Source organism: Macrosteles quadrilineatus, unplaced genomic scaffold (assembly GCF_028750875.1).
Source record: "Macrosteles quadrilineatus isolate MER2022 unplaced genomic scaffold, UCM_ALF_1.0 Scaffold_51__1_contigs__length_872494, whole genome shotgun sequence".
In the NCBI taxonomy this organism is placed as follows: Eukaryota; Metazoa; Arthropoda; class Insecta; order Hemiptera; family Cicadellidae; genus Macrosteles; species Macrosteles quadrilineatus.
This window is the reverse complement of record NW_026542644.1, coordinates 505558-649736: the sequence shown is the minus strand read 5'-3', so window position 1 is coordinate 649736 and position 144179 is coordinate 505558. Positions and strand designations below refer to the sequence as shown.

The following is a 144179-nucleotide window of genomic DNA, read 5'->3' as shown; positions in this document are numbered from 1 at the left end:
CCCACCTTCATTTTGGCAACATATTTCATCACTAGAAAATCCAGCGGATGTTGGGTCAAGGGGTACCGCCCCACAAGATTTGATTAACCACACACTTTGGTGGAATGGACCTGTCTGGTTGTGTAAATCTGAAGAAAATTGGCCAAAGTCTGTCTGTAAATCTTTACCTGAAGAGTCTATCCCTGAAACTAAGATTCCCACAGTTAACACTCTCTCTGCTGTTCTGGATGAACCATTTTCTCTCCTCACTCGCTTCTCATCTTGGACAACACTACTTCATGTTTCCGCATACCTGCTGCGCTTCATTCATAACACCAGAAATAAAGTTAAACAAATTGGGAATTTAACTTCTCAGGAGATAAAAGAGGCTCATAACCTGATTTGTAAATTGGTTCAACGAGAATATTTTTCTGAAGAAATCTCATGTTTGAAATCCAATAAACCTTGCTCTGTACGCATTAGACGCCTAGCTCCTTATCTGGATAAAGATGGCCTCATTCGAGTAGGGGGAAGAATAAACAAGGCTGATATCTCTGAAGATCACAAACACCCCGTCTTGCTACCTAAAGGTCATAGGTTAGTTGATATTTTGATTGACCACCATCATGTCTTATATTTGCACTCTGGTCCAACTCTAACTCAGGCTATGCTGGCAAACAAGTACTGGATTCTCAGTGCTAGAAGCTTAATAAGATCTAGGATCTTTAAATGCATAAAATGTTTCAGATGTAAACCTCCTCATTCTTCTCCACTCATGGGGGAATTACCTATGAATCGAGTTACACCTTCAAGGCCATTTTCCATATCTGGTGTAGATTATGCAGGACACTTCTTTGTGAAGCAACATCTACTAAGACGAGTTCAACCTATCAAGGTTTATATTTGTATATTTATTTGCTTCTCTACTAAGGCGGTACACATAGAAGTAGTAACCGACCTAACAGCGGATGCCTATTTAGCCGCTCTTACCAGATTTGTCTCCAGACGAGGAATCGTTTCAGATATTCACTGTGACAATGCTACAAATTTCACAGGTGCATCCGAAAAACTCAGACGCAACTTTGAAAATTTAATCAAGGATTCCACAGTACAATGCTACGCTGAGAATTTCAATATTAGATTTCACTTCTTACCTCCACATGCACCTCATCAGGGAGGCCTTTGGGAGAGGGCCGTCAAAAGTGTGAAATTTCACCTAATAAGAGTCATTGGACAACAGACCCTGTCACTGGAAGAGTTTTCGACTTTAATCACCCGTATTGAAGGAATGATGAACTCTAGGCCTATAACTCCTCTTTCTTCTGATCCCTCGGACCTAGAAGCTTTGACGCCAGGTCATTTTTTAGTAGGTGGTCCTCTTATGACACCTCTTGAACCTGACTTGCGTAGCATTCCTATCAACCGATTAAAACGCTGGCAGTTAGTCCAACAGTTCAGTCAACATATCTGGGCTCGCTGGCAGAAAGAGTATCTGTACACTCTTCAAGAGAGAAATAAATGGGTCAACCCCAAGAAGAATATTGAAGTCAATGACTTGGTTGTCATTCATGAAGACAACTTGCCTCCACTCTCCTGGAAGCTTGGACGAGTTCTCTCCGTTTCACCTGGTACTGATGGAATAGTACGGGTCGTGCACCTGAAGACCGCAAGTGGACACCTCTCTCGTCCTGTGACAAAGGTGTCTGTCCTTCCTATGGAATAGTGAAGAGGAGTTACCACCCCCCTTTTTTATTGATTTTCTCATTTTTTGTGTTGTTTTCAGAACCCAGGGGTTCAGGGGGGGCCGGTATGTTAAATATTTAGTAATTCAACTAAGGACATTTAATAAAATATTTATTTAATAACATATGAACTATATACAGTCAAATATAAACAATTAATCAAGTAGTATTAACATTCAAGTCAAGTTTTTAGTTCAGTTATTGAAAGGATACAACAGCTGATATGATGACATCACTGTCCAAAGTTCACTACAGCACTTCGTACTAGTCAGTTCAGTTTAGACTCACCTCTCTCACAGTACACAGTGCTTACCTTTTGGTTTAGTCCATATTAAATATTTTAATCTCTCTTTCTCTCTTACCACTCCAAGTGCATTATTTCATCATTTCTCATTTAAATATGGATTCCAAATTTATAGTACCAAGTGTCAAGCTAGGATCCAAGAAGATATTTTTATTTAAAGTAGATGTGTTGTAAATTTTCGTGTACAGTCCAGAATATTCATGAGTAGTGAATTGCTTTCTTTTTATTAATGAAGAAGAGTTTTAATTTAAATCAGTGAAGAATTACATACTACACAACAATAGTCATTTCTCAACATCATCTTTCATCTGTGGTCCTTCGATTCTCGTCACTCTGGCCAGAGCCATCGCTTCTCTGCTCATCTTGTTCCTGTTCTACCAAAACCCTAATGGATCTTCAGTTTTAGGATCTAAAGGTATTTCTCACAATTTTACCTCTTAATACCATATTTAACAAATGGCATCTTAATGTTTGTACTCGCTTGTATTCCCATGAAGCTAAGGTTTTATGTAATGTATTTACATGCATCAATTAATTTATTTAAGCTATGTAGCAAAGCACCAAACATGTATTTTTACATAATACGATTGGTTAAAAACCTCAATGTTTTACTTCCACTACAATAACGGTCAATTACTAAAGCGTAAGAAATTTTCAGCAAGAAACCTTTATTTACTTTTGCTTGTTGAAATTTCAATAAAACGTAAGACGAAGCTAAAACAATTGATGTATAACATAACCATCTTAGTATTATTATAGTATCCTGGTTTAATACAACAGTATAAATAATTGTATGATAAGTCATTGTGCCATTTTACTCATCCAAGGGTCGTGTTTATCCAGCAAAGTATGTGGTCGAGTTTTCCACCTTATTAGCCAATGTTTCCAGCCAATGAGTCATGGGCGGTGAAGCATTACCAGATAACACAGGGACAATAGTTGTAGGTGACCTACTATCTACATAACATATTACAAACAATTATATATAAAATAAAATATTTGTATCTCGTTGGAATTAACTGAGATGAAATTAGTGATGTCTCAAATTCAATTTGAGGAACATACTTTTCAATTAACACAGTTCTCAGGCAGAATGTCCACTACCCGGTAGAGTTCCTCAACTCTACAGCACCTGGACTACCTGCCCAGCTTAAACTCAAAGTTGGAGTGCCAGTTATGCTACCTAAGTTGCATCCTCCTAATTTGTGCCGATACGGCTTAGAGTTCGTAGTCTTCAAAGAAACGTAATCGAGGCAGAAATTATTGCTGGATGTGGCGTTGAAGAGATGGTTTTTGTTTTTGAATTCAAACGTATCCAGTTTCCATTGGCTTGCTTTGCAATGGCAATAAATAAGTCACAATGCCAAACCCTGTGTACAGCTGGGATTGAGTTGGGTGCATCTCAGTATTTTTCTCATGGACAATTATACGTCGTGTGTTGGACAATTACAAGTCAGGAGGTAGGATCACCAACGTTGTGTATGAAGAGACTTTGCGATAGACAACAACTATCCTTCATGTTTTTTATAAATTTTTATAAATTTTTAATTTCTGTAATTTTTTTTGTCCATGATTTGAATCAAAATTTGAAGTGTATTTTTTATATTGTCAATCTCTTTCATGATTTTATAAACATGGATGTATCAATGTTTTTCACTGTGCTTAATATCTAGACAGACAAAATGTAATTATAAATGTTTTGTTAAATGACGTATGTCTTATTGTTGAACAAAATCCGTACGAAGGACGGGTACAATAGCTAGTAATTAAAAAAAAATATTATTTAGGTCCTCTATACCCATAACCTCTAATATAAAATCTGATGAATATTGTTTCGCCTGAATTGGAATTGTTAGTATAAATAACAAAAGAATTGACTCCGTTAGGCAAAAGAATAGATGCCTAACAAGCACATACCACGGTTTTTCTAAACACAAGTTTATTTTAATATTTAAAACATATAAATATTATATTATTATTTTATATAAGTATATATAAACTAAGTATTATATATGAAGGAATAAATTGTCAATTTATGGTAAAACAAGCACAGAACGTTAATTCAAATTTACTAGAATTCATACAAATTTATTTTACAAAGAAATAAATGTTGATTATGTACTAAAAGTACTGTGAAAGTTATCTGCATGTGGCTTTAAAATTGGGAACCGTTTGTTATATTCGCATTCTATGGAAAATGGTTAAAACTATAAATTATAAATCAAATAACAGGATAGAACCAATAGAGAGACAACTGGAGCTCAAATGGCAAACAAGGAAATTAACTTATTTCATCAAGAGACGGAAATGAGTCAAGAACAGCTTGACTTGAAGCGTCTGATAATACGATAAACTATGACCTCGAGACATATTGTTGGTGTTGGATAAATGAAGTTCAATAAACCAGATCTATCTAACCTAGCCTAATAGTATATTAAATAGGTATAGCTTAAATAACTAATTTATCTGACCAAAATAATATTTAATTTTGGCATAGTAGTTTTATACCAATATTTTGTCGGTAAAACAAAATAATACAGTCTTCTATACGACCAAGGTCAGGATGAGGTTCTAAATGAAACCATTGTCAGAAAAAACTTTGGTCCACCTAATTATTCCCATACTCATTAAGAACATTCTATAAATTTCTTGTAAAATAGCCTTAAAATCTAATCTAAAATCCTTTATATTAGAATCCTTTATATAACTATTTCAATGGTTTTGACGGATCTGTACACTCGGGTTGGTGACAAGATGTTTTTGTCACGCTTGAAGATTGAAGGTAAAATTTCTAAATAGTTGTCATTTTGAATTGGTTAAACTCAAAAACTAATTACTTTGTGCGAAGATTGATCCTATCTGCCACTACTATTTTTACTTAATATGAAGTCAATCACATTAGGAGTTCAAAAAGTATTCATACGTTTTGCAAAAATCACATACAGACACACCGACAGAAAACAAAATTTTCACCCATGTTATAATTATTTTTATTGTACAGAAATTGTTTTGATCTATGGAATAAATATAAAAAAATTTCCTGAGAGTTTGTTTCCACTCTGCATATTAGTTTAGAGTTATAATCAATATGCAATTCATTTCAACAACTGCCATAGCTTTAACCAGATAGTGTTTGCCCATATACTATGCATGTGTATAACTGTTGTAATTGCTTTGACTAATTGCAGTCATAACTGACTAAAGTGGTCATACATGATGTCACAGCTGTTACAACAATGGTTATTTGGCACATTACAACGGCCGGTGAAAATATCATCACGTCTACAATAAATGCTAGAATCTTTTTTATAGTTAACTACCTTAAAAGAAAAATTGTACCAGTCTTATTTTATTTGATGACCAACCCTTAATTAGAGTTACAGGACATATATACCACGTACTTAACAAAAATTAATTTCATAAATATAAAATATGACGATTCAATTACCAATTTTCAACACTTTCCCTATTCCTTCCTATCCCCCCCCCTCTATTACAAATCGAGATAAAGGCATAAACAACTTAAAGCGTCTCATTCAATACACTTCTTTTAATGATGTTTCCAAGAAATTGAATCTAAATAAAAATAAATCAACTGCATTACATTATTTTAGTAGTTGATGGCTGAAATAAAATCAATTTAATTTGTTTAATAGCTTATACACATTTATATTTAACAGAAACAATCAGCCAATCATATAAAAAAACTCTCTTAATGTAACATATCGTTGTGTTTCAAATTACCCACGAAATACGCGGGTTTTTATTACACAAAGAGGTTCCGAAGTTTCCATACACAAGTCTTTATGACATAACGTGTCTCCGACCAATAGCTGATATTGAAAGTTCTTTATATAAGCAATATTATGATAATGTGGGAGAAAATTTCCTCACATATTCCTTCTGTTGTGGTTATACACAGAGAAACTCTTTCGGATAACATAAAGATGATTGGAGTTGTGTTTGTATAAAATAAATATTATATTCCATTAATATATCAAGTAAATCAATTTACTCTTAATCTTTGTATTAAATTATACATGCTTGCTTATTAATATATATATTACATATTAATACGTGGTTTTACAATTATATTATTCTTCTTTTAAAGGGTTCAAATATATTTGAAATATATTTGCTTAAAGTACAGGCACATTTAGTCCTCGGAATAAAGTCTTAAGTGTAAATATTCATGATTAAGAATAAGACAAATATTCATAATTCCAAATCATGATGATCATGATCATGATCATGATGGGTTAATTTTCTTCGTAGTACTAATTGAATGGACACAGCAAGAGTCTATAGTTTATACATGCTTTTTGTATTAATAACTTAAGTATAATATCGTAAACCTAGAATATTTCAAATATTATCGAACACTTAAACCTATACCCCACAATTACAAAGGTCCATACATTTCGTTGTAGTAGAATGTCTTAGCTAGTTATCTTACATTTCATTAAATCAGCTGATGGTTTTAATACAAACTGAGATGATTTCGTGATTGAATATGTTTTTATACAAGCTGAGAAGATGTCCTGATTGGATATGTTTTCATACAAGCTCAGATGATGTCCTGATTGGATATGTTTTTATACAAGCTCAGATGATGTCCTGATTGGATATGTTTTTATACAAGCTCAGATGATGTCCTGATTGGATATGTTTTTATACAAGCTCAGATGATGTCCTGATTGGATATGTTTTTATACAAGCTCAGATGATGTCCTGATTGAATATGTTTTTATACAAGCTGAGAAGATGTCCTGATTGGATATGTTTTTATACAAGCTCAGATGATGTCCTGATTGGATATGTTTTTATACAAGCTCAGATGATGTCCTGATTGGATATGTTTTTATACAAGCTCAGATGATGTCCTGATTGGATATGTTTTTATACAAGCTCAGATGATGTCCTGATTGGATATCTTTTTATACAAGCTGAGATGATGTCCTGATTGGATATGTTTTTATACCAGCTGAGATGATGTCCTGATTGGATATGTTTTTATACAAGCTCAGATGATGTCCTGATTGGATATGTTTTTATAAAAGCTGAGATGATGTATCTACATCATGTAATTAACATATTACACAAATATCTATAATAATTGAACTTTACCAATCAATTAATTGATATTACCACTGATTAATATCTATTGAATGGGTTTTTATACAAGCTGATATGATCTCATTTAATGGGCTTTGTACAAGCTGAGATGAAGAAGTAAGTGGATGGTTTTTGTTTTTAACATGTAGAGTTCGCTGCTACCAAGACCTCTCTCTGAACTCTTGAACTCTCCAAGAAGTCTTGTCTGACTTGGGAGGTTTCTTGATCACATTTTGACTATCCCTTATATTGTCTCTCATTTCGTACAGTAAAAAAATTGCTTTGAATTTATATACAACACAATGGTATCAAAGTACAGATTTACATAAAAATAGTTCTTGACCCAATAAAGAAAAAAAACTTACATATCCCTACAAAAATAAAATTGAAAAACAATTCGTTTCATTAGTAGTTAGCAGTGCCATGAGGTGTTTACTTACAAAACTATTCAAAGTTCTCATGTGAACGATATTCTCTGGAAATAACCACCAAGATAAGATACACTGAGAAACCAGCTGATAGTAGATGGCCCCGCTAATGACGAGAACAAACTATCCTAATGAGGCAAACACAAATAGTACTGCAATAGCATCACTAATCAAACAATGACAGTGACCTTGGGGAAGTCTTCGAAGAATTGTATATCGTCTTAATATTGTAGTGTTAAAATAACTCGGTTCATTAAACTATCATTTTAATAGAATAATTCTAGCATCTAATCGTAAAATGTCACTAATATAAGTAGTTAGCCCGAATTGAGTATAGTTTCCTTAACACAGATTTCATACAATTATCCCCCAGTTAGCTGCAGTTTCTTATTAAACCCAGAGCGTTGATATTTTAATCTAGGATAATGTACATAAGCTATTATCGTGATTTATTTAAAAACAGATATCTATATGTATTTGTATGAAAATCATCACCCCACCGACGCTTCTGTTTGTTAAGTATATGTACATTATTACTTTAATAATACCATTATATCACTCTTGTCTTATTTCCAAGTCTTGTTTCAGATACTCGAAGGTTTCGAGTGATTGAGTTGGGAATACAATGACTTCATTCGCTGAAAGGTTCCCGATGTTATTTCAATAATGAGATTCAGTGAGATGGCGTGCGGGATTTCGGTCTGGGATGTATTTTTCTACAACATTGAAACCAGAAATGGTTGATTAAAAATGACTATGCCCATACAGAGTGGCTGAAAAATAGGTAACTTGCGCCCCCTTAACTATTCAACCATTTGAGATATTTGTCAGTTTGCGGCATCCTTCTTTGATATAAAAGGCTGCATAATAATTTAATTCCTTAGGGGTAGTGGGAGTAGGGGTTTTCTCAAAAATTTCAAAGGGAAGTGTAGTCGAGTTTGGTATTTTTTACAGGTCTTGACACACTAAACAATTAATGAAGTCTAGTTACTTAATCGTTACCAAACCTACAAACATAAGAAGCCAAATCAAGTACCCGAGAAATAGATTTTTGATTGATCAGAAGCAAAGTGCTTTTAATGTAATCTGCGATAATTCATCAGTTAACTCCCACCATCACAGCTGTTTACAGTCTAGAGGGCGCCAATCACACTAATGCCACTTGGACTAATTTCAGACCCTTCTATTGCCTCGCCTTCCTTGAATAAACAACCTCTTTTGATTATCACTTAGTTGACAAAAATCTTAAAGAAACCTTTTAAGAGAAAAAGTAATTCCAAAAGTCACAGGATAAATGTATGAAAGAATTATTATCTGTTTCTCGGTATACAAGTGTTAAAAACTGTTAGTAATATTCATTATTTTGCTTTTCTTGACAAGAAAAAATTAGATTAGCACTAAATTGTATGCTTTGGAATGATTTAATAAACAAAATTCAACTACCATCAAATCAAATCAATATACAGAAAGGTTTTCTTGAAATTTATTTGTCAAAATCAAGTCATTTTATGGTATTGTAAGATAATACAATTTATAAATAAAGAAACGTCAGAAAATGTACGATGTTTTGTTATTCTAACTTGTAAAAATAATACTAGTGTTTTTCCGAAAATTACAGGGAAATAGCTATATTTATTCTGACGATTAATGTTATCACAACCTTTTAAATTGGTCAAAAATAAATACAGTATTATTTATACGTAAGAAAATATTAAAAAAGAATGTCAATAATTTAAAATTATCAACCATTGTCTTATTAAATATAATAATAAGATTTATTATACAAATTACGAATATACAAATTACAGTTACTAATTAAGCTTGATGAAAATATGCAAATTTAAGTATATTAAATTTAAGATCATGAACTAACAAAAGTTTCGATTAAATTTGCATCATATGTAGGACATCCTATCTAAAAGATATTGAAAACTCCTTCATAAGCAATATTATGGTAATTTCTTGGATCGCTTTCTTTACATATGGTGTCTAGGTCTTTTGAAAAAAGAAAAAAATAACTGTATTATATTAGTTTGAGTAAAATAATTATGGTTATTTTCAATATAAATACAAAACACCTACCATGCCAGTGTTTACTACAAACAATTTTCGTTATTAATCTAGTTTAATGATTTATAAAAACCGTATAAGGGAAATAACTCTGATTTTGTCAAAACTTTTGCGAATCAATAGTTAAGTGGTATAACAAAATACTTTAGCTTTTATTATTAACCTAATAGTCATAGCAGTATGCAAATGTTAAAAGGTTAGTGAATTTACTTAAGTATTTTGCTAATATTAAATTATTCTTTGTTGCGTTTTATTCTCTACTGGCTTATCTAACGGTTTTCGCATGAAAACCTACCTAATCCCAAATCGAACCTACTCTATTTAAATTTGAAAGCGAACACCATAACCATCCAGCAAATTAAAATTATCGACAGTGGAAAAGCTTCCCAACAAAGTTTTCCTGAGGTGGGATGCAACGCTCATCTGTTAACAGTGCCCATTACAGTAGAATAAAAATTATTAGAGCCATGGTACATTTTGTTGTTTGATATTAAACAGGTAAACACTCGGACCGACGCGATACAACACTTCTTGTTGATTTACTTGTTTGTACTCGCGGCTTTATGAGTTCATAAATCTGTTTATCTCAATTAAACAGCTGAAGCTGTTTCTACTTGTTTAACGAACTAGTGAAATCGGATTGAATTGAATATAAAATCTGTATCAAACTTCACCATCGACCCAAGGTTTAGAAAATTCAAAATATTTTGTAGTCAATGGACACGGGAGAAATATATTTTTGTATATCCAATATTTTCAACTTGTTGAATTATAGTCAGTAGTTGTCTTTCAGCTTGAATTTTGTATATACCAAATGAACACAATAACTACTTACTTACGTAGGCTATATACTTACTTTTCATTACGTTTTTCCTCACTGAAGAAACATTAATTATCTCCCATTATAATCAAATGCTATAATGTTCGAGTCATACCACTACAATTAGACCCCAATTACAAGCAGATCAGATTCTACTCAAGGAGAATTAACCAGATTGACGCCTTGAAACTGCACCAATTGTCTCCCAATCTTGCTTGAAATAACATAAAATAATTATAAACCAAATCGTTTCCTGCTTTACAATATTTTATGTTTAAGAAAGCTTCTAGGGTAAAGCAACGAGCAAATATTAAATTATGAAATGTCTTTGCCAAAAATCAAGAATTACGCGTGATTTATTTGCTAACTAATTAATTTTGTTTAATTTACTGAATTTTAACTAAAGAAATAATTATATAGAAAACCCTATATATTTATATTTAGCGTAAGCTGTTGGGTAGTTTATAAATTTATTGATGTTTTCATAAGTTTTGCCACAAAAGAAACAGATGTAATTAAATTTCCTTTTCCATTTCCCATGGGAAAACACTATAATTATATTTAAACAAAGATGGATTGTAATAATTTATTCGTTCACCACATCCTAATTAGGATTTAGTTATTGATGGATGCAGTTCGCAGACTCCCCTAGTTACCATGAAGGACATACTTCTTTGATCTTTCCTTTGTTATCTGATGACGTCGGAGTGATAAGCCTTGTAGCTGTGAATATCAATAACGAAGGATAAAAATCCTTAATTCCTAATCCGACGGAATTTGAGGGTTGAGGACATTTTGATGTTTATTTTGTTCTAATACATTATTCTGTGTTAACTAACTAGATTCATATTTCGAAACACTTAGAATAGTAAAAATAAATAATACTTATATTAATCAACTTTAATTAACAATCCCTATAACATAATGTCAACAGTTTTATGCACTCCTGTTTTTGCAGCTAAACAAATAATTAGATTTAATCAAACCATGTAATTACATTTACCTAATTAGCACTTTAATTATATCGCGCATCAACAAATCACTTGTGGCGTTTATTTCAACCTATTATGAAATGCTAATTTCGTCCCACACTACAAACCCAATGATGCGGTGGTTTATTATTTACTTTTGTAATATGTAACTACACCAACCGGTTTATAAATTAAACATAGTTCATAAATCCAATTATGGAATAAATACTATGTAAGCTGAAAGGCAAAAAGATGCATAGATCAAATTGTATGAATCGCAGCCAGTGACTTTGTAACTAAACACCTGTCAATAACCACAGCTGATTACAAGGAAGAAGAAGTCTGAACTGAAACAAGCGACATCCACTGATGACAGGGAAGAGATAAGATAATGACAAAGTCTCGGGGTGGAAATTAGTAGTCACAACCTTAACACTCCATACTTACACTTTCAATAGCGAGACACAAGTTTTCGTTAAACTATTCGTTTCTAGCAGGATTTAAATGCAGTGAAAGTGTTTCTGAAAATATACCTTCTTACAATATATTACCAGTTCAAACATTGTTGAAGTACTGAAACAACCTCTTTCCAAGTAGTGCAACATCATTCTCCTTAGCTTATGACTTCAAACGATGTATTTTAATTAATACTATGTTTGAAGAAAAATGTTTGTTTAAGAACAATTTTTAGCTATGCTGTGGACTTATGAAGTTCCTACATCAAAGTTTGTAAGTATAGTAGAACTAGTGAATATATAGAAGTAGTGAATATGTAAGTTATGTAATTTATAATTAATCATTATAATCAGGTATTAAAAGTGGTACCTAAAACATCATTGAAAACTAGCAAGGATTATCACAAATTAAATAGAACTCACTTTCATGCAGAGTAGAAATATATTTATACCTAAAATATTTAAATTACATCATATAATGCAGACTCTTTAGAAAGATTTATATTGCAGTTTACCAGCTAAATATTTCCATATAAAAACCACCAACATTTTACTCGTACAGTGAACAGTGTAAAGGTATTTATTAAATGCATGCTTCTTCGTATTTATCATTTTCTAAATATATTACTGTTGAAATCCGATCAATACTACTAATTATTTTATATTGTTTGCAATTCATTCTACACACAAAACTAATTTAATTTCATAGTAATAATGTATGATCAAAGTTTTATTGCTGTCTGATTCCAATACACAGCCTGCCAACAAAAGGCCATCGGCTAAATGTGCAAGTATATAGTGTATTGATTGTCCAATATAGAATTTAGGCTACCAATAGCAGCCAATAGTATGCTTTACATTGACCACGTGCAAACGCTCTAAGTTAATTAAACGTTTTGTATCAATTTAATCGAAGTCACTTCGGTTACTGAGGATTATACTTCTATTGTAGCTCTCAGTGTTGAGCGAAATGGAATTTAACATGTGTTAGGTTATTATGTAGGTTAAGGGAACCCTTTTTTCTGTTTAGTATTTAAATAAATTACCTTTATATAAAAAACATTGATAAGTAGTAACCTTAATGTTTTTAACACTCAAATATCTTTAATGCCTGCCAATGTTAGGGTTTCGCGATTATAGACAACACTTTTCAATTTTTGTTGAAGAATAATTCTATTCTTATTACCCACAACAATGCGTTTAGCTCTCGTATTAATAATGTCAACAAAACCAATGTAAGGAAATATAGTCGTTTTGTCACCAGTAGATGTAGTTACCTTGTAGTTATGTTTTGCCTCGTTGTCACAGGTGCTCGTTAGTAACTAGATCCTTGTGTGACAAAACATTGTGACAAACTGTGACGTGACAACGCATTAATGTCACTTGATGTTTGCTTGACAAATCATGTTAAAATAATTGTGAGCTAACTTATAAGTTAATTAGAAAATGTAAAAATAAATACGATGGTTTAGATGATCATATACTAATAAACAATGTTCGTATGAAAAAATGTATGGTAAAAAGTTTCATAAACATTGTCTCGCATGTAATAAAGAATCCAAGAACCTTCAACCGTGTCATTTACACAAAGTGGATTTTCATGTTTGTGTCAGTGGCCAATGGGATTTTAAGCAGCTATGAATTAATCATAAACAAGAAACAAGGGACTGTAAACCATACTCATTGCATTATAATCATCCAACAATAAAAAATATTCAACATAAACTACAAATACAATCATCTTTGTCGTAGAGACTACTACATTTCGTTATTGTTGCTAAAATCTATCATGTTACTTATTAACAGAAGGTAGAATGGTAGATGCTAGGTCAGCTAAAACTAACAAGTTTAGTTTGGAGAACTCTGTCCCTCTGTAGCTATCTATCTCTGTTTCTAACAAAAAACAAACAAAACGTATTGTTTACTTAAATATTAAAACAACGACCTTAAACAAAATAAACATACAAGTGAACGTTTGATTGGAAGGCTATTTTCTCCCTATTTTTTTTAGAATGTACTGTATAATTACATTGTTATTTCAATTAAGTTTGACTAAAACGGGTATAACTCTTGGGATAAATTTAAGCTGTATCTTTAACCTCTGACTATTTATACAACATATTTTCAACCATTAAAGATGAAGAGGATGTTATGTATCATTTTTATATCACAAATTATTTTATATCCATCCATATACTTAATACAATAAGGGCATTAAAACTGTAAAATATATATTTTACTCTGTAAAACCAATTTTTGACAATCCTACAAACCATCGAATTTTACAATTTATATGAAAGAAAAATAAAGAAATAGTGTATGTTGACGGTACCATCCCAGATTTATATTTAGTTTTATATGTAGAAGAAGATATATATTAGACCATGGTAAATCAGCCAGGATTACAGTAGATAAGGAGGACCTACCATGTAGCTATCCGGTTAGAACATCCACAGTATATAACATTGATTTATATAGGTATAAGTCGGGGTATTTCATATTTTATACGGATACAATTGTATTTTAACATCAACATTTTGATAATTCTATCCAAACACTTATATTAAAATAATTGCTATACAAAATTCCGTTAAACAATTATTGTAATTGATTATTGCTGTTTGTATTACGATTGTGCATTTTATATGTATGTCGAGACAGCTTGGAAACACAGATAATAATTTCTTTACGTAGAGGAACCATAATGTAATTTCACCCCTTCCGACCTGGTAAAAGTCAGACTGACGGCGGGTTGTGCTGTCATTGAAATTATAAGTCTGATTTTTCTTAGCGCTAAAATTATGTTTATTAAATGGAATAAATAAAAGTTACAAAGTTCGTTTTTTTGTACTTATTTATAAAGAACAATAATTGAAAATCAACAGCTAAATAGCTTTGGAATATAAGCAAAATTAAATCTTTCAGGTTGTCAACCTGTTTACAAATACAATATTATAATAAATTAAAAATGTATGTACCCGAAAATATATATGTAGCAATTAAAACGATTTTTGATATGCTTTGAGACCTGCTTTGTATCTTATTTAGAGAATTAAAAGAAAAACTTCACAAAAACAATGTTTAGTTGTTAGTGAAAATGTTGACTTTTAAGGATCATTGACATATGACCGTAATTATCTAAAAATAATGAGCATCAAGACATTGAAACATGTATATTTTTCGTCAAAAAAACTTTAAATTCAGACAATCGTATGTTACGTTATTCAATTTTATTTTGTCCTAACACACTTTATTTTCCTGCAGTTTGTCTTGTAGATATTTTTCAAAATTGAAATATGTACAGATTATTATTATAACTTCAATTTCAATTCAACGCATAAATAAGGTAAATCTCAATAAAACGAATTATGGGGGTTTGTGTTCAACAAGTATTGGTTTGCTAAGCAACATATCAATGAGAGTATTCATCCAACCAGCTTTTGGGAACGAAGATAACTTTTCAGATCACGAGCCTGTTCAGTGTTCACGGATAGTTTTGTTATGGATCGCAGACCTCAAACTTTGTACTAATATTGAGCTTATTGCTTTTCAATCCGACACAAATGCTTTCCCACCGCAAGCAAATATGCACTTGCAAATAGTTACTGTATGGGCTTGATGATTGTTTTGAATGTTATATTTCGTGTAATTGAAAGTACAGACTAACTAGTTGATTACAACAAAATTTGTATTATACTATGACGTGCAAGCACATATGCACTTGCAAAGTGTTACAATATGGCCTTGATAATTGTTTGAAATATATGGACTTCAAAGTCCGTGATATGTTTGAATTAATTTACAATTTTCTATTGCTCTGAGGTTAGTTTAAAATGAAACATATTTTACGTGATAAATCATTAACTTGTCACTGACTTTTACTTTGTTTAAGCAAACCCTAAACATAACTTAGTAATTCGTTTTTCCAATTTCATATAAAATCGTGCAAAAAGTGAAACGAACTTCAGAAAAAACAATTTTCTTTAAATGAAGTACGTTATTTCAGCAAAAGTCCTTAATTTCTACAAAATCTAACATAAGTCATTTTCTTCTTTACGTTTTAGTATTACAATATTTTACTTGAATTCACTAAAACATCACCAACTGTAACCATACACTAACCAAAACCTTATCTATGCTGTAAACCCCAAAAGTGTATCACAAGCATCTGTTTTGATGTGAACAATGTAAACATAATTCAGCACAATCTATCAAATTATGAAAGCCTATAGGACGAAGGGGTTTCACGCAATATCATCCAAACCAGCAAAAGGCACAAATTGAAATCCAATGCGTCTATTAAAATAAATATTTAGGGTTTAATTTTCTGAATATAAAATCCAACAAATTTTTTTTAATGATATAGATAATGGGTAGGTAATTAGATAGGCTTAACAATAAACGTAAAACAAAGTACACAAAATTAAAAATGCAAGAAGGGACGGTTTAGTGTCCCGGAATTAGAGAGTAATTTCCCACGAGGTGTCCCTACACGTTTATCTGATTTAGAAGGGATAATCATGTTAGTTCTCGCTCTTAAGTTCACTTTAGGAGATTGGTATTTTCTCGCATCATTCTGTACGAATTGTATTGATAGTGGTACTAAATGGTAATTCCAAAACAAAGGATACCCATTATCATTTTAACTTGATAATGATATATTTTTTTACAAAACCTCATGGTAAAGGGCCCTATTAGGTCTGAGTGACAATAATTATTTTCGTTATTGTACTGTTTTTTAGCAAAATAACAACTCATAAATTAAAATTTCATACTTCTACCGCCTGTAAATTATATTTTAAATAGTTTTTCTCCACTGTAGCTGTAACTGTTATAGTTTTTCAAAATGTACGGTATTAGGTCCTACTCCCCTAACGCATTATTTTAATCAAATTACTGAAACACATTTTACAAGCAATTTTGCCAAATGTTTGAAAGGGTGATTATATAAAAAAAACTCACGATGAGACAAAATAAAATATAAATATAAAATAATATACTACTTACAATAGTGTTGCTATCGGAAATGTTTTCTTCAGTATATAGTTAAAGAATTCTTTAGGCAAGAAAGTTGTTAGCAGACTCCTTCTATTTCACCCAATTAATTAACTCTAGGGATGAAAAGAGCTAATTGATGATAGCTCCTATAATTTAATAATTTCTATTACATTTCACACTAAGCTAATAATAAATAAAATCATTTTTACGTCCCGCAAGAGAACACTTAAGTTCCTGTTAAACCAAATGATTAAAATTTATACAAGTCTAAATCCCCTTACTTAAGTTTTAATTCAATAGTGAAAATCTAGTCTTCAGGTTTGTTTGGGTCGGTATTATTACTTAGATACTCCAATAGAGTTGATTAGTTTGTCATTTTAACATTTCCAGTAGACAAATCTCCACAATGAAGTCCCTTATGTAACACACACAAGTGATGTCGACGTTTAGCCTATTATAGTTACGACTCGTTGTTTTTCACACTCTCGCAGCATCAAATCACCCTTCCAGTCTTTTTATCGCGTCAATTTCTCAGTTGTAACGTGATTTTCCAACCCGAGGGAAATAAGAAGGCTTTCATGTGAATATAAGTCTTTTGTCTTGTCTAATTTTCCTTATGGGATTGAAAAATGTACTATTAATGTTTCAATTACTTTTCTAACCAAGTAAAAATTGTTTGAGCAAACAAATTATCCGACCAAGTGTTGGAATTGTATTTTCTTGCAGAATATAAAAATCATTTTAGCTACACTACTGTGAAATGACCAATTTTCGTAACATGTTTATCACCTGCGAAAATTCATCATTACTTGTTGACTAAGGAAAAAGTATGTCTACTAGGCAACAGTATTTATTGTTTACTATATTTTTTTACTTTTTCGACGGGAACAAATTAAGATATGTAATTGTTTATACAAATGTTTTAATGTGCAACAACCAAAACTGTACAATCAATGTAAATTTAAACTTGAAATGAGTTTTTTAATGTTACTTACTATAATAAAGAAATTTTTTATGTCTTTTAATTAATAAAATAATTAGTATTTGTAGTATAGCGAATTTACTGTAATTGTAATTGTACTGATCGATTTAAGTGCTCGATTTCAAACATATGGTCTCAAATATGTAATGACTCACTTTCTAATCTTGCTATGAAATATATTACCTTGCGGTACTTTAAAATTAACCATATCCTACATGAAATATATAAAAAACTGATGAAAGTGAGAGTGATTTAAAAGCACTCGCCTCTTACAACAAGATCGTTATTGAAAGTCAGCGATGCGTTATATTACTGACTAACATCTGCTTTGGTGTTTTAACTGGTCACTCACAGAATGGAGTGCTGGAAATAATTCATGGTTAATATGGTTTCGATGATAATTTTTATTTTTGTATGATTACCACTCCAACCGAAAAAAAAACTAAAATTAAATTAATATGCTTTTAGATTTAAGCATCATGAGACTTTTTAGTCATTGACGACTAATCGAGCTGGTTTTGTCTTCAAGATTGCAGAATTTGATTAAATATGTATTTTTTACTACACTACTGTGAAATAATTTTGTTTTCGTTACGTTTATCCGCTGTGAAAATGGTTGGTCATTACGTAATCTCGTTAATTTTTAAAGTGCTCAATAATTCTCACTGAATACATTTAAAATTTAAAAAATATTTGCCGTTAACCGTTACTAAGCTGTAGTTACTGTGTTTAATTGAGATTAACAATGTTTTGGTGCCATAAAGTTGCGAATACAAACAAGTAAATCAGCAAGCGTTTTATCGTGCTGGCCGGAGTGTCCGCCTGTGTAATATAAACCATCAAAACAATGGATAATTTTGTGTATTTTAATAATTCTTATAAACCGATCACGATTCAAACATTTATAGTATCCTTGATTTGAACTTGTTTTGAAAATATTAACAACAAATATCCATAGCGGCTAAATTTGAAATACCAAGGGACGTACCTCAAGGCCCTGCATAGCTTCACAAAATAAAAAAGCCATGCTGGTCAAGTGCAAGAAAGAATAACTTAATTGAAACATTTACTAGATAACCAAGGCACAAATGTATGGTACAAAACATCACAGATCTCGGTCTAGATCATCTCAGCTTGTACAAAAACCCTGCACTATCAACATTGCCATTGAGGCGTTTAGTTTTTAAACAGGAGGAAATATGAGCATGATGATGTGTATCACCTTGTAAATGTTCTCAAAACAACCTGTGATGGATTTTTAACAATAAATTTAACTTTATTATTTAGAGTCTATTCGTGCAACAACTCAAATAAACCACTTATAACCAACATGAAATCAATTACATGTTAAATAGATAATTACTGAAATCAACTAAGGATAAACCGAAGACGACAAGGGACTTCAACAAGAGAGAAGTGCATGGTCTATGTCTAAGACGGAAACGGAAATTGTGGCTTCGACAAAGACCAATACGGAGACAACTGTGGCTTTAAACAAAACAACCCAGGACAGAAGTGCTTGGTCTATGTCTAAGACGGATACAAAAACTGTGACTTCAACCGAGACCAAGACGGAGACGACAACTTTAAACGCAGGATAGAAGTGACTATGGCACAGGCCAAGACGGAAACGATAAATGTGTCCTTAACAAAGTTGCTTTAACCAAAGAGATAATCAGGAGAAGAATGAATACAACCAAGTCGACGACGATAACTGTGGCTTCAACCATGAGTTAAACGGAGACAAGAGACTTTAACGGAGACCTAGAGGGATATTCTGAAAAACGGAAAATTCTACTAGGACTATTCCAACTGACCAAACTGAACACTTGCTTGTCAACAATATTCCCCTACCACAAGTGGAAGGACTAACACGACCATAAAACTGCCACTACATCAGCTTGTACAAAAAACATGACACTGTATGTTCAAACTTATAGCAGGCCCCGGCAGACCCTTGTTTTTGCTCTTCAAGAGTGCAGAATATAATTTAAAAAGTACTTTTTGCTACACTACTGTAAAATAATTTAGAATTCGTTATGTTTATACGCTGCGAAAATAGTTGGTCATTACGTATTCTCGTTTATGTTTAAAGTGCTCGATAATTCTCACTGAATACATTTAAAATATAAAAAATATTTGCCGTTAACCGTTAGTAAGCTGCAGTTACTGTGTTTAATTGAGATTAACAGTGTTTTGGTGCCATAAAGTTGCGAATATAAACAAGTAAATCAGCAAGCGTTGTATCGTGCTGGCCGGAGTGTCTGCCTGTTTAATATAAACCATCAAAATAATGTATAATTGTTGTTAAATAATTCTTATAAACGGATTATTCAATCAACCATTTACAGTATTCTTAATTTGAACTTGTGATAGAAATATTAACAACAAATATGCGTAGTAGCTCCGAAATTGGTATAAATTTGAAATACCAAGGAACGTACCTCAAGGCGCTGCATAATTTCACAAAATTGAAAAAAATACTTCCTCCATCTATAAAAAATTAAAGACATGCTGGTCAAGTGCATAAAAAAATACTTAATTGAAACCTTTACTAGATAACCAAGGCACGAATGTATGGTACAAAACATCTCAGATCACGGTCTAGACGATCATCTCAGTAAGTAAAAAAACACTGCACTATCAACATTGCCATTGAGCCGTTTAATTTTCAAACAGGAATAAATATGAGTATGTTGATGTGTATCACCTTGTAAATGTTCTTAAAACAACCTGTAATAGATGTTTAACATTACATTTAACTTTATTAATTCTAGAGTCTATCCGTGCAACAAATCAAATAACCTCTTATAACCAAAAATAAGTTATAAAAAATAAATAAATATATAATAAATAACACTTAAATTACTATATTATATAAATATATAATATATAAATAAATATATAGTATATATAAAATATATCATTTATAAATAAATACGGATGAAATAAATCAATATGTAAAATAGACAATTACTGAAATCATCTAAGGATTAAACGAAGACGACAAGGGACTTCAACCAAGCTACAACTGTGGCTTTAAATAAAACAACGCAGGAGAGAAGTGCTTGGTCTATGTCTAAGACGGAGACAACAACTGTGGCTTTAATCAAAAGAACGCAAGAGATAAGTGCTTGGTCCATGTCTAAGACGGAGACAACAACTGTGGCTTTAATCAAAACAACGCAGGAGAGAAGTGCTTGGTCTATGTCTAAGACGGAGACAACAACTGTGGCTTTAATCAAAACAACGCAGGAGAGAAGTACTTGACGGAGACAACAACTGTGGCTTTAAAAACAACCTCAGGAGAGAAGTGCTTGGTCTATGTCTAAGACGGAGACAACAACTGTGGCTTTAATCAAAACAACGCAGGAGAGAAGTGCTTGGTCTATGTCTAAGACGGAGACAACAACTGTGGCTTTAATCAAAACAACGCAGGAGAGAAGTACTTGACGGAGACAACAACTGTGGCTTTAAAAACAACCTCAGGAGAGAAGTGCTTGGTCCATGTCTAAGACGGAGACAACAACTGTGGCTTTAATCAAAACAACGCAGGAGAGAAGTGCTTGGTCTATGTCTAAGACGGAGACAACAACTGTGGCTTTAATCAAAACAACGCAGGAGAGAAGTACTTGACGGAGACAACAACTGTGGCTTTAAAAACAACCTCAGGAGAGAAGTGCTTGGTCTATGTCTAAGACGGAGACAGCATCTGTGGCTTTAAACCTAACAACGCAGGAGAGAAGTGCTTGGTCCATGTCTAAGACGTAAACAAAAACTGTGGCTTCAATCGAGACCAAGACGTAGACGACAACTGTGGTCTTAAACGCGAACAAGACTGAGACTACAACTTTAAACGCAGGATAGAAGTGACTATGACCCAGACCAAGACGGAAACGATAAATGTGTCCTTAACAAAGTTGCTTTAACCAAAGAGATAATCAGGAGAAGAATGAATACAACCAAGTCGAAGACGATAACTGTGGCTTCAACCATGAATTAATCGGAGACAAGAGACTTAAGCGGAGACCTAGAGGGATATTCTGAAAAACGGACTATTCCAACTATGACTATTCCAACTGTGACTAAACTGAACACATGTTTGTCAACAATATTCCCCTACCACAAGTGTATGCACTAACACGACCTGTCATCATATCATCGCAGCTTGTATAAAAAACATGACACTATGCAGGCTCCGGCAGACTGCTGGTGTTGTGGCTAAGAGACTCGAGTCCCCCCTTTTATTTTTATAGGGAATAAGTTTGAAAGTAGCTGTTTAATATTTGTTGATAGAGATTTTAAATTTGCCAAGGATGTAGTAAGTAATCTAATAGCTCATAAACCACAATGAGGGCCTGAGGGCTAAACTCTAATCTACTAATTACGACTAACAGCTAGGGGGGCGAGACAAAGGCGAGTATCTAATAAACTGTGAGATAAAAGAAATGTTCTTTATAGTTTTACATTCCTTTCCAAGGGAGTCCATGGAAGCCAACGGCCATCTTGGATTTGCCCGCCATAAGAACAATGTCCGTTTCGTTTATTTCAAACAGCCGCTTATTTTTTCAAATTCCAAAGTGATTGTAATTTAATTTAAATATCTAGTATACTGTGAGATTATAAATTTGCATTGTAGTGTTTTAATGGTTTTCATTTTCGTTAAAAATTTCTACGTTCCGAGGACTCTTCACACTTTCAAGCACGCTCATTTGGTACTTGTCTAGTACCTTTAAGAGTGCTCCGTCAGAATAATCACTAACAGATAGTGGCTAGATTTACACCATAGACTCCAGTCAAGTATTACACAAAAAGGTCACAAGCCAGCTAAGATACAATCAGTCATTTGGAAAACCATCCCTGAAAAATATAAAAGATAAATAGTATAATTGAAGAAAGACAGATTACAGTATCTGAAACGTTACAACACTACGTTAACAACAACTATAACATCAATTATGCATTAACATAAAAAAAAAACAGCAGAAAAGGAGTATATTGTTTATATTTATGTTTATATTATGTTTATTAGCTTTTAAAGGGCTTCTACACAACCAGGGGATTTGTAACAATACATTTTAATTCTAACACTTGTAGAGTCTATTTTAGGTTTAAAGTTGGTAAAAAGATAATTTTCGTGTTGGGAAACTTCAATTACTTCTTTAAGACACTCAAAAATGGCCACCATTTTACAAAACGGCGGCTAAATTAAAAATTTGTTGTGGGAACACTACGTGTTTCTCGTTAATATCTATTAAATACACCTTTGCTATTAATAGTAAGTTTGCCATATACATTACTCTTGATTGTTGTGCAAATTGTTCCTTTCTTATATTAACACGATGGCAAAGAGATGGTAAGAAGACAAACAAAACAAACAAGAGAAAGGTTGAAGATTAACCGAAAAATCAATGAATAAAGACTGGGATCTCCAACAACGGACCACACTTGGCTCTTCAAGAGATATGAAGATGATAAACAAAAACACCAGTTCGTAAGACTGGGATCTCGAACAACGGACCACACTTGGCTCTTCAAGAGATATGAAGATGATAAACAAAAACACCTGTTCGTAAGACTGGGATCTCGAACAACGGACCACACTTGGCTCTTCAAGAGATAGGAAGAAGATAAACCGAAACCTCAGTACGTAAGACTAGGATCTCCAACAACGGACCACACTTGGCTCTTCAAGAGATGGGAAGAAGAAGATAAACCAAAACCTCAATACGAAAGACTGGGATCTCCAACAACGGACCACACTTGGCTCTTCAAGAGATAGGAAGAGGATAAACCAAAACCCCAGTACGTAAAACTGAGATCTCCAACAACGGACCACACTTGGCTCTTCAAGAGATAGGAAGAGGATAAAACAAAACCTCAGTACGTAAGACTGGGATCTCCAACAACGGACCACACTTGGCTCTTCAAGAGATAGGAAGAGGATAAAACAAAACCTCAGTACGTAAGACTGGGATCTCCAACAACGGACCACACTTGGCTCTTCAAGAGATAGGAAGAGGATAAAACAAAACCTCAGTACGTAAAACTGGGATCTCCAACAACGGACCACACTTGGCTCTTCAAGAGATAGGAAGAGGATAAACCAAAACCCCAGTACGTAAAACTGAGATCTCCAACAACGGACCACACTTGGCTCTTCAGGAGATAGGAAGAGGATAAAACAAAACCTCAGTACGTAAGACTGGGATCTCCAACAACGGACCACACTTGGCTCTTCAAGAGATAGGAAGAGGATAAAACAAAAACACCTGTTCGTAAGACTGGGATCTCGAACAACGGACCACACTTGGCTCTTCAAGAGATGGGAAGAAGAAGATAAACCAAAACCTCAATACGTAAGACTGGGATCTCCAACAACGGACCACATTTGGCTCTTCAAAAGATAGGAAGAAGATAAAACAAAACCTCAGTACGTAAGACTGGGATCTCCAACAACGGACCACACTTGGCTCTTCAAGAGATAGGTAGAGGATAAAACAAAACCTCAGTACGTAAGACTGGGATCTCCAACAGTGGACCTCATAAGACACTCGAAGAGACAGAAAAGACACAACAAAAACACCAATACATTAACGTGCTATTCGGCCAACAGAAAACTAGCAAAGGTGGAAGACCAAAGTCATCAAGTTAATATAAGATGCAGCACACAAAAAAGATGCAGCACACAAAAAAGATGAAGCTGATGACAAAGCATTTTCCCCAAGATTCAATACACCACAGATGCATAAAGATTTCAAGAGGTCTTCAGAAACAGCTGGTTTATCAATGATGCTGAGATAATAAAAATACAAACAAAGACACCAATACGTAATACAGGGATCTCTAAAAGCGGACCCATGAAACCCTTCAAGAAATTGAAAAAGACAATAGGCAAACCTTAACACCAATACATTTAACGACAAAAAAGATGTTACCGAACAAGCAGGAAGTTAGCAAAGGTTTCTGAAATGATATTTGCTATGTATATGCCATAGATCTGCAACCTGCAGTTTGGTGTCAAATGCGGCCCTCAAATAAAATCCTATTTTGCCAACAGGAAACTAGCAAAGGTGGAAGAAGGGTACGTCCAAACGACTAGAACCCATCCATTAAATACTTGTTCAGGCTGCAGTTCTAGAGGCCAGCAGGATATTATGAATGGGGCTAGGTAGTACCAACTACGCTTTATTCTGCGAGCGTTGTTCTTTCAGAGAAATATTTTTTTAAAGAATGCCTTTAAAGCTCATGTCATGTAAAATAACTTAATGGGCGACAGATAATATTTTAAATAGTTTTAACTAGTTAAGGACATGAGTGTGCTCAAAAGCTATCCATATCCAACTCATTCCACCTCACTATAGACTACGAACTACTGAGGCCACTCCTCAAACCACGTCTGCTTTCAAGAGAGTATCATCACCAAGTTCGCTTCAACCACTTTCATCTTTGAAACTACGGACTGCAGACACCAAATGATGTAAAGTAACCCCCTTTTAAACGAATTATTGCAAATTTTCTTTAATTCAATGAGAACTTAACCGAATTATTTCTACACTGAGTGCTACAGTGGATATGTGTAATAGCATATTTCGTAACTAGCGCCGAAAATGAGGTTTTTGCCGGCTCGAGATAGTTTTTTTAATTCGAGACGAAGTCGAGGACTTGATCGAGAGCTGCAAAACCATTTCGGTCCGTGGTACGAACGCTATTTTTCACCAAACTATACCGCTATTCACCACATTAATAATGCACACTGATAATCAACACAACTTCAAATTTAAGGTTAAATGAAGAAATAATTTGAGGAATCAGCAAAAACAATAATAAATAGTTGCTAGGCAGCGGTGACAATAATGGATACTGATTGTGTATTTAATATGCATTCATGTTTTAAGAAAGTAAGCGGGCAGCTGATTTTGCGGCTCTAGGGATGTAAAAACCTGCTCGGTCCCCAAATGACGATGACAGCTGGCATGGCCAGCAAAACGTAGCTTTCAGCCACCAATTAACGTATGTAAAACAGCTAAAAACATCATAGTGTGGTGAAAATGTAATTACAGTGAAATCTGAAATGAACGTTGCTTAGTACTCGTATGAAACACTACGTTGATGAAGAACCATGAAACTAGAACAAGAAGGATCACCTCACCTTGTAAAAAAATAGTTCTACCAACCGTCAGCCCGGGGACCACATGCGGCCGACAATCATATTATCCGGCCAGCAAATAGCCGTCGAAGGCTACTGGAATAACATCTTGGAAGGCTAAGCCGATCACGATGACTACCATAGTCTCCAAGAGATAAACTAAGACTACAACAATGTGTACTAACGGGAACAATATGTCCAGCAGGTGCAGAGTCTGCATAATGTAACGGGTGACTGGCTCAGCGTTTTGTGTAAAGCCGAAAATCAAAATCGAGATGAGCAAGAAATGAAGAAGGATTAGTAAAAAGCCGAATAAGGATATCATTGTTGTATCAAAATACGTCGAAAAGTAATGAGATGTTAATAAACATACGTCGGGTGTAGTCAAATCAGGGAGCAATGATAAGAGCGAGAACCAAATAGATCTACTACATTACCACTTGTGTGATTTGCTTTACCGACATTATTAATCGGTAATGTGTGTGTGTGAGTGTTTAACGATGCCGAGTCATCGGGAAGTGTAAGAAAATTAAATATATTGTACTGATAAAAGTTATAATCTATATTAAAAATAAAAACTGTGCTAATTGCCATTTCTTTCATACTTTAGAATCTAAAACTAACCCTTAAATTACGTGTAAGGCATTTAAAATGCAATATCAGAAATCAGAAAATCTTCAGAAATATTAAAAAATTCAACAGTGCTCATGAAGTAAGCTAGTGCAAAACGGTCATAATTAGGGCAAAAACCTAAAAACTGAATAAAATTTAGGGAGACGAACTTAAAACTATAGGATACTTTCAGTATATTGCAAATTTCTTAAAATATTTACTAATTATGAGTATAAGGAGAATACAGAGGTGCTGTATTTATTTCAGTCTATTTGTGTAATCTCAACTTATATTTAATTGAATATAAAAATCATTTGGATTTTAAACCTTTATTTAAACCCAAACAAATAATTCTTCAAATAGATTACCTCAAATAAGATTGAGAATAGAAAATACACAGATTGTCTGGCTAAAGTCCCTAATATCAATGGACGAAAACTTATTGTTAATTTACAAGGTACTTTACTCAAATAATTAGTAAAAAAGATAGGGAAACAAATCGATCTTTGGTTTATAAAAAAATCTGGGACAGAGCTGAAAGTAGTCAAAGTGTCGCCTAGATGATGGATCTGAATCTATTATCTATTATCTGAAAACAAAATAAACAAAGTTAAATAATGTTGAATCATCACGAACACATTGCAACGACATAATAAGTAATGAAGCTTTGGATGGCTTAGATAACCAATGATAAATACAGTATCCATTGAAAAACTTCGCCTTGTTGCAATATAATAAAGAACGTCATAGTTCTAGCTAAATATACCATTTTGTGACAAACATTAAATACGGTATTACCATTATAATACGAAAACATTCAAGGTATAAATCCGACATTTAGAGTCTTTTTCATATAACTGACTTGAAATTTGTTTTTTTCTGTTTGTAATTATTTTGGCTTAAGATATATCTTTTCTTTACCTAAAGTCTGTTTTGACAATTTCCTAATGTTCGGATTTGACCGTTTTAGAAGGTGTGACGTTAATAACTTTTATAATTTTATAAATTGATTCTTTTATTTTTTAGAGTTATTTTTGACATTGCTAGGGCTATTTTAGAACGATCTTAGGGTAATTTTTCATCAATTTAACTACGGTTTTGAGATTAATGAAAGTTTTTGTGAATATACTTGATATAGCTTTAATTATATTGACGAAAACCCAATAAATTTACTTCTATATTATAACTACTCCATGATTTCATTGTCTGCTTTCATTGTTTGCTATTTTAAACATTTAAGAATATCTTCAATAATCTGCTAAATGTGTGCTCTCATTACAGTTTCGTCAAACAAATGATTTACCCTAAAATGAAGTTCAAAGTGTCCAAAAACTTACCTTTTAATGAAGTTTGTTTTATTTGCTTATGCCTTTAAGCCCTATAGACGTGTTTTATACAGTAAAAATTAAATTTAAGGGTTCAACAGATTTAAAACATACTCCAAATATATTAAAACGGAAAACTAAATTCTTCAATTCACATCAAACTTTGTTCACCAAATGATTGCATATATAAACAAATGTTATTCTAATTACAGACATAAAACTCTGTCAGTTTGGTTTTATTTAAACAAAAATCGTCCTAGTTTCGAAATAGTCCTGTAATTTGATGGTTCCATCCATTTATTCTCAAACTTTCTTATCGTATAATTATTTATTCGTATAAAGTTTAAAGCATAACTTTCATTTAATCATAACCTAAAACCCCATTAAAGCTATTTGTGAAAAGTATTGAACCATTGTTCAACCCAACGAGTACATAATTGAAATTCATAGAATTAAAATTTATCTCTGTAAGTTATTATGCTTTGCTATAAAACACTTCTTTTGAGCATATCGGGCTAAAATGATGTACAAGTAACTGCATCCAAATTAGAAGGATTGCTTAAAAGGGTAAAGAAAATTACAAGTCTTCTGAAAGTTTAAATTAGTAGTTGAGAAAATAACAATTCTTCAGAGAAATTCGGCAATGACCCGAAGGACAAACTATCTAAACTCATTAATATGTTGAATCTACTCGTACTTATGTGTATTTACAGTTTGCTGTATAATGAATCAATTTTACAAATTGGACAAAGATGTATTATTTCACATTTATTCACATTTTTATTTAAAAAGCAACAAACACATAATTTGAATAAAACCAATAAAGTTTGAATGCCCTTGTCATATTGAATACAACTTAGCTTAAGCAATAATAAAATGCTTAGTGGCAAACATTTTAATTTTTTAGCAGACTGTTTGAGGGAATTTACCTCAAATATTCCCAGAACCAAATGTAACACATAATGCAGACCCTTTAGAAGATTTATGTTGCAGTTTGCTACGTAAATATTTCCATATCAAAGCTACCAACATACTCCTGCAGTAAACAGGGAAAAGGTATGCGTTTAATGTATGTCATAAATATCAGCTGTTTTACATTCAACATATTATCTGTTGTAATTCAAACTGTTCAGAGGTAAAATAAATTAGGTTACTTAATAAATAAATATTTTATCGTCATTGTTCTCAATCCTATAATCATCTGTTACACATAACCAGTACCATGTCTCTAATACAATATTTAAAAAGTGTGCTATTTGTATTTTTCGATTCGTATTATGTTGGATTTTCATCTGTGTCGTAAACACAAAAACAGTACACAAACTCTATCCTATCATAGGGATCGCCCCTCCATCAATCTGACGTGATGCCGCTGCCGACGCAGAAAGGACTAAGCAAGAGACAGACCCTCGTCACCAATTACACGGCCACCAACCTGCAGAGCGACGGCTTCGGTCCAGAAAGAGCTTTCTATCACGGACACGAGTCCTGGATGGATCACTCTCAAACAATCGGGTGGCAAGGTGGGAGGCCACGTTGACTAACCCTCCCATACCAGCCAGGGAGGAACTGGCTCCTGGTGGAGGCCTTCATTACATGGTGTGGAAGACCCTAAAGCAGGAAACCCACTAGTCCGACGCTCTCCGACACGACACCTTCCGTCAAGTCTCCAACACCTTCCGACGCCTTCCGCAATTTTAAAGCATTAACCCATTGGTCCGACGGGCTCCGACAGTAGGCCTCCGACAAGAAATACACCACCACTCTAACAGTGGGATGGAACATGTGATCACATACTGTTCACAAGCAGTAGTTAGTGAGCAAATAATGAAAAAAGTCCATAACATTTATGACGATCTCTGTTAGTATGAGAGATTACAATGGTTAAGGACCTTCCTAGACCCACCTTGATAATTCCGGTAACATTTACTGTACTACAGCGAAATTAGCAAAAAGTCCATTACAAAACTAAACAATAATACCCCAGTCGCAGCAAACCTGCCGACTAAGCAAATTTCTATTTACCTGAATTGTTTTCTATTAAGTGTATTTAATTAGCATTAGGTTTTATGAGTAGCTAGGATTGCTGCTACAGGGAGGGCAAAAAAGTGTGGTTTTTAGTAAAGTATTAATAACTTAGTATAAAATAAAGAAATTTACCAAGTGTGATCAGAAATCAGATCCATCAGAAAGCAAACTTACAATATTTTATAATATTCTTCATAAGAATAGCATGGGAATTTTAAAATAAAAATTCTTTGGATGTTCTCCGTAACCAATAATTGTACAAAAACATCACACTCTTGTGATCACATGTTCCATATCCGTTCCACATATTGTGATCACACACAAAGCTAGACAGTAAATCTAGGCCTGGTGCACGCAGAGTGGAGAAATGACGGATCCGACATCCGACAAGAATGCCCCAGAGAGCAATGTTGTCGTGACGTGACGTGTCGGAAGGTGTCGTGTCTGACTAGTGGGTTACAGTCCATTTAAAATCATGCAAAGCAATTTTGTCGGAAGGTGTCGGAGCCTTGACGGAAGGTGACGTGTCGGAGAGTGTCGGACCAGTGGGTTTCCTGCTTAAATCGAATCAGGGTCGAGGTACCAAAATGCAAGACAAACATGCAGAAATGGGGTCTCTTACCAGACGAAGAAAACATCTTGTGTGCGTGTGGTGCTGTTCAGGATCCTGGCCATCTGCTGATCTGTCCACGCCTAGACCAGTCTTGCACAATAGATGATATTTTACAAGCGAATGACAAAGCCATATCGGTAGCTAATTTTTGCAAAAGCGAAGTCTGATTTCCGGACACGGAAAGTAAGTAACACAAAAATATTTGTTTCGTTAAAATAAAAACGCTTACTAAATGGTTTTTGTATTGCTACTTATAAAATAGTATTTTTACTCTGAGAACCCAATTTTGTGTCTAATCATGAAGTTTAGTATCATAAGATGATGTAACTTACTCAAAAATAAATATTTTTATTTGTTATCAGTAAAATAAACTTAATAAAAATTCAGTATGCAATTTTCAACACTCACTTGGATTAATGTTGAGAATTTTATTCACTTTTTTACATATGTCTTGTTTCCCATTCAATTTAAAATTTGAAAAGAACGAGTAATGTTTTGAGGAAAGCAGGAACAAAAGTAAAAACTCATCTACACTCTTTGAAACAAATATTCCAGTTTATAGGAGTAATATTGAGCAATGCTAAAACGTAATTGAGAGTTGTCCGTATGTCCTTCATTTAGTATAGATATTGCAACAATAAAGTTTAAATTCTCTGAAAGCACCAGCAAATAAGTTGAGATAAAATTAAAGTTAAGTAAAGTTGTCTTATAAAATAATTGTTACAGCTGGTTCCAATGAGGGGTATACTTTAACATTCAAAGGCGATTTGATCAAGAAATTTGCACTCTTCAGCAGTCTAAATTAAATATCCTAAATTGGAACGATAATAATTTAAAACTGGACAATAATGCAGGGATTTATTGGAGTACCACCTTAAATTATTTTTACATAATTTACCCTGTGTTGGAAGATTATTTTTACACATACAATGGTATTTATTTCTATTTTTATTTTTCTAATGATTTGCGTTACGAAAATTCATCCACAAGTATTGTAAGAATCCAGTATGAGCTAAACTTACATAACTGTGACTTAACTCAGGTTAACTCCCAAGATTTGTTGTTGTTTATTTATAATTTAGTAGGTTGCCTCGCCAACCCGACCTCTTATAAGTTGGTCTACACCACGGCTCGACCAACTTGAGTCTAAGATTACCACACAAACTTGGAAAGTTGCGGTTGGCTGACTTGGTAAATCAGGAAACTACTTGAAATTTAGGTGCTTCCAAGTATTTTTGAGGTTGAGAAGTTTCAGATCGCGAAATGAATATTTTTATATTTACGTTATTGGAAACTTTTAACGGTCTAACCACTCTAGGTTAAAGTTGCGATCACCGTAAACTAATCTTTTATCAACTATTATTTCTCCACCATTTGAACATTTTATTTTTTGCTAAGAGTGTTCCAAACACGGGGTTTTTTCACACTCTTACGTTGATCTTAGGTCACACAGCGTCGTTGATTGAACACATTCACTTAAGTTTTCAGTTTAAACGGGAAATGATTCTCACAAAATATCATAATTTGCGAGTTGGGAGAGTCTTTCAAAGAATGAACTACAGAACCCCATTGTGTTTGAATAAAAAGTATATCATGACTTGAACATATATTCATGCAACGATAGATCAATAGAAAACAACGAATCCGTGAAGATAAATAGACCAATAATAAGAATACAAATAAAAAAATGCATTTTAGTATTAATACTTTTACGAAATCTAAGAATAAACTAAGAGATAGAACGGAGGGTGCAAAACCATTTATAATCTATTTCCGTCCCAATTCTCCAGTAATGCATTTACCTTCACAGTGGACCTGAGGGAAATGCTCCCTCCCAACACGCCACATTTCCCTGTACCGAGACTATTATATGACAGGACGTTAAACCATTTATCCTTCATTATCGTTAAAATGTCCTGCAATTAAATTATAAATACGCTTGGGATTTTGTGTAAATGATTTGAATGTTAATTTTGCTAAATGACAATTAAAGAACGTAAAATATATTGAAAGTCTTTATTTGAAGCAGTTATTGAATTTTCTTGACTAATGAATTTCTCTCTCAATGACCACCCATGTTGCCTCTTAGAGTATTTCTGTATTGTTGTAAATGATACATATTAAAGTATTTTTATACAAAGTCGTATGATTCGATTATCTTTATTTTGACGCATAGATTATATTGAGACAAAGGGACATGCTGCTTACTAAATATAAGTAAAGAATGAGTAGAATCTTTGACTATTGATACAACAGTTGTTGCCAGTTTTATCAAAATGAACGTAGTTGTTGTGGGCCACCAACAGATTGTGCTGATACAAATTACTGATTTCTCTCGAATACACAAACATTTTTACCAATTCAAACTGATGGAACGACTTAATGTTAAATATAGCAACTTTTATGGCCCATCAACCATGTCAGCAACATAAGGGTAGAAAATGGAATTTTAGACACTAGCGCATTCTGTGACAGGCTCACACAACTATAATCTTTTTTTATAAAAAAAATAGCGACAGCTGGTCCATATAGATGGGAACTCTACTTCAGTATGCAATAGTTAATTATAGAAGTAAAGTATGGATAGAATGTATTAGAGTGTCGACTAGAGTCTTGATGCTTTGATGCTTGAGCTTTGTCAAATAAAATCAGCTGTTTCATCAGCCATGTCAATTTTTAAGAATATCAATAATTATAAACAGCTGGGTCTAAATTCAAAACATTTCAAAACGTAGACATTTTAACAGGAACCAACCTTAACATTTTGTTTGAACTTAAATGTCAATTGTATGAAATATCCTGGTACAGGAAACAAGTTTTATTTCAAACATTGCCAAATTTGAGAAAGTCTACTATAAATGCAAATACCCCAAAAAAATTCATCGAGAGAGATGTTTTACTAGGTGTAACTATTGAAGCTTTATCCTTTAAAGTCAACAAGATTCTTGTACAATTTCTTTGAAAAAACAAATGGCAAATAAAAGAATGATTTATTAGATAAACTTTAATATTTCCATCTCAACCGTTTTTAACGAGACACGATCACAGCACCATGGTAGAGTTGTGTTGTGTCGTGGCCTCCGACTTTATCATCAGTTCGAGATATTTGGATTTTGTACTATGAAGTCTTGTCAGGAATATTGGATTTCACTTTTGAACACAATGCATTCTTCAAAAATCGCTCAATGAAATATCACACAAGTCAGGTATTTCCCCCTTAAACCATACAAAATGAGAATCGTTTTTTTTTCAATAGTCATGAATGAAAAAATGCATTTTATAACCTTAAAAAATAATAGTAAACCTCTTATTTACTCATCGTTTCAATTAAGTTGATCTAACCGTGAAAATAGTTGATTAAAAAAAAATCTACAATGCACACAATACTGACGTTTTTACAATGAATGTGTTTTTAATTTAATTTAATATTTAAAACTGGATTTGCAAAACTCTTTGCGATTATACCGTTGAAGGAGGATTTTAAAAATATGTCTTAAAATCTCCATAAAATTAGTTTGAAAACAAATACTATCGTCAGAAACTTATAACTAAGAGAAAAGATTACTTAGGAAAACTCAGACTTTTAAATGTAATACGTAAACAAGAAATGCCTCTAAATCGTCAATCGCTTTGAAGGCAATCAAACTTATTTAAGTTCTGTTTGAGCCATCCTCCCGTTAAATAAACAACTCCCCGTTTCAGTAAGATGAATTTGGTAATTTAATTATTGGTACTTTGGACTTGGGACTTTGCAATATTTAAATTATCAAACTGAAACAAAATATGTTGTCAAAAATATAAGTAATGTAGTTTTGAAAAGGAGAAATATTTTAATTAGTACCCCAACATTAATTAATACATAAAACAAAGTATCCCTTTCATGTTATGAGCTTCACTTGACATAATTACATTCTGTGACATCACTTGACTTTATATCATAGTTGTTATGTTTGTGTAACAGCTGAGTATGTCCTTTAGCCTCTCAACAATAATCAAGTCAACAAGGTACCTCTCCTTTGTTATGAATATCACTTGACATAATTATACTACGCTCTGTGACATCACTTGACTTTATATCATAGTTGTTATGTTTGTGTAACAGCTGAGTATGTCCTTTAGCCTCTCAACGATAATCAAGTCAACAAGGTACCTCTCTTTTGTTATGAATATCACTTGACATAATTATACTACACTCTGTGACATCACTCGACTTTATATCATAGTTGTTATGTTTGTGTAACAGCTGAGTATGTCCTTTAGCCTCTCAACAATAATATTGCCACTCATAGGCTCTCTTCTTTTAAATAAGAACATTATTGTAGGTTATATTAATTCTATTTTCATCATCTTACTCCATTAGTGCATCGGTATTTGTAATATTTTTTCATAAAATTTATAAAATATATTTTATATATTTTCATGTATTTATTTTGAGTATTTTGATAAGTATATGAATCAAACTTACGGCAATACCATCGAACACGTCATTTCAGACATTTTACCGATTGATGGAATATCGAGAAAAATATTTTGATTTAACTATTTATCTTGAATTACTATACAAGACGACCTAAGGCAATATAAAATCCGTTGGTCTTAATCCATAAACTAAGTAATTTGGATTTTCACTTGCATATCTCAAACATTTAAATGTTTTTGCATAGATGTAGTAAGATTGATAAGCTAAATGGTTGTACGTTTTGTTACTCATGATAAAGAATTGCGGTGAACTGAATGGTGAACATTTCACCACATTATCTGTGCAAGTGCAAGATTGCGGTGGACAATATTTCCGCTTTGATGAACAATGTTTCCAGTCTCTGCTCAATGAGTGGCGTCAAGTCATGCGAAGCGTTTGTCTGATAACACTGGCGAAGAGTGACAAATTGACGTAGATGTAATAGCTTAGTAGACAAGTAGTTGGACACACCTCAATAAATATTTTGCTTGAAATTGGTTTTCTAAGTGTATTGGAGAACTTAATTTAGATTTAGATTTTTGGGTAATGAGGGAGGTCCTAAATTGCACTTTTAACCCTTACTGTCCACACAATAGTAAGCCTTAGGCATATGTATTTCAAGTATAGATAGTATCAGCAATTTGACACATACTTTGTCCCATAAACTTGTAAAAACGCTAAATAATCAGTGGGGTAAGCAGTGGGAGTATCTGGGAATTTCTTTGGGAAAATCACAAAAGTTGCTATAACTTTTCTACTGTTATGTTTACAGCATTGAGAGTTGTACCATTTTGTTTAAAGTAGGAGTATTAAATACTAAATTTTAATTAACATCGTTTTTGTAGTTTTTTTGGAAATCATATGAAAAGTGTATGGGTTTTATGTGAAAAAAAATCTAACCACATTTTGGATTTAGGGGGGTCCAACTTGAAAATTGTGTCAAAAACAACACTTTATTTGTATACTATGTTTAGGGGTAGGTTTAAAATAATAAATTGGTATTTTTATGAATAAGGTGAATATCAAAGAAAAACAATTACTTCAATTTGTTGGTTCAATTTGGTTTATAATATGTATGACACACACACACACACACACACACACACACACACACACACACACACACACACACACACACACACACACACACACACACACACACACTTATATTGAAGGCGATTGTAATAGTGAGTAGAGGTATAAAAATTCCTTACATAGTTTTAGTAGAATTGTCTCTATAATTTTCTCTGTATACATTATGTATTTCTTATGTTATGAATCTCTTTATGTATGATTATTACTTATTTAGAGCCGCATTTTTCAAACATTATTTACAATGCAAATATAAATCCAATCAGGGATTTTTCAACCTCAGCACGTTAATCTAAAAGTAATTTACAAACGTGTGCTCGACATCTCGAAACCTATTTGTATGCATTATTCCACATTCATTTTGAAACCAAATTAAACTTTCATGTTCCATACACAAGTATAAATTATAAAAATGTGAGTTGACCATCAACGTTTTCATTACCAGTGGCTGGGCGGGCGTTTGAATAATGACTTAATTTGCAAACACAAAAACGCAAAATTAGAACCTCTCTAGTCTTTCAAATTAACAAACCTCATGTTTGTAGAGATTACAAAAATGTGGAAAAAGAGAATGAATAGAAACAACGGCTTATTGTCAATCTTTATTTAACATGACTGCAAAAATACAAGTACAAAATGGTTATTTTGGAAGCTATTTCAAAAGCTATACAATTATGTAATAATGCCTAAATATTTACAAACTTCACTAATAAATATTATTGTATACATTATGATGGGAGTTATAAAATATTTATAAATAAATAGTACATAAACCTGTACAATTTCAAGTTAGAATTTAAAATAAAATTCAAAACCAAACCGTAATTTAAATGCTGTGGATGCGATACATGCATTGATAATTAGGTCAACATAGTCCTTCGCTACAAAGATAATACAGCTAAATTTACAATTTAAATTTGAATTACATATTTTATTAATTAAATGTTAAAAATGTTCAATTATACATACAAAATCATATCATGTAAATAAAAACAGTACATTCTTAACTGACCGATTCTAGTTTCCAATAATTAAATTTGCGAATACTATAGTAAAATACATTATACTCTTAGAAATTTACAAAGCTAAATTGGTACCATAGTTATTTTACTTTATTGTTTCATCAGAATTGCTTGAATTTATGTACCCTGTAACTTTTATTTTGTTTTTTCTATTTTAAAGTTGTTTTACAAACTACCTATCTGGTTCGGCTTTATCCACGCAAAGTCTAGCGGCTGCTGGGTCCAATGGAGAACTCTCCTGGAAAAAGAAAAATATAAATTTCACATATCAATCTGCAATAAAAAATTTTAATATTTAAAACCAATAAATGAACTTAACCTAAAGGTACTAAAGGCTCTACGATTGATACGGGTTTCACTTTGATGGCTAAGGCGAGGCAAAAGGAACGAGTGAGAGTCAAAAAGATATTTTGGTCTGTGAAATAAACTAAATCTTTCGTCGTACTTGCACATTCTTTAGTTAAATAAGTTCACGACGTTAAAACTACATGTGAAAAATTGCATACCAAACTATTCCATCTAGTTTTGTTGTTGAATACCGGTACAAACATGTTTTAGCGTTATTTCGGTGGATTTGGTCGAATTCGATATCAAATAGTTTATAATTTTTACATTTCGCTTCATCTAAATGTATGCAAAAGAATATTTAATTAGGTAAAATAAACAATATGACATGATGATCAATATAACCATACACAAAACTAATTAAATATAGACTGTCAGCCGTGCTGCAGTTACCATGGTTACCAAAGGTTCTGGCGCACACCACTGGGAGCGCCGTGTAGTTGCGTTGCCCGTATGCCGTAACTATATGGCACTCCCATCGGTTTGCGGCAGAACCTATGGTAACTGCAGCAGCACAGCTGACGGTCTATATTTAATTCTTTTTGTCTATGATATAACTAAATGTATCTACGAAGATATAACGTTTTCCTTATTGGTACTATTTTATTCAGCAAAATGAGCGAGGGTAGTTAAGAAAAAACGTCAAGCCAACGTTATTAAATCCGTCTGATTAAACTTTGCTGGAGATTAAAAAACTAGTTACTTTAGCCTTGCAAAGAAAGTTGATATGGAATATTTGTATCTGTAGTGCCTGTGATTCTACGACATTTTATAACTGGTAATTGAATAGAGTAAATGTATACATTTTATCGATAAATTTGATGTAAAATGTATTACCTTGTCCATTGGGGATGTGAGAGCTTTACTGCATACTGAAGGTGTGTGGTTCAAAGTGCCTTGGCCTCTCCACCATCTCTGCTTTGTCCTCTTGCTTTCCACGCACTCCTGACAAACAAATCGATTCATTCTAGAATTTCATTGATTTATTAGACTAATCCAACTAGAATAAAATTATAAGTGTATGTGTGTGTGTGTGTGTGTGTGTGTGTGTATGGATGTTTGTGTGTAACTGTGAAGTTCCATCGCGTGGAAACTACTGGACCGATTAAGCTGACATTTTGCAGAGAGGTACTTGATAGTCTTGATAAACACATAGGCATATTAAAGTTGTGAAAATACTATAAGGCTATGCACCACGGTGGTTCAAAGTTTCCAAGTTATTCTTATGACTATTCATATTTATAAGTTGTATTCATATTTATGGTAGATGTGTTATACTATAGCACACCGTGATTAAAATAACCAAATTTTCTTAAACCGTATCCTCTCCCATTGCAAACGCAAAGCCAAGTATAACTGCAATAAGCATTTAGTACTTATACTCCAACCTCGTACGAAGAACAGGTACTCTGCTAGTCCTCGATACTTTGAGTATCGATATCATGAAGTGAATATTCAATTCCTGTATTGAAGCTGTATATAATTTTTAAGAAAGTTATATATAATTGATCTACGGAAAGAAAAACAATTTTTAGCAACTAACAAAATATTCTACTAAATAATATAGTTGAAGCTGTGCAATAACATCGACCTCAAAGAACTGCCAGATAACACAGTCTAGGTACAATAACATGGAGTAAACATTTTCTTTTATTTCCTGTGCTATATTTCACGTATTACTTTAAGAAAATGATCATATTCTTGCCACTATCCAACTTCAACCTTTGTTTTGCAACAAAACAAATCATGGCCCGATTACAAGTTTCGTCTACGTCCAAAATTGATCCCACTTCAAATCAAACCATCCTACAGATTTGAATTCGTATATAATAACTTGACTACCAACATTAACCGCTTATTCAGTAGTTAAATACATTTTAAGAAGATAAACATTTAAAAAAAGTCAGCGAAGCATCAACTTTCATTTCACAAATATTTTGACACAGATTCAACAACGTAATCTAATTAATTCTACGAATCACAACTCATTCACTAAACATACAGTTCTCCCAGGGAATAAGTTTGTTATTTCAAACACAACCTGTAATAAGTAGCCAATGTAAATACTGGAGAACGGAAGAACGCAAACAATGTAATTTTGCCTTGTTCAATTAGTAAATTACCCGGGTTGGTTCGCTTCTATAAACATTACCCAAATTGGCGCGGACTCCTGCAGAGATCATCTCAGCCTCCGTGTTTTCCCCTTTTTTGTACCAAATGAACATTTTAATGGATCTTCTCGTGTGTATTTTGTGATATTACAAACGCATGTTAAACACCTCTAAACGTTTTCTTCGCAAATTGAGTTTTGAATCGTATAGATAATTTATATGCTTTGCTACCTCCGGTTTATGTAGGGATCATTTGTTGACTATTTGTTTCTTGAAATTAAATTTGTTTAAAACTATATTGTCCTTTGTTCAACTGTACAGCGAACAATCTAAAAAAATCTAACAAAATATAAAAAATAGGGTCAGTAAACGTTACCAAAGTGAACCTCAAACAACTAGTGGTTTACGATTTTATAATGCAAGACTAATGCAGTTCGAAGTCAATGATAACGATGACTTTGAGGATTGTAAGGACTGGGACAGTGGCGTCGTCCTGTAATCCAGCTACTAGAAGGCAACGAATTGTGGATATTTATAGGCATGCACTGTGTATGCGATACTCCATGGTGTGGATTAACGTCCGCACTAGTGAGTACTACGACTATCCGCAGTACTATTCTGATAGTTAGACCAAATTGGAAAAACAAGGCAAAAAATGTGGTTCAAATTCCACAATAAACTGTAGGTCCCTTAGTTGCCATTAGCTGTATGTGCTATTAATTAACAGCTGTGTCTAAGGAATGTCGGCCTTAGCCACTAACAAGACTACAAGATCGCGCCACTCATCCTACACTCTTATTTGGGTTAAAATACGGACATAGTGGGGTCCCCATCTTAAATGGTTAATTGATTGAAGGTATTAAAATATCATATATTTTATTTTTGAATTTATTTCATTTACATTTGTGTATTACCTAAATTTTATACATTCAATACGGTGACACTTAAGCGCCTGTGAAGCTCAAAGTAAAGACAGGATGATTACAGAACCATTCATTTTGAATAGTTTAATTTGACTGAACATTTCAGGTAAACACCTAGTTCTATTGTGAAATCTATTGAAGTTTCAGTCACTAACTAGAGATCCAACATGAAACCTTAAGCCAGAATCCAAGAACTTAACCAGTGTCGAGTGTTGGACTCTGAATAACGTGATATGAATTGAGGATCAACTTATCAACCACTCCAAGAACGCATAACCCAGCCTTGGTGTTCGACTCAGATGGTATCGTGTTTCAAAAGAGACTATGAGATGCCAGGGAGGCTCTTAACAATGTATTGTCAATTGATAATCCTATATTGTGGCATCTAATTGTAAATACCGGATTGACTACGTATTTGCCGAGTAAAAATAGTTAAAACTATCGAGGACTTATGCATTCATCCTTCAACCTTAAAAATTCACGGTTACTGTAAATGGATTCGATTGTGGTTTGGAGTATTTGACGTTGAAATAAATTCGAGTTGAGGTTTCTACCGAATATTGGTTAAGAGACAGTTTCAAGTAAATCTATGATTCAGGTTGTATGCCTTTCCAAAAGATTAAAATTGAAATATTGTCATTTTGGAGGTTATTGGTGGAACTGTATACGGAAAACATTGTTTATGAATTAATACTGTTCAATGAAATGGCGACCATACATAGTAGGTATTTTAAGCCAAGTATGAATGGAGATGAGTGTAGGATGAGTGGTGCGATCTTGTAGTCTTGTTAGTGACTAAGGTCGACATTCCTTAGACGCAGCTGTTAATTAATATCCCATACAGCTAATGGCAACTAAGGGACCTACAGTTTATAGTGGAATCCGAACCACATTTTTCCTTGGTATATACGAATTGTCTAATTATATCAGGATAGTACTGCGGATAGTCGTAGTACTCACTCGTGCGGACGTTAATCCACACCAGGGAGTATCGCATCCACAGTGCATGCCTATAAATAGCCACAATTCGTTACCTCCTAGTAGCTGGATTACAGGACGACGCCACCCGTCCCAGTCAGGATTAGATAGTTAGGAAAGCAAATAAATTTAGTATTCAAATTTAGCCGGAGAAAAAACACGTAGAAAGCATAGAGGTTATACTAGAGCATATTCAGTAGCAGGATAGGATTACAGTAACAAATCTGCCCGATTTCCAGCATCAAGGTTCACAATTTTCCTTTACTTCTTCTGTAAAACCAATCCTAAAGGGTGGAGTGTGTTTCTATTGGAAATTACTGACCTCATCCTTTCCTAATCTCTTAGAAAGTAACTATATTTAATTAATGTTTTTACCAGAAACCATAAATTTTGTTTACTACTCTAAATTTTAGATTATAAGGGTAAAACAGTAGTTCCTGAAACTAGACCGTATTTTACTGGACTAAAACATGTGAGCTAGTTTTGTATTGGGGATAGTAATATGTTTTAGATAACTATTTTTGGAAGAGGTAGGTTATATTATTACATTTTTTATACCAAAGGACGTCACATTACATCTGAAGCATGTTTAATGAAATCGTACATAGTTAAATAAGACTCCCATAGACAGTTACAAAATTTTATTATCTCTCTCATATTTCTTCAAGCTTTTCAACGAGTGAGTCTGAAGCTCAATTAAACTAGGCCTACAGTAATTTTATTCTAAACTGTTTACAACTTTAACGTAGGGATAGAATGTTAATCTACATCTACACAACATGGTTTTTACAAACCTGAGATGGTAGATGAGTTGCTGTGTTGGTAGATTGTCCTGGTCTGTACATGTCCCACCCTCTAACATACAACTCGGCTGCATAAACTAGACGTCCAAGGCCTCCCCGTCCTCTCTGCAGCAGGTACCATCTACGAGACAACAGGCCATATTGTAAAAGTTACTGGATAGGAAATATAGCAGCATATGTTTAGTTACGAAATGGATTGACATTTTAATTGGTAGGTTTTAATGTACGTACTTTCTTCTACACGCACACGGGCTCCATACAGTTCATAGAGTTTATGTTATAAACCTGGAATATTATTGACCTATAATTTTGTAACAAAGGTTATCAAAAACATTTGTAAGAGGTTCAGAGGCTAGAAAAATGGATTTGAATTGTTAAACAATTGAGACATACAATTGTGTAATAGAAGTTATAAAAAACATCAGTGACCTACTTTTGTGTAATAGAGGTTAACCTGAAACATTATCAACCTCTTCATTAAGTGAAAATGATAATTTATGGATAAAAACCACCTATATATTGTGTAATGGGTGTCATATTAAACATAAGTACTATGAAAAAATAAAATTCCTGTATATATTACTAGAGTTGTAGTTAAATTCAATTGCTTTACTAAAAAAACTATTTTTATCGGAACCAGAAATGTTTATGAATTATAAGAGATTTAAGTAAGAATTATAAGTAACATAATTCTATGGAGATATAATAAAGGCGGCATACCATAAGGGAAAGAAAAAAGTCTTGTACGTGTACATCAACTTGAAAAATTTGTTCATACAGATTTTATATTAAATATTTATGGTTAAACCGATTATAAATACAGTTCAGAAGAAATTAACTACTCCGATGTGTACAGGGTCCTTGTACGAGAACAATTGAAAACATTTCACCATCTATAATTATGCTCAGTATTAAGCACCAGGCAATCAAAATAAATACAAATTTTAATGTTTTACTCTGTATTTAACACTAGGCTTGCCTTATCAACAGCTGGTGAAGCCTGGCTATCTGTCCTCGAGCTCGAAGACACCTCGCGGTTCCCAAGAAGGAATCTAAGTGGTTGTGTTGTAATCTTAGAGCCTTCAGGTAGAACTGCTCAGCTTGAAGAATCATACCTGCAGAGCAAAATAGAAAACACTTGATCATCATGAATTGAGAAGAAGACACCACTGAGGTGCATAATAAAATCCAAATCTGAGTGAAGGATGAGTGTAAAATTCAGTGACATGATCTGAGTAGCTTTGTGACTCACTAAGATCAGCTGTTTCATTTGCCAGAAGCATTTATTTTAACCTCGACTATCAGGGAATAGTGGGTCAAGATTCGAACCATCAAAAAGCTCCTGACTTTTGTCAGGATCGATCTAGCAACCTTTTGATTGTCATGCTAGCCCCATAACCACTCATCTACCCAAGTTGGCAGGAAATGAATTTACCTTCACAGTTGACCTCGTGGGAAAAGCTCCCACCCATCAAGCGTCGTTTCCCTAGACCAAGACCACTGTGCGTAAAACCATTTATCCTTTATCATTGTTAAAGTATCTTATAGTTAAATGATTAACACGCTCGGACTTCATGTAAATTATTTGAATGTGAATTTTATTCCTAGGTGGGCAATGTTTAGGACCAGGTAATTCTGAGAGTCCAAAGTTGTGGTTATATTCAGGGTCAGTGTCAGATTCAAGCTCCTCCCAGCCGCTACTTTCCGGGCTTTCCGGTTGTTTTTTTTTACTTTTATTTAGGATTTGTTGTAGGCCTACATCTAGTTTTATTTTTTTGGTTCTTCTTCTGTCTAGGCCTATTGTTTAGGGTCCTCGACACAACACGAGACCTCCCTGTAGAAGTACTTGGCTCATCAATAGTTAGGCCTACAGGATCATCAGGATCTAGAATATCATCTTCACTGTTGGGCGTAGAACAGGTTTGATTTACACTTGCATCACATTCAGTCCTATCCTGCATAAGAGGGTTGTCACTGTCACTATCAGACATCAAGTTCCATTTTGCCTAAAGTTGGATAAAAAACTATTACCAGTCAGTAAAAGAATGACGTCACTCACCATGATGGAAAAGCCAGTCCGCGTAGTAGGCTTGGTAGTCAGGTGAGTTCGGCAGAAGGCGGGTCACGTGGTACAGCAGCTTGGCTGCTATTGGCGGAGAATGAAGCTTGGCTAACACCAGGTAGGCAGGACTGTAGGAGGTGTCCAACCGAAGACATGCTTCCAGCATCTTCACAGCCTCGGCTGTACGATTCATCTTCCTGAAACAAGAACAAGATGAGATTCCAGCACCAGATGGACGGGGCTAAATCTAGCACGCTCAAATAATCCTAATAAACGTATGAGTTCTGTAAGAAACAAAATTGTTTTATATAATTTTATTAGATTGCACAACAAAGTTTTCCTCCTTTGCAGGTTTTTTTTAGATATGGAGACCAACATATTGACATAATCCATGAAGTAAACTCTCATCACCCAAAATGGACTTAGAACAAAAGACAGATTAAGGTTGCCTGTACCACCGTGGTTTTGCATTGTGACGTATCTTCAAGTCACCGTTGTTTGCAGGTTTATCGGTGTTTGAACCTTTTGGATCTCTAAGCTAGGAATCTCACACTCAAATACAAGTTTAACAACACTATCAAACAAACTCATTGTGCTTTGAAGTTAAAATGATAACCAATAGACCAGCTATACAATCTGATGTAATCCTTTTCGTTTTACTCAACTTGAAACAATGCAGGACAAATTGTGGTCATCTAGTCATGATAGGATTTAAAATGGTGTACCAAACCACTTTCAATTGAAATGATGGTTGTAAATTTTCTATGTAAGATTTTGAACAGATACATCAGAGGCTAAGAATATATCATACATAAATATTAAGGTGGATTCCGAACCACAGGGACACGATATAACGTCGCTAAACCCCTTGAAATCTTCCACCTCTAACCTCCACAAACATCAACCATTCATCAACCATTCTCATAAAACTATCCAAGTACACTCCACCCCATAAGTATGCAGACTGGTTGCATGGTACAGTCACTGTTAATAACGATGTGTCAAAATCTGATGGAGTAATTTCACTGAGTCCGTGCGTCTGTCTTGAATACCGAAGTAGTTCATTACAGTCGCATGTTGTACCTGACTCTCATTCTCTTGCAAACTCCAATAAGCGAGTGCCATGTCAAATGTCATGCTTCGTCTAGTGTTGGAGTAGTTGTAATTAAACTTGTGTGTTTTGTGTTCTCCATCATCTAGTTTTTCAGTTTGCATTATGCAAAAGTGTTCTACGAATTGATTTGACTTGTGGTTTTTCTTTTATGAAGTTTTTTGTTGATGATAGATGTTGTTTGAAGAGTATATTTAGATTTTTTTTGGATTTGGAACATTACAAAACTGTTTTATTATTCAGTATTGTCAAATGATACAGAATGTTAATGCTGCTTCACGTTGTTGTATTAACACACTCACTAAAGGGAAAACCACTTATAATATTTTTTTTTTCAACCACATGTACCCTACAAAAAACATACAACCATTTTCATTACTTAGAAAACGATCCAGCATGACATAATTTAAACTATTCATCCAACAGTCCATTGTAGTCTTAAGACCTATTCAGACTTTCGTAACTAAGAGAATCATAATGTCGTGTTTCTGCTAAAATAAAATATGCTTTGAATAAGAATAAAGGCAAACTTAAACTATATGTGTGTCCATAGGAAAAGTAGTTGTTTTATAAAAAAAAAACAGGGCTTACGAGTATTTACAGTGTATAGTTACGTTCTTATGTGTATACACTTAACATTAGCATAAATTCGACAAAAATACTGAAAATGTTTATTAAATGCAGAAAATGCAAAAAGAAAAAATAACTAAAGTGTATGTCAAAAGCTGACCAAGCCAGTTATTCTATTTTAAAACTTAACATAGGCAGAAATTCGACAATATTACTGAATATCCTTATGAAATGCAGAAAATGCAAAAAAAAATCTAAATGTTAAGTTAAAAGCTAACCAAGTCAGTTATTCAATTTAAAAGTGTTAAAAATAAACGTTTGTAAAAATTTACTGTGGAAAACATATTAAATAGTTTGTACCATATTTACGTTTACATAAAAGGGGCCAAGTTTCTTAATTGGTCGATTTGAAATAGGTTTTCGTGTGGTAAGTGTACTTTCAAAAGTACGAACTCACTTACACAAAATGTTCTTAACCCAATTATAAAAAATATATTTTAATTCATTTTATACAAACACAAATCACTAATATTCACCATTAATCAGATTCAATGAAAGTGCTTAAGCATCCTGATAACTCTCCCTCTTCAAATCCGATATCCCAATACTTGGTACAAAATCATGAGCGCGGTTTTGAAAGAGGTTCCCGCCAAAACAAGTGATTACATCCCGCGGTTTATGTCGGTTTTCAATGGATACTTCAAAAGTAAAGTGGTCTGAACATTGGGCGGTATGTAATCGTGTAATTCTCTGCTCTAACGAGTTTTAATATTGCGCTGCAAATTTCATTAAAATTAATACCAAACGATTTTACACGAACTAAAGTCCTTTTGTTGAACATTTTGAGTGGTCGGATTTTCACATAGATGTTTTCTATGAATATGAATGTGATTTTCTTTACCAAACTTTGTGAAATATCTTTTGAATAACTTCTGAATAAACATTGAACGTTTTATTTACGGAAAGTAAATAAAACATGTTCAATAACACTTGAAACATATGTTTACACTTAAATGCCTTACAAGGGAGTACATTTTAAAACAAGGTAAGTGGTCATCGATTTCGATCGGTTATTCCTAATGATTATTCGATGAATGGGGTGTATACAATATTAACTTTCAGTAAATATTTTATTAAAAAGCAAAATATAATTTAAGGTTCGAAAATAACATAATCGTATTTTTAAGGTTTGGCATTTAATGGAAAATTTTCAATTTCATAAAAAGAAAATACGAAATTAAAAGACCTATTGAAATTGAAAGTATCTTAGAATATTCTATGATTAAAATAAAGACAAGACTTTAACTTGACTATATAAAACGTCAGTAAAAGAAAACCCTTTAAATATACCCCTACATTAAAAAAATTCTTTCCCCAAAATCTACAATTCACTGCTAGCTCCTTATTACATGATCCGCTGTGAGTTAAAACGAAATTAAAATATTCTATTTAGTTTCGAAGTTTCTTTTCCAAATTTATCCGATCCTAAATAAACAATATTTTTGAAGCAAAATAAATGCGCTACTACTGATTTCCATACAAACATATTTACGATGATATGGATGTTTTCTGTTGTTGCTATAAAAATATATATTTTTTTATGTAAGGGTGTCTGTTACTTTTGGCATATTTTATCCAAGCTATGTTACTTAAGTCTAAACTTATTATACATATCTATATTTTTAGTTTCCATTAATGTGGGAACTACCTGGTTATGATTTGAAATTAACTTGTTAGTGTTGAAAAAAATACGATAATTAGGATACGATAATTTTTACTCTGGCACCATAATTTTCAGGTGTCTACCATAATTTACCACTTCACTGACCTGTACACTTGGCCTAGGTTGTAGTGTGCGTTGACGTGGGAGGGAGAGATAGTTATGGCAGACTTGAAGTGGCCTTCAGCCTCACTAGGGGAGCTCATTAGGGTCCCCAGATTGTTGTGTGCGCTGGCGTACCCAGGCCATAATCTGCAACAGTCAGCATTGTACAATTAGTTGCTCGAAGAAATGTATAATTAGTTGCTCAAAGAATTGTACTTTAAGTTGTTTGAAGAACTGTACAATTTGTTGCTCGAAGAACTATACAATTGGTTGCTCAAAGAAATGTACAATTAATTGTTGGAAGAACTATACAATTAGTTGTTCAAAGAACTGTACAATTAGTTGCTCTAAGCACTGTACAATTAGTTGCTCTAAGCACTGTACAATTAGTTGTTCGAAGAAATGTACAATTAGTTGTTCAACGAAATGTACAATTAGTTGCCCTAAGAAATGTACAATTATTTGCTCGAAGAAATGTATAATTAGTTGTTCGGAGAACTATACAATTAGTTACTCGAAGAAATGTACACTTAGTTGTTCGAAGAACTGTACAATTAGTTGCTCTAAGTACTGGACAGTTAGTGGCACGAAAAACTGTACGATTAGTTGCTCGAAGAACTGTACAATTAGTTGCTCGAAGAACTGTACAATTAATTGTTGGAAGAACTGTAAAATTAGTTGTTCGAAGAACTGTATAATTGGTCGCACGAAGAACTGTACAATTAGCTGTTCTAAATACTGTACAATTAGTTGTTCTAAGCACTGTACAATTATTTGTTCGAAGAACTGTACAATTAGTTGCTCGAAGAACTGTACAATTAGTTGTTCTAAATACTGTACAATTAGTTGTTCTAAGTACTGTATAATTAGTTGTTCGAAAAACTGTACAATTAGTTGCTCAAAGAACTGTACAATTAGTTGTTCTAAGAACTGAACAATTAGTTGCTCAAAGAACTGTACAATTAGTTGCTCAATATCGAGTACAGTTCAAAAACAGCATTCTTTATTTAGTATAACTAGGTTCTAAAAAAACGGAATTTCAAGGATTGTGAGAATTTTACCGTTAAAAACATGATTGAAATTTATTTTGTTTGGCTGAAATAATTTAATACGATAGTTTGACTGCCTTTAGCAATCTGAACTATATAAGTTCCATAAGGTTGATTTTGAAGTCGAAACTTCGAATCTTTAATTATTTAATAAGTACAGCGACTTTTGAAACCTGAAACTGATAAAGAAGCTACCTCTCATTAATTGCATTCAGATAAATTCTTGTTGCACTTTTTTTACTAAGTGTAGTTTTTAATCAATCATTTTTAATCCTTTTCACGTTTCTAAGATAAGAAAATACTAATTCATAACTATATTACTGTTTAGGACTAGTTACGTATAAAAAGGTTATGTATAAAGCAAAGTCAGGGTCAAACTTTATCCAGAATAACCTCTTTAAACTTTTGAATCATCGAATCAATCTGAAAATATACTAATGTCCTGTCTAAGGTTTACCATGTAGTAAAAGTCATATTTACCTTAAGATATACACAAAATGTTACTTATACATTATTTTTATTGAGACAGCCAAATAAGTATTAAATGACGGCCTTTTTCTAAGGATAATTTTAAAAATGTTGTTTATCAAGATTTGAACAACACTATACATTTTAATATATGTCTTGAATCACTTAAAAAGTAAAATAAATATTTTTGATTGTCAACATTAATTATAAAAAATGTATCCACTTAAACATGATTGTTGTTTTTCATAGTATGTTCACTAACCAGTATACATTAATAATATAAGCTATGTATGATTGTACTAAAAATATTTAAATTAATTTATTCATCAGAAGCTACAACGAAACACTATACCATTTTTAATCATGCTGAGACAACAAGGAGGAAACGGTGAACATTTCAATGCAAACTGTATCAAATGTCAATGAAATGTAAATGAAAATTTTCATCGAATTCAAAAGCAAAGTGCAATAAAACGTCGTGTAAAGAATACTTTTGATTCATCATCTCTTTGTCAAGTAATATTCGTGCCAAATGAAACTGAACTTTAATAAAACATTGCATACCTTTGTGACTAGATTTTCATTGTGTGCAAAGAATGTTTTTCCAATTAGACTAGGAGAATACTATGTCAAGTAAATAGCAAATCAGTTATAAGTCAGCTATTTTTCTTTTAGATACATCAATTTATAAATATTAATGATTTAATAAATGTTGTTCCCTTTAGGACGTGTATTATATCAAACACTTAAGCTATGTTAAGTTGGGAGTGTTTTTTTGAAAATTGGTTTTCGTTAGTGATGGAAGAGATTCATTTCGTTTTTTGTTACTAGTGTCAAGCAATCTTTTTTCTCTATTCATTCTACCATGTTCTAACCCAGAATTATTTTCATCATTACTTGATGCTCTAGAGAGAGTCACAGCATAACTAAAAAAATTCCCGTGCTCTATCGCTTTACCAACTCCCTTATACAATACTCAAGTATAACTTATTTATATGTCTTATGATCAAGGAAAATAATTTGTTTTAGTTCAAAAATAATAAATTACCTTATAGCCTCTTTGTAGTGAGTGATGGCTTTGTCCAGACTGTTATTGTCTCGAAGATAATTCGCCAAATTATAATGCATTTTGGCATTTTGTGGCACAGCCTTAATTCCTGACCTGTAAAAAAAATATTTATTTCAATTTTAGAAAAATAACATCACATTACTTCACAGGTTGACTATTTATGATAGAGTTCAAAAATAAGTTTTGGTTGCTTCGAACCTTAATCGATTTGTGCAAAGAGTGAAAAAGGGTTCTAATGTATACAATATGTAAATTTTACGTAAACCACTCTACATAAAACTAAGTAAGCTAAGCTTAAATTATAGAAATAGACGATTCAGACTGGAGAGGACTAAGTCCTTAAACAGCCACAGTAGGCTTCCAGCCCTCTGGGACTTCACGAATACACAACAGTTTTAGTGGGATAAAAACCAAAGTAGCTATTAAAAAAGTTATTAGTGAATTATATTTTACATTTTATAATATCTATGGACTGATAACTAATAAAACAGTACATTTTAAACCAAAGAAATAAGGAGAGGGATGCTAAAACCACTGACAGAGTTTTTCCTTTTCCATTTAAATTAACTTTTGTACGAAATAACTTATTTTAAAATCACAATCACACCAATAACTAAATTATTTAAATTACCTCATAGAAAATCTCATATGTGGGTTAAATGTTACATTTTCAAATATGTGTAAAGTTAAAGCTCAATAATTCGTATAGTTTAAAGCAAACAATTGTTGAAGAAGCTTGATAAAATTGCAGATAAACCTTAAAAATTATAAAAATAACATTTAAAATCCATTCTTTTTGTAACTAATTTCTACAGCCAAACTAAACATAAAGTGCAAATTTACAAGGATTTGTCAAAAAGATTCGTTGCATTTCAAACTTTCAAAACAATACATGTGTTTGTAATAAGTAATTCATGTGTTAGTTACAGAAAGCTCAAACCCTACGGAGTATTTTACAAGAAAACCGACGTTATTTTCAACATGTTTCTCTGACAGTTTGGCAAGTCAAGGTCTAACTCACTTTATAAGCGCCTCCCTGGAAGACCACGCTCTGTTTCTATCGACTGTTCTGTATGTAAATGTGGCTCCCAGTAGCAGCAGAATGATGAATACAACATTTCTTCCCCTCGGAGACGACGCTTGGTGTAATGTCTGAGCTCCGTAGGCAACCAACAGAGCAGCACCTAGACTGTAATGTAAAAATAATACAGTTTTTATTAAACTTGTCACTGCTATCATGACGATTAAAATAAAAACTAAGAAGGATAGCAGAAAATGAAAACGTCTGACTCAGAGTGCACTTTTAAAATATTTATTTCAAAACGTATTATGGGATGGTAAGTTCATCACATTGTAGATTAAATTTCAGTCGAGGATGAATCATCGTTCTAGTACAGCTTTAGAGAAGTTAATATGATTTTATGTTGATGTTTTTTTTTCTTTTTGACCCACTTGAGTGCGTTATTATCTTCTATTCAGTATAATTCTGTCACTATTTGCTACACGCAGCCGTTACAAGTTTCTAAACACTTCCAAGACGATGTATTCGACTATAAAGCAGCTATGAATCTATATGACCCCTTTTAGATTTATCATTCTTGTGGAAAAAATTAAGATATGTTCATGTTCATGGTTGAATGCGTCGGTGTCTTCTTTTCGTCTATAATACAAGGTGTCAATGTATATAAACGTTAAGGCGTATCTGTGAACTACTTTTTGCCTTCTAGTTCTACAAATAAAAACTATACTCTGTACGACAGAACCTGTCCCCTAACCGGGTCTAGCTGGGGAGTGTAGAATGGTTTAAGACCCAGGCAGACAAAGGGTTAGGAGACAGGTTCCATCATACAGACTATATAAAAATCCTTAAGTCAACATCAACATATATATGTGTGGTTTGACAACACACAATAAACCCGCTATTGTACAACAGAAAAAGAGAGAATCGAAGTACCCAAAATCAATGCTCACACACAATTACTGTAGTACAATCATCAGTAAACCAGACATACTACAGGCTGTTAGTTGACTACCACCACTTTGATCTAGAATTACCAAAGTTTGAAGTTCAAAGTGGTAGCAAATAATTTACAGGATGGCGTCATTCAGATCTACAACGTTCGTAGTGAATTAACCACTTGTAATTATTGCTGACAAATGAACACAAGTGCTTAGTTAGAGTCGTTCCGACGACCAACTTTGTTCGAGGAGTTAGTTTCATTAACTGATTGGATGTAATGTAAATACGGTTGCGAAACTAAGTGTTCTTCAGAAATATGTATTACATTTTGAATAGGGGGGTATGATGAAAACAGTAAATTCCTTAACCGAGTTCACCAAAGGAAAATATATGAGTTATTGGTATTCTTTCGATTTTTTTGGTATCCCTTCAATAGTTTCGAAAAAAATATACTTTATATTATCAAAATTATTTCAAATGTTTATAATCTTACAATAATTTATTTTAATGCTCCGTAATCCAAGCAAATGTAATTAAATATTACGTCGATAAAATGTAAGTAATCTATTTTATGCAAAACACTATTCCCCTCTCCCCTACTGATAGTTTTTCCTCACGTTTCCTTTTAAGACTTAAACCTATACTTTAAAAACCTAAACCCAAACTCAAAAAGTTATTTCACTCTAAGCTTGATTAAAAACCGTTTGGGGTGAGTCCATGAATGTAATTCAAGGGTTGAGTTGCCTCATTCGAGACTTATTCTTCTCATATTCTTATGAACAGATAGTAAAATAAATTCTGATAAAAAACTGTAAGCTTACTATGACCCTGATTCCTGTTTACACTTGCAAAATAAGTGTCTTTCGTCACAATGTGAAACATTTGCCATAAAGTATTAAAGCCAAGAACTAAAGTTCAGACAGATGTATCAAGGTGGCGCTAAGAAAGCCTGAATCGTAGATCAAAGGGACTTGGTAAAGCATTATGCACGTCAAGCATCAAAGGACCGCCTAAGTAAGCTCTTAGCAGCTTGATTAATATGGACACCAATTTGGTGATGCAATCAGAATTGATATATTTATACTCATTTATAATTTCATTTATTTCCTGTCGGGGAAAGATTATAAATTAGATTTTGTTGTATGATGATTTCATCTTCACAAAGAAACACATATTCGAGTTACTGCAGACGTTGGCAATGCAGCTCTGATCGAGGCTGATGTGAGTATGTGTAACTTATGGAAATAAAGGTAAGGCGGGTTCCGAAACGTATTTAACTGTATGGCTACTGGGACAAAATATTCCTTTAACACTTAACAAAAGCTTGACTCCAAACTTAGAAAACGTGCTAATATGAACCAAAGAGCATGTCTGTTGCTTTGTAAGGATAACGATGATGTTTTTCAACAAATGTATACTCAATATTTCATTTGCATTGAATATTGAGCTTAAGTTATTTGAAACACTGATGGTTAAATAATAAAAAAATATGTCAAACCACGATTATATATAACTGTATCATGTAAATTTAAACCTCTATTTGGTACCTCCAGTTAGTAACTGGTACTAAAAGCGTGAATACACAAATTTAAATCTTTACTAAAGCCCCTTTGATTTATATTTCATTTCATCTAGGGTAGTCAATACAATTTTATAATCACATGGCTTACTCATACAAATAGAGACCCTTTTCTGGAGTTCGCCTCGAGGTATGTGCATTTCATCCTAACCATAAACAGATTTGGCTTTCCCCGTTTGATATTAAATCCTTTCATCACTAGCAATAACACACCAGGTTCTCTTTGGTATCAAAGGTTTGATTTTTTTTTTCATTACTAAACGGGTTTCCCATTCAATTTGCAATAAAAAGTTAAATTATAACGTTTATTCTTAAGTATTTTTGTTTGTTTTGTGGATATAAGTTATTATTATTAATTATTTTTTTTAGATGGCGACGCCACAATTGCGTATTTTAACCCAACTATGAGTGAAGGATGGGTGGCGCGATCCTGTAGTCTTGTTAGTGACTAAGGCTGACATATTTCTTAGACACAGCTGTTAATAATATCCCAGACAGCCATTGAATGGTAACTAAAAGGGACCTACAGTTTATAGTGGAATCAGAACCACACTTTTCCCTTGTAATTAACGATTTGGTCTAATTATCAGTTAGTACTGCGGATAGTCGTAGTGCGGACGTTATTCCACACCAGGAAGGATCGCATCCACAGTGCATGCCTATAAATATCCACAATTCGTGACCCCCTAGTAGCTGGATTACAGGACGACGCCGTCCCAGTCAATTTAGGATATACAATTTAGGGCTTATCACACAATCACTTTAGCTATAACCTCACAATAACTAAAACAAACTTAATAATTTTTACTGCAATGCACACAGTTGCATTGCGTTTAACTTTTAGCTTATACATGTTGAGAAAGTGGCTGTGAAAAATCAAATGCAGACGCTAATTAATAATTTATTTTGTACATACGCCAAACAATAATATTTCACCTCATGTGTCACACGTTTGTTTTATTTTCACTCAGCTGTTTGCAATGCAGACGTAATAAAAATCATAGTTTGTTTTAATCCATCATCTTGTCAAAGACCGAAAGACCTGTAAAACATCTACTCATCAAGAGAAAGAATCATCTAGGCTAGTATATTTCAATCGATCAATCAGATAGATCACATGGATTAATTTGCAGACCGTTATGTCTTACAAATACTAAAACATTTCCGTGCATGTTAGGTGTATAGTGTGCGAGTGTTAATCTAAAATATATTGCTTGGACACACAATCTTGATGATGTTTAAACTAAATATAAGCTAAACTGTCCTTTTGGACACAACTGTCTCTCCCCCTCCCCCCTCTCCACCCACTCCACTAACTCACCCCCAATTGGCCCGATAGATTGAGCCATTCACACTGGGGAAATCTTTGCCGAGTTACTTTCTGTACAAGGTTAACCCCACTTTCTCATACATATTTTATATTTAACATAAATGAACGAACACATTTTATTAACTTTTAAAATTAATTACAAGGACGGAGTTTATGTTGACTCTCACTTAGATTAACAAGTTAAAGTTAAGTGTGCGAGACTTAACTCTACCTCTGAAACCAGACGAGGCAGATCTAACTGCCAGAAAGTTTGATTTCACTTTATAACGAAATGTGTGTGTTTTATGATTACGTTTCAAAGAATTATATTGAATATCAAACTTTCAACCATAACAATTTTATGAGTGTTATTGTGTCTTAATATACTCAAAAAGATGCAGATGATAAAATACTTATGTGAAAAGATAATTTATTGAAGGCAAATTAATAATATATCACCAACTTGAAGGTAATTTAAATTCTGCACTCTGTTCAATGTGTTATCATAAAAACGTGCACTAAAGATTCTCTAATTTGACTATTTTGTGGTTTTATATATTTAGGCAAGTTTGTTTCTGCAAAATTTAAAGGAAAATAATAATTAACACATGGTAAAGTTTAATCAATATCAAGCAATCTCTTTGTCAATAATACAGATTCGTTGCAGTTAATTCTACAACATCATAAACATAAGAAGGCATAAGATAATTTCAGTTCGCCTGAATGAAAATTATTTACCATGGTTCTGTAACAAAAGCTCAGTTCTTTGGAAAACAACACCAATATCCGTTAAAAATTCCCTAAACTAACATCTGTTATAATTGTGACTTGTGGCTAAATCGAAATCCTCATCCACTTCTATGTTGACTTTCTCTTAGTTGAATTGAAATTAGCTCAATTGTTCTCTTCTAAGCAAACGACAACACTCTAGTTCACGTTCACAACAACTGGGAGGTAGATTGAGCTGAATCCTAATTCGACTCTGATTAGTCAAGACCACTCTGACAACCTCTGATTGGGCACGTGGACTTGATTGTCCGCTGTCAAAAAGAGCAAGTATTGCAGATTGTCTTCTGTATTTGACGAGCGTTTTCAGAGTTGCTGAATCAATCTCCGAGAGACACGATGTTTGTTCAGTGGATTTCGAACGAATGTTCGCTTTGTTTTAAGTTTAAACAGCAACAGTATGCATTAATTCTTGAAGAATTTAAACTGGTCACTTTTCCAAGTAGTGCTGCCAGTTACAGAATTTACAATTGTTTGTATTAATAAGTTCATGCCATCAGAGAAATAATATGTAAGTTTCACTTATTTAAAAAGCTCCTCTTTTCTCTACGTAAATTTTACAATCCACAATTAAAATTTAAGTTGTTCTCACCTAGGGATGTAAAGCACCCTCTCAGCCACTACAAAGCCGACAGTGAAGAATATATTTGCGGCAGGCAGGAAAGGTATGGCTAGAAGCAGCACACCCAGGACTAGAGGAGCAGACCGCTGGTGCTGTAATAAAACAGGCACAAGTTTTATAATAAACGTAAAATTATATTAGGACAGATTCGTATAAGGATAAGTCAATTCCAAAACAAACAAAATGAAGCGTTACTGAAAACATTTCCCAAACTATTCTTATACGTGCAGAAATTGAATAATGTTAAGTTTTGCTTGTATCCAGTACGATCCTGACTATAAATGAAGTGTCTGAACAAGAGGTTCCATTTAAATATTCATGTTGTAGGCAGTTTAGCTACTTAAAGAATTTCAGTTTGATTAAAGAAGTCCGTGGGCCTGGGGCTGTAAATTTTTGTTTTGCAAAGTGGAAAGGGTAGACTCGGTGGTGTAATAGAATGAATTTAGTGATGACGTTTATTTGACATCATGTGAAGGAGAATTAACTACATCTGTTCTAAGGTTTTGTAGTCCTTCACAATAACGAGTAAGCTATTGACTAACCTTGTTGAGGCAACAAATATCTGAGCTTTTTTTAATTTTCATTATTGTATGTTATAGTTTTTATGATTCCCAACTGAAAAACTGGAAAAGTTTTGTAAAATATTACATCTTTCAAGACTCGTAACTTTTCATAGCAGGAAAATATATAATTAAAAATGTAACCATGTTAGTTGCCTTATTGATTAGATACTTGTAATTAGATACTTGAAAAATGTAATATAATAGATACTTCCCATTATATTACATTTTTAAGCCAAGAAAATGGATGAAGTTCAGGACCATTTCAACAGAGCGAGCTAGTGTATCCAGCAAACACCTGATTGATTAATCTTTTTACACAGAATATTGTCATTAGTTGGTAGACCATCTCAACAGATCACAACAAATATTTTTGGCTTCAACTGTTTACATTACATGGGAAGTCTATTCTGTGTATAGTCAGTGTTACACTCATTGATTTGTTTATTTAATTATATTCGTTTTAGAACAAACCTGATCGGAATCGAAGAAACATAGCTAGTCATACAAGCATAATGTCAACTACAGTATCGAAAGCAAATTGTACAATCATAACTGTAGAAAAGCGAATGAGAGAACCAAATCGGAATTTAATTTGCTAGTCGGGAACCATTACTTTGTATTCAGTGGCCCATCCTAACCAAAATGCATCAAACGAACATGATTCGATGTTTTTTGTATCAGCTGTAGTTTATTTTTATTCCAATTTCACATTGTGTCAAAAAAAGTATTCTGCTACCCAAACACCTTCAAGCTCCCTTTAACATTAAAATCACACAAAGTTTAAAATGACTTCTAAGTTCTCAACCAACAAGCCGAAAGTTACAGAAGTTACAGTCGGCAGTTCGTTAACTAACACAAACTGTAACGGGCTTGCGGCGCGCGATGAAGAGGTGTCAAACGTCAAGTAGATACTAATGAAGCCCTCAGGTCTGTGTCACGTGATCAGCCGCCATCTTGAGTCGACAATAGCGCGTGCCTGGAGCGGCGAGTCAGGACGGTACTAACGAAGACCTTCGGGCAACGCGTGACAACTCATAGTGGAGGGTGCTTCTTTTGAGCGGGCGGGGGCGGGGGGTTGTTGAAGATTCGTGAAGAATGCGTTGAAGAGAGAATGGGAAAGCTGATGTATTCTTTTTTAGTGCAAGTTTTGAAATTGCATAAATCATTGAGGGTAGGCATTTATAGATGGAAGTAAAATGAACGTACAAAAGTGTAGGGGGGGAAAAAATAATAGGCAAAACCACAGGGTTTGGTTTGGTACTGCATTCTTTATGTCTATGATACATTGTTACACCTTAAAAGTTCATTAACTTAAACATAAAGAAACAAAATCAGCTGATGAAAATCAAAAAAAGAATATGTTGAAACTTTATGTATTACGAAGGTGCTTGTTTTTATGAAGGGAAGGAAGAAAAGGTTATGGAACAAAAAATTATTTGAGGCTATAATGTGTTTGCTGATGATTTTTTATTTCGGCATCGGGTCAATTTGTAACTATTGCATGCAATTTGAATATGTGCTTATATGATGAAAGAAAAAGTAGATCGATGTACAGTTCCAACATGTAAACCCCTTAGAGTTGGAGAACATAATTGGTATAGAGCACAGAATGGATTGCCAAACAATCATGGATTCTATGCATTGATATAGATTTTTTTATTGGTACGCATTATACTATTAGGTAGTACCACTTACAATACTTACAATTTACTGAGATTAAAAGGAGAACTGGGTTTGATTTTTTACTTCATCAAGATTTTCCTTACATGGTTGTAGATATTTCACAACGGTTAGGTCTAACGTAATTTAGCAACGACATTGCATATCTAATGAAATACATCCCTTGATTTTTTTCAACACAAGATAAAGGAGTAGCCTAAAATAATACTATCTTATATCTAATTGGATCGTTAACGGAGGGGCAGAGTATAAAAAAATACATAAATATTACTTGTCTTACCTCAAACTCAGCGATGAGTCGATAAGCCAGCAAAAGGCAGAAGGTTAGAAGCAAACCAGTTGTAAGGTTGCGACAGTCAGCCAGTGATGTCACTAGAGGTATAGAACCCATCTGCCAGTCATGACTGAGAATGGAGGGACACAACAGTAACCACCAGTTGAAGGCAGCTAGGTACCAGAACGTCAATAACCTGTGACAAACATGACTACATCACTACAATGTAACAGTCAGTGACGTCACTAGAGGTATAGAACCCATCTGCCAGTCATGACTGAGGATGGAGGGGCACAACAGTAACCACCAGTTGAAGGCAGCTAGGTACCAGAACGTCAATAACCTGTGACAAACATGACTACATCACTACAATGTAACAGTCAGTGACGTCACTAGAGGTATAGAACCCATCTACCAGTCATGACTGAGGATGGAGGGGCACAACAGTAACCACCAGTTGAAGGCAGCTAGGTACCAGAACGTCAATAACCTGTGAAAAACATGACTACATCACTACAATGTAACAGTCAGTGACGTCACTAGAGGTATAGAACCCATCTGCCAGTCATGACTGAGAATGGAGGGACACAACAGTAACCACCAGTTGAAGGCAGCTAGGTACCAGAACGTCAATAACCTGTGACAAACATGACTACATCACTACAATGTAACAGTCAGTGACGTCACTAGAGGGATAGAACCCATCTGCCAGTCATGACTGAGAATGGAGGGACACAATAGTAACCACCAGTTGAAGGCAGCTAGGTACCAGAACGTCAATAACCTGTGAAAAACATGACTACATCACTACAATGTAACAGTCAGTGACGTCACTAGAGGTATAGAACCCATCTGCCAGTCATGACTGAGGATGGAGGGGCACAACAGTAACCACCAGTTGAAGGCAGCTAGGTACCAGAACGTCAATAACCTGTGAAAAACATGACTACAATGTAACAGTCAGTGGCGTCACTAGAGGTATAGAACCCATCTGCCAGTCATGACTGAGTAGAGGTTAGAACCCATCTGCCAGTCATGACTGAGTAGAGGTTAGAACCCATCTTATAGTCATGACTGAGTATAGGTTAGAACCCATCTGCCAGTCATGACTGAGTAGAGGTTAGAACCCATCTTATAGTCATGACTGAGTAGAGGTTAGAACCCATCTGCCAGTCATGACTGAGTAGAGGTTAGAACCCATCTGCCAGTCATGACTCAGGGTGGGAAGTATAACATCTGTTTTTAGGCATACAATTTTTTTGATTTCGGTTTCATGTAAAATTATTAGTACAAGTCATACAGATAATGAAGTTTTTTTTTAGCAGATACAGTATCTGCAAATATACTTTGGCTTACCGAACATGTAAGCAGGGATGGAAAGCGGTTGGGTTGTCCTGACTAGAAAACTTGGGCAAAGATCCTTGCAGCATGGCAATACGAAACGCCAGCAACATGCTAGTCTGAAAACAACAAGGTATATAAGACAAACCTCACTAACAGTTTATCCTTAAAATATATAAATGATTTAGATGAGGCAATATATGTTTGTTTATTGTGTAAGTAGTTTCAAAATAACTACATAGTTATTAAGACCGACTTAATTCATAAAATAATTATGAACTTTACTACTGTAAGGTGCATTAGGTAATTTTTTTTATCCCTACTTATAATGTGACGGACTGAGAAATAGTAAAATATTACATAGATATGTTACGCATACAGATAAAATAAGAAAAACCATTCTTATCATTCGGAATGTCCTTGTTTACGTTCAACCATAAAATAAAATACATTTTAACACAAATTTAAAATACTAAATTGAATAATTATGCTACATTTTATGTATTTAGAAGAACAAAAACTTATTTAGGATACAATTAACTTCGGTTTTTATCTTTCTACTTTGACATAAGCAAAGTTTGTGTAGGGAATGAAAAACAAAAGCGTCGTTTCAGCTCTTTAAGTAGTCAGCATAACGTATTTTTTCCCAGAACTCGTATAAAGGAAGCCGAGTAAAGTTGAATATCTTGGCTTCCCCACGTTTGCCTTTGACAAAAAGCCAACTTGACTTTATTTTGGTTGCAATGACGTGTAAAACCCAGCGTTAAGGCTTCTTCTTATTCAAAGTGTAAAGTTCAAAGAAAGATAACAGCTAAGTTTTGCTGATTTGAAAAACGTTTAGTTTTTGTTGAAAGCTGTTACGATGGTGAATACGCCCCCGGTTTCGTTATTTTCAATGTTTTAATGGATTTTTTTAGATTCTCGCCCAAACCTTATAAACCTTGTGCACAAACAGATGTTTCAGCTACGTTGCAATCCCATGGTCTACTTATAAGCCTGGCCCTCTGCTTAAAAAAACCTTGTGAATTAATTAGTCAAAAATAGTAAATTAGTTAAACTAGTTTAATTTTGTCTCACACCGAAAGGACAAGCAAGAAGTAATAAAATGTCTGACTTTATGTGTAACCTACGAAAAATCCACTTACTCTGTCAACTTCCACCCTTGTCCACCGTTTATTTTATGTGTGTCCACCAAATTTAAATTAAACCCCTTATAGTTTACACTTTTATATAACAGGTTTTAGATGATGTGATACTATTTTAATACATATAAGTATTGAATAAATGTATTATGTATACTTACGGTAAGCAAAATTTTGACAGTTCTCCTTGCAAATGAAAGGCTTTCCTTGTTCCAATGGGCTTCTGACAGAGCTCTGAAAAATATAAAGATAATATATATAATAATATATATGATAATATATATGATAATATATATGATAATATATATGATAATATATATGAGATATGATAATATTATCAAAATAGTGTGACGGTGTTATTAAAAAATGTAGACTGTAGAGTATGGGTAGATGTACGTTTTATAAAGAGTTTTACATCAGATAAAAACTTAAATTTACTATAACAAATATGTTGTGTTCTAAATGATAACCTATGTATGAACTGGATAGTTTGTGTGTACATATTTTGTTCATGATTTTATAGTTTTTAACGCTCAAAACTTTAACAGGAAATATGCTGCATACCAAAATCTTCAATATGGTGTTTTAAATCCTAAAAGTTAACAAGAAAGTATGAAAAATCTTTTCTATATACTACTATTTAGCTTAATCAATTAGTATAATTATCAGTAAATATTTGTAATAGAATAGAATATCTATAAACAATAATTTACCTCTTAAGATGAGGCCAGCAGTGGTAGAAGTCATAGCCTAAATTGACCAATAGCACAGTAACTCCAGTCTCCTTGGCTAGCATAGAAAGACCCGCGACTACACAGCTCCATAAAACACTGCTTTTCCATCTCCACCCCTCACTGAACAAATAAAACATTGTCTTAGGTAACAAATAATAGTTTGTAGGTTGATTTACATGAAACTGTTAACCTTTGGAAATGTCAAACATGGAATATAGGGGATCCAAGGATCTTCCTGAAATTTTTACACAGAAATGTCACTGAACTATTTGCTAAAATGTGCTACGCAACAACTGGATAGCATTTCTCCAGCTGGAGCTCCTTTTTTTGTTCGAGGGACAAATATTATCTTAATTTTTCTTATTGTTTATAGTGTCTACAATAGGTTAGGTTACCTTTTTATGTCCAAGTAATACTACGGAATTACTAACGGAAGTACCTACAATGGAAGTAATTTCACTTGGACAGAAAAAGCTAACTTACCTCTTTTAGATAATTTGTGAGAAAATCCAGAATGAATACATAAAATGAATGTGCATAGTGCTTGCATTATTCACTTTTAAGTTTTAATGAAACCCCTTTGAAATCATTCAATAGTTTAGTTGAACGCTTGAAAAATATTAATTCAACAACTTTTACATCCCAAAACCCCCTGGTATTCATTTTGCAACCACTTAGTTAAGATACAGTTCACATTAGAACCAGATGTAAATCCAACCAGAGTCAAAGTTTATTACAACCTTGACACAAGAAAGTTCTCTGTCAGCCACAAACTGCAATTCAAGACAGTCGTATGCTAATATAATCACTTTGTTCCCTACAAGCTTGTGATGCTGACAGTTTCTTGTGTATGTCTTAGTCTCTAAAACAGACTTGTAATGGCCCTTGGAAATTTCAAAGTTAGATTTCACTGCCTATGCAATGCTATTTTTAGGCTTTAAAATATTGTAACCCTCTATCAATATAAAATTCGTCGTTTCTTTCAAATCAAAATTTTCCAAAACATTTTTACAGTTTAATATTTTACCCATCCTAATCTAATGTTCACTGCTTTTACACTTTAATTTTTTTATAACTATATTCAACTTACTCATGGTATATGATGAAGGAGAGAAGGAAAAGAAGGCAGGCAAGTACATCAGCTCGGCCAACTACACCTGCTACCTGCGAAAGTATGTAATATTTTAAAACAAATTTATTATTTTTGGTAACAGAAAAAGTTGAGTATATGATTTGACAGCCCGGCTACCACTAGTGGGAAGTGTAGCCTCTGCTAGGCCACAATTGACTGAAGTATCCATGATTACTTCTGTTATGATTATTTTATTTAACTGAACAAGTGTAATATTTAGGGAGGAAGTACCCACCTTCTCCTTAAGTACTAAATAGAAGCAAGGTCTTTTGCAGAGGTTCTGAAATCCTGAATTATTGTTTCATGTCCTATTCATTTTCTGTGACGGAGAGATTATTTTCCATCGGGTTCAGAACTTTTATTTTATTTTTAGTGCTAACGCTGTGCACCATAGTAATAAATGTTCCACAAAGCTAATATATGGAGATAGGATATTGGTCTGGTGAATCCATTAACAGACATGACCACACGGGGGTACTTTTGCTTCAGAAAAATGTCTTAGAAAAGTATTTAAAACAATGGATGTACAAATTAAAGTGTCCTGGGCAGATTAAACTCATTTCAAGTAACACAGTAGGCTACTTTATCAAAATTGTACACTGACTATTTAGAAACAATAGTGGACTGAGAAGGAGTTGGACTAAATGTTACCATATACTAAATATAAAGAACATATAGTTGATTAAAAACCATAATCCAATAGTGCAGTATGCTTGGTCGTTTAAGGATTTATTGCACGAATTTAGCGTTTTTTTTGTCTTATAAATATAATAATTCTCAAGGCTTTTAAGTTTCTTTTGAATTAAAATCGACTTTAAAGGTTATTTTAGAAAGCAGTCAAATTGAAACTATAAAACCGCAGTGAGCAGAGTCTCTTGGGAGTACCTTAGTTTCCTCTCGCCACGAAGTTGGTACAAACTTTTTTACTCGCTCTTGAGTGGAAACCAAACAGAAAGTTTTTCTTTTACTGCCACTCGAAATCACAAAATAAGCAAATAAAAGTCCTCGATAAAAACTTGATGCTGGAACCAACGTTTGGATAACTTTGGTAATCTTTGCTGGTAAATTAAAATGCAATTCAAGAGTTAAACTATAATCTTATTAGTGTTTATTTAAATAACTCTTTAAATTAACTTACACTATTTCTTAAACTATTTTATATAATGTATGACTTCATTTGAAATCATTAAATTAATACGTTTGACATAAAATTAAATTGTTGAATGGCTTTTCATGGATTGAATTCTCTTAGTAAGGGACAATTCTTCAAGCTGTTTTTTTTTCCTTCAGGAATGGTGGACCTATCCTTGTTAAATGTATTCTGACCATTTTGTTAGTAATTATTTATTCGTGAGTGGTCAAGAATTTTAACATTTTAGGATAAAAACTGACTTAATAAATTTGTTGATAAAATCAACGTAATTTTTTATCATTACAAATAACTACTGGCTGAAAAATTTTTAAAAACTAAAGATTTTCAAATTAAACATTAATCTAATTTATAGGTTAGTAATAACACTTTTCCCATGTTGTATTATTGCCAAATAATGGCATTCAATATAGTTTGACAACAGTGTAAAATGGAATTTTTATCAAATGGTTTATTAACAGTGTTAGATACTTCGAATTTCAATAGGACAACATTAGCTTTGTTTCACAAATTTGGAACTGATGTTATTGGTTTTAGGTAGCATATGTAATCTTTGGTTTTAGCGATAAAAATGTGTATAAAGCAATGTAAGTTACAGTTAAAAATATATATGTACTAGTAACTGATGATAAAATAATTACTTATGTTTTAAATATGCAAAACAAATCAAGTATTCAGAACAGTTGCAATATTAATTAGCATTTCATTTAAATAATTACTCTAATGCATTATACAATTTGATTTCCTGATATCATTAATACAGATAGCTGTAGGTAATCAACGTCAATTTGTTATAACACTGACAAACATTTTACCATATCGATTTATAATAATTTGAAATATTGCTTGACGGAATTCATCCATACGTCTTTAGCACAAGTCTTTTTCGAACTTTAGTTTTAGCGAATTTCCCATATAGGGAATAAGCTATTACCGTAGTACTCATGGTAAGACCTGGACGCGGGACCGATTTTTTTTTCGTTTTGAGGTCCCTAGAGGCGAAAAACACCATCCGTTCAAATTCATATATATATATATATTTATATATTTATATATATATATATATATGTCCGTCAGCACGATAACTCGAGCAAAAATGATCCGATTTTGATGAAAATTGGTACAAACGTGTAAAAGTACGTTTATTCGAACGAGTTCGCAATCCAGCATGATCGGACCATGGGAACGGGGGTTTACGGGGGGTTTTATGGGGTAAAAATAGGTTTTTCTAATTTTTGACCCAAAAAACATGAAATTTAGCAATTTCTTTCCAAACCATTTTGTAGAGCTTAAAAAAACAAATAATTTAGTATATTGAAGCGTTATTATGCGCCTAATGGTTACGGAGAAAATTCCAAAAAATTGTAAATTTAAAATTCCCATGTTATTCTTATGGAGAATAAGTAAACTGTTGTAGTTTGCTTGTTTGTGAACATATTTTGATCAAATTTGGAAAATGTTTTTATTTCTTACTAACTATTCACATTTTACAAAAAAATCAGTTTTACCCTCCCTGATGCAGCAAACCTAAGTACTTGTTAAACTTATTCTATTTAAATCAAGAATAAATATATTATTAAGTATATTTTTAAGTTATTTTAAGTTATATTTTTAAGTAGACATTTCAGTGTAAATCCAATCAGTCAAATGGAAATTCGCTTAGTCTGCAGGTTTGCTGCGGCGGGGGTATTAATATTTTAACAAGGGAACATCTTTACTAGTGATTCCCTTCTTTACCAGGGTAAAATTGTCAAGAACACAACTAGGTATTCCGGCGTCAATATGACCCGAGTAGAATGTGGGTCATCTTGACGCTGGAGCACCTTGACGTCGGTAGATTTGGGCAATTTTAACGCCAAGTTGATTCGTTTTTGTGAGATAAGTGTAACTATAAATGTCTCATGGGTCACTACACTTTACAATTACCTTGAGTAATTATTTGAATAAGACGTTAATCGTTGGAGTAAGTATTCGAATAACCTTTTCATTGCACGATTCGAAATTGAATACATTTGATTTCTTGTTCATTATTACAAAATCGTATATACTTTGGCTAAAACTGCCTTTAATTACTAAACACAAACCGCTGTTCTATTAATGACTGTTCTTATTTTAGCCACAAAATAAATAAATTACTAATAAAATTCACAGAACCTAATACCGACGAAACGACTAATCATTTAATGATCCTGTATAATGACTATATTTACGGTCCGTCAATTTAACACCATTGTTAAACAAATTCAGCACAAAGCTCTAATATAGTTTCAAATTGCTGGATTAGAGATTACTTTGAAGTTCAAATAAAGATTTATATCATTAACTATGTTGAGATTTTTTCAGCTAATTCATCATTATTTCAAATATGAAAAACTATTAAGGTTTTGGTGTAAACATGTAAAGGTTTATTCAGTAATATAATTACAAAACTATATAACGTCTATTAAAATATGCTTAATTAATTTCTGAGTTGTGATTCGTTAACTAGGGGGTTCCAGCAAGGAACATCAGCCAACGAACGTCAATTCGACAACTTTAGCCTCCTCATAAACGGGAACAACACTTTTTTACGTCAGATTAGGAAAGTACTTGCTCAAAAATTTCAGACCCATTTAAGACTCTTTGTTTAAGTTGTGAATTTAGATCAGTTTGCAACCAGCAAAATCTCCTGTTCTGTAGTCCAAGTCCAGCCAATCGCTAGAGCCAATTTTCTAATGAGTAATATGACTTTACCTCCTTGAATCAGTTGCTCGACAATAATAAGCTTGCCCATACATCCAATGAAAAGATGGTCTTATATCTTTAAACTAGGTTTAAACTGTAAACTAGGTTTACTAAGGTAATCTGTGTAAAAAACCCTCCAAAGTTAAGCAATATGATGATTTAAGTTTAAAAGCTTAAAATCACTTTAATGAAACTATTTACATTCATCGACAGTGATCAGCAAAACTTACTAAACGTTAGTCAAGCTTCAAGTTCTTACCAAGAACTTTTATTTGCTTATTTTGTGATTTCGAGTGGCAGTAAAAGAAAAACTTTCTGTTTGGTTTGCTTTCCACTCTAGAGTGAAAAAGTTTGTTCCAACTTCGTGGTGAGAGGAAACTAAGATTTTCCCTAGGGATTGTGTTCACTACAGTTTTATAGCTTACATTTGATTGCATCATAGAACAAACTTAAGACCGCGAATCAAATACTTTGAAATAAGTTTAGAATGTCATTTATTTAACCAGGAAGTTTTTCCTCTTGTGTAATAAACTTGATGAATTACTTAAAATGTAAAATATTTAAACATCTACTTTTAAATATAACAATTTAATATTGTTTTATCCAGTTCAACCAAAAATGTGCTATAACATCCCTACTTTTGTTTCCATGTTTGTATATAGTATATCCCAAAATAACTGTAATTTTATACATCTTCAGCAACTGCATACAATTCTGAAGTAACTGAACCAACCTTTCCTTAAGTTAAATCAACCGCCTTTTATTCTTACTAGGCTAGATACCTTATAACCTAGTATGGCCAGCTTGAACTTAGGATAATGAAACAAAGCTTATCCTTCCCAGTTGCCCAAGTCTACAATGAACCTTTCCTCCCTTCAATATAGAACTATCTAATCTAACCTAGCCGACCTTCAAATACTAAACGTGCCAAAATATTAACCTTCATAATTTAATAACTTCACTCTTTCTTCTGACCCAACCCATCTTAATCAGCCCAATCGAATGATACTGTAACCTAATCAAGCAATTTATTAACATTAAACATCTATACTGACTTGACTTTCTTCGGGAAAATAACAGAGAACATAATAGAGGTTCGGCAGTAAGACCATGGAAAACTTAATTATTTTCTTAAATAATAAGTGTACCAGATTACTTTTGATCCATTCTTTTTGGGACACCCTGTATTATATATAACATGTTCGTGTTTTGTGGACTTACCGCCTCTGTATGCACGGGGTGGACGGCGAACAAAAGACCAGCGACGGTGGCGAACCTAGCGTCGAGTCCGGCTACTACCAGCGCCACCCTTGTTAGTAGCGCGCAAGAGACTGCGTGTAGCAATATGTTGACTGCGTGAAACCAGACTGGCTGTAGCCCTCCCGCCCAGTGGTTCAACCTGCAACATATATACAATAGTTGTAGAAATGGTAGAAAAACCTTTGAGATACAATAAAACAGAATCAAAGTTAGTTTTGGAACTTAGGTCAGGTTATAGTGACTTGAACTCCCCTGCTAGAAACTTAAATCATCACCCGTAAAATAGTGAAATCATACTTTTCACTCTATCATAAAATCTGGAACCTGTTAAGATATTAAATATTACAGTATTAGGTTTGAATAAGCTGATGTCGGATGAATAGTTTTACTCTTATTTTAAGGTGGATTAGATGGAAAAGATAAATTCATATTTTTCTGTTTAGATGCTCCATTAAACGATGTAGCTGTTCATCTAAAAGCTTTAAGGTTTAAGTGATAATAATATATTTTATATTTTGTGTTTGTGTGTTTCTTGCACTTTGCTTTAAGCCAACATTATGAAAAACATTTATATTTTTTATTGGTTTCTCAGTAAATCAAATCAAATCAAATCAAAATCTGTTTTATTTTCAAAATTGTTTACAATATATATATACAAAATACGAAACAATAGTCCCGCATAGGCCGTAAAAAACCTGTGCGCGGGACAAAAAAAACAGTAAAATTCCTGTAAGTAAGTTTTACTGTCTCTTAAATGTATATTTTGCCCAAACTCATCTTTAAGGAGGATAGTTTAAGTATTTAACCAAATCTCACTGCATTTAGAGGATTTTAGGATTTTAATCATACAACGGTTAAGCTAAGAAACGAAAGAAACTCAAACTCCATTATTATTAGCAATTTCGTTAGGACCCTTTCATATTACCAGGACATTTAATAATTAACTAGTAGAACACTAAGACAATAATATTCTAATCTAACCTAGCCCACCTTCAAATACTAAACGTGCCAAAATATCAACCAGTGCAGTTGCTGTTATTCTAAGATATAATATTCCGTTTATAATATTCTGCTAACAATGCCTCTGACGATTCAGAAGACTATTAACGAAATTGCACCATAACAATAGTGTTATTTATTACCTCTTAAAATCGTTATTTATTGGAGTTGGATCGTTCGCAAGTACGTTGAAATAACTCATAATAACGACAACGGCCGCACACAATGAGGGGACATTATCAGTAAACGATTACAAGGGATAACCAGCGGCGTAGCTCTTGTATAATGGAGACAGCGCTTGTGTATAATGGGCATACAGCTTTGTATAACGGGCATACAGCTTTGTATAACGGGAACTGACTTGTGTATAACGGGCATACAGCTTTGTATAACGGAAACTGACTTGTGTATAACGGACATACAGCGTTGTATAACGGGCATACAGCTTTGTATAACGGGCATACAGCTTTGTATAACGCGCATACAGCTTTGTATAACGGGAACTGACTTGTGTATAACGGACATACAGCTTTGTATAACGGGCATACAGCTTTGTATAACGGGCATACAGCTTTGTATAACGGGAACTGACTTGTGTTTAACGGGCACACAGCTTTGTATAACGGGAACTGACTTGTGTATAACTAGTACCCGTTGTACAACAGGATAGCAAATACATGGGACAAGATTTGTGTAGTGGGAAAATAATTTTCTTGCATAATTGAGTCAGGACTTGTGTATAAGAGAAACAACAGGAATACACGCGAGATTTACCATTGCCAATGAAGTCCGTATGCATGGTTTTAAATGTGGTTCGGATTCCACTATAAACTGTAGGTCCCTTAGTTGCCATTAGCTGTTTCGGCTATTAATTAACAGCTGTGTCTAAGGAATGTCGGCCTTAGTCACTAACAAGACTACAAGATCGCGCCACTCATCCTACACTCATCTCCATTCATACTTGGCTTAAAATACCTACATAGTATGGTTGCCATTTCATAAGAAAGTAAAGTATAAAAGAAAAGTATAAAAGTGTACTAAACAATATGTGTTTTTAAATACCACCTTCACATCATAGGACAACAGACACAAGTACACACGCGTTTTAAATTACTCCAGGATTGGCTAGATTTGAACCAGAGACCTTGGAAACTGAAGCCTTGCACTCCACCACTAAATTGGTTCTCTCATATACTCATCAGATTTGTTCTACGTTTTCTAACTTAGGTTACAATTCTAGTATGGTTGTATTTATCAATAATTGAGGCAGAATTTCTTGTAATGTTAACCAATCTGCATACAATAAAACACCCTTTTTAGTCTAAAAACTATTTAAAATATACTAAAATGGTTTAGTAATAAATTGATAAAACTAATGATTAAAGGTAATTGACGATAACATATAACAGACCATTTTAAAGATTTAAATATATTGAATTTTATTACAAGTATCATTAACATTTTGTATTGATGCCATTGCAGAAAACACATTTTCTTAAATATGAGTAAAGTTTATTACGATTTTACTATATACAAATGTTAATTTTTGCTTACAAATCGTATGTCAACCTACTTAAATGAATTCCAAACAAACGATTCATTTTATTCCATACTGTGTAGTAAGAAATAATTAAACAGATTAAGTAAGAAATAATTAAACAGATTAAGAAAGTACTGGGAATAGTAGCGACACTAGGTTCAATTAGTTTTAAAAGCATACAAGATCAGTTACTTTTTCAAATTAAAGTCTCAGCACTGTTACAATATTCTAAAAGGAATCTGCAAAAGCTTTATGTATCTCTTTAGGGAATTAATCTAAGGAATTTAATTAGTCTTTTTAAAATCTTCATTACTGTAACATAAATGTTTCATTTAGATTCTGATAATTAAAATTTATATAAAAGCCCTTGATAAATTGCGCTCATTATCAGTTTGAAAACTTTGAAATTGTAAGATGAAGTAGGGCTCTTTGAGGGAAAGAAATAAGGTGAAATAATAAAAAAAGTTTTTTTTTTTGTAATTTACGACAAAGTAAGGAACTCTGTTGTTTAGATCATCATTATTCACCTCTCTCTCTCTCTATACTGATGTATAATACAGAGTGTCAGATGTTTCCATTTTCCTGGACACACACATACGCACACACTCTGTTACAACATGTTCGACAAGAACTTTCTTTATTGCCGGAATTAAAATAAGTTTTAGGAACGGTTAACCCTATTAATGTTTTTGGTTTTGATAATATGTTACGTTTCTAACAATGAAGAATTGGCAAAATTCCACAATGTTCTCTGAACACTGATGGCTCAATTGTGTCCTTTTCTGCTGTATGTTGTAAAAAAATAAAATATCTTCAAATATCACAATTCTTCCCTCGAGCACGGACTTGCAGTCCATTCGGGGGAATACTATTCTTACCACTAATAATGTATTCCTGTATTTATAAAGCTGAACAAAGTGATTTTATTTGATTTGATTTGATTTTTGAATTGCTGTCTACCCTAGTACAGCACATGACGATGATGATGTTAGTTTCACATGAGAGTATATCAAAATAAATATACTGTTTACAAACTCAAATAAACTTTAAAGACCGAGAATCACACGCATTAATTAAGTAATACAAAAATATCTGAAGCGAAGCAGGGAAATTTTAAAATAACGAATTTATTTCCATACATCAAACTTTGTTTTATTTTTATTTTTTAAATATCCTAGTAACAAATAAAATTCAAGCTAGAAAAGTGGTAGTTTGTTAGAAAAAAAAACACAAGACAAAGAAAGTGAGAAAATAGCATTTTCCTAATGAGAGTCTCAATGTGAACTTGTTTATGAACCATCTTCTTATTTTCCAGGCTTATGCATTATAAAGCTGAGGTCCCTATAGTGCATATGTATATATGAAATATGCATCGTGCTTCGGACTCTCTCATACTAAAAAATGTATTCTATATACCAAATATAGTTTTAATGTTCTTGTTTTTTCTTCTCAAAGCTAGTTCGTCATCAACACCTGAAAAATAATCAGCTTGAACGTTACTATTAATTCCCGCTTTTTTGTTTTTGAAATCTTGATGGCCATAAAATTATAAATAATTGAATAAGAAGTAAATGGTTTATATTAGTTATAATACTCTTTAGGAATAAAGTAAATAAGTAAAAATCTATAGAAGATCACCAACTACAATATGTGTGAGTTTAAATTATTTATTTTCTATAAACCTATTTATACTTATACTAGCTGTATCCGCGGGCTTTGCCCCGTTTAACTTCATATGTGAGCTCGTTCGCATGGCTCAATCACGTCCTGGTTGAAGTTCGTTCGCTACGCTCACTCACCTTTACGGTTGGAGCTCGTTCGCTGCGCTCACTTGCCTTCAGGTTAGCTCGTTCGCTAAGCTACCTCGCCTCCGGGTTGAAGTTCGTTCGCTACGCTCACTCACCTTCTGGTTTCAAATTAGCTGTTGTAAAATATTAAAAAAAATAATAGTGCTGCACTCGGTTGGTAATCCTTGTAACTTTAATGCTATTGAACATCATAGAACAGAACCAACTTGTTTAATTGAAACAGCTGTTATGATTCATTAATTCCATTTAAATATGGGTACTCATTAGGTTAACATGGGAAACTCCAGAACCACTGGGGCGGAGCCCGAGAGTCCGATTAGAATAAAAACCACTTAGTTTTCCTATTTAATGCCTAAAGAATCAGTGTACCAAATTTCAGCCTCCTAGGTAAGTGGGAAGTGGTAGAATTAGTGATGAGTGAGTGAGTCAGTCAGTCAGTCAGTCAGTCAGTGAGGGCTTTGCCTTTTATATATATAGATTTTGAAAAATATTATTTTTCATGTTATTCCCCACATAAGAAAATTATTATTTGCTAACACAATAAAATATGTTTTTATATTTAGACGAAACCAATAAGCATTAATAATTATGAGGCCTGAAAGAAAACCATAAAGAGCTCTGAAAAGTACATTTTAAATGTAATACTCTGATGTAATTATTTAAAGTGTATATTTAGGCGAGATATTTTTATCATTAAGCGCAACAGAAGTTAAATTTAAATATTATAACATTCTCATCTCATACAATGACTCACTAAAATCCTCTTATATTATAATAACCTTTTGTCTTACTCCCTGCAAATTACCCTATGTATAGTCTTATTTCTAGCTATTATAACTAATTAAAATATATTGGATACTTTAATAAAATACCGGTGGTTTAAAATCCAGTTTATAATGTACAGTTCAGTACAGTATAGTCAGTATAGTCAATCGCGAACAATTGTTGTCATAAATACTATTTAAATTAACCAACCAATTCCTTTATTAGATAAATCACAATTGTATTAAACTTTTTCGCTTTGTCGAGCAAAATATATTTACTAGAAACCGACAACTAATCAAAATAATCGGAAGAAAGTTGAACCAAAGAACGATGGAGAAACGTCCGAAAAACTGAAGTTGTAATTTATCTGTGAAACCCTTGGATTGATTCTGGCAGACTGCCACATGGGTATAATATTGTTGGGCGGCATCTTGGCTGGACAGCACGGTCCAATCTTTGTGGGTTTCTTTATATTCAAGGTGTTATTCACATTGGCCTGCTAATAGAATGATTTCTAAATTGTTTAAAATAAAATAAAATATTATTTCCATTCACTGTAAGGAGTTTACAAACAAGTATTCCACTGGTTTAACACTCTAAAAACATTGAATAAACACAAAATTATATATACACTAATACTAAATAAACAAATAACTATCTTTGTTTAAAACAGGTACAATTATTAACAATTATTAGCGTTTGAAGTTATAGGATTAAAAGTCAAACGGTTTATCAAAATATGTATTTCCCATATTTTTATATTAATTAATTTCAAATATTCGTCAATTACATTTATGATTGTACGTTTATTGGAATTCTTTGAAGATGAAATAAAAAATCAACAGCTTTGTAAATAAATGGAAAGAGCTATTTTAAAGCTTGATTTGTGTTTAGTCATTTGATATTCCTCTGAAAAAGAAAAGTTTTTTTTAAGGGCTTACATTATAGTGGGTTTGAAATTTTATCTTCAAATTAGCAGTCCAAAAGATATTTGACGTTTGAATTAATCTTAAACAGCTAAAATCGAAGACATACTATGTTTACTTTGCTAAATTCATTCTAGCCTGATTTTTAATTGCTCAAATATGAAAGTGAAATATTCGAGTTGACTTTGTTAACAATTAAGCTGTTCAGAACAAATAAACTTAAGATAAAGTCTAGAAAATTAACACCAAAACAATATATCTGCTAATTTAGCAAGCAACTTAATATGCCATCAAAAGAAGATCATATATTTTTTTTTGTTAGGATAAACTGGAAGAGACGGTTGATAATTCCTCTTATTATATTAATTTATAAACTGTTGGAACTAACAATATCAAATATGATATCAAATATGATATTGTGCAATACTGTTTTGAGTGGAATTAGTTCCAACATTTCCAGATCGTATTTCGCACATACATATACTTCTGTCCGATTAGGAATTAAAATTGTAATCATATGTTTATCATTTAAAACCACTGTACACGTGGGGTGGTTAGACATTTACTAAATGGCTTAGTTTGTTAAATTCCATTTGTCTATTTGTTAAATCGCCCATACAGTATTGTAATAAATAAATAATGAATCCTTTTACGATATATTAAATACTGTTTACTGATTTATAAATAAATCAGAACTGTCTAGTCACAAATTTAATAACGGAAAACAAATTAAAAGAAACCCAAGATTGGAGTTTGTTAATATTAAAACACCAGTGAAAGCAAAGTTCGGAAAAATGCCTGTTAATGAGTGAAAGTGAAAAGAAAGTAAGGGAGTAAAAACTGAACAACGTTTTCAATAAAAATTAAACTTTGAACATCAAACATTTTTGCAACAAAAACGTTTTGTCTGTTAACTTAATTGATAATTATTTCAGATAGTGGATGGTGGATTTTATAGGCTTTTTCACATTCTTGGAGAGTTTTTGAGCTTTCAGATATAAATTTGAAATGCTTACCTAATTTATTATTTTTTTGTAAGACGAGTTGTATAATCATTGAATATTTTATTTCCATAATTTATGGAAATGGACTTAATTATGATTTATCCTTCGGAATGTTAAACTTCGATTATATATAATTGTTTTATTTACTTTTAAACAAATTCATTACAAATCAAACACTGCTTGGAGATAATCTTAAGATAAAAAATAAATCAAATCAATAACTCTATAAGCGGTTGGATAAAAATCAAGCTTTCAAATAACTGCCATTCAGTTATTCCAATTTATTTGTGGAATTGTCATTTAAACTTCAAAGTCACCCAATAACCGTGTAATCTTTTATGTGTTTGATGCAAATTTGTTTTAAAGTACAACAGGATAAAATATGACGTATTTCATCAACAGTGTGATATTGTGTGTATTTCAAATCCTTTTAATAAATATCGCAATCATATACAGTTCAAACAAAGGCAATATTTGTCTGTTTAATAAATTACCTTCTTGATGAATTAAAAACATTTTAAATTATGTTGAGAAAACTATTCGCCTTATAATGAGAAACTACTTTGCACGTGAAGATACAAAAATTCCCCAAAAATACGCGTTACACAAAAAATCTATAAGCTAAACGATATGAAATATGTGGTAGGTCTTTCAATATGCTAGGAAAAATATTAAACAAATATCTAGCTTAGAACGTTTTGTAATTTTCAAAACAAATATTTTATATAATTATTTAAGTTATGTAAGTATTTATATTTATATTTAAGTTATGTAGATATTTGAGTAATTTTGTATTTGATCATACGTGAATATAACCCCTTAAAAACCTTAAATGTAAAGAAGCCCACAAAGATTCGACCGTCTCTGTCCAGCCAAGATGCCGCCCAACAATATTATACCCATGTGGCAGTCTGCCAGAATCAATCCAAGGGTTTCACAGATAAATTACGACTTCAGTTTTTCGGACGTTTCTCCATCGTTCTTTAGTTAAACTTTCTTGCGAACTTTCTGATTGGTCGTGGGTTTAAATCAACTATTTTAAAGACGAAGCAAAAAGTATCATAAACATTTACTTGATGAATATTTTGGTAGCTAAACGTAATATTTAATGAACTAATAAAACATTAGGCCTCTTTTGTAGGGTGTAATGTTTAATATCTTAATAATTTCATAAAAACAAACGTCTGACCTATAATATGAACTGAATTTATTTTTAGTAAGACTACTCACTATGTTTTTTGTGGAGTGTGAAAAATTGTAAACTTATTTGTCATGAAAGTTGAAAGCTACAATAGTATGAAGAAAAAGAGATTTTGTAAATATTTAGAACTTAAAATCTACAAAACGTTCGTTTAGAGTTACAAAGGAAACAAAAAATAACTATTTAACTTTACGTAAATCTGTTAGAATGCCAATTAACAAGAATATAATTAGGCTTAGTGTTGTTTCAATTGTAAGCGGATTTCCAAGCATCATTGTATGTGATTTGCTCGTTGTAACATTTGAACTAAACCTCTTCATGTACTCGTTGAAAAGCTCACAACTGAACAAAGTACTTTAGTTAGTTATAACTGTATATACAAGTAGGGTATTTTGCAAAGTTATCAATGTATATTAGTTATGTATGGATTGCAGAACTAAGTTTTATATTTAAATTATTTTACCTGAGAAATTAATTAAAATTACTAGGATTTAATCGTCCAGCTTTCCATTCACAATTTGTTTGTGTTGATTTTCGTTAGTGATCACATTATAAATGTTAAAAGTCTTTTTTTTTTACTGAATAAAAATGTAAAAAACTTATTAAGAGAGATTAATATTAATAAAAAAACTTCTTTATCAGTTAATAAAATTGGTAGTATGAGGTAAAATACTTTTACAAACAAACAAAAACAACTAATATAAAAAATATCACTAAGCAATTCAACTAATACAATAATAATCCTTCAGGATCTATTTTACTTAAACATTTTTGAAAGGACTTGTCCGTATAGAACATAAAAGATCAACTTCTATAACACGTATGTATTAAAAGGCGCCAGATTCTAATTATTTGAAAGCGCACAAAAGATCCAGACACTCCTTAAAATGAAGAGTTCTACAGCGCTTTGGCAATATTCTAAAAGGTGTCAAGTTGGAAGGTTTTTGTTCATATTTTGAACCTTGAGAAGTTAGGATTACTGGCTTAATCCTTTTAAGAAAATATGTTTCAATAGCAAAAACCGTAGATGTTTGACGTGGTTACATGTCTTAATGAGATATTTGTGTTTGTTTCATTCGTTTGTATACAACTTTCTTTGAATTCAAACTCCTTTAGGAATTCAAAACATAAATGAACCAAGAATCGTTCAACAGTTATGAATACTGATTGCATTCATATTTAGTAAGCTTTCCTTCTGGGTTTTGGTAAAATATATGCTCTATGTTAGGACATTTTTAATATATTTGTTTATTTTCCTTTAATCGTAAAAGGTTTTACTCTTATTTTATGGTGCATTAGATGGAAAAGATGATTTAACATTTTCGGTTTAGATGCTCCATTGTAACTGTTCATCCAAAAGCTATAACGTTTTAGTAATAATATTTTTTTGCGTTTTTGTAAGTTTCTTGCACTTAACTTTAAGCCATCATGATGAAAAACATTTATATTTTTTTATTGGTTTCTCAGTAAATCAAATCAAATCAAAATCTGTTTTATTTTCAAAATTGTTTACAATATATATATACAAAATACGAAACAATAGTCCCGCATAGGCCGTAAAAGACCTGTGCGCGGGACAAAAAAAATCAGTAAAATTCCTGTAAGTAAGTTTTACTGGCTCTTAAATGTATATTTTGCTCAAACTCATCTTTAAGAAAAATAGTTAAATTATCTAACCGCACTAATCTCACTGCATTTAGAGGATTTTAATTATATAAAGTATAAGCTAAGCAACGAAAGCAGCGCAAACTCCATAATTATTAGCAATTTCGTTAGGATCCTTTTATATTACCAGGACATTTCATAATTAACTAGTTGAACACCAAGACAATAATACCGTTTATAATATTCTGCTAACAATGTCTCTGACGATTCAGAGGACTATTAACGAAATTGCACCATAACAATAGTGTTATTTATTGCCTCTTAAAATCCTCGTTATTTATTTGAGTTGGATCGTTCGCAAGAACGTTGAAATAACTCATAATAACGACAATGGCCGCACACAATGAGGGGACATTATCAGTAAACGATTACAAGGGATAACCAGCGGCGTAGCTCTTGTATAATAGAGACAGCGCTTGTGTATAACGGACATACAGCGTTGTATAACGGAAACTGACTTGTGTATAACAGAGATATACCCGTTGTACAACAGGATAGTAAATACATGGGACAAGATTTGTGTGGTGAAAAAATATTTTTCTCTCATAATTGAGTCAGGACTTAAGAGAAACTGCAGGAATACACACGAGATTTACCATTACCAATGAAGTCCTCATGCATTGTTTTAATTGTACTAAACAATATTTGTTTTTAAATACCACCTTCACATCTTAGGACAACATACTCAAGTACACGTTTAACATTACTCCAGGATTGGCTAGATTTGAACCTGAGACCTTGGAAACTAAGGCCTCGCACTCTACCACTAAATTGGTTCTCTCCTATACTTATCAGATTGATTCTACAGTTTCTAACTTAGTTTACAGTTCTAGTTAGGATGTATTTATCAAGATTTGAGGCAGGAATTTCGTATAAAATTAACTAATTTGCATATAGTAAAACACCCTTTTTAGTCTAAAAACTATTTAAAATATACTAAAATGGTTTGGTAATAAATTGATAAAACTGATGATTAGAGGTAATTGACGATTAAATATAACAGACCATTTTAAATATGCAAATATAATTAAATTTATTACAAGTATCACACGTTAAACATTTCGTTTGTAGAAAACCCATTTTCTTAAATATGAGTAAAGTTAATAACTATTTTACTATATATGAATGTTTATTTTTGCTTACTGCCAAACTACTTATATGAATTCCAAACAAACGATTCAATTTATTACATACTGTGTAGTGAGAAATAATTAAACAGATTAAGAAAGTACAGAAAATAGTAGCGACACTTGGTTCAATTAGTTTTAAAAGCATACAAGATCAGTTACTTTTTCAAATTAAAGTCCCAGCACTGTTAAATTATTCTAAAAGGAATCTGCAAAAGCTTTATGTATCTCTTTAGGGAATTAATCTAAGGAATTTAATTAGTCTTTTTAAAATCTTCATTACTGTAACATAAATGTTTCATTTAGATTCTGATAATTAAAATTTATATAAAAGCCCTTGATAAATTGCGCTCATTATCAGTTTGAAAACTTTGAAATTGTGTGATGAAGCAGGGCTCATTGAGGGAAAGAAATAAGGTGAAGTAATAAAAAAAGTTTTTTTGTAATTTACGACAAAGAAAAAAACTCTGTTGTTTAGGCCATCATTATTCACCTCTCTATTGGGATGTATAATACGAAGTGTCAGATGTTTCCATATTTTCCCTGGACACACACATACACACACACAAACACTCACGCACGTACAGACACATTCTGTTACAGGATTTTTACTTTCAAAAGATTTTGTTGTAACATGTTCGTCTAGAACTTTTTTCATTGCCGGAATTAAAATAAGTTTTAGGAACGGTTAATCCTATGAATGTTTTTGGTTTTGATAATATGTTACATTTCTAACAATGAAGAATTTGCACAATTCCACAATGTTCTCTGAACATTGATGGCTCGATTATGTCTTTTTCTGCTGTATGTTGTAAATAAATAACATATCTTTTATTTGTGTCCACCTTAGTACGGTTGTACATGAGAGTATATCACAAATGAACTGTTTACAAACTCAAATTGAATTGAAAAGACCAAGGATCACACGCATTAATTAAGTAATATAAATTACCTGAAGCGAAGCAGGGAAATAAACAAAAAATATTTCCCTACATGAAACTTAGTTTTTTTTTTAGTTTTTTTATTAATTTAAAAAAATATTAAGTAAGAAATAAAATTAAAGTAAGTAAAGTGACAGTTAGGAAAAAACACAAAGACAAAGAAATTCTCAAAACTTGTTTTTATTCTCAAAACTATTCCGCAATCGACACCTAAATAAAACAGCTTATTCATATTAATTTCCGCATCAACGTAAAAGGCGTTTTTGGTTTTTGAAATCTTGATGGTCTTAAATATTATAAATAATTGAATAAAAAGTAAATTATTAGTTATAAATACTCTTTAAAAATTAAGTAAACAAATAAAACGCAATTGAAGATCAACATAAGATCGCCAACTACAATAAATGAGAATTTAAATGATTTATTTTCTATAAACCTATGTATACTTAAATTTGAAATATATTTTTTCTCACATGTTATTCCTCACATAAGAAAGTACTAAATGTGAAAATATCAGTGGTGTGTATTTATTAAACCCAATAAAATATGCGTTTATATTAAGACGAAACAAATAAGCATTAAGAATTATGAGGCCTTAAAGAAAGCCATAAAGAGCTCTGCAAAGTACATATTAAATGCAATACTCTGATGTAACTATTTAAAGTGTATATTTAGGCAAGATATTTTTATCATTAAGCGCAACAGAAGTTTAATTCAAATATTATAACATTCTCATCTCATACAATGACTCACTAAAATCCTCTTATATTATAATAATCTTTTGTCTTATTCCCAGCAAATTACCGTATGTATAGTCTTATTTATACCTATTGTAATAACTAATCAAAATTTATTGAATACTTTAATAAAATTCCGATGGTTTAAAAACCATATAAAGGTGTATAATATACAGTAAAGTCAATCGCGAACAAATAATAAAAAAAAATTATAATAAATACTCTATAAATCAACCAATAAATTTCATTATTAGATAAATCACAATTGTATTAAACTTTTTCGCTTTTTCAAGCAAAAGAGATTTACTATAAACCGACAACTAATCAAAATAATCGGAAGACAGTTGAACTAAAGAACGATGGAGAAACGTCCGAAAAACTGAAGTTGTAATTTATCTGTGAAACCCTTGGATTGATTCTGGCAGACTGCCACATGGGTATTGTTACAAGTCAGGAGCCCCGCACAACAATAGCCAGGCGCCGTCTCAAAAGGGTTGTTTGTCAAAACGAGATTTCTCCGAACGCACCAGTGATAGACAATAGACCTATGTCAACGGACTACGTGAATAGGCCCTCTAGAACCTTCTACACTTCTACGGCGTAAACACCTTTGTCTAGGCTACTAGTGGTCTCCAGAATGTTCCACGGCAAGCTTATATAAGGGACCGTCTTCCGGCACACGGTAGTTGAGTTGAGTTAAGTCTTCCGAGAATCATCGAAGCGACGGCACGCCGGTGTGAGTGACCAGTGCTAGTGGCAGTGACAGTGTAGTGACAGTGAGAGTAACAGTGTAGTGACTCTAGTGACAGTGTAGTGACAGTATTGTAACAGAAGTGATAAATCCTGTAGAGGCTAGCTGTAAGTAGAAACATTGTAAATTAGAATAGGCTTTAGCTAGGTTTAGATAGGGTAGTTAGGTGTTAGGTAATTGTAATTATTTGTAAATAGATACTAATTAGTGTAAATAAATAGTTATTATAAAATCGCCAAGTTTTATTGTAAAGAACCTGCTAAGCCCGCAACAATTGGTGTCAGAAAGCGGCATTATTTTGGCGATTTTAATTGTAAAATCTTGAGTGTAATTTTAGTTGTACTAGATATTAGTAAGATTCGAGGTCATTGTTACATATTAGTAATTTGTGTCGTAAATTTGTTTACAAAAAAAAATCATTTATTGTAAAATTATTTTAATTTTTTGGCACAAAAATGGCTTTCAAAGGGATGAAACTTGATGAGTTAAAAGTAGCTGATCTTAGGAGAGAATTAGAAGAACGAGATCTTGATACTAGTGGAACTAAATCAGCCCTTCAGGCACGTCTTAAACAAGCTTTAATTGATGCAGGTGAAGACCCAGATAACTTTTTATTTGAAACATCTGATATCAATAAAATACTAAAAAACCTAGAGTCAAAGATGTCAGAAAATAGTAAAACATTAGAGTCAAAAATGTCAGAAACTAGTAAAACTTTAGAAACCCTAGAAGCTAATATTGAGGCAAAAATGTCAGAAAGTAGCAAAACATTAGAGTCAAAAATGTTAGAAAATAGCAAAACATTAGAGTCAAAAATGTCAGAAAATAGCAAAACATTAGAGTCAAAAATGTTAGAAAATAGCAAAACATTAGAGTCAAAAATGTCAGAAACTAGTAAAGCGTTAGAAAACCTTGAAGCTAATATTGAAACAAAAATGTCAAATGTAGAATCAAAAATGCTAAACAAGTTAGATGAGTATTCTAGCAAAGTTGATGATTTAGAAAGTAGGATGAATGAAATAGATGAGAAATTTAATTGTATAGAAAAAAATCTAGAAGCTAGGTTAGTTAAGCTGAGGCAGGAAATGGCTGCATCGGGGAGCTTCACACCTGCGTCATCGGCTAGCACTGGTGAACTTCAGCAGGATAACGCCCTAGAAACGATCTCCAAGCCAGCGCCCACCATTGCTGCCGTTGCCCCTCAGAACGTCGTTCCTCACTTCGATGGCAAGACTCCCTGGGAGGACTACATGCTTCTCTTCGAGACAGCGGCTATGGTCCATGGGTGGACCGAGGAGACAAAGGCTTCAGCACTGTGCCTTGCACTACGGGGCGATGCATTAGCTGTTCTGCATGCTATGCCAATGGCGGAGCGGAAGAATTTCGCAGAATTAGTAAGAAGATTGGACATGCGCTTTGGACATCGACGTATGGACCAGCTCTACCGATCACAGCTGCGGAACCGGATCCAGAAGCCCAGCGAGTCACTTCAGGAGTTCGAAGCCGACATTGCTCGTCTGGTGAGAAACGCCTATCCATCGGTCACGGATGATGTCTACGAGAGCTTGGCAGTGGATAATTTCCTAGACGGACTACGTGAACCCGAGACTCAACAGGCAGTGAAGCTCGCCAGACCAAAGACACGGAGTGACGCACTGACACTGGCGCTGGAGTTCGAGGCTGTACGACAGTCGGTGAGAGGTCAGGCTCGAGTCCGTGTGGCAGACGCAGAACCTACAACTCCACTGGACATCGAGGACCTGGTAGAGAGAGTTCTGGAGGCACTCAAAAATCGTCACTGGCAGGCACGCTGTTGGAACTGCGGAGAGATGGGGCGTCCCCGGACTAAGCCTCATTCAATCCCTCCAGGATCGAAGCAGGAGTATGACTTCGAGTCAAATCATCGCACTGGGCCGGGCCATAAGAAGGCGGATGCACTCTTCAGAAAACAATATGGAGACAGTGGCAATCATTGTGCACGCAAGGAAGACTACAGTGCATCGGTTCGTCGTGTGATCGTCATTAACGACGAAAAGGACGAGAAGAAGCTTTCAGAGGACCAGAAGGGGGACCCAGACCTAAGGCACATTATGCAGTGGAAGATAGGCAATAAAGGAAGATCATCGTGGCAGGATGTGGCTCCCTTGTCAAAGAACGGGAAGATGATGGACGAGAAAGTCCGTCGCAATATATCTGGAGCAAGTGACAGGATGAGGGAGAGGTACGACGTGAAGGCCGAGAAAGGAGGCTTCACACCTGGAGACCTCGTGTGGCTACACAATCCCAGAAGGCGTCGTGGATATTCGCCAAAACTCCAGAACTCGTGGGAAGGACCCTACGAAGTTATTTCCCGTTTAAATGACGTCATCTACCGGATTAAGAAGCAGCCAAACGGCAAACCCAAGATAGTCCATTTCAACAGGCTTGCACGCTACAAAGGTGATCATGGCCAACGAGAGGAACAACAAGTTCGGAACCTGTCGACCGAGCCAAAAGACGCCGTGCCTGAGAGACGTGGGAACGAAGGACCGAGGCTGTTATACAAGGACCTCTTCACCTTGCCAGTGGAATATGCCTTGGCACACTGCGTAGCAGAAGACCTGAGAGCGTCGCGAGGTATAGCCACAGTCTTCAGAAAAAAAGTTTGGAGGGACCGAAGATCTTGAGCGTCAGAGCCCCACCGTTGGCACGACCCTTCACCTGAAGCGCAACGGACAGCATTTGTTCTACCTCGTAACAAAGGAAACGTCAAACAATAAGCCTTCCTACGAATCGTTGAAGAAAAGCCTGCAAGACCTACGTGACAAGCTCCTTCGGATTGGAATAAAAAAGCTTGCTATTCCCAGGCTGGGATGTGGTTATGACGGATTGGAGTGGAGGATCGTGAGGAATATGGTGCAGGAACTTTTCGAGGACACTGGCATCGACATTGTGGTCTGTGTATACAACCCGTGGGGAACCGGAGACATTATTGGTCCAGAAGATCTCAAGCTTCGAGAGAAATCTGTTCTGGGGCAGAACAGTCTTAAGGAGGGGGTAGTGTTACAAGTCAGGAGCCCCGCACAACAATAGCCAGGCGCCGTCTCAAAAGGGTTGTTTGTCAAAACGGGATTTCTCCGAACGCACCAGTGATAGACAATAGACCTATGTCAACGGACTACGTGAATAGGCCCTCTAGAACCTTCTACACTTCTACGGCGTAAACACCTTTGTCTAGGCTACTAGTGGTCTCCAGAATGTTCCACGGCAAGCTTATATAAGGGACCGTCTTCCGGCACACGGTAGTTGAGTTGAGTTAAGTCTTCCGAGAATCATCGAAGCGACGGCACGCCGGTGTGAGTGACCAGTGCTAGTGGCAGTGACAGTGTAGTGACAGTGAGAGTAACAGTGTAGTGACTCTAGTGACAGTGTAGTGACAGTATTGTAACAGAAGTGATAAATCCTGTAGAGGCTAGCTGTAAGTAGAAACATTGTAAATTAGAATAGGCTTTAGCTAGGTTTAGATAGGGTAGTTAGGTGTTAGGTAATTGTAATTATTTGTAAATAGATACTAATTAGTGTAAATAAATAGTTATTATAAAATCGCCAAGTTTTATTGTAAAGAACCTGCTAAGCCCGCAACAGTATAATATTGTTGGGCGGCATCTTGGCTGGACAGCACGGTCGAATCTTTGTGGGCTTCTTTACATTTAAGGCTTTTAAGGTGTTACATTCACGTTTTACCGTCTGCTAATAGAATAATTTGTAATTTGTTTAAAAGAAAATGGTATATTAATTACAATCACTGTAAGGAGTTTACAAACAAGTATTTAACTGTTTTACACTCTAAAAACATTGAAACACAAAATTATATATACACTAATACTAAATAAACAAAAAACTATCTTTGATTAAAACATCTACAATTATTGACAGCGTTTGAAGTTATAGGATTAAAAGTCAAACGGTTTATCAAAATATGTATTTCCCATATTTTTATATTTAATAATTTAAAATTTTCGTCAATTACAATTATGATTGTACGTTTATTGGAATTCTTTGAAGGTGAAATGAAATATCAACAGCTTTGTAAATACGTGGAAAAAGCTATTTTAAAGCTTGATTTGTGTTTAGTTATATGATATTCCTCTCAAAGACAAAAACGTTTTTTTTTTAAAGGGCTTTCATTATAGTAACTTTGAAAATGTATCTTCAAATTAGCAATCAAAAAGATATTTGACGTTTGAATTAATCTTAAACAGCTAAAATTGAAGACATACTATGTTTACTTTACTAAATTCATTCTTGCCTGATTTTTAATCGCTCTAAGCGTTTACCAAAAGTACATAAAATGGTAATGAGTAATTAATAATTAGAAGTATAGTACATAATAATAAGATGAAGAAATAATAAGATAAATAAAGAAACCTTAACAAAATATGTAAAATAAAGTTTGCCCCATTTTACAGATTTGTTTCACACCTATTTTTCACACGTATTTTAATCCATTTTGCATTAGCAATGGAAATAACAATACAATTTAAATGAAATTGTGTGATGAAGCAGGGCTCATTGAGGGAAAGAAATAAGGTGAAGTAATAAAAAAAGTTTTTTTGTAATTTACGACAAAGAAAAAAACTCTGTTGTTTAGGCCATCATTATTCACCTCTCTATTGGGATGTATAATACGAAGTGTCAGATGTTTCCATATTTTCCCTGGACACACACATACACACACACAAACACTCACGCACGTACAGACACATTCTGTTACAGGATTTTTACTTTCAAAAGATTTTGTTGTAACATGTTCGTCTAGAACTTTTTTCATTGCCGGAATTAAAATAAGTTTTAGGAACGGTTAATCCTATGAATGTTTTTGGTTTTGATAATATGTTACATTTCTAACAATGAAGAATTTGCACAATTCCACAATGTTCTCTGAACATTGATGGCTCGATTATGTCTTTTTCTGCTGTATGTTGTAAATAAATAACATATCTTTTATTTGTGTCCACCTTAGTACGGTTGTACATGAGAGTATATCACAAATGAACTGTTTACAAACTCAAATTGAATTGAAAAGACCAAGGATCACACGCATTAATTAAGTAATATAAATTACCTGAAGCGAAGCAGGGAAATAAACAAAAAATATTTCCCTACATGAAACTTAGTTTTTTTTTTAGTTTTTTTATTAATTTAAAAAAATATTAAGTAAGAAATAAAATTAAAGTAAGTAAAGTGACAGTTAGGAAAAAACACAAAGACAAAGAAATTCTCAAAACTTGTTTTTATTCTCAAAACTATTCCGCAATCGACACCTAAATAAAACAGCTTATTCATATTAATTTCCGCATCAACGTAAAAGGCGTTTTTGGTTTTTGAAATCTTGATGGTCTTAAATATTATAAATAATTGAATAAAAAGTAAATTATTAGTTATAAATACTCTTTAAAAATTAAGTAAACAAATAAAACGCAATTGAAGATCAACATAAGATCGCCAACTACAATAAATGAGAATTTAAATGATTTATTTTCTATAAACCTATGTATACTTAAATTTGAAATATATTTTTTCTCACATGTTATTCCTCACATAAGAAAGTACTAAATGTGAAAATATCAGTGGTGTGTATTTATTAAACCCAATAAAATATGCGTTTATATTAAGACGAAACAAATAAGCATTAAGAATTATGAGGCCTTAAAGAAAGCCATAAAGAGCTCTGCAAAGTACATATTAAATGCAATACTCTGATGTAACTATTTAAAGTGTATATTTAGGCAAGATATTTTTATCATTAAGCGCAACAGAAGTTTAATTCAAATATTATAACATTCTCATCTCATACAATGACTCACTAAAATCCTCTTATATTATAATAATCTTTTGTCTTATTCCCAGCAAATTACCGTATGTATAGTCTTATTTATACCTATTGTAATAACTAATCAAAATTTATTGAATACTTTAATAAAATTCCGATGGTTTAAAAACCATATAAAGGTGTATAATATACAGTAAAGTCAATCGCGAACAAATAATAAAAAAAAAATTATAATAAATACTCTATAAATCAACCAATAAATTTCATTATTAGATAAATCACAATTGTATTAAACTTTTTCGCTTTTTCAAGCAAAAGAGATTTACTATAAACCGACAACTAATCAAAATAATCGGAAGACAGTTGAACTAAAGAACGATGGAGAAACGTCCGAAAAACTGAAGTTGTAATTTATCTGTGAAACCCTTGGATTGATTCTGGCAGATAGTCCGGTAATTAAAGAGAAATATATAGCGGAGGTTCAACAAAATTAATTCAAAAGGTTTTTCAACGGATTTCATTAGTTTTATACCTCCTCACAACACAAAAAAAAGTCTACCAAAATCTGACTTGGGGAAGTACCTGAATAATGGTATTTAAATTAAAATAATAATCGCTCCGTAAAAAAAACAGATAAAAATATTATTGCTATATATAGGTTTTAGTATATCGTTTTTAATGTTTTGAAGGGCGGGGAAACTAAATATGCAACTTAAAATGTGATTTGACGTCATTTTACACCGCAAAATGGCCGCCAAAATCGATTCATGGGGAAAAAACTAAAATAAAACTTACTTCTAGATAATAGTGTGCAGTATATCGAATTCAATGTTCACAAGGGTGGCAAAACCAAATATACAACTTAAAATATGATTGTATCTAATTTAAAAGCATAAGATGGAAGTCACCAAAATACGCTCCATGGAGGAAAGTTGAAAAACTTACCTTTAGAAATAAATAACTTCTTGATCAGCATAGTACGTATTATTAAATTTAAAAAAAGTAAATAAAAGAAACGTCTTTAGAAATAGCCTATCTTTAGAACTAGGTTTTAGTTTTCGATCTTAGCTTTTATAAAATACCAGTAAACTAACATGCAACTTAAAATGAGATTTCACATTATGAGACAGTAAGACGGGGTACCGGGGCACATGGATTATTTTTACATAGGATACTGTATTAAAATAATGGTATAATAGTGAAGAAATAAATCGATTTCAATGAACAAACTTTTTAATACAAATACAGCCGACAATTCATACTGCTAATAATATACTGTTAAAATTGACTGAAGTGTTAAAAAATAGTCCCACATGTCTATCATTTGTCACCTTTTTAGAAACTGTTACTCTGAAATAAATTACTATGTTACTTCAATATTTTCACTCAAATCAAGGGTTTGCCCATTTGTGCATGTGATCCCTTTACACTGACCACATGCTAAGTTGCATTGAAGACCATTTTTCCTGCAAGAACATGTATTTTTGGAACACATCCCACTACAGTTGCACTTAATTATCTTTAGTAGAGCCTCTGGTGCTGCAGGCTGTTCCATTCGGTGTGGCTTCAATATGGACTTGTTAGCTGTGTTACATAGAACCCAGCCCCACTGTGTCGCATCAATCTTGATGCCTAGCCATGCCTGAACTTGATGGTAAACCCGCTGGCTATGAAATCTGGCCGCATCTGTTGTTGGTGGTAGGCGTTCAGGGGGCATATAACTGGAACTTGAGGCTACCTTTTCCGTGAACTTCAAAGCACGTTCAGAGTTCAAATCAGAACCATTCTTGCAACCATATATGGTTGCAATGGCCTTATTACCAGCCAGCTCAATTTCCTTACGCTTGACATTTTCAATCATGAACAATTCAGCGATTTCCTTCAGATTGTGGTATTTGTTCATGGCTGAAAGTTTTCCAATTCCCCAGGGTCTCGATGTGGTATCACATCCGGAAAGAGCGTGAATAAAGAGTAGGGAGCGACTCAGGTTAGGATCAAGTTCTCTTTTCATTTTGGATACATCTATCAGCTTCGTGCTAGTTTGGAGATAGATAGTCTCATGATTAATGACTGATAAGTGGTGTTGTAACAGAATGAGGAGGTCTGTATCATCTCCTACAACTACTACAGGCTGTGACAAAGCAGTTGTGCAAGCAGTCATTGCTATATCATAATCAGCATCACCAGATGAGTGAGTGACTTGAATCCCTTCTTGCTTTGTCATCTCTGATCCCAGGAGATGAAGGAATTTCTGCTTGTTGTTTGTGTTGGCCAGAAATGACTTCTTCTTCATTTTTAGCAACATATCTGGAGTGAAATCCACATTCACACCCACCTCACTACCACTCCTCCTTTGATGAGTTTCATCCTTAGTAGAAGGTCCATCGCTATAGCCGTCAAACACAATAAGAGAAGTATGATAATGTTTTTTAACAAACGTAATATATAGCTGGCAAATATTTGCATATGATGTCGACTTTGGCCATGGTAAGCGCTGTAAGAGAGCACCTCCATCGATGATATACATAACTACATTGATAGGCAGTTCCTTTAAATCACACGCTGGCACCATCTTTACTAGGCCGTTTAGTAACTCAGACTTGGTGGCAAGGCGCATAAAGAGTTTGTTGTCAAAAAGGGATGAAGGATACGAACATAACTCATATTGGAACAGTGTCTGAAGATCTATGGTGCCAACCCCTGCAATAAGAAGCCGCTGATATAGCTGTGCCGGATCAATCTGAAGCTTTTCACCATCAACACATACATAAATGGAGGAGGCTAAGTTACTAACCTGCTGTCTTTTCTTGAATGTATGTTTTGTAACTGACATTCCCACCATAGATTCAAGGATAGAATCACCAATTACCTCAGCAGAGTCAACGTCTACGGTCCTTTCTGCTATCACCCCATGCGACAGGCTTCGAAGCTGCTCAGAATTCTTGGAGAATGGTTTTCTTTCTTCTAGATAATCAATGATGGACTGCAGGTCTTTGGAATCACGGTTAAGCCTGGCCTGCGTAAGATCTTTGTGAATGTGTGACTCCTCTGACCTTGAGGCACATGTAACCTCCTGCATGGCTTTATTTACTTCAGCACATGCAGGCGCAGATAGTAGCCAGGTCAGACTGGTTGATTCTTCGAACCCACGTCCTCTAGTCAGACCACCAGCCGATTTCACACTTCCCATCAAGACCTGTTCAATGAAAAGGTCACTAAATATACCTGACCAGTAACTATCACTGCGGCGCACGACAAACAGTCCTTCCAAAAATGAGTTATAAACAGCTGGATGTGTTACCTCCAGATTGTCCATCTTTTCCAGGTACAAAACAAGTGACTTCACGTAGTTGTTGTGACCTGATGCAGCTAGATATGGTAGCATGTCATGAAGCGATTGAAGATAAAGCTTCCAATTACCAGTACGAGCAGATCGGATGAGTGAACGGAGTATGCTCACCATACGCATGTACATGATCCAGAGCTTGGCTGTGCGGTATGGTGCCATAGAATTTGACCATTTTTCTGCAGTTAAAAGTAGCTGTGAAATTATATCGGAATTGAGGGCCTCATATAGACACAATTGTCCTGTATTAACCTTTGACATCAGCTCACCAGCACTCTCAAGAAGGGAAACGCCTTCCACACTTACTTCCTCCGTAGCAATTTCATCCAATTCATCCAGAACTGTATTCATAATGAGTACACTATCAGTTGCATCTCCTTCAGTACTGAACTGGGCTTCGACATCTTCAGCTAATAAACTAAAATGTTCACTCAAAGATGAGAGTGACTCCACAGGCTTATCCTCACACATTTTAGGTACAGGAATGTTGTACATTTGCGATGTAGCTATGGTATTGAGAGCACTGTCAACCAGAAAATGAGCACGTACAGCTCGTGCAACTGCTTTGCCAGACATAATCTGCTCTACACTTCCCTCGGCATAGACTTGAGAGATGATCTCAGCCAATCCAGATCCATCCATCAAGCTCCCAATTGCACCCAGGAAACTCATCTCAGTATGAAAACCTCCCAAAACTAAAATTATCTGACGAAGAGGGCTGTCAGTTGGTTGCGATTCGATTATCATGTTTGCAATCCACCATAGCTGCTGGTCGAATGTAATGATTGGTGTTACTCCATTTCGTTTGGCATGATCAGACAGGTACTCTAGGGTCGATCTGACACATGTTGGGTCACTTGGTGTTAAATTAATGAGGGGTAGAAAGAACTCTGAGCTCTTGCCAGGGTGTGGCATGTGTGAATGTAGCATCTTCATGCATCCAGACCACAACGGTCGAGGCTTAGGGAAGTGCAATGATACTCGCCATAGAATGTCAAGTTTGCTATTGTTATCGTCATGACTGACCGCACGAAGTTTTGTATAAATCATTTTGTCCTGAATTCTCTTAGGGTTTAATTGTGGTACCAGTTTAACTTGGCAGATCTTCTTTAGATCATCCATTGTTACCTTCAATCGGGGTACCTTCCGTGTTACTTTCAAGGCTGGCGTACATGTTCCCATCTGGCCCATGACATGGATTGTACCATAACCATCTAGAGTTTTACTGGCATGGTCTACATTATCAGCCTGGTATTGCACAAACGTGTTTGCAATATCTTCAGTTAAGTCAACACCCTGAGAAGTAGCTGCATTTTGCCTATACTTAGTAGCTTCTGTGTATGACGAGCAGAATCCAAGTTTATTTACCATGTCAACCAGATCACGATGCCCATATTTGTGTTCTAGGGTAACACTGAGTCCTACTTGAAGAGGGGGAAGAAACGAACGTGGGCATGTTGATTGCATTATTGCCTGGCCAAATGAGGCAATATGAAGCTTAGAGTTTCGACTCTTAATAATAGTTTCCAGGAGTATGCGCAGCGAAGATGGAAGATATTCAAGATTTCTATGTATTGATGACATCTGATCACTGTCTGGGTATTCCATGTCATGTTTGTCCATATTTTTTATCTCTGATCGAATGTATTGGCCCACGGTTTTGATCAAGCAATCCATGTTGGTTATATCTGCATTAGCAGTATTTACATGTGCCTCGTGTATTATATTGTTCACATTCTTTGTAAGAGTGACAATGTTAGGTTGTTGCCTAGCTGTAGTAATAGACACTTTATTCCCATAATGCTTCAACAGCTCACGTTTCAACTGAGCTGTAGTGTACAGTTCATCATCACTTAGTCCACTCCTCAATTTCATAACTGAATGTAAATCATTTAACGTTATAGTATCATCATCATTCTCCTCTAGGTATGAAATGGCTGCCTCAAATGCTGTTAACTTGGACATATTCTTTGGTCGACCGAGTTTCTGTTTCTTCAGTTGACCTGGTTTGCTGTATGCCGCTGGTATATTTATTCCTGACCGAAAATGTGAAGCACAATCTCGGTGATATATAGCTTTTTCAGCAGGGAGGTCATGTATAGCCAAAAGACGTGCCTGTACTGTCTTTGCCCAGTCGTCTTTCCTCTTCTCACATTGCGCTTCAATGTTCTTCTGAAAATCAAGCGTCATCACATGGCTCCATTGAAGTATATTTCTTTCAGGATATTTATGTCCGCCATGTTGATCAACAGACACACCACATAGAAAACAGTCAGTTTTAAAACTGAATGGTGTTCTCTGTGATCGAAGTGTTTTCTCAGTTGTGTCACTTGAATCACTACGTCGTTTCTGTTGACCCTTCAATGCTTTAGGGTTGATATGTTTCTTTCTACACTCCTTGTGTACAAAAAGGTAACAGTTCTCATCGTATATGATGTCTGGCACATATAGGTTGCGCAGTCTATTTGCATTATTAATGCCAATACAACCCTTTTCAGTTAATTTTGAATAATCGTTAGCGTTGTCCAGGTCAATAACCTCCAAGCACAGCACACAAGTATCCATTTCTTCATCAATCTAGAAAGTAAAAAGAACGGGTTAAAACACTGGGAGGTAAGATGGGATAGTAGTCCATCTTGCCCCACAGACCCCGTCTTACTCCACCGACGCGTTTTAAGGTTAACACTGTTCGTTATGAGTTTTATTAGTGCGTAGCTTATGTATTCAAACTAAGCACTAAAATCTATACTATTATAGTAAAATACTACAAGTACTTTAAAGTTAAATATGAGTCAGACTTACCTATAATCAGCTACATAGTGTGAATGACTCAAAGTAGGAGTATAGATACCGATTGATGAATGTATAGAAGGGAATCAAATATTACTCGCATTTAAAGAAAATGAAGGTAATTGATGGAATAAAAGAGAGTAAAGTCAGAAAGAATAATGAGAAATAGTTTTAAGGAAGAGAGATTAATGTTAAGAAGAAATTGAACATTTAACTGGACAGAATATATGTGAGAGAAAAAATGAACACACTTCTTAGTTACGAGAGAACAAGAAACTGATTTATTTACATTTTAAATGCAACATATGTTTAACAATAAAATAAATTAATAGGATTATAGCACATGTTGCTAGGAAAAGTATTGTAAGTAGACCAAAACAAAGAGCATATAGAGCAAAGAGCATAGAACAAAGAGCATTTTAAATAGAATGTTGAAAGTTTACTAAACATAGTGCAATAAGAAAGAAAGTTCAAAGATAATTAAAAGCACTCCCGATAACAATATTGGCACAAGCTAACTAAATCACTCAAAATTGCTGATCATTGTACCAATTTCTACTACAACCTCTAGGTTTTAGTAGTTATTGCTTATACACAGGCGTCTTCTCCACCAGTATCAACTAGTTCTAGCGTTTGATGTTTGATAACAGCACTAACTGAGATGTGAGAGCAGCTCAATCACCGAACGATGTCACATCATATTTAATTTGTTTGATTTTATGTCTCAATGGAGTGCGTTCTTGTGGTAGTTTTGTCATTATAAATTGAGTAAGTTTATAATTAATGAGTTTTTAAGATGTATTTTTGGTTTTGCCACCCTTGTAAACATTGAATTCGATATACTGCACACTATTATCTAGAAGTAAGTTTTATTTTAGTTTTTTCCCCATGAATCTATTTTGGCGGCCATTTTGTGGTGTCAAATGACGTCAAATCGCATTTTAAGTTGCATATTTAGTTTCCCCACCCTTCAAAACATTAAAAACGATATACTACAACCTATATATAGCAATAATATTTTTATCTGTTTTTTTTACGGAGCAATTATTATTTTAATTTAAATACCATAATTCGGGTACTTCCCCAAGTCAGATTTTGGTAGACTTTTTTTTGTGTTGTCTGGAGGTATAAAACTAATGAAATCCGTTGAAAAACCTTTTGAATCAATTTTGTTGAACCTCCACTACTCAATGACTGGACTAAGACTGCCACATGGGTATAATATTGTTGGGCGGCATCTTGGCTGGACAGCACGGTCGAATCTTTGTGGGCTTCTTTACATTTAAGGCTTTTAAGGTGTTATATTCACGTTTTACCGTCTGCTAATAGAATAATTTGTAATTTGTTTAAAAGAAAATGGTATATTAATTACAATCACTGTAAGGAGTTTACAAACAAGTATTTAACTGTTTTACACTCTAAAAACATTGAAACACAAAATTATATATACACTAATACTAAATAAACAAAAAACTATCTTTGATTAAAACATCTACAATTATTGACAGCGTTTGAAGTTATAGGATTAAAAGTCAAACGGTTTATCAAAATATGTATTTCCCATATTTTTATATTTAATAATTTAAAATTTTCGTCAATTACAATTATGATTGTACGTTTATTGGAATTCTTTGAAGGTGAAATGAAATATCAACAGCTTTGTAAATACGTGGAAAAAGCTATTTTAAAGCTTGATTTGTGTTTAGTTAAATGATATTCCTCTCAAAGACAAAAACGTTTTTTTTTAAAGGGCTTTCATTATAGTAACTTTGAAAATGTATCTTCAAATTAGCAATCAAAAAGATATTTGACGTTTGAATTAATCTTAAACAGCTAAAATTGAAGACATACTATGTTTACTTTACTAAATTCATTCTTGCCTGATTTTTAATCGCTCTAAGCGTTTACCAAAAGTACATAAAATGGTAATGAGTAATTAATAATTAGAAGTATAGTACATAATAATAAGATGAAGAAATAATAAGATAAATAAAGAAACCTTAACAAAATATGTAAAATAAAGTTTGCCCCATTTTACAGATTTGTTTCACACCTATTTTTCACACGTATTTTAATCCATTTTGCATTAGCAATGGAAATAACAATACAATTTAAATATGAAAGTGAAATATTCGAGTTGACTTTGTTAACAATTAAGTAGTTCAGGTTAACAAATAAACTTAAGATAAAGTCTTAGAAATTAAAACCAAAACAATATATCTGCTAATTTAACAAGCAACTTAAATATGCCATCAAAAGGAGATCATATATATATATTTTTTTTTCGTTAGGATAAACTGGAAGAGACGGTTGATAATTCCTCTTATTATATTAATAATTTATAAACTGTTGGAACCAACAATATCAAATATGATATTGTGCAATACTGTTTTGAGTGGAATTAGTTCCAACATTTCCAAATCGTATTTCGCACATACATATAATTGTGTCCGTTTAGGAATTAAAATTGTAATCATATGTTTATCATTTAAAACCACTGTACACGTGGGGTTTTTAAGTTAGACTTTTACTAAATGGCTTAGTTTATTAAATTCCATTTGTCTATTTGTTGAATCGCCCATACAGTATTGTAATAAATAAACAATGAACCCTTTTAAAATATATTCAATATTTTTTACTGATTTATAAATAAATCAGAACTGTCTAGTCACAAATTTAATAACGGAAAACAAATTTAAAAAACCCAAGATTGGAGTTTGTTAATATTAAAACACTGGTGAAAGCAAAGTTCAGAAAAATGCCTGTTAATGAGTGAAAGTGGAAAGAAAGTAAGGGAGTAAAAACTGAACAATGTTTTCAATAAAAATTAAACTTGAACATCAAACATTTTTGCAACAAAAACGTTTCTTCTGTTAACTTAATTGATAATTATTTCAGATAGTGGATGGTGAATTTCACAGGCTTTTTCCCAAGCGAAAATTTTACATTCTTAGAGAGTTTTTGAGCTATCAGATATACATTTTTAATGCTTATATAATTCAATTTTTTTTTTTGTGAAGACGAGTTGTATAATTACTGAGGATTTGATTCCCATAATTTATGGAAATGGACTTAATTAGGATGTATGCTTTGGAATATTATACTTCGGCTATATATGATTGTTTTATTTATTTTAAACAAATTTATTACAAATCAAACACTGCTTGGAGGTAATCTTAAGATAAAAAATAAATCAAATCAATAACTCTATAAGCGGTTAGATAAAAATCAAGCTTTCAAATAACTGCTTTTCAGTTATTCCAATTTGACTGTGGAATTGTCATTTTAAACTTCAAAGTCGCCCAATAAACGTGCAATCCTTGATGTGTTTGCAAATATATTTCGAAGTACAACAGGATAAAATATGACGTATTTCATCAACAGTGTGATATTTTGTGTATTTTAAATCCTTTTTAATACACGTCACAATCATATACAGTTTAAACATAGACAATATTTGTCTGTTTAATAAATTGGCTTTCATGTTGGCGTTATGAATTAAAAATCTATTTGAAATTTTGTCGGGAATAATTGATCAGCTGATATCGAGAAACTACTTTGCATGTGAAGATACAAAGATTCCCAAAGAATACGCGTTACGCAAAAAATCTATAAGCTAAACCATATGAAATATGTGGTAGGTCTTTAAATATGCTAAGAAATATATCAAACAAATATCAATTTTAGAACGTTTTGTAATTTTCAAAACAAATACTTTATGTAAATATTTAAGTTATGTAAGTATTTATATATATTGTATTTGGTCAAACGTGAATATAACACCTTGAATATAAAGAAGCCCACAAAGATTACACCGTCTGTGTCCAGCCAAGATGCCGCCCAACAATATTATACCCATGTGGCAGTCTGCCAGATCAATCCAAGGGTTTCACAGATAAATTACGACTTCAGTTTTTCGGACGTTTCTCCATCGTTCTTTAGTTCAACTTTCTTGCAAACTTCCTGATTGGTCGTGGGTTTAAATCAAGTATTTTATAGATGAAGCAAAAAGTATCATAAACATTTACTTGATGAATATTTTGGTAGCTAAACCTAATATTTAATGAACTAATTAAATATTAGGCCTGTTTGTAGGGTGTAATGTTTAATATTTTAATAATTTAATAAAAACAAACGTCTGACCTATTATATGATCTGAATTTATTTATTTATTGTGAGACTTATCATTATTTCTTTCGTGGAATCTGTAAACCTGTAATATTATTTGTCAAGAAAGTTAAGGAAAAGTTCAAAGCTGCTATAGCATGTAGAAAGAGATGGTTGTAAATGGTTATCCCTTTTAATCTACAATACATTCATTTAAAGTTACAAAGGAAACAAAAAATAACAATTTAACTTTACGTAAATCTGTTAGAATGCCAATTAACAAGATTATAATTAGGCTTAGTGTAGTTTCAATTGTAAGCGGATTTCCAAGCATCATTGTATGTGATTTGTTCGTTGTAACATTTGAACTAAACCTCTTCATGCACTCGTTGAAAAGCTCACAACTGAACAAAGTACTTTAGTTAGTAATAACGGTATATACAAGTAGGGTATTTGGCAAAAATATCACTGCATATTAGTTATGTACGGATTGCAGAACTAAGTTTTATATTTAAATTATTTTACCTGAGAAATTAATTAAAATTACTAGGATTTAATCGTCCAGCTTTCCATTCACAATTTGTTTTTGTTGATTTTCGTTAGTGATCACATTATAAATGTTAAAAATCTTTTTTTGGGGTTTTTTACTGAATAAAAATGTAAAAAAACCTATTAAGAGAGATTAATATTTAAAAATAGAAACTTCTTTATCAGTTAATAAAATTGGTAGTATGCAGTAAAATACTTTTACAAACCAACAAAACTAAAAAATGAAAAAAATATCACTAAGCAATTCAACTAATACAATAATAATGCTTCAGTATCTATTTTACTTCAACATTTTTGAAAGGACTTATCCGTATAGAACATAAAAGATCAACTTCTATAACATGTATGTATTAAAAGGCGCCAGATTCTAATTATTTGAAAGCGCACAAAAGAGTCAGACACTCCTTAAAATGAAGAGTTCCACAGCGCTTTGGCAATATTCTAAAAGGTGTCAAGTTGGAAGGTTTTTGTTCATGTTTTGAACCTTGAGAAGTAAGGATTACTGCTTAATCCTTTTAAGAAAATGTTTCAATAGCAAAAACCGTAGATGTTTGACATTTATAACGTGGTTAATTGTCTTAACGAGATTCTTGTGTCTGTTTCACTAGTTTGTATACAGCGTTCTTTGAATTCAAGATCTTTTAGGAATTCAAAACATAAATGAACCAAGAATCTTCTTACAACAGTTATGTATGCTGATTGTAATTATCTTTTGTAAATTTTTTTAAGGATTTTGGTAAAAGATATAAAACGACCTCCAGAGCCTAAAAAAGTGTTTCAATTAAATAATTCGAGAAAATAATCTTTTGACATTGAAATGAATCTTTAACAGCTACAATTGAAGACACATCTTGTTTACGTTGCTAAATAGATTCTTGCCTGATTTTAATTGATTTATTTTTTTCCCGAAAGTAAAAAAAACTGTATTGATTAATACTTATAAGTATAGTACATAATGATAAAATACTTTCTAATATCCATGACAAAATATGTAAAATAAAATTGCCCCATTTTACAGATTTGTTTTACATCCATTCTAACACCCATTTTACAATAGAAATGGAAATAATAATACAATTTAAATATGGGACTAAAATATTCGAGTTGACTTTGTTAACCATAAGCCGTTCAGGTTAAAGAATAAACTTAAGATAAAGTATAAAAATATAAATAAAACTATACATCTGCAACTATGGCACACAATTTAATATGCCATCAAAATAAGATCTTCAATGTTATATCGTGCAATACTGGTTTGAGTGGAATTAGTTCAAACTTTTCCATATTTTATTTCGCACATTCATATATAGTCCTACTTCTGCCCGATTAGAGTTAAAATAATAATCATATGTTTGGCTTAATAACTACTTGAATTTTCAAGTGAGACACTTACTGTATGAATTAAATTGTTAAATTTAATTTGTCAATTTGTTAACACTCATATATTTTATGTTATTGTAAAAAATAAATACAGTTAATAACGGAAAACAAATTTAAAGAAACCCAAGATTGGAGTTTGTTAATATTAAAACACTGGTGAAAGCAAAGTTCAGAAAAATGCCTGTTAATGAGTGAAAGTGAAAAGAAAGTAAGGGAGTAAAAACTTAACAACGTTTTCAATAAAAATTAAACTTTGAACATCAAACATTTTTACAACAAAAACCTTTTGTCTGTTAACTTAATTGATAATTATTTTAGATAGTGGATGGTGAATTTCACAGGCTTTTTCCCAAGCGAAAATTTCACATTCTTGGAGAGTTTTTGAGCTATCAGATATACATTTTTAATACTTATCTAATAATTTTTTTTATTTTTAAGACGAGTTGTATAATTACTGAAGACTTTATTCCCATAATTTATGGAAATGTGCTTAATTAGGATTTATTCTTCGGAATGTTATACTTCGGCTATATATAATTGTTTTATTTATTTTTAACAAATTCATTACAAATCAAACACTGCTTGGAGATCATCTTAAGATAAAAAATAAATCAAATAAATAACTCTATAAGCGGTTGGGTAAAAATCAAGCTTTCAAATAACTGCTTTTCAGTTATTCCAATTTGACTGTGGAATTGTCATTTAAACTTCAAAGTCACCCAATAAACGTGTTATCATTGATGTGTTTGATGCAAATATCTTTTGAAGTACAACAGGATAAAATATGACGTATTTCATCAACAGTGTGATATTGTATGTATTTTTTTAAATCCTTTTTAATACACGTCACAATTAATACAGTTTAAACAAATGCAATATTTGTTTGTTTGATAAATTGACTATCATTTTGGCGTAATTAATTATTAATATGTCACAATTTTGTCGGGAAAAATTGATCAGCTTGCATGTGAAGATACAAAAATGCCCAAAGAATACGCGTTACAAAAATATCGATAAGCTAAACTATATGAAATATGTGGTAGATCTTTAAATATGCTGACAAATATATTGAACAAATATCAAGTTTATAACTTTTTGTAATTTTCAAAACAAATACTTGTAAATATTTAAGTTATATAAGTATTTATATTTATATTTAAGTTATGTAGATATTTCAGTAATTTTGTATTTGTTCAAACGTGAATATAACACCTTAAAAACCTTAAATGTAAAGAAACCCACAAAGATTGCACCGTCTCTGTCCAGCCAAGATGCCGCCCAACAATATTATACCCATGTGGCAGTCTGCCAGAATCAATCCAAGGGTTTCACAGATAAATTACAACTTCAGTTTTTCGGACGTTTCTCCATCGTTCTTTAGTTAAACCTTCTTGCAAACTTTCTGATTGGTCGTGGGTTTAAATCAAGTATTTTATGGATGAAGCAAATAGTATCATAAACATTTACTTGATGAATATTTTGGTAGCTAAACCTAATATTTAATGAACTAATTAAACATTAGTTCTTTTTGGAGGGTGTAATATTTAATATTATAATGATTTAATAAAAAGAAACGTCCGATCTATTATATGATTTGAATCTATTTATTTGTTGTGAGACTTCTTATTATTTCTTTTGTGGAATCTGTAAACCTGTAATATTATTTGTCAAGAAAGTTAAGGAAAAGTTAAAAGCTGCTATAGCATGAAGAAAAAGAGATGTAAATATATATTATATGTATATATATATTATATGTAAATTAGCCCTTTAAATCTACAATACATTCATTTAAAGTTACAAAGGAAACAAAAAATAACTTTTTAACTTTACGTAAATCTGTTAGAATGCCAATTAACAAGATTATAATTAGGCTTATTGTAGTTTCAATTGTAAGCGGATTTCCAAGCATCATTGTATGTGATTTGCTCGTTGTAACATTTGAACTAAACCTCTTCATGTACTCGTTGAAAAGCTCACAACTGAACAAAGTACTTCAGTTAGTTATAACGGTATATACAAGTAGAGTATTTTGCAAAGTTATCAATGTATATTATTAGTTATGTATGGATTGCAGAACTAAGTTTTATATTTAAATTATTTTACCTGAGAAATTAATTAAAATTACTAGGATTTAATTATCCAGCTTTCCATTCACAATTTGTTTGTGTCGATTTTCGTTAGTGATAACATTATAAATGTTAAGTCTTTTTTTTTGTTTTTTTACTGAATAAAAATGTAAAAACCTTATTAAGAGAGTTTACTATTTAAAAAGAGAAACTTCTTTATCAGTTAATAAAATTGGTAGTATGCAGTAAAATACTTTTACAAACCAACTAAACTACAAAATTAAAAAATATCACTAAGCAATTCAACTAATACAATAATAATCCCTCAGGATCTATTTCATTTAAAAAATTTTGAAAGGACTTATCCGTATAGAACATAAAAGATCAACTTCTATAACACGTATGTATTAAAGGGCGCCAGATTCTAATTATTTGAAAGCGCACAAAAGATCCAGACACTCCTTAAAATGAAGAGTTCCACAGTGCTTTGGCAATATTCTAAAAGGTGTCAAGTTGGAAGGTTTTTGTTCATGTTTTGAACCTTGGGAAGTAAGGATTACTGCTTAATCCTTTTAAGAAAATATGTTTCAATAGCAAAAACCGTAGATGTTTGACATTTATAACGTGGTTACACGTCTTAACGAGATTCTTGTGTTTGTTTCACTTGTTTTTATACAAGTTTCTTTGAATTCAAACTCCTTTGGGAATTTAAAACATAAATGAACCAAGAATCTTTCAACAGTTATGAATACTGATTGCATTTATATTTAGTAAGCTTTCCTTCAGGTTTTTGGTAGAAGATATGCTCTATGTTAATACATTTTTAATATATTTGTTTATTTTCCTTTAATCGTAAAAGGTTTTTAACCAAGCGATATTATTGATATCATACAGATTTGCCAATTGTAAATATATTTGTTTATATTATATGTTTTACAAGAGCAGATTTTGAAATAATAGTAGATGTGACTCTCTTCAATCTCCAATATTTAAAAAATCATAAAACATTTTGTCATTCTCCTCTAGTCTTCACTGACCTTAATATCCCTCTATAGGAATGGTTGGAGAAAAGTCCCCTATCTACTTACTTTCATTATCCAATTTTCTGTAAGAAATATCTTAAATTTTATACATTCAAGAAAAGTAATTTTATTAGTATTGGGGTGTAAATTTATATTTTCTTAAGTAGAAATAAAATGCTATTTTTGTATTTACCTACGAACTCATCGCATGCATTATTAATAATTAACATCAATTAATAGTTAACTTTTTTTATTTTATTTGTAATATTAAAAAATCATATATAGGAAATAAGGTTGACAATAAGGCTCGATAGATCTACTTAATTAATATATTTATCTGATTTTCTTACCTTACACTCGTAGTTATATGATCGTGTAGTTATGTAATTGTGTTAGAGATATTTCAAAGCCCAGATGGACTAACGTATCACTAAGAAAACCCCCTATTTTGAAAATGAACTTAGTTTGGTATTGCATCATAAAATTGTTCCTATTATTATTATTATTTGGATTTTAAACGTTTCTTGTGTTTAAAACTACACAAGGTTTCTATAGGTCGATCTTTATGCAGTTGTGAACACAAAAAACACATTTTAAAACATTAAAGACTTGATATACTATACTACTGAAAGGATGATGAATACTAAGGTATTGAAGCAAAGCAAACCCAAACTTTAATCACATTAAGCAAAAACTCTTCAACTAATCTGCCACTGAATAATGTAGCTGAACAATAAAAGTCAAAGAGGTTCTCAGTCTTAAACCTAATAAAACAATTTTAGAAATGTGTTAGTTAATGTAATAAATATTTTAAAAACCTAAGAATTCCTTTTTTTCTCTGTCGACCATAACTTCATATAATTTTATAAAGAAATGAAAACTTAAGTAGGATTGTAAGTACAAAACAAGAGATACATTAGGGTTTTCAAGTTTTAAGTCCTAAGGTAGTTGCCTTCTAAAATTAAGTGCAGAATAAATATGTAATATTCGTTGTTAGATAAGCCTTTTGCAGATAACATAGAGTACGTTTCATAAGTATATTATAACATCTTAAAACAAATATAATTCTAAGAAATATTTCCTTAAAAGGGTCTCAATACCCAAGTGGTTACAGTTTACTCTTTGAGATGTCTGACACACAGAAAAACTTTACTTTTACCTGTATTAAACAGAAACAAGCTGAAACATAAAACTTTGGAGCAGGGAACTACAAAGTGCAGAAATGTACAATTCCCTCATGTAAAAGGTCCATCTGTATTTCATGCTTGGCTGGAGGTTATCATTGCTATCTTTGATTCTTAAAATAAGCAAAAATCTTGGTTTGATGGATCAAGATTAAACTAATGGTATATTGACAAAATAAACTGTAAAAGATCAATTACGTTTACTTTATGTAATTGATCTTTTAAATTAAACTAGTTTTAAGGTAATGCATGTTGTAGTCTTCTACTAATGCAGTTTTTAATGATTTTCCAGACTATTTTAGACGCTTTCTTGACAAGTTAGGTTACCCAACCATAAGTCCATCTATGAAAATGTTCAATAAGGAGTTATTTTTCAAACTGTAAGATAAAACAATATCAAGATATACTTTCTTTTTCAAAAGTAATGTTACAACGGAGTAACTAACACATGGTTTATGTGAAATGGCACGGTGTGAAATTATATTTATAAAATAAAAATGTACTTCGAACAAATTGTGGGCGAAATTACGATAAATAATCTAACATAACCAGTTGGGAAGTTGTGTGGTTTCTTACTTTTGGTGGAACTAATGTTTTAAATAAAATTAATTATACAATTAAACATAAACACCTAATTGGTTAATTAAAATTAACAAATATCTATTAATAATTATAATAGTGATAATTATAATATGATAATTAATGAATTAAAGCAAGTCATGGAGAAAAGTAAAGTAAGACAGTAATACAGAAGCCATTGTAATTAACTTAGTAACTTGTTATAATTGGTAATCGAATATTGAGACGAATTTGTGTAATTGATCTGTATTCGTAAGCAATGTGATTGTCAATAATATTCCTTTTCCAAACGTAGCTAATTTATTTAATCCTCTTTTTTCAGATAAGCACTCTTTTAAAATTTAACATCAGCTGTGAACTAAATTTTTTTTTAGGTAAATAGATTCATACGTTAATTTACTAAACGTACTTACGTTGGAAGTAAGATATGTATGAGCTGAGTTAACCTTGTACAGAAAGTAACTCGGCCAAGATTTCCCCAGGGTGAATGGCTCAATCTATCGGACCAATTGGGGGTGAGTTTGTTGTTGGGGGGGGGGATGAGGGGGGGAGACAGTGGTGGCAAAGCTGGACAGTTTAGCACAGAAGATAGTACGTTTACACACAAGTAAGGTTGTGTACCTAAGCAAATTCTACACACTTCCACACAAGCAATAGGAGTGGGCTATGCGTTAGGAAAAATTTATGTATTGTAGCTGCATTTATATACTTACTTAATTGATTTAATATTATAGTTGACCTACATATGTAAACAGATGAGAGTTGAATTGATGGTTCAAAGCTCAAATAAAACATAATAAAAAAATCTAACTTTGGATGGGGAATAAATGTTGTAAAGATGTTAGAAATAAATAAAAACTAGAGGTCGTTCAATATACGGACTTTTATATTTTCACACCACGCTGTAAATAAAACATGTGATTGGAATTTCTTCCATTTGTTTTGATTCTCTGTTTATATTTTGTTGCGATTTCGTCACCAACATGGCAACCTATATGGCTTATTTTAATGTTAATTAAAAACAAATTTCAAATCATTTTTTATGTTTTTTTGTCTAGGGATTCTGAACATCTACTGAATAAATCTATTTCTAACAATAAGCGTGGTGTTTTCCTGCGATGCACATGAGCTGAGAAGAAAGGTTTTCGAGAACCATGATTGCCTAATATATAGGATTACCATATTAATTTATATTATTGTCAACTATAAACAACGTTCGAATTGTCAGTTTTTCTTGTTCTTGATTTATTACTGACTCAATGAAAAGCCTGAAAGTAAGAAAAAATTCATCCACTTACTGTTAACATGTACAGTATACAGACAGTATTATATTTGACATTTTTGATCAAAGTTCTTACTTAAAACTTGAGTAAATCAAAATTTTAAAACCCCATCTAAGATTTATTGCTGAATGAACCAGGTTTACAAACATTGTTTTAATAATTATCTTAAACGTTTGTATAAATATATATAAACAAACATAAATACTCTTCTCATTATTAAAATATATAAATTAAATCTGAAACCCATTTAGTGATGAAGCAAAACAAAGCTTTGATACCAAAGAGAATACTTCACGTGTTATTGCTAGTGATGAAAGGATTTAATATCAAACGGGGAAAGCCAAATCTGTTTATGGTTAGGATGAAATGCACATACCTCGAGGCGAACTTCAGAAAAGGGTTTCTGTTATAACCGCTCCACGTGGTTTGTATTTTGATGAAATCGTTGTGGTAAAAATGGAATTCCAATCGAGCATCAGTCTGCTAGGAAAACGATACGGTTTCTTTATAAATTGCAGTAAAAGTATTAAAGTACCAAAAATGTCTCTAGCCAAGTGGCTTATGTTTAGTATTTTAAGTGAAAAATTCAAACGTTTTGAAGAAACATTGGTCATTTTGTAATAAAGCTTTGAGCTTTGTAATAAAACTATTTCTGCTTTATTGTCGATTGAATATAGCCTATGTTCAATACATTCGCCATTGTCTGTACACAGAATATACTTTCCATGTAATGTAAAAAGTTTAAGCAAAAAAAAAATAGATGAAGTTCAGAACAGTCTCGCCAGAGGGTACTAGTGTATTGGGTTGAATATTAATAAACCCACCAATGTCAATGGAGTATCATAGCAAACAGCTGATTGATTTATCACTTGACAATATTGTCATTAGTTAGTAGACCATCTCAACAGATTGCACCATGTTTTTAGCTTCAAATTTTAAAATTCTGTATATAGACAATGCTTTCTCGAACAAAAAAATGTTACCTAAAACAATAAAAATTTACATATCCATACAAACTGGGAGAAGGAAAAATCGTGTAGCTATATTTAAAAATACATAAAAGGCAAATAGGTTTTGGAAAGTGATTTATCAAGGTATTAATTCAAAAACATTGTGTTCAATAAAAAAGTTTAGTAATACAAAAAAAAAAAAAAAAAAAAAACATTACGTAACGTACAAAGTGCTAAGATTGATGTTTTAAATCTAAAGCATGATATTTAATTATATTATATTTTTAGAATGGATAAGATCATTAGTGCATTTAAATGCATACAAAGTTAAACAAGCTTTAAGCTAAAAAGAGTTCAAATTAGGAATAATAAATGTTATTAAATAAATTAAGTAACGAGATCTACTTAATTTCAAAGAGTATTAAAGGGTATAACAAACACTTTAAAAGATTAAGATAAGTAAATGTTAATAAAACTTTTAAATTACAAACTGAGTTAAGCCTTACTTGAAGCTTACATTAATCTTGTATCCTTTGAGAAATGTGATAGTTTAACAATAATGAATTATGAATTCATAGTTTAATTTATTCCTAGTACGTTTTGCATGATAAGGAATAATTTGTGCAATATGTGTTTTTGTAAATTTTAATTTTGTTTTGTATAGGATAGCTACGTATTATAAGGATATTATGAGAGGTAACTCTTTTTGCCATTCTGAGAAAATGAACAGATCCTTATGATCTTTAATGAAAGCCTTTTACATCTTTTCAATATTTGACGAGCTCTGTGTTCGGATGTATCTTATTTTCATCTTAAGATTGTCGAAATTCAACGTATTAGTGCTTTCTTAATGTTACCTTTGTTTGTAGATGTTTTAATAAAAAAATGTATGTATATATATATTATATATATATTTATTTATATATATTATATTAATATATATATATATATATTGTGAATCAATGCTATGATTATTTAAAGTTTTATTTAAAAAGCTAAGCTTAGACAAGTGCAATTTTTGAACACATAAATGGAGATAGTAAAAACACTAGACGTCCCCTTTGATGAGAATTAATGATTTATTAATTAATTATTTATAATAATTATTAATATTTATTAATTAATTATCACATGTATTTAAATTCCAACGGTAGAGCCTTTATGGCTCAAAATAATCATAACAATTTATTTTTTTTAACCAATTATATTTATATGGATTAAACACTAAATGATCAAATGCCAAATTTATTAGTTCCATACTAAGCTATTGCATTTTACAAAAGAAAAAAACACACTTAATTACCTTCTCTGTAGCAGAAAACCAAAATACTCGTTTAACCTATAATCTAAGCAGGGAATAAATCCGTCATGTTTTAGAATATGTTTGAGTAAAAAATCCAAAATGGTTTCTTTTGACATTAAACATATAAAAACTGAATAAAATTGCAACGGTAAATTAATTTAAATTAAAAAATGATTTCACTGTTAATTAAATATCTTGATGGAAACACTCACGAAGTCAACGTAAGAACAATATTTTTGCAAATAAATACACAATATTATGTTTATTTTCGTCAATTCAAGAGTTTGAATTTCTACTTCACCGCGTATGTAAAGGGTGACGAGTAAGAATAAATTCCCTCTGTATTTTTAGAGCTCAATAAATACCAGAGAAGTGAGGCAAACAGAACTCAACCACTCGTAGTATTTACTGTGGCTGAAAATCTCTACGGATTTGCCAAATTGAATCATATGTTAGTGTTTCATGGATGTTTTTGTTTCATAGAACACTTTTTGGACTAAGTTAACGAATCATTTTGAATCAGATGATTGAGGAACTAATTGAATAATTTCTCTCACGCTCCTTCTTAATCATATGTTCTTGACTGTTTTCATCAATCTTCATCTGATCCTGTTTTTTTCTTATTCCAGGTTTTTTCTTTCTAATTTATCTCCTTGACAAGTGTTATTTCCCAGGTTTGCCACGTCTCCCCACACTTCCGAGGAGAAAGGGTGATTTTCAGACTGGATTCCAAAATAAGACTTGATTTTCCAGTGGAATTCCACTCCAATGCCTCTTTTGAAATGTACTCAAAAGGGTTGCCTACACTTTCAAAATTCTTCTTTAAATTTGGACTTAAATTTACACTTAATTTGAGTGAAGTCATTAGTTTTTTATTGTTTGGATCAAGTCTTATGTTAATACACTGCTCAGTAATATGTTTTTACATTACAGGTTAAGTTGTATGTTGAGATTGAATGTTTCGTACTTTTACAGCAACCAAATATATATTTGAAGGAAAAATATATTTAATTTATGAAAAACTGTAATAGGAACTGAAAAATATAGGCCTACTCTTTTATGGTGTTAAATTGCTCTTGCTATCGCAAAAGAATGCCCCCCCCCAAAACAAAAATAGATAAATAAAAAGTAGGATGTTGGCTAACACAAATAAATATTGAGTGGTTTGAGATATTGTTTTAAATCTTTCAAAGTCCATGCAATAATCAATTCAGAGTCCAGAGTAGAGTACTATTTGACAATTGGGCATTTATTAATGATTACTCAAGGAACAGGGCTTTCTTTGTTATTATTATTATTATTATTATTATCATTACAGGATCACGGGTTGGTTTCACCCCTAAGAAAAGAATTTTTAAATAACTCTAACGAGCAGGTACTTAAGATTATTAGGTTTAACTATACAATTAATTAAAAATTATATTTTTAAATATATCAAGGTAAATCCGTTGTTATGTATATAAACAATACAAATTGTACCATTAACCTGATTAATTTATTACCATATTCCTATAATTACTATAGTCTTTTTATAAAAAAAAGACGACATGGGGTATAGAATGGGCAAGCAAAGTTTTAAGCTAAACTTTGTTTATGATGTTGAACAATATTGTACTAAAGTTGTATTAATTGAACAAACACATACTTTAATCAGAAATATAATAATCATTGAATGAACCTTCAAGAGGTCGGCTTTAGGAAAGGCTTAAACTAAGGTTCATGAATGAAAGTTTCACAAGCAATTTAGATGGTAATCAGATGCTTGTAGAATCGATTGCTACATATACATCAGTTTCACTAAGTTCTATGTTTAATTGTGTATTGATTCGAGCAGGCCTATGTCCCTATTCCTGGTAAATGTGTAGCCAGTTTTAATATAAAATTATTGTTATTTGATTGAGCCTAGTGTGCTGAATCCAATCATTGATTAATATTGAATGCGCCTTCTTTTTAAACAAGCAAACATATAGGACTATTTTTTAACTAAAGCATTTATATTATTCATTGTGACCCTTGGTTGGAATATATTATTGAAAAAATAAAATGATTACCTTATCAAACTACAGTTGTTGGCGTGACGAGCAGTTTCGTTCCTTAGATCTTCACCAGGTCATTTTTTATGCAACCACATTATCTATGTTTTAATCAATGTTTGTCAATAGATTCTTAACAAAAACTGTCACAATCACAATAATTGAAACTTTTTATGTTGGTTAAATAGTTAAAATGGGATAAAGATTTACAAAACTGTACAGGCTGGCTAGCACTGTGTCTTATCACTGCCACTGACTAAATAAAACTGACTGAATCATGATGCTTCTTCTTCTCTCCAGTGCCACCTGTATTTCATTGTGTTTGGTTCTTCTTATTTATACTTCTTTCATCTGTTACATGGCAATATATGTATAAAAAAATATTTGACTGGAAAAAATTCAAAATGGGACAAAATATAAGTTTTAAAGTAGGTAGCAAACTATTTGAAAAATCTTCAATGCCTCAATTTTTAACAGAAAAACTTGTAAAGGTACATAAAACGAAAATAGTTCGATAAGTTCAAGATTATTTCATGTCCTTATAGAAAAATAGTAAAACAGCTGGTTTAATTTACGGTAGTATGAAACACCTGGCAATACAATAAACCACAACACTCCTTGCACGGTTAACCAAATTCCTGGAAAACCACAACAATATTGTTTTTCAATCAATCTTATGATTGTAACATTTTAAATAACCTCTCTCAATAGTTCTGTAACTATTTTTAATAGCCTTTAATTTTCAAATTGCGTATTTTCTGAATGTATTGTCATATTTTTAATTAACGTTTCTTTGTTTTATATGGATCTTAAATTATATTAAAATTATATTTCATTGTACAAAAGATTTCGAATTATTTTATTAAACATATTTAAATACATTTCATGTAAACACGACACAAAATGAAGAAAATATTGGCTGGGTAGCCAACTTGTTATTGCGCTCGCCTGACAATCAAAACAATGCCAGTTCAATTCTTGAGAAAAGTCATTAACTTTTTGATGGTTCGAAATTGTACCCAGCTGTTCCTGATCATTGAGATTTAAATCAATGATCAAGGCAAATGAATCAGCTGATTTTAAACAGTAACAAAGCTACACAGGTTATCACACACCATTGTACATTCATCCTTCACTCATATTTGGGTTGAAATGCGCCCTAGGTGGCGTCCCCTTCTCAATGATTGATGCTTGATTGATTTTTAATGGATAATTGAAAACGAAAAGTGTTGGGGAGTTTCTAATTGAGGTTTGAAAAATCTAAATTACCATTGACTATTGGAATGTATTACGAAGTGGGAAGTGAAGTCACATAACACTGAAAGTCAAACGATTCCAAGGGAAGTATCTATCACCTGACGCTGGAATGGTATTGTTCATCCCACACCAGGAACTGAATAATTAGCTTGGTTAAGCAAGGGGATCTTGCATTGTTAGTAGGGTTATTAAAACAGTACTTCACTCCAATTCGCTTAGTAAAAGTCTATAATTGAGCATAAAACAAAACGTGCTAGCTTATTTGTAACGAAACAAAACATACCTTTAATAATCCTCCATTTTTAAACAAACAAATGTTTCGTGCAATATTTATAGAAGTAAAAGAAAATTCTGATTTTTATGAATTGTTTGATAAGAAGTTAATACAACTTTTGTATGCACTTGAATTGAAATTGAATCACATGTCTCTTATTCAGTTATAATTTCCCAAGTTTTTGTAGGAATAGTTTAACCATGATATTTATAATTATGATGTACTTTTATTTTTCTTTTCCTTTCCTGTAGTGTAAAATAGGTATGTATAGAAGAGTAACAATTACTATATAATAATGTGTTAGGTTTATAAGGTAACGCTACTTATTGTTTTATCAAAGACTGTGTTACGGTTTTTTTTATTTGGTAGTACATATATATTCATCCAGATCTTTGCATTTCAAATTCAGACATACATTTGCAAATTATATATATATATTATTTTTATTATATATAACTTTACATTTGTGAAAAATAGAATATAAAAATTGCTAAGTAAATTAAACGAAAGGTCACATTATGTTTCCATCATATTAAATAAACTACAGTATGCTCATAAAATCCTTAAAACCCCCATTACAAAGACTCATTAATGTGTGAGATATGTCCGTTGTACATCTATGTTATACATAAGTCTGTTTCCGTTATACAAAGCTGTATAACCGTTATACACAAGTCAGTTCCCGTTATACAAAGCTGTATGCCCGTTATACACAAGCGCTGTCTCCATTATACAAGAGCTACGCCGCTGGTTATCCCTTGTAATCGTTTACTGATAATGTCCCCTCATTGTGTCCGGCCATTGTCGTTATTATGAGTTATTTCAACGTACTTGCGAACGATCCAACTCCAATAAATAACAAGGATTTTAAGAGGCAATAAATAACACTATTGTTATGGTGCAATTTCGTTAATGGTATACTGAATAGTCGGACACGACGAAGTATCGTTATAGAGATTTTATAACCTGTTTTCTAGTAGGTGTCATATTAGGTAATAGTATAATTTCTGGTTTTTATAAAAGGAAAGAAAAAATATTTCAACATTGTTTTGTTTGTCTGATTAAAGCTTTTTTTTAGAATTCATAATGTATCACTGTATTTACATTATGAATTGTAAAAAAAACGCTCCCGATTAACTAGATAATCAGACACACAAAATAATTTTGAAATATTTTTACTGAATGAGGTAAATTGAATTCTAATTCTAGTTCAACGTAAATAAAAAAAATTGCATAGCTTGTAAAATTAGTAAAACATATTTTTGGAAAAGCTTACATAGGGTTACTTTAAATGGTTCTTATCATGTTTGAGCTCTAATTGAGTTATTGAAATTTGATATTTTATTTTGGGGAATTAAAATACTTTAAAAAATGCCCTAATAATAGTTACAAATAATGATAGGATTCTGAGAAAATGTTTACAAATTGGCTGATCTATTGCCTTAATCAATTTATTGTATATTCTATTTTATCATGAACATCACTTTTTACTTGAAGCAACTCACTCGTAGCAGTATGTTTTATTCCAGACAATATACTTGAAAGCAATATGCATTGAAAAAGCAACAATAATAAATCCCAGCCTAACTTTAACGAAATAATGAATTACCTTTATGCTTTTAGTAGATATTTAATTAACGATACAGTAAAATATCGCCTCTTTATTGACCCAACATCTACTCTGTTTCTAGTTTTGTGAACTCTCTAGTTTAAGGTAAGGTTGCACCACCATCTCACAACATTATAGCATAGCTAAAACTGATTAGGGATTGTTGGGATTTGAACCAAGACCTTCACGACCGAATGCCTGTGTTGTTGCCTCTGACCCAGGTTCGCCGCTTTATAAACCTAAAAGTTATCTAAAATCCAAATTTGTGTAACTCACGCCTCTTTATTCCACTTTTCGTTTTCGTTATAACTTTTCATTGTTGAAAATATATTTAGCAAATTTAAACATGTCTAGCTGTAACTGTAACATTTATATATGCATTTCATATTTCAAATAAATAAAATTTCCAATCATCTCGAGTAATGTTTATTGTTACTACAACGCCACATATAACAAGTATTAACTCTCACTGTATTTTTAGCGCTCAATAAATACCAGGGAAGTGAGGCAAACAGAACGCAACCGTTCGGAATATTTACTGTGGCTGAAAATCTCGACGGATTTGCCAAATTGAATCATAAGAGAGTGTTTGCCCGATGTAGCTCAGTTTGTTGAGGAGTGTATGTTTAACATGCAGAATCCTTTGGTGTGGGATTTTTTTGAAATATATATTGTGTAGGGGTTCCTCAGTTTTGTTTAAGACTTAAATATCCCCAATAAAGCGTTGAAAAAACGTTTTCTAACTTTGAACTTCGAGTTAAGATTGTGTTTTTTGTTTGTTTTCTTTTAGATTTTGAATAAATATGAACTTCAAGAACGCAAACAAGAAAAAAGGTAACTTGAAACAGGGTTTTAAACATTAAAAACACTGGACAGACGTTTTGATCAACTATGCTATAACAGTGACTATTTAACATCACCCAATATGGTAGTAAGTTACAAAAATCAACGTATGTCCAAAAAAGCCTGAGGATAGTACTACATTTGTGGCAAAGATTAGGCGTTTGAAACTCCAAGTTGTTCAGTGCGGTCTGTAATTTACCAAAAAGTACCTTTTCACACCACTTTCTATGTTAAACTCCTAACTTATTAGTGTTGTAGCCTCTTTGAAATGTTTAAATGAGAAAGTTGCAGCTTCGTTGCTAGCCAAAGTCGATTGTCAACTGGAACTCAATTTCTCACCTATCTTGATGATGCTTTGTAACAAAACGTTGACTTTAGATGGCAATAATTAACAATTAAGTAAAAACACGAACATATTGACAACATAAAAATGATAAAGTAGTGAGATTATTAGGAAGTATACTTATATTTTGAAATTTTTTTACAAATTTTATTGCTTCATAAAATAAGTCAGGGAAATTTCCACGTCGAGACCACTATGAAGCAAGGGAGAAGGATGGTGTGTGTGTGTGTTTGTGTGTGTAAGGGGGGGAGATAGCATATGACACCCTCCCCCCCCGTGACAGCTGATGCTGTATTGTACATCCCAGTGGGGAAGGGAAGTGAATAATTACCACCTAAACAAAGGGGTTAGTTACACCATCCCCAAGCTCATTAAATTCATTTCTTGCGATTTCTTACTGTTCCGTTACTGTTATGTGCAAAAGAAACTCCATTTTTTAATATATGTTAGTGTTTTAGACCCTGAGTACCTTAAAAAAGTGTACAGATCTTGTACCCGAGGGTTGGAAAAATTACATTTTGCTACACTAATTTGTAGTCTATATTTTTCCATTTCAAGCCTTGCTTCAATTTTCCTGTTTGAATTAGCGTCCTCTCATTCTGTAAAAAAGATAACCGAAATCCGTTTTAGAAAAGATTTTCACTTAATTTTACGTCTGGATGTTTTGTTTAGCCCATCGTCTATTTTATAGAGTGTAATTGTAGTTATTTACAGGCAGTATGTAGTGTATCAGGGCGTTTAAAATAATATCTAAGTGTTTTATTTCAATTTCGTTTCCTTCAAATCTCACCTCCAAAAACACCCTAATCACAATAGCTTTGTAAATAAAATAAAATTTTGTCACATTTCCATTCAAAAAGTTTTGAATTTCCACATAATTTAATAATTTTGAACGTATGCTTTGCAACACTCATTTAACTGTAGTATGCACCCTTTTCACTAATCAATAACCGTTTACGGTTAATGTCCTCTTTTGTGTTTACCACATAAACGTCCACCCATTGCCGTTAAAATGAGTTGTGATCATTTTGTCAGCAACAGCGATCCCATAAAAGTTCAATACTTTGAGAGCGATTTTCTAAATTACACATAAACGACCTATGTTTTTAATATTTAAACCTTAACGCGTCTAACCCCTTGAACTTCATGTATTGATCAGTGCTTGAATTGTGTATTTTTAATTATGTTTTTTTTACATCTAAATTACACAAAGATTTAAAATATGCCAATTACAATTTATATTTTTGTTCTGGTCATAGTTTGAGCATTATAACAAAAACAATAAAAAAAGTCACTTCATGAATACATTTAGTTTATGCTCATATGAAACCGATAACAGACCAAATATTTCTGAAAGCTGTCAAGCAACAGTTTAAATAAACTCCAACATCATAAGAAATATGAAAATAATTTTTAAAACTTAAAAAGTTGAATGTATGACCTTTAACCTTTACTTAAACGTTAACCTTTAACATTAAAAAGTTTCACTGTAACTTGCTCTTTCAATTTTGGATGACGAAGTTGTTTTTGACGAAAGAAAATTATATTTTCCTTCCTATATTCCGCCAATGGTTTAATTTGTTATGTCCTTTTTATTCTTGAATCCACTACAATTTAACCTAGGAAGGAATGTATATTTTACAGTACTCAGAACCCATTATAGGTTTTCTTTAAGATTATACATGACCGGTTCATCATTGTACAATGAAGAAATAAACAGATAAACCAGATTTCTTCAAAACGTTATTACACTCTTCAGCTAAGTCACATTACAAATTCCACATTAAATGTCTCGGTGTACCTTGGTAGATTCATCTTTATACGAGTTTGTCGATGTGGTTTTTACAGCTGTTTCTGCCCCAGTGTTTCCCACGGCGTTGTGTACTTTTGATCCTTATCGATACACTCGGATTCGTTTGTATATCGTTTGATGTTCTTTGTACGATTCATTAATTGGTCTATGTAGTGAATTCGTTATTATATTTAATTATGTGCTATATTCAAACAAAGATATGCGTCAATCGAATGAGAAATTTAATAGATTTTCAATTCCTTAAAGAATAATTTATGTTAATGATATCTACAGAAAAGAATGATTTTATACTTTACAAAGTAAGTATTAGACATTATAAAGAAACACAGCATATTATATCTCAAAATTTAAGTACGGTATAAAGAGAATCGTTATAAAGTGGTTTATGATATTTGTAAGGTAATTTTTTAATGAAATTAAGTAATTACCTAATCCAGCCACAGTTGTTCGTATGACGACTAGTTCCATTCCTTAGAACTTCAACAGATCATTCGCAAGCAAACACATCATCAATGTAATAATATATTTGTGGTATGTCAAAAGATTCTTAAAAAATAAACTGTCACAATCACAATATTCAACACTTGTCATGTTGATAAAAAAAGGCTGACCAGCACTGTCTTATCACTCCCACTGACTAAATAAAACTGACCGATTCATGATATTTCTTCTTCTCTCCAGTGCCAACTGTATTTCAGTGTGTTTTGTTCTTCTTATTTTATATTTCTGTGATTTGTAACTTGTCAATATATGTATCAAGTATAATATTTGTCTAGAAAGAAGTCTGATAATTTAAAATGTTGCATGGGTCGAGTTTTTTTAGCATTGTAAAGTGGTAACATTCTTCTTTAACAACAAGCTTAAAACTTGTTGGTAATACTTCAACTATTTTTATGTTCTTATCAAGATGTGCAGTTGTGTGATTCCGATATTAAATGTTCGGCATAACTGGATTGCTGATGGTGTGATATTTTGGGTATATGTTCTTTAAATCTTTGTTTGAGAGATCTTCCAATTTGGCCAATGTACTACTTTGGACAGTTGTCACAGTTAATAGTGAAGTATTCCTTACAAGCTTCTTGGCTTAAAGGGTACCATACCAGGGTACTCTATGAACCATAGAGTTATAAGCTGAAGATTGTGTGACCAAGAGTGTTTGATGTTTTCTGAATTGTGTGGTCCGTTGCAGTTGGCTTTTGGTATATTTTAATCTCAAAGATGCTGTTTAAATTCTTAATTGTAATATCCAGAAATTTAACTTCTAATTCTAAGATAATATACGAATAAAATTTTATCAACTCACTTATATCCAGGTTATTACAGCGTTCAAAACTAACCTGCAAAACAAATAACAATTATTAGTATATATCAGGGATATTTCTTTGAATCATCTATCTACAGTTGTATTACATTGAGAAACAACATACTATATGAAATTACAAATTACACTCTCTTAGGAGGGTTAAATTTTTATCACAGATGTTTAGTGACAAAGTTAGAAATCCCATTTATAAAACCAGCTGTTTATATCCGAACTATTTTCTCTTATGTTTCATGCTATGACAGCTATGAAAATTAAGAGAGGGTGTAAGTTAAATTTGAACTTTCAGTAGGTTAAAAGGTTGTATACAAAACCTGTAACACCAGCACACTCCTAAGGAAGTCAACTTGACAATTCAGTTTTTTAAAATTAAAAACAAAGATGTAGGTGATAATGATTCATTTGAAAGATTAATTAGATCATTTTCCTTATCGGAAAAATTCATTTATCTATGTAGGTATGGTCCAATGAAAGATACTCAAATTCTCCATGAACCGAATACGAGTTCAAAGATCTATTTTACAATCTGGCAAAATACGATTGAATTCGTTTTGAAATTTTGTCGTAGTAGCAGAAGATAAACTAGTCACCGTAGATTCTATAAGAATACAATTTGGTTAAACTACTAAAATCATTACAAAAAAATAGTTATGCAAAAGTAATTTCACTCAGTAAAGTAATCGTATACTATTTTATATAATGATTTGTTTCTTACTTTACTGATCACATATAAAAAATCTTAAAAGTTTGAATACAATTCTTACTCCTGCAAAAATAGGAAAAGTTCAAAGATCAAGGTCTTGAACATTTAATTTAGTTTCACGTGATCAACTAAATTCAAAGTTACTTTTTACCAGTTTCACAACTTCAAAACTCGGTACTTTTTCCCTCGTTTATACAATTTTATGTTCTTTATTCAAAGGTAAAGTTTGATTAAATCACAAAATTATAAGAAAACACTCTTGCTTTGATTAAGGTTCACCAAGAATTCCTAGAAATCGGATATGATAAGTAATAACTTATTTTTATAGTTTAAAAAATTAACTGACAGTTGCATGTAGAATTTAACCTAGGTCAATTGTAATTTATTTAATTTCCTTAATCTTCTCGTTTTTATAATTAACATTCCTGCTGTTAAATATTGAGATAATACTTTAGTTAAGTAGTTAAGTAGGCTAACATTAACATAAATCATCGAGTTTTAAAAGTTAAGTCTGTGTATTTTAGTGAATGTATGTCTAAATGTTTTAGAGCATTACTTAGATTCATTTAGCTAACACGATTAATACAATTCATCTAATTAATTCCATTCATTAATGTAGTGAATTCGTTCATTAAAATTATTCAACTTATTCAATTTACAATTGCATTTTGGATTCAACCTAGCTTATTTGAGTAAAACATGTTTTGTTAATATCTGAAGTGTATTCTTGTATTTTTTATTATTGTTCTTAACAAACGGTTATTTTAAATTTACTAACCGTAACGTTGATTTATATACAGTTTTATTAAATTTAAAAACAAATTGCGTTTGCGTACTTTAGTAATATATTTCATTTTGGAATAAATTTATCATATTGGAATTATAATATTAATAGATTATACGAATCGAATTTAATTCCTCAAGCGTTTTTTAATCATTCAATTGAATTCAATTAGTTTAATTTGTTCAATCCTTTCAATACATTTCATCGATGCAATTTATGATTTCATTTACTATTTAGTTTTAAATTTATATAAATATAATTGAGCTATATTCAATCAACAGAGCTATTCAAAAAACTGCCTAGTAAATAAGTATCAAGGGAACATTTTTCTACGAATCGAATTTAATTCCTCCAGCGTTTTTTACTCATTCAATTGAATTCAATTAGTTTAATTTGTTCGATCCTTTCAATACATTTAATCGATGCAATTTATGATTTCATTGACTTACATTCACTCTTTAGTTTTAAATTTATATAAATATTATTTAGCTATATTCAAACAACAGAGCTATTCAAAAAACTGCCTATTAAATAAGTATCAAGGGAACATTTTTATCCAGTTAGGTTTTCAAAAAGCCAATAAATAGTACACAACGTTGTATCGTGATTAATATCACTCACAATCGCATCTGTTGTAGCGATATTAGCCATTCTGTTTGAAATGGAATTAACGCGATGACTTTGATTGCAACTGTAAAGCGTGTTGTAATGTCGCTCTACATTTCAATATTTATTATTCATAGATGTTGCATAATATAATGATAATCATATGTTATTCAATTAATTAGTACTGTAGGAGGTAACATATGTTTAAATGAGTTTTATACTGTCCCAAATTTGATTTTTAAGTGTTTTAAAACATTTGATTATCATTATTCATTATTCAGATAGTACATTGGATTGTGTAATGACATTTCAAAAATAAAATTACTTTTTTATACAAAGGATTTGATAATTAAATACTAACGGTTTCAGGAAGATACGGAATTATGAGTTTATAAATATTCAGTACCGTACAAGTTTAATTATGCTTTTTTCACTAATTGCCTATTTGTAATGTTGGTCTAAAAATACACATTCAACGTTTTTTTACATAGGCCTAATATACAAATTTCAACTTTTTCAATAGCATGTAGCTATTTTGATTTATTTTGTACCCATTTTTTTCTTATCTTGATTAAAATGAATGTACTGTATATATTTTACGTAATTTCTAATGTTTTTAACCATTTTATTTTAAGTCCTTTTACTAACAGTATTTCTAAAGTATATTTAAAGTATTGCAGATTTTCTGATTTTCTCTCTTGTGGAGATTTATGTTCTAAAATGTGATATTTACTTAAATAATTCTCAATACTGTCTCATGTATCCCTTAAATTTCATTTCAACGGGTTTTATAAGTTACAATTGCACTTTTCCAAAAGCTTAAACCTAAAAAATCTTGTTCAACATGGTTATAACTATTTTGTATAATGACACATAGACTAATCAATTAATTTCTCAGATAGATTTCCTGAACATTCATTAAACTATTTCAGTTCCTTTGTATATGTAACAGGGAAATCCATAGTAAAATATTATGTATCCCAAACTTACAAAAAAAAGATATCCATAATATAACCACTAAAATTTCAAAACTACAATTGTCAAGAACATTTGTACATTTGAAGTAAATTTAACATCGTGATTTTAAAATCATGATACGTTATGACATTGGATATCTACACTTTATGCTAAACTTAAATAAAACAATAAATTTTCATCACATATTCTTTTGTAAACAATGTGTGAACAGTTCATAAGCAACGCTAACTGTAGACTTTTCCAATCTCTCTCTAACAATAAACACCATCGAAATAAAACGTTCGCAATCAATTTCACTACCGACAAATTCGACCTCTTTGCTCCAACACGACAAATGGCTCGTCTTGACGGCGTCGTTTCTTACCATTTAACTCCAATTCTTTACAGTTTACAGAGTTGAGAACAGCTGATTAGTCACACCAGCTGATCAGCTGATTATTATTTTTCTGTAATTGTTTATACTTTGATTGTACAGTTAAGTTTTCTGTCTGCGTGTTCAATAAAATGTGTTTATTAAGGTTATTCTTAGGTTGTCGGTTACTCATCACTAAAATAAATTAATCACAATTTACTAAAAAATGTCGAGGTATATTTCAAGTTTACATCAAAACTCATCTTCAGCCTCTGTTTCAATCGTGTTTATTAAGTTATAGAATGTGTTATTTTTATGAAACACTACACAAATCTATTTCAACGCTATAACTATTAAAGATCTTACATTTAAATATCTGTACATGCTATAAAAATACTATTGTATTAGTACATTTAAAATAGAGTTCAATTTTGTAAGTGCATTTTTATATTTTATGAAAGTAATTAAATCAGGATTTAATACGTCACAACGTTCAAAATTATTCATTTGACCAAAATTTCATTGTTTTAGACATTAGCTAAATCCTCACATATGTTCATCACATGTTTGGTTATCTCTATAAGTTATATTTTCATTTGAAATTCTTTAAGCTAGACCAGTAAATTCACATACAAAGATTAATTAGAGGCGTTAGGATTCATTTTAGATTCATGAAAGTATAGCTAAAGGTAATAGTTAAATTGAACATTGAACATTTGACGAAATAATCAAACGATTTCCACATCTGATTTACAAATTAACTAACAACATTGACTTTACTGGAGTAGATAAGAGTAGTTAAAAGAACCTAATACAATATGGATGGATCTTATTTTCTTGATTTCGCGTTTCCTACAACAAAAACTTATATATATATATATATATATGTAAATAGATAAAAAGCTTAATCTTTCATGACTGAAAATTTGAATTGAAAAGTTAAAAATATATTTTCAAAAGTACATTTTTCCAAAGCTCAAAAAACTAAATTATTTTGTTATTTCAAATTTGATGTAAGATTAAAATCCACATTGGATGCAAACTTTAGAATAATTCATTACAGTGAAGGCTCATACATCAAAGAAGTTAACAATTTAACTGTTGACGTTACGGTTTTAAATGTATTTAAATGGTAAATTTACTTTTATGTTCATAAACAAAATATTAATCTGTAGTGAAAAACTGCAAGATTGTAAAATCGTCCATAACAATCACGTAGGAGTTAGTGAGTCATATTAGTTATTCCGTTTGAAATGGGATTTAACGTGAGGGCTTTGTTTCCACTTACGTTTGTGTAATCTTGATTTGTTAGAAATATTGTAACAGCACGCATCTAGCATCACTTTAATATATCACTGTCTACAGTTTATTATTTTATTAAATATCTTCTTAGTTAGAAGCCATTTGGAAAGCTAACTTCGTGGTAGCATAAGAAAGATCACAGAAGGCAATTTTTTATATTTTGAAACAAAAGAAACACTGTGCCTGTGCAAGTTGCTAGTTCAGAATACCAAAAGTCAGTCGATTAAGATACCAAGAACCGAATTTGTTAGCTTTATTTTCATTTCACATTAGATTAACCAACGACTGTTAAAAAATATGGGTACATTTTTTGCAAGAAACGATTTAAAGTGATTTGCCTATGTGGAAGACATAATAGTGATACAGTTTCCAATGTATACCCATTGCTCCATTTCACCAAGTTTGTATATATATATTTTTTGTATTGACTTAAGATGTTCATAGTTATTTAACTATGAAACATAGAGCGTTTAACGTATTTTTTGCACGAGCTCTAATAAAATAAAGTCCTATAACTCGATAGTGTTTTTAATCAACAGGTTCAGTTTGTGTGTTTTTTTACACCAGTACTTTTATAACCAAGTTGTTAATTAAATACTAAATCGCGAATGGAAGCCGCATGGTCGAATACTGTAAAATGAACAGTGTTCAGATCAACATGCATCCCTAATAGATATATTTAAATAATAAGTATAGGGAATGTTTTAGTTTTACCTAAGCATGCGTAAATGTATATTTTATAATGTACTAGAAATTGACGTTCCAATGACTCGTGTATTGTAAGTTCTAAAGGAAATACATTGATCTTATGTCTTATTGTTTCAAGAAACTATGCAGACTTTTCAAACGAAAAATCTTTTTAACTAATTTTGTATGAATAAATCTCATAAGCTTTTATCATAAATATCAATTGTGATAGGAACACCCCCTAGGTGCGTATTGTAACCCAAATGAGTGAAGGATGAGTGTAGAATGGAGTCAGATGCTTTGTTAATAAGATCAGCTGTTTCATTAGCCAGGGATGAAGAACAGCTGGGTCCAGTTTCGAACCATCTAAAGCCACACATTTTAAATTAAACTGGCAACCTTATGGTTACTAGGATATCGTTAAAACCATTGACCTACCCAGCCATTGAACTTTCTTGGACATTTTCAACAAGTTTGATAACACATGGGGTGTCTCAAAACTTACCACAATTTGGCTCAAACTAAAAAGATGAAAAACGAGGAAACAAAACAAGCAAAATTTATTACAAATTAAAAAGGTTAAATTTATTGAAGAAATTTCTCCCTTACCATAAATAAATACAAAGTAGAATGTTTGTAAAAACGTTATCATCAAACATTATTACTCTCTTCAGCAAGCCCATTATGGATTCGCCATCAAAGTCTCAGCGTCTACATACAAGGAGGACGGCGTGGTTTGTACAGCTGTTATCATTTGGTATTTCCCACGAACCGTTGCTTACTTTTGATCTTTATCGGAATGCTTTTGATGGTTAGAAACTGTTTTGATTTGTCAGTGATGTTTTATGAAATCTCTTTCACGGTTAAAATGTTTTCTACTCGTGTGCCTTTTAAAGTTGTAACTTTCAACAGCTTCTAATTCAGATTACGTTCGAAAATATGCCTTAGTATACCTAAACATTCTTTTGGAAGAGTGTATTTCAAAGTTATAACTTTGCTGAGCATTTCATTTTTGCATTAACCCAGGTTATTTAATGGATTTAAATTTTTATTGGATGATCTGAAAAACTCGACCGTTTAATATCAGTTAAAGCTATTAAGTTTGAAGAATTATTATTCGTTTTAAACTAGATAAAGATACTCCTAATATTCAAGTTTTAATTTTGTGTTCACATATTTTGAAGATTAACTTAAGCTATAATGAAAAAATCTTTGCTTGGTTGGTAAGTAAATAATACATTATTGTTTTTTATGTATTATGTAATTATGTAATCGTGTTTAGGCTATATTGAGAAACCACGCTAATTTATATATCAAAGTAAAGTATTATTTCGTGGCTCTGTAAAAGAGATGATTAGTAACTCCTAACTTCACTTCACTAATTGATAAATGTAAGCGATTGTACCGATTTTACTCTGAGAAAAGTGGGGTTTCGATGGCTTAAATCTGGAACCTGTAGTCCATTAATTTTGCTTTTAATATATCGTTCTGGGGAGCCAGCTGGCGTAGTGGTTAGAGCGTAGGACTTCAGTCCCTGAGGTCCCGGGTTCGATCGCCGCCAAGTCACCAATAGATTTATCTAAGTATTAATGCCACAACCCCTAGGTCTAGCATGAAGTAATGTGAAAAACAATCCCAGGCTCGTGCCTAGCGTCCTAGGAGAAAAAATATCGTTCTGGCTGTATAAAGTACTCACCCTCAATATAACATTCTGCTTAAATATGCAACCAAATCTACGCCGTATTGAAAAATCGTTTATTTCACGATCGAACATTCATCATTTTATATTTGAAATTGAAGTGTAAATAAGTAAAGGAAACGTTTTACAAAGTTTGAATAAGTAATGAAAGTAAACTTTAAACGAGATTGTTGAAAACTGTTCAAAAGTAATCAAAGCCGACATTTTAAACTCGATTGCAAAGAAGATTGTGAGACGAGTATTTGTGTAAATCAAACCGAAGAGTGACATTTTCTGTTACTCATCTGATTGGGTTTGCTTAAAATATAACTCTGGAAATAAAAAATTTAACTTTAATTTCAAATTCTGTTTTCTCCTTTTTTGAACACGTTTTCTTATTAGTTATCTTCAAAACAACTTCTAAGTTAAAACGACTTGTTAGTAATTAAAACTTAAAGTTATTTACACGATCCATGTACTTTACATCTAAACGGAACTTCAAACTACTTCAAAGAGAAATCTAAATTTATGAATACTTCGGTTCTCTATGGGTTATCATTTTTTTAAAGCTAATTTAAGTTCTGTGGTGACTAAAATAGATTTTTATTGTTTTTATTTTATTTGTCACTAATTAATCTTCAAACTTATAAAGCTATAGGCTTTATCAATAATATTTATGAAACATACATGAAACACAATTTTCATAACCTAAACAATGAAAAAGCTATAATTTAGATTAATCAAATAGAGAATATGAAAATTTTAATGATCACTGATTGTTTTGCCAACTGATCAGCCTTAGAGTTATAATTTACCTTGTAGCATTGTTATTATATGCACAAATATTTTCCATAGTTAATCTAGTCCACTGTTAAACTTATAACTTAATAAACCTACTTTTAACAGTATTTAATTATCAGTCTACAAAAAACCATTGTAGAAAATTTATTTAGTACATTTATCGATATAATGGACGACAATTACATTTTAGTGCAATTTATTCTATACTAAAATTATCTGTTACAAATACAGAAAATATATAAAGATCACATTATTCCCAAATTATTTTAACTCAAACTAAAAACTAGGTTTCTCGCAGTTAGAAAAAGTTTAAATCTCCAGTTAAAATACCGTAACTTTCGTTTCACGCGATAGGAAAAGTTTATTGTACACTCAGATTGGCAGTTTTAAAAACTCTGAGCACATATTGAACTTTGTGCTTAGTTATACCATGATGAACGTTTCGTCATATAGACATAAATTTTTCGATTGCATATTCAAAAAAAGTTGTTTGCTTAAAGGAAAATTGCTGAATGTATTCTATATACGGTGCAGATTGAAATACTTTGATGAAATTACAAAATTAAATTATTTTAGCGTTTGAATAGTTAACATAATTTATCCGTCCTTAGTTGTTAGCATATGATAATTTTTATAAAACGCATGTGCAGAGAAAAACTTTAACTTAAATGCGTCTAAAAAGTTATTAAACATTGGGTAAAGGACATTAAATCTTAACCTAAGGGGTTTTTAGGGCATCATTATTTTTATGTGACTAAAATTGTATTGCCAAGTAACTGTATTTGAAGAATAACTCATGAGGAATCATGAATCATCCTTCCAATTTAACAAATTGATTTCTTAAAAACATTATGCAGGTAAAAAAAAAATTTGAAAACTTTGTTTACTATTCAAATATTTTCAATTTTCTTATAGCAGCACACTACCAATTGTATCTTAAAAATTTTAAATTAAATGTTTGCTCGTTTATGTACATATAAGCTCCAAAGTTAAGTCCTAAATTAGTGTTTAAATCTGTGAATTGAATTCAACCAATAAAGTTAGATCATAGAAATATAGAAAATAGATTATAACAATCAGGAACAAATTTGTAAAAGTATGACAATTACTAAATTGACAAAAGCTTATTTAAACGTAATGTATCTGACAAAGTGTCAGTGTAGTTAAAACCTTTGAAGATTAAATCAGCTGTAGAGGTATTAATGATTCTGTTTGAACAAGAATTATCCTGTTAACTTTGATTGTCATAAGTAAGGCTTGTTATGATGATTTGATGTGAAAATTTATTAACATTGTTTGTCATTTATTAACACGATGTGTTTTCAATTCCAAAACACATTTACTGTTTTTCACCAGCAGATTTTTAAAATTTATTTTAGTTATAAAACCTCACTAGCTTTTAATTAGGAGAGTTATTTTATGTAATGGGTCATCTATGAAATAATTGGAATTGTAATAAGAAACAATTAAAATAATGATAAAAATATGTTTTTATTACTTTTAAGGAAATAGCCACACCTCATTCTTGTATATTTAAAAGTCAATGCTATTACAAAAAGGTAAAAATTGATTAAAACTAATCATGTTTACTATTAGCGAATTTCCCTATAGGGAAGTAGCTATTACCGTAGGTCTCATGGTAAGACCTAAGCCCGGGACCGATTTACTTTTTCATTTTGATGTCCCCAGAGGCCAAAAACACCATTCGTTCAAATTTATATATATATATATATATTTTATTTTATGTCATCGTAATTCCCAAACGGTGTTGTAAGCAACTAGTTTAAATTGTGTATTTTTGTTTTTTGTGTATATATACAATGTGATAAGGTATTTAGGTTTCATGTACAATAAAATGCTGTCGAAAGAAATCAAATGCACCCAATTTTAATTCCAGACAAATTTGTCCTCTTTGTTCCAACAAAACGAATGGTGTGGTTTAACAGTCTAAACTTAAACACTTAATTATGAGTCAGTGTAGAAAATAGTGACTATGAGTTCTTAAAGATAAAACTTACTTGGATTAAAATTAGAATTGTAAATGATAATACTTTGTTTTCAATCACAGTTGGAACGGCGTAAATGTCAACAAGTACTGTATGTTGCACGGGCTTAGCCTCTGTACCGCATGGCTTACTGATGGGATTGTAGGATGTTCCCGTTGTAAAGTGATCACGGTTCTCAACAGAATGGTAATGTTATATGTTTCCCCCTTTTATGCTATGTCAATGAACTTAGTTTTTGCTTTGTAAAAAATCGTTAACTGAAAGTAGTTTTCATAGCCTCGATGAATACAAATAGTTTTTAATAGAAATCAAGAAGACGTTTTCATCAGTCCAGCGTTTTTATGTTACTATTTTCAGAGTTTCGGTAATTTCGTCTTAAATATTTAAGAAACAAGTTAATAATAAACTAATTCAATAAGAAATTATCAAATGCATTAATCTAACCACAATATACTAATACGCAATAAATTTAAATAATATGGAGAGAATTGCCTAAGTAGGTTAATACACTCTGCTAATTTTTTTTATAAAACATATAGAACATTTTTTTCAACAAAAGGGCAGGTCGTTCTACAATTTTGGATCGAATTGCGACAAACTTCTCCTAAATAAAAGCCACACTTTGAAAAAATGAATCAGTGGACTCCATAGTGGGTCTACGCTAAAAGAATTCCTCAAGGAAGGAGAGTTTCTCAAGAAGGTACTGTGGTTCCTGTATGACAAGAGCGAAGTGCACCCATCAATGTATAAATCCCAATACTCTACGTGCGCCATGCAGAATTGTCATTGTACTGAATCCACTGTTGTCATTTAGGTGTATGGATGTGAAATGTCTTCAAAAACATTCGTTTACATATATATTTAAAGCATCAATGACATAGTAAACATATGTACGAGGTAAAAAATATTTTACAATCATGATCGATAGTTTTGCATGTGCTCATCTGCATGTGTGTGACGATTACATAACCAAGTGGCTCGGAATCCACAATCAACTCCACATATCTAGAAAAGAACAAGTTGAATCTCTAAGGTAGGAAAATTGTCTATTCACTAAGGAATTTGCACAAAAACTCCAAATTCATTACTTTTTGTGAAAATATACGAAGAGGAAAACGTTTGTACAAATTGCCAGCCACAAGAGAATGAGCGTGTTACAATTTAAACAACAAAGAATGTCTTTTGGTACAAAGCAAATGTGCTCGTTTAGGGAGTTACATTTGGTAAATGTTTACATTGATGCGAATATGTTTGTTATAAGAATCTGTTCTGAGTTATTGCACACGCATACATAGAACGTAAGTCATTGACCTTTGAAAACTCAACTTATTATTTAAAATAAACAAATTACAATTTAAGAAGTTTTATATGTCACAAGGGTTGTCACATCAAATTGAGCTTACTTAAACCCCTTAAGAATCGAAAAAAATATGAAAAAAACAAAAGGCTAGGTACTTGGCCGGACAAAAAAACCTAAACTAGAAAACTAAAAAAAACCTAAACTAGGCAGCTAGTGGAAGCTAACACAAACTTTTCAAAAAACAGTATTAAACATTTTAAAACCTCAACCGTAACTATTGTGTAAAATGCTTAAAGTAATATAGGAGGTAAAATATAAGTTATAAAATAACAGTGGCAGTAGGGGAGCTTTTCAAAATTCGTTTATTCTAACTCATAAAATTAACAAAAACATACAAAACAGAGTATAGTACAATTGAGGACTTTATTCGTGTTATGTCTCGAATTTATTTTATATGTTGACGTTATTGTCTTTTCTTACATTATTTTCTTTTTTCTTATTCTAGGCCTGCAGTTAATATTTGAAAAAGCAACTGGAATATTCTCCCTATTATTTCCAACTTGTTAAGAAGAAAGGCCTGCTTATCAAAAGGTGGGTCATTTGTGTTAAATTAGAATTAACTAGCTGAACCCGGCAGACGTTGTCTTGCCTTTGACTATTTATAATTTAAGTGCCGTAACGTTTAATTGTCTTATTGTATATGAAGTGCTTATAACTAAATTAAAATACGTACGACAACTAATGAAACACATATAGTACAAAGGATAACCGATTCTTTATTATTGCTCTTATATTAATGCTAGTGGGTAGACAATAATTTTGGTCTTTCTATTCGGCTCAATCACGTCCTGGTTGAAGTTCGTTCGCTACGCTCACTCACCTTTGGGTTGGAGCTCGTTCGCTGCGCTCACTTGCCTTCAGGTTAGCTCGTTCACTACGCTAACCCACCTTCAGGTTGAAGTTCGTTCGCTATGCTCACTCACCTTTTGGTTGCAAATTAGCTGTTTTCATAAATGTAAACGAAATAATAGTGCTGCACCCTGTTGGTAATCCTTGTAACTTTAATGCTATTGATCATCATAGAACAGAACCAACTTGTTTAATTGAAACAGCTGTTAAGATTCATTAATTCCATTTCTCATAAGGTTAACATGGGAAACTCCAGAGCCACTGGGGCGGAGCCGATTGGACGGATCACGAAATTGATGGTGTATAAACCTATTCCATGAAATTCTACACGTATGTACCAAGTTTCGTGGCAATCGGTTCAGCGGTGTCTGAGTTTATCACTGCCAAACAAGTATATATATATACAAACATCCTCTTTTATACTTATAGATTACTGATTAGTTCAAAGAGAGAACTGCTGGTATATTTCCATTCGATTCGCGTCAAATAAAGTTTTGACATCGGTAATTCTCTTTAAATTTTTATTAAGAAGAGTTTATATTAAACCTAAGTTAATAAATAATATAAATAGATAAATATTAGATATAAATAATAACAAATAATAGATGTTATGATGCTGTACAGTGTATCGCCATTAGTATACTCATGGTGTAACTTTTAAATTAATTTATAGCTATATTTATATTATGTTATTTAAAAATTAATCTACTGGACTTTTACTTTAAAAGCATGAAAAAGGACAACAAAAGTAACAGATTAACAATTCGCTGCTACTAAACAACAAAATTCATAAACGAAAGATGAAGTGTAATCTAGAATGACGTTGCGCCAGATTGCAGAACAGTCCATAACAAAACACGTTGGCTCTAGCGAGATTCATATTAGTCATTCCGTTTGAAATGGGATTTAACGTGAGTTTTGATCACCACTTACAAAAGCTGTTTGTTGCCGACTGTAATGTTTTAATTAAAACATAACAGTTTTTGAAGAGCAATAATTCTTTTACGTCTATTAACTCACACGTAAACACAAAAAAACAATTATACTTTTGAAAATGTATTAGTTTGTGTAATGTAATTGTGCATTTAGTATAATCAACACATTGTACCATAAAATGTATTAAATCCAAAACATCCCGTTTTACACAAACTCAAAAAGGTTAAACTTATGTTTTTAACTATGGTATCACCTAAAACATTTATTAATTCCATGGAATATTTAAATTCCATAACCGTTGGTGAAGGATACTTATTTATGTCAATATTTGGTTCATACACTGTTGCGAAGCACGAATAAAGCTATATCTTCCTAATTGATATGCAATGAGATGGAATAGCATACAATTCAAGGTTATTACAGTATCAACAAATATTTTAAAATGTATAAAACCTACAGCCACCAAACAATGATGACTTTATTTAGAGAAGTTTATTCGAAGTTTACCAAAATATAGCATATTCAATAATTTAGTTACTTTGATGTTCCCTTATAATTAGAAGGTTGTTGGTCCAATCCTAAAAGATATCATTAACTTGTGACGGTTTGTAATTGAAACCAGCTGTCGCTGATCATTGGTCTTTCAATGAGTCGTCCTGGACAAAATACAACTACAATTAGTCATTGTCAAAGCTACCCAGGACATCTCAATCCATTCTAAACTAAAGTTCTACCCTGGGTTCATATTAAAGTTAAAATACGCAAATGAGTAAGTTAAGTACTTGATATATAGAATCCAAACAACAAAACATAATATTATCTACATTCCAAAAATTAGGTTAATTAATCACACCAAACTCAATAAAAAATGCTTGATAACAATTAAGTTCTAACATATCCACATAAAGTCCTATAAAGAAAAGGACGGGGCTACCTAGTTTTTTTTTAAATTATGCTGAAATCATTAAATGTGTTTTAAAAATTCAAGAGTCGGTTTCGATGAAACTATATTTCAAAGAACATACCTCTAGTGATAAAAAGTAAGCGAATGTGAGAAAGATGGAGAGAGAAACAGCTGCAAAAACACGTCACTTCTCATAGGTTATACAAGGCAGGCAAACTCTGCGAAGGATGTTCAATACTTGGCAGGCAGAATTTGTAATGTAGCCTTAAAATGACGAAGTTGTTGATCATTCAGAATATATTATGGCGTTGGCGGAATATTCAGCGAGTTCGCGGTTTAAATAGCTATTGACCTGCATCTGGCAATTTGTAGGGTGGGGTTAAAAACACTCTTTGTTGCAATATAAAAACGTAATATTAGTAAAGGTTTCAAGAAATTCTTTGAGGATCAGACATATGATTACTTAATTGTTTCATATTTTGACGCACAATTTGTAGAAATAGTTTACACTAATAACAATTTTAAACGAATTTTTAAGTTTAAATGAACTTTGCACCAATTCCCTTGGTAGTATCTTCTAAAATGTCACATATTGGTTCCAAAATTGATAATTTATAGAGCTGGAAGTTTATTTAAACGTTTATCTAGTGGTTTAAACATTCGTTGTCTACCCTAGGAGTCGTTTAAATAAAGAACCTTGTAGATTGCCTACTTTTAAACAGGAATCTTCAATAAAACAGGTAATTAGACAGATACAGAGATTAGAAGCTACTGACCAGGGCTTAATGGATCAGAAATAATAACCAAAGACGAAGATGCAAGAGTTTACAATGCTTTTGCAAGCTCGATTAGTTCAACTCAAGAAAGGGGAGTAAACAAGAAATATGTAAAATATGAAAAATAATAGTGCTGCACCCCGTTGATAAACCTTGTAAATCTTTAATGCTATTTAACATTATAGAACCAACTAGTGCAGTTGAAACAGCTGACAAAATTCTTTTATTCCTTTTAAATATAAATAATCGTAACATGGGAAACTCCAGAGCCACTGGGGTGGATCCATCCATTCATCCACCCATCCATCCATCCATCCATCCATCCACCCATCCATCCATCCATCCATCCATCCACCCATCCATCCATCCATCCATCCATCTATCCATCAATACATCCAAACCTTCTCACTTATAATATTAGTATGATTTTACTCTCTAAGGTCCAAAACCTTTGGTGTCTTGATGTGGAACTGCTCCGAAATCTTTCTTGTCTACTCCACTTTCTTGAGTTGAGCTAATCGAGCTTGCATAAGCATTGTCAACTCTTGTATCTTCGTCTTTCGTAATTATTTCTGATCCATTAAGCCCTGGAAAGTAGCTTCTAATCTCTATATTCTGTCGAATTAAGTGTTTTATTGAAGATTGCTATTTAAAAATAGAAAATATAGGCTACGAGGTTCTTTGTTTAAACGACTCCTAGGATGGACAACAAATGTTTAAACCATTAGATAAACGTTTAAATATAAGTCCAGCTCCATAAATATTATCGATTTGGGAACAAATATATGATATTTTAAAAGATGAAGTTTGTAATTAGTACCAAGGTCATTCTTGACGAAGAAAATTAAAAATTCGTTAAACATTTTTTTAACAGTTCTACGGATTGTGCGTTATAACATGAAACAATGATGTAATTACATGTCTGATCCTCAAAGAATTTCTTAAAACATTTTCTAATATTACGATTTTATATTGCAACAAAATGTGTTTTTAAACCCACCCTACAAATTGCCAGATTCATGCCAATAGCTATTTAAGCCGCGAACTCGCTGAATATTCCCCCAACGCTATAATATATTCTGAATGATCAACGGTTCCGTCATTTTAAGGCTACATTACAAATTCCGCCCGGCAAGTATTGAACATCCTTCGCCGAGTTTGCCTGCCTTGTATAACCTATGAGAAGTGACGTGTTTTTGCAGCTGTTTCTCTCTCCATCTTTCTCACGTTCGCTTACTTTTTATCGCTAGAGGTAACTTATGTTCTTTGAAATATCTCTTCATCGAATCCGACTCTTGAATTAAAATACATTTAATGATTTATTTCAGGGTAATTTTAAAACTAGGTAAACCCGTCATTTTCTTTATGGACTTCATGTGGATATGTTAGAACTTAATTGTTATCAAGCATTTTTATTTTGTTTGTTGTGATTAATTAGACTAATTATTAGAACTAGTGTCCCTGTTGCTCGAATTCGAGCAATATTGCTAAGTATTTCATGCGTTAATTTAAAACGAATAACAGTCATAATTTCTGATGACTTTAAAAGATTCGACTCAAAGATTTTCAGTGTTATATACAAATAGCCTTACTCATAGCCGGATTAGGTTGTCCATAATAACGATTATAAATTAAAAAAAAACATTATTTCTATTTCTTCTCCTTGGTGGTGTTCTAGGACTTTCCTATGTTTCCATAGTTTTCAAATCGGCTCTTTCAATGATTACTAAGAAATGCAGCACAGTGTTAATTCAGTTTTCTTTTTAGTATATCAATTAATTTATCCCGACTCTCTCGTTTTTTCTATTGTAATATCTACGCCAACCCAAATTCAAATAGTAAACATTTCATTTTAACCAAGTTGATAAATTGTTGTAGCAAACTGTTAAATTAGCAAACTTATTGACTGTTTACAACATATGTTCTTCTTCTCACTTTTAATTTCTGACAACAGCTGGAGTTTCATAACAATTTTTGGTTCCCATGTTAATCTTATGGAGAAATACGAAACTTAAAAGGGCCCCAGGGCCTCATTCCCTAATTATTTCCAAAAAAAGAAAGTTTCCTGCACAACTTCACGTTACACTCTTTCCAATGATACCAAAAACATGTCAATCGGTTCAGTAGTTTCGGAGGAGTAATTGTCACAAAAATCCTGCTTGCGTATTAAATAAGTATAGCCTAGTTGCTCTGCCCGTGCTTCGCTACGGGGTGAGAACGCAGAAAATAATAATTTGGTTTTTCTTTAAGATACTATACTTACCAGGAAACATATAGGCAAAGGCTCAATCGTACTTATTGATTATTTAAATGAATATCTCTTAATGTAATACAGTACCATCATTTTATACAGTGTATATAATTTAAAATATATGCAAAAGTATAACTTATTGACACATGGCACTAAGAAACAATTCTCCTTGTAAACAAATCAAATTAAATAGCAGAACAGCATTTATGACAACAGCTGGAGTTTCATAACATTGTTTGTTTCCCATGTTAATCTTATGGAGAAATACGAAACTTTAAAGGGCCCCAGGACCTCACTCTCTAATTATTTCCCTATAAAAAAAGTTTCCTGCACAACTTCACGTTACGCTCTTTCCAATGACACCAAAAACATGTCAATCGGTTCAGTAGTTTCGGAGGAGTAATTGTCACAAAAAATCTGCTTGCGTATTAAATAAGTACGAGAGCACGCCCCGTGGTCGAAAAATCGACCAAAAGTATGTATTGTACAAATTTCTCTATTTTCATCCCACACTGTAAATAAAACATGTGATTGGAATGTCTTCCATTTGTTTTGATTTTCTGTTTATATTGTGTTGTTATTTTGTCATCACCATAGCAACCCATAAGACCCATGTTAATTTTTTTAAATTTCAAATTCATTTTTTGTGCTTATTTTTGAGCCTATTTTAATTTATAAAGGGATTCTGCACACCTACAGGAAAATAGCTTTCTGACGGTATGCGTAGATTTTCCCTACGATACACACGAGCTGAGAAAAAAGGTTTTAAAGAAACATGCTTGCCTATTAATATATAGATAGATAGATAGATGTAGTTAATATTGTGTTTGTTGTTGGATTCTCTATATCAAGTACTTAACTTACTCTTATGCGTATTCCAACTTGAATATGAATCCAGGGTAGAACTTTATGAGTTTAGAATGGGTTGAGATGTCCTGGATAGCTTTGTGAAGGACTAATTGTTGTTGCATTTTGTCCAGGACGACTCATTGAAAAACCAATGCTCAGGGACAGCTGGTTTCACTTTTAAACCGTCAAAGGTTAATGGTCTCTTTTTGGATCGGACCAACAAACTTCTAATAAGGGAACATTACAATGACCTGAGTAACTAAATAATTAAATAATCTATATTTTGGTTAACTTCAAACAAACTTCCCTAAAATAACTTATCGTTTTGTGGCTGTGGGTTTTATAAGTTTTGAAATATTTTTTGACCATAGCCTAGAATTGTATTAGTATTTCATCTTATTGTATCAATTTTATTAAAATATTGTAGCTTCATTCGCAATTTGCAACACTGTATGAAACTATGATTGGCATATATAAGTTTTCTTTACCAATAGATATTGGGTTTTAAATATTTCCTTAAATAAATATACGTTTCATGGTGATACCATTGCTCGAAGCACAAATGTATAGACCCTAATTTAACTAGTTTCAAATAATGTAAACAATTATTAATGTTATGCTACAAAGTGTTGATTGTATTATATACGATGTTACATTGCACAAAATACATTGTCAAAAGTATAATTGTTTTCACTTGTGTTTAACATATGAGTTAATAGACGTTAAAGAATGATTGCTCTCAAAAACTGTTATGTTTTAATTAAAACATTACAGTCGGCAACAAACAGCTTTTGTAAGTGGTGATCAAAACTCACGTTAAATCCCATTTCAAACGGAATGACTAATATGAATCTCGCTAGAGCCGACGTGTTCTGTTATGGACTGTTCTGCAATCTGGCGCAACGTCATTCTAGATAACACTTCATCTTTCGTTTATGAATTTTGTTATTTAGTAGCAGCGAATTGTTAATCTGTTACTTTTGTTGTCCTTTTTCATACTTTTAAAGTAAAAGTCAATAAGATTTTTTTAATGACAGAATATTAATAGAATTAATTATTTAAAAGCTATATATTGTATATGTACCGGGTGTCCCACGAAGGGGTTTAAACGTTTGATTTTATATTACGTGCCCATTAATGCACCGAACTTTTTTAAACTTTACACAGTTTACAAAGTAGGTTCTAAAAATATTCTGGAAAAATTTTAACTCCCTAACCTTAGTAGAAACAAAATGGCGGCATATTGACAAATTTACCAATGTGCTTTCTATAAAAACTACTTTCATGATTTATTATTAGTTATTTATTTATTATTATTATTTATTAGTTATTTGATTTATTTTTAGTTTTCCATAAGGCTAAGTTCTAGTTCTTTTATTTAAAAGTCATATTGCCCTGGAAAAGAACAATAAAAATATTTTATAAAACCAAAAATACCTTTTTTAATGTTTTTAAAGTAACGTTTTTCAATATGCCGCCATTTTGTTTCTACTAAGGCTAGGGAGTTGAAATTTTTCCAGAATATTTTTAGAACCTACTTTGTAAACTGTGTAAAGTTTCAAAAAGTTCGGTGCATGAATGGGCGGGTAATATAAAATCAAACGTTTAAACCCCTTCGTGGGACACCCTATATATACTATGGATATTTACTATATATTATGTACATACTGTGATACATTTTTTTTTACTTAGCTCACGCAAAATAAATAAAATAATATAAGTAAAATAAAATAAATAAACTTCACCCCATAAGTTGACGAAAATTACCCAACGTGGGATAAGCTCTATTTCTTAACAAATTGACAATTATATGTAGAGTATTCCAGTTTATTTATACAAAATTAACTGCAGGTCTAGAATAAGAAATGAAGTGAATGTAAGAAGCTCTTTGCTCAAACTAAAAGTAAATTTAGAGTTATGATAAATTGTGAAGTCCTCAAAAATTGTTCTATGCTGTTTTGTGTTTTTAGTGAATTTCTTATACAGTATAGGGAATAAGCTATTACCGTAGGTCTCATGGTAAGACCTAGACCCTGGACCTAATTTTTCGTTTTGAGGTCCCCAAAGGCCAAAACACCACCAATTTGATGTGAAAACCCTTGTAACATACGAGTACAAAACTTCTTAACTTTTATGCCATAAATAATAAGTTGTAATTCCAAAGGTAAATGACTTTCGTTCTATGTATGCGTGTTCAATAACTCAGAACAGATTCAAGTAACCAAAATATTCGCATCGATGTAAAAATGTTTACCAAACGTAACTCCCTAAACGAGCACATTTTGATTTGTACCAAAAGACATTCTTTGACGTTTAAATTGTAACACGTTCATTCTCTTGTGGCTGGCAATTTGTACAAACAGTTTTCCTCGTTTACATTTTCACAAAAAGTAATGAATATTGTGTAAGGAGTTTTTTGTGGAAGTTCCTCAGTAAATATATAGTGTTTAAATTGATTTTAAATGAGTAAGTTGTGGTTAGGTTAATTGTTCATTTGATTCGTTATATATTTAATTTGTTTATTATTTTCACTGTGGATGCGATACTCCCTGGTGTGGATTAACGTCCGCACTAGTGAGTACTACGACTATCCGCAGTACTATCCTAATAATTAGACCAATTCAAAATTACAAGGCAAAAATGCGTTTAGGATTCCACTATAAACTGTAAGTTGCTATTATGGGCTATTAATTAACAGCTGTGTCTAAGGCATATGTCGGCCTTAGTCACTAACAAGACTACAAGATCGCACCACTCATCCTACTCTCATCTCCATCCATATTTGGCTTAAAACACCTACATTCATATGGTCACCATTTCAAAGTAAACTAATTAAGTGTAAAGTATAATATAACGTTGGTATTAGTATACTGAAACTATAATATAACGATAATCGTAACATTATTTGTACACTCAATAATGTGAAAACCTCTGATAAATTTACACACATCATCATTATACGGATTTATATTTACCATAGCCTAGTAATGTGATAGGTTGTAGCTTCAACGAACTAGTTAAGCAACACTTTAATTATCCTTGATATTGGATTGAACCTGTATTACAGTTCTAATCGGCCGAACACGATGATATATTGGTAATGCAAGTATAATTAGGTAACTGCCCGCATGCTCTGCAAACATACCCCCCCTCCACCAACATGACAGGGAAATTACAGATTGAAACATATATTGTGTTATATTGCAGATTTGTACTTGTGGATCAGATGAAGAAAATTTTATGCATATTTAGTCTAGGTTTACCGGGGATGTTTTGTTTCCTGATTGTTTTTTCTTGTTTTAAAAGCTTAAACATTATTTTATCTCAGTATTATTTAATTGTACACTATTACTTCTAATTTGTTATTACCAAAAGTAAAAGAAAATGTTTTAAACCTACCCCACTACCACAAAGGAAAATTAACACATATCAACATACTAAATGTTAGCCAAATATGAAAAACGGATTAAAAATGTTTAAAATGTTACAAAAGGTTTTAAAATAATAATTCCAGAATCCAGAAAGTTAATTGGCAAAAAAATGCTAAAATCATCTTGTCAGAAACGTTTTGGACGACACGATGCAATTTTTAGAGCAAATAATTCAAAAGAAAGAACATGCTACTATTGCCATAGCTTTAAATTTCGTTCCATACAACACCTTATTACCGTTTGACTGAAAATATCATTTTTTTTTACATAATCTCTTTTCACGTACAGATTATGTGTATAATTTCCTAGTAGCCCACTCAAATTATTCATATTGTCATTCAATGTTTGATTCAATTCACTTAAAACAAACGTATGGTTAGGAGGATTTGATATTTTGGAAATCAACCTTTTATTTATAGATGTTTAAATAATGAAAAGGTCAAAGTGTAGAATTGGCAGCCTTATCTAATTGAAAGAGTGCATATATTTCCTTTAGAGGTTTTGAAAGTAAAAATTGTATATTCAGGGAACCACACACTCATTAAAAACTAGAAGATTTATCTTTGAGTTAAGCTTGAAGTGGTTGAACATATTGTCTGTTTAAGTGGTTAGTTAAACACCCATAACCGTTGAGAAATACCTTGTGGTACGTAATTACCTGGTGAATTTATCGACCTAGACTGTCGTTACACGACACCTATCTTATACAATTTGTCATCCTCGCACATGGACGATATATTCTCACTTTAGGTAACACTTTCCTCTTAAGTAATATAATAACTTAGTGTATTAAACGTTGAATTCACCCTAGTAAAATATCGAGTCAGTGACCACGTGTTTTTGATCATGCGGCTAGTGGACAGTGTTGATTAAAATGTAACCTTCGTTTTTGTTTATCCACCTTTTTATGTCTGCATTTTCAAATTTGTTTGTTCTAAATATTTGATTTTTCCAATTATTTTTCCACCAGTTTTTGTAGTAATCATCTAATGTTCTTTGTCATTTTGCAACTGAAGATAGACTGGTTATTCCGAATCCAAAATCGTTATATAACTTTTGTTTAACGAATTACGTAAAGGAAAATGTTTCCCCTAAAAAACCTTGAAGTTTGAATATTAAAAGTTTAATGTTCAATAAAAACGAATGCCACAAGGAGACCACGAAAAATTGTGTTAGTCACTTCTGTATTCAAATGTGACTTCGTAAACAGTTCGTAAATTCCCTTGGCTATTTTCATTCAAAATGTGCTATTATCAGAGAAAATGGTAACTAAACCAGATACACCTGTACCTATAACAGTTGAATTGTTAACTATAAGGAAGTTGTGCTGTGAATAAATTAAATATTTTAAATTTATTCCATGAGCTGTTGAATGATATTCAAAAGAAATACATAAATAATTTTGGTCTGTGAAATAATCTATTTGTTTATTTTTCACACAAATTGTATTCATCTGGATACATAAATTATACCTCATAAAATAATATTGGGTCTGAGAGAAAGTAAAGGAATGCATGCATAAAAGATTTACGGGTTTGGGAAGATAAAAGAGGGCTGTTTTATTTACTTTAGATAACGTCAGAAACATAAAGTAGAATGTAAACTTTCCCTCTAACTCGATGTAAACAACAATACAAAAGAATCGCATTTAAATAATTGGTTTGATAAGGAAAAGCAATTTTTTTAACTTGCATAACACGTGTCTTGTAGGTTAAGCGCAAAGTAAATTTTAGGTTATGTTTCAACAACACATGGCAATGTGTGAGGTTATCTATGTACTACTACTACCACCACCATTGACTATAAATACTGTGTTGGTTTAATCATGAATGGTTACATTTTGTGTTTTTAAATTTCCTTTTATTAGTTTCTAAAATTAAATTAGTTGTTATGTAATTGTTAATTTACGACTTCTTCTGAACTATTATATTACTTTAACAGTTAGAGTAGTTAAAGGCTTACGAGTGCCTTTGTATTTATATTTACATAGTGTTTAAACATTGCTAAAGTAGATAAGCAGTGTTTCACCATCTTCAAAACAATGTGTGTTTTGTTGTTGACATATTTTGTATATTACTAAACTAACTCATGGCACAAATTCCAACACAATAAAAGCAACTATAATGTTATCTACTGATACTTCATAATCTCACCAATCTTTGGACATAACTCATAGGGTATTCTTTAAGGCATTTCCTTGCACTTAAACCTTTTAGTACATGAAGGTAACTGTTTTGGTATTTACTTGTCCTGACAATCTTTAATCTTATCAGTAACTTGTAACTGTTACGATCCACATGGCCCGTTACTATATAATCTTATCAGTACCCAGTACTTAGTAACTGTTATATCTATTCTGATAATCCTTAATATTATCAGTGACTGATAACTGATAATTGACGTGGTTTGATACCGTATAATCTTATCAGTACCTAGGACTTAGTAAGTGTTATGATATCTACATAGACAGGTAATCTTATCAGTACATGAATGTGACTACTATTATATCCACATGGCTTTAAACTTTGTAATCTTATCAGTGCATAAAGGAGTGTCGTGACATCTACATGTTCTTATTATTTACAATCTTATCGGTACCTAAAAGTAACTGTTATGACGACATGTGCTGATACTTATAATCTGACCAGCCTTTGAAGACAATTGCTATGACATCTAAATGTACTAATTAATTTAATTGATAATCAAATGAACACTATAAGGAAAGAGTGATGAAATTTACATCTTGTGTGTAATTCTTGTCAGTACCTGATGACAACCATATTAGTATATGACACTTTATAATAGTATCACTACAATATCAAACTGTTACGATCTACATGTCTTAATATTTTGTAGCTGTACCTGAAGTGTCATCTACATGTTATAATACCTTATAAAGGATTTGAAGATAACTATTCTGATACCTACACGTTCTGACGCTTTATAATCTCATCAGTGTCCGAAAAAGCTGTTATATATGACATAACTGTGAACTGTGTGTGTGTGACATAGCTGAAAAGATGTCTACATGTCATAATGCTTGAAATCTTTTAGTACCTGTATGTGATGTCTTAAAATCTGATCAGTAACCGAAGGTAATGCCTAAAACCTTATCAGTACCTGATAATCATTTCAACAAATCTTATCAGTTGATGTCTAAAAATCTTAGTACCTGAAGGTTATGTCTAAAATTCTCAGTACCTGAAGGTGAGCGTGGTCAGAGGCCGGTAACTCTTGTGGCTCCTCGGATCTGCGAGTGGTGTTCCCCAGAAGTCATCGCCGAGCAGGGACAGCAGCGGTTGTGTCCCGAGCACGTCTGGGTTCCGAACCACGGCGACCACGTCGTCGTGAACGAACTCGCCGTAGAGAGCGTTGGCGTAGCACGCGGCCGCCACTCCGGCCACCACGAGATACCTGGCCATCACTGACGCGTCGCCAGGCTGCACTGCCCTTATACCGGCGTTGCGACGCTTCCTCCCCCTGAAACATCCCCCTCCACCCCCATCCACCCCCCAACCCTCAACCTTGACTCACAGACACACTTTGTAACTCCGGACATCCAACTTTCTCGGTGATTTCTTCCTCGTTAGAGCGAATGTAGGTTAATCTTCGTGTTTGATTTATTCGGTTGGTTGTTGTTTGTGGAATTTTTATACTCGTTGAAGTTTTCATATTGGGAAATTTGTTGGTGTAGTGATTTGATATGTGTTTATACAGACGGAACAGTTAAACACGAAGATGTATCGCATTTATAATAACAGCAAACTTAGCAGTTGAAATACATTTTATCGTGCAACCTTAATTTACCTATTCGCCATAAAAAGGATTTTTTTAAATAACAAGTAAATAAGGGATATGTTTGTTCATTTTTCTAAAACTGTTTTTAAGTGTATCGATAGATAACCGCTTCACATTTTCCTCCCAACATACAGGCCTAATAGATTATTCGTTTTCGTTGTAGTAAAAGTGAACATAACAATTTAATGTAAGTCCTACATTGTTGGCATTTTAGTCAGCTGATTCGAAATTACTAAACATGGTACTCCTTTCGCTTTCAATGCAAAGTGAAGATTATGAAATAAATCTGTCAGTCCATGCAAGTTTTACCTTCTCAAGATGTCGAACATTGGTTATTGGAATAAATTTTTGTAATTCTTCGATAACTTCACTGCTAATATATATCCTTGATTCATTACCATCTCTATTTGGATGTACCATATTGAAATTATATTATAAATTTTATATAATTTTCCAATCATTTATTTTATTGTAACGTGAGAAATTTACTGGGGGAAATGCGCAGCTCTGCTGTTCGATGATATATTTTTTCTAACGTTTCCTCAACTTGATTCAAACAACTTTCATGTTTTATAGCATTCTGTGCTGAACAACCAAGAACATTCCCTGAAGTATCTCCAGCCAGAAGAACAGTCAGCGTGGTGTTGTCTCGAAGCCTCATCTCGACTGAAAAGTGAAACTCTGGACTTTCCAAACTTGCATTACAAAACTGGGACCGTGGCGTCGTCCTGTAATCCAGCTACTTGGAATTCACGAATGTAGGATATTTATAGAGATGAAAATGTGTATAGAAGCTCAATTAGCTCAACTCAAGAAAGGGAAGTAAACAAGAAAGATGGCGGAGCAGTTCCAGATCAAGACATCAAAGGTGTTGCTCCTATAGAGAGAGGAGCAATGTTTTATCCCATTATTATCCACAATTGTGGTTATTTATAGGCATGCACTGTGGATGCGATACTTCCTGGTGTGGATTAACGTCCGTAGTAGTGAGTACTACGATTATCCGCAGAACTATCCTGATGATTAGATCAATTCGTAAATTAAAAGGAAAAATATGGTTCGGATT

The 144179-nt window shown here is 32.4% G+C and overlaps 1 protein-coding gene across 1 annotated transcript; it reads right to left on the bottom strand.

The window, feature by feature from the left end:
• Positions 1-36766: 36766 nt before the first annotated feature.
• Positions 36767-142737, bottom strand: LOC129005988 (protein O-mannosyl-transferase TMTC1-like). The gene is made up of 18 exons (XM_054435069.1): positions 142517-142737; positions 68696-68873; positions 63559-63632; positions 62448-62588; positions 61896-61968; positions 60608-60711; positions 60063-60182; positions 59667-59741; positions 59258-59447; positions 56705-56826; positions 51500-51667; positions 50458-50571; positions 47896-48039; positions 44384-44583; positions 43304-43439; positions 42316-42445; positions 38347-38454; positions 36767-37402 (listed from the first exon to the last, which is right to left on the bottom strand). The coding sequence occupies exons 1-18, from the start codon at positions 142735-142737 to the stop codon at positions 37337-37339; spliced, it is 2364 nt and encodes a 787-aa protein (XP_054291044.1). The 3' UTR covers positions 36767-37336.
• Positions 142738-144179: the final 1442 nt, after the last annotated feature.

Coding starts and splice junctions, on each gene's coding strand:
- LOC129005988 (XM_054435069.1), bottom strand. CDS start 142,737: ATGGCCAGGTATCTCGTGGTGGCCGGAGTGGCGGCCGCGTGCTACGCC. Junction 62,589..63,558: donor TCCTTCATCATATACCATGA/GTAAGTTGAATA, acceptor TTATTTGTTCAG/TGAGGGGTGGAGATGGAAAA. Junction 51,668..56,704: donor AGGGTGCTTTACATCCCTAG/GTGAGAACAACT, acceptor TTTACATTACAG/TCTAGGTGCTGCTCTGTTGG.